The following is a 144,179-nucleotide window of genomic DNA, read 5'->3' as shown; positions in this document are numbered from 1 at the left end:
CATTTGCCTGGTTATATGTAGCTCAACACATTGTACATTTATACTATCTTTAACATAAACAACTACACCATCATTTTGTAATGGGTTGTTTATGGTGGAAAATACATCATATCCTCGAATGGACTGGAGTACAAATTCAGTCCTAATCCAGCATTCGGTTAGAATAATAACATCAAAAGAAAAATTAATGTCGCACAATTGAATCATCAGCTCATCAAAATTTCTTCTGATACTCCTTATATTGAGACAGAAGATGCTCAAATCACAAGAACTCAATGCTGCACAAAGTTGTTGACTGTTGTTGATCACTTCATCGTTTATTTCTTCAAAATAATCAAGATCCTCGAAGCTGAGCAAATTTGATAAGTTGTTGTTACTCATTATTAAACTCTCATTAATCCCTTCCATGTCTCTTTCATTCCAGCTTAAGAGAAACTCTTCACTAACATCCTTTAGTTTTCGAATTAGGGTCAGCACTAAATCTTCTTGCCCTGTTGTGATATATCTGAAGGTTTGTGTGTGTCTGCTCATTGCTACTATTACATGTTGTGTGCTGTTATATATTCCAAGTTGTTTTTTATTGTTCCTTATCAGAACTACATTCTTGTGAGTTAAGCCCTGTGCTTCATGAATTGTATGGACTTTAACTGAAGGGTGAAGTTTTGATTGCAGCTCTTCTAGCACTGTTTTCTTCTCGAGCTGAGTGAATGTAAGAATCAGAGTGTTAGGTTCAAGTGGTCCAAGTTCTCCATTTGTTATTGGAGGTCTGACGGATAACAGGACCTCATTTTTCGTACTAATGTCCTGGTAGTAGCTGGAAAGGATGTAGCAGACGTCTATTGGACACCTTCTAGTTACTGTTTGATGGATTCTCTTCTCACAGAGAGATGAAATGTGTGACCATTCAGCTGTTAATTTACTTCTCTCTATGTAAGGTATTTGGTTTGAATCTCCTAGCAGAATAATCTCAGAAGCACCAGCGAGAGATGAGACAAATCCCACGAAACCTGCATGCATTAATACTGCTTCATCTATGAAAACACGTTTGTACTGCTTTTTTGATCCGTTTATTATAAAAGATGAAACTGTTCTATAATCCTGTTTAATTATTCTTTCATATTTATTTTTGTGAATTCTATTCACCTCTTGCCTAATTTCATTTATTCCAGCTCTTGTCTGACACAAAATGAGATCTTTACCTGGTGTATGTTGCTGAAGGATAAAGTGAGTTTTACCACACCCTGGAACTCCATCCATCCAAGTTATTTTTGGCATCTTACAATTTGTGATGTCAACTTTTAGAATATTCTTCAGCAGCTCAGCATTCAGCATGATTTGGGTGTCTCTACTGACTAGAATATACTTTTCCTTAGTTAAGAATGACTTTGTTGTTTCATTGTAGGGTACGTATTTTCCTTCATTTTCTAAACAGAAGCCCATTCGATATGTAGTGGATGTCGGCCACAGGAAAGTCTTAAGTCGATTGTCGTAGATGTTCATCTCGTTTCGCCTTATCTCTTGAATACATGCTGCTGAAGAAGAGATATTACTATTCAGTGATGATAGTACTCCCCTATATAAATCCGCATTCAGAACATCATACTGTTGAATAAAGTTCCTGAGTTCTATCATACTGTTCAAATAAGCATAAAGAATAGAATCATACGGTAGGTATCCTTTTGGACAATCTTCAGAGCCATCGTTTTCATGTGGTATATCCAAGAACTTTAGATTGTTTATTCCTCTGTAATAGAATACATAATTCAGGTTTTTAGTTTTAATTACTAAACTTAAAATGTCCAAGCATGTAAACTCGGAGTCAATATCAAAAGAATCTATTCCAATCGTAATGTTGTATTTATTTATCGATGCATATTCGTCTATTACCAGTAAGAGGTCACGGATACCTAATTGAGCCTCATTGTTATTATTTTGCGCTAATATCAATGTCAATGAATTTTTAACAAGATGAAAACGAATTGAGCTATTATATTCCAGCGAGCTAATGATAAATTAAAATCTGTATATTGACCAAAGCTGAAAATCAAAGACGTCCTACTTTTCGCTGACTGTTTTATTAATTCTGTTTTTTTAATAGATGATAGGAAATCTTGAATATCTATTTTTATATTTGATGCTGTGAATTTATTTGATGATTTTGAGCTGGAAATTCTATTTTTAATCTTTTTAAGCACTTCCATAATTTGTTCGATCAATTGATTGTTGCAATGCTTTCACATAGCTGGGACACTTTAGATAGTTTACTTTGTGGTCTGAGGGTTTATCAGCTCTTTTGCAGTTAAAACATACTGGAGGTTTATCGATTGAAGGGCAGGTTTTGATGTTGTGCCCTGTGATGGAGCAATGACCACAGATATCTTCTTCCTTTTTACAATGTTTTGTGATGTGCCCATAGACTTGACATTTATAGCACCTTTGCACTGCATGATAATCATTAACTCTACATGATGTCATATCTATAAATATTTTTTTCTTATTAATTATTGCTTTCCTAATTTCGGGTTCACATTCTACTACCCAATGCACGGAATCCTTGTTTTTCGGCCCTAATTTGAATGATGGCTTGCAACCTTCTTCAAATTTTTGTTTTTCTATTCCTGAATTGACAAAATTTTTGTTATATATTTCTTCAGTTACCTCTTTGTTAGTGAGATCAGATGGAACATCATAAACAATTATCCTGGGTTTTTTATTTTGGGGCTCAGTTATCTTGATTTGATCATTATTCACAGCTTTATTCTTCAATAATTTCTTTTTGTCCTCTAGAGAATCCAGAACAATGAGTAAACCTCCTCCTCTAACGGGTACTGTCTTTTTTATTTTAATGTTATCCTTTCTCGCGATGTTGGTTTTCAGTGTTCCTTTTATTTTTTCACTATCTTGTTTCTCATTACCGGTGGAATTTGAGGGTTTAATTAAGACTACCTGTTCTTTCGGAAGGATTTTCCTGACTTGATTATTGGACTGGGGATCGCTTGAAGTAGCTTTTTTCGGTAGTTGTATCATGTCTGCGTAAGTAATAGGCCTGTCTTTATTTTTAATTTCCTGAACAGATTTGCTTATGTCCTGTAATGAGTCATGAATTTTTGGATGCCCTAAAGTATCACTTATTTGGCTAATAGTAACTGCTCTCGTTTCTACTTTCACGATTACCAATGCTAATTTTTGAACTAATTCTAAGAAATTATCATATTCGGCTCTGGAAACCTTGTTTTTTTTAAATTCTGACGAAGCCCATTCCTTGAATTCCGAAGAGATACTCTTCATGTTCATTATGTCTGTGTTGAATTCACTCAGCAATAATTGTTCAACAGTTTCCATTTTACCTGGTTGTTCTCGTACTTTGAGTCCTTGGTTCCCTGGAAAGTTATCCTCTTCTTCCTCCTCCTCGAATTGCGGGATCAGTCCATCCGGTGGTTTGGTTGGTGACCTCATCTATCCGACGACGATGACGTATGAAGATAGCTGCTGTATGGTTATGTTCCAGTGACCCACTTATTGATGAACGATGATTGTTTTGAAAACTATCACTACGGTGAAACTAAACTACTAAGATGTTTACTCTACGAGCGCTACTGTAAGACTGACTAGATCCCGCACTGGACTAGTGCGCCGCGGCGGCCAGCACTCTGGACTTTCCTAAGTCCTACTGGCCGGGCACCAGCTGTCCTCCTGGGGTCCGGATCGTCCGCGGAGTTGCGGGAAAGGCTTTTCCTGGCCTTCCCAGACGTCCTCTTGCGATCCCGCACTGGACTACTGCGCTGCGGCGGCCAGCACTCTGGACTTTCCTAAGTCCTACTGGCCGGGCACTAGCTGTCCTCCTGGGGTCTGGATCGTCCGCGGAGTTGCGGGAAGGCTTTTCCTGGCCTTCCTAGACGTCCCCTTGCGATCCCGCACTGGACCAGTGCGCTGCGGCGGCCAGCACTCTGGACTTTCCTAAGTCCTACTGGCCGGGCACTAGCTGTCCTCCTGGGGTCCGGATCGTCCGCGGAGTTGCGGGAAAGGCTTTTCCTGGCCTTCCTAGACGTCCTCTTGCGATCCCGCACTGGACCAGTGCGCTGCGGCGGCCAGCACTCTGGACTTTCCTAAGTCCTACTGGCCGGGCACTAGCTGTCCTCCTGGGGTCCGGATCGTCCGCGGAGTTGCGGGAAAGGCTTTTCCTGGCCTTCCTAGACGTCCTCTTGCGATCCCGCACTGGACTAGTGCGCTGCGGTGGCCAGCACTCTGGACTTTCCTAAGTCCTACTGGCCGGGCACCAGCTGTCCTCCTGGGGTCCGGATCGTCCGCGGAGTTACGGGAAAGGCTTTTCCACACCTTCCCAGATGTCCTTTCTCGCCTCGATGCCCCACTGGTGGCCTACCAATGGGGAGTCAGGTTTCGACCAAACCTGACGTGTTGTCGTTGGTCGAAACTGGCAACCCGTCGTCCAAACAGGTTAAATGTCGTTCAACACTCGCCCAAACGAGTGTAGAGCAGTGGAGTTCACTGTGTGAGAGGCTAATCGACTTTAGCCTCGACACAACTCCCCGGTCGCTGAAGAAATCGGAGTTCACTTAGTACTGGTGTACTGTGACGTTGCTAGCTGCTCGCTGCTTCCTTCTCACCTCTCTCGACCGCTCGACTTGGCTCTCCGAACTCGACTGCCTCTTGCTGGCCTTTCTCGAGCCTCCCTCAGTGATCGAGAGGGAGGGGAGAGAGGATGCGCAGCATCGCTGAGCGGTAGGCCAGTGGCTGGCTTGAACGTTGACCCCTCAGATTCTATGAAAGATAGCCGAGCGTCGAATAAATGAGCCCTAAATTCAATTCCTTTCTCTAGTTACGATATACATCGTGACATCGCCTTGGTCCCATCTAATTTTATGATAGTTATGTTCAAGCCAGCTGACATCACAGTACATTTTTCTACTCAGTAATGTTTTCGGAAATGGTGATTTAAAGTGTAGCACAATATGTCGTAGTTTGTAATCGATTATGGCTACCTCTTTAATAATGATACAATTATCATCACTTTTGAAAAAATGAAACTCGACTACAGCAAAATCAATGTCATCATTTTTCCTGTCGCATTCTTCTTTACTCTTCTCCTCCTCCTTAATTCTTGCTGCCTCCTTCTCCAATTCTTCTTCTTCTTTATCCAAGTCGCATTGTATGCCAAAGTCTCGAAATTTTGTTGATACTTGCTCATCATCGTCCATTTTCTGTTGTCCGTCGGTGCATGCACACATTCTATGTACAAATGCATCAAATTTTGCTTTTTTCAATGATGACAATGATGATGATAATGATGATAACGACGACGACGACGACTGAGGATTATCTATGTTATTATTCAAGCTATTAGAACACATTACAACTGAACACTGATGTAATTACTGTTCATACACACACTTTTATATACCCCCCTCCTCCTTCGTCATGCATAGCTTGCTCTTGCGTCAAATTACTGTACTTCACGAACTAATGCGCTCAATGGTTTGTATTCTACTAATGTGTCACTTATCAAAATACAATATGCAGTCGTTAAATTTGGCACATTTTCTGTAAACTCCATTTCCAATCGAATGTCTGTTGACGATGTTAAATGATCAGCTTGATGTGAACAATCTAGTACAATTATTGGACAGCAATCAGTAAAAGTTTTATAATCTACAACTGTACCATAATCAGTATGAAGTCCTAAATTATAATAGCTGGGCGCAAATTCAATAAACATTTTGTACAAAAGTTGTTTGTTTCCATTTATACGATCATACGGCAGATATTCACTATTCAGGAAAAGTTTAACATCATGCAATTTGCACATATCAAATTTCGACATTGACTTTCCCATTACATTTTTCTGTTTGTCTGAAATGCTAATATTACAAATCGCGGTGTATCAGCTTTTGAAGCCGTCTTTATAGTCCAAATCGTGCTAACACTGTTCGGCAGCTGAGGATATTCGTGGATATCCCATTTTCTGAATGCAATTTTCAATGGCCTATCCTGATCAACAATTTTCAGAAATTTCAATCTTAAATGATCATCTACATGAATATAGGGCACTTTCCAAAGCAATTTTGTTATTTCCAATGACATTGATGTTGCTTGCGGCGACTGAATACAATTAATATCTGTTGCGGATCTCAAAAGCACAAGCTCTTGTCTCATATTCAAAATTACATGTTGAAAATCTTCGAAAAATGGCAGAAGTAATTTTAACGGTACGCAATAAGCAAAAGTATTATTAGTTAGTGTTTATGCACTATCAGTGAAACCTGCTAAATCATATGTATTTTTATCGTTTAGTTGTTTCACTAAATATGATTTAATAGTAGAAGTAATACCTACTAGTCGACTCTTTGCAACGACTGTACCTGCCAACTCAAATCGTATCTCATCAAACATATGTGCTACTGCATTTGAACTGAGCGTATATGCAGCCTCGACCGGCGGATCATCAGGTTTGTCTTTTGCCGGCGGTTTTGTACATGTAATTTTTCCCTCAACAATAAGAAAAGATTTTGCAACTAATGAAATAAGGTCATGAGACGATTTCAACAAACGTATTTCATCATTGTTATTAAATTTCAAATTACCATACGGCGCATGCGTATGATAATCAAATTTTGTTATATCTGAATAATAGTGTATGTCTTGTTCAACATTTAGTATGTCACTAATTGCGGCCGCCGCCGCGTGTTTTGACGACATATTTCCAATTCACTTTAAAACCAAGCTTTTCTAAAAACCTTGCTCGATTATGTGTTATCAGTTTCACGGACTGATAAGTACTAACCGGTGTCGGTTGCTGCATGCTAAAAGCAGTCCTACCACCACCACTCCACACCCTCCTCGCGCCTAGGTTGTTATACACAACAAAACCCATTCTGCAGCGCTTCTTGCTCTCTCGCTTGTGTTGTTTGCGTGACTAATGCTCACATCATTCTAACACATGCTTGATCCATCACCGCCTCTCTCTCTCTATTCCTTCTTTCTAATGTGTACTCTTATTGTTATACTATCGCCGCGGAAATCAACTAGTTTACCATTCTGATCAACTACTTGAATTACAATAGATTGAATTCTGTGCGTGTTTAATGGAAAGTAAATAATTGGCGATGGTGATTCATTTATTAGAAAACCAGGTGCAACCTTTGGTAGGAATTCGAAAATTGTATGAACCTCTTGCCCATTTCGATAACTGCCGCATGCAATATTACAAGTAACCTGGAACGATGTTATATTTGTAATGGATACTAAACGTTTAGAATAATTTATAATCCTGCCTCTGTCTATTGTCGTTCCAATAAGGGAAGAGGAGGAGCTTGTATACTTTTAAAAAAAGGTCTGAATTACAGGATTAGAGAGGATATTGTGGGGTTGTCAATTGAAAGTGTATTTGAGTGTGCAGCGGTTGAGTTCAGTGTCTCAATGGAGGGTAGAGATAAGACAATTTTGGTAGTGTCGGTTTATAGAGCCCCAGATAGTTGTTTTGAAGATTTTTTCAATATTTATGACAAGCTCTTATGTCTGCTTAAACGAGATTATAGGAGAAAAGTTATATTTCTATGTGGTGATTATAATATTGATCTTCTTAAGAGGAACTCTAATAGCAGTACTTTCCAGAATATCACTGAATCCAGCTGTTTTTCATTTATCTTTGACAGGCCAACTAGGATAACCTCATTGTCTTCAACCTGCATTGACAATATTGTGACCAATTATAATGTGGATAGTATTCTTGCACAGATTTTTGACCCAGGATTATCAGACCACGAAGCCCTAACAATAGAATTAGCCAATAATCCCAACGTTGAACACAATAATAGTTGCAGATTAGGAAGATGTATTAATGAAGAGTCCTTGAAATTCTTTTGTGACACATTGAGCTCTGTGGATTGGTCCCTATGTATGACTAATGATGGTGGCGAGAAATTATTTAATACTTTTCACTCATTCTTTTACAATTGTTTCTCCAGCTGCTTCCCCCTGAGAAAGTTTAAGGTTACAGAGAATGATTCGGTGAAAAACTGGTTGACCACTGGCATCAAGATTTCGTGTAGAAGGAAAAGAGAGTTACACATTGAGAGTAAGACTAACAGACATCCTGAATTTCTGTCCTATTTTGCCAAATATAAGAGAACTTTAAAGAAGACAATACTACTAGCTAAGCAAAAAACCAATGAAATGTTCATTGCACAGTCCAACAATATTAATAGAGGCACTTGGACAATCGTCAGAAATGAACTGGGGCTATTAAATAGGGATGAGCAGAAGATAGAGTTGACTACAGCTGACAATAGGAGGTACTCTAATCCACAATGCATAGCTTCCTTGTTCAATGAGTATTTTGTTGAATGTGCATCTGAAATGTCCGGCTCTGCTAGAACATGTGAGAGCAGAGAGTACCTCAAGCAAATAAATAGGCAGTATCCTCCTTTCAAGTTCAGAAGTGTCTCAATAAGTGTAGTTAGGAAAGCCATAAATAGCTTGAGAAATTCTGGCTCAACTGGGTGGGACGAGATTTCATCACGAGTGATAAAGAAGGTTAGTCACATTATCTTGGAGCCTCTAACATTTATTATTAATAGGTGTTTGCAGGAAGGAATCTTTCCCCAAAAATTAAAGTATGCTCTGATCAAACCAATTCACAAGAAGGGAGATAGGAAGGATATTAAAAATTATCGACCAATTGCACTCTTAACTGTATTCTCCAAGATATTTGAGAAGATTGTGTTTGAGCAGATGATGGTTCACTTAGATGAGAATAACATTTTTCATAACAAACAATTTGGATTCAGGAGGGGATTGTCAACAAAGTCTGCTATATTTGAAGTTGTATCGGATGTGTTGGATGCTCTGGATGGATCGCGGAAGGCTTTAGGGCTTTTCTGCGATTTATCCAGGGCGTTTGATATGGTAGACCATGAGCTGTTGTTGAATAAGCTTGGATTCTATGGATTTATTGGTAGTGCAGGGAAATTTTTCGTGTCCTATTTGGAAAATAGATATCAGTCAGTTAAATTGAGTAATGGGAGTTCACTGGTATTTTCAGCATGGGAAAGAGTAGAGCAAGGTGTGCCACAGGGCTCTGTGCTTGGACCGACTCTTTTCAATTTATTTATAAACGACCTGCCAATAATGTAGATGGCAAGCTCATTTTATATGCTGACGATACAACGGTTCTGGTTACTGGGAAGGATGATAGCGAAGTTATGATTAGGGCTGAAACGGCTATGCATCAACTCAACAATTGGTTTGGTCATAATGCATTGAAGTTGAATATGACTAAATCCAACTATATCAGGTTTGCCGTGACGGGACATCATGCTGAACCTTTAAACCTGAATGCTTCAAATGGGAGGGAGTGCTTGTCTGTTGAAGTGACTAGTTTCTAGGAGTGGAATTGCAAAAAAATATGAAATGGGATAAACACTTGGAAAAACTTATAAAACAGCTCTATCATGCACTTTTTGCACTGAGAACTGTGAGGACTGCATCCACTATAAAGACAGCTCAGAAGGTGTATCATGGATATTTTTTAGCCCTAATACGCTACAGCATCTTCTTTTGGGGGAATAGTAAAAATAATTTATATAAAATATTTAAGATGCAAAAGAAAGCTGTTCGTGTTTTGGAGGGCTTGCGGCCATCCAATTCATGTAGGCCCATTTTTAGAAAATACAAGTTTCTCACGGTCCCAGCATTGCACTTCCTTGAGACTGTAAATTTTGTCTTCAGAAATTCAGAGAGATTTGAAGGAAATGTAGTTTGCCATGGCTATAGCACAAGAGCAAAGAGTTCAGCTGTATATCAGTACCCCGCTCACAGACTGACACTTTTGGAAAAAGGACCATATTATTCGGGACTGAAGCTCTTCAATTGTCTACCTGAAAGAATACGGTTATGTGGTAGTCATAGGCTTTTCTTGTCTTCAATTACTAATATACTTGTGGAAGCGTGTCCCTATACCATGGAGGAATGTTGTGGTGCCTTCATACTTTGAGTTTATGCAGATGCATACACTTTGCATAGAAAAATGTTCATGACATGTTACATGCCACTTGAGCTCTGCTCAGATATGTGGCTTCACGTAACAAATGACAATAATAATAATAATAATAATAATAATAATAATAATAATGCCATTTATTTGCTGCAAGAATTTCTCTATCAAAACCGAGTATATCGGCTAGTGATGTGTTCATTGTTAAATCAACATCTTTATCCGCTTTCAATTCACATAGCATTGTCGTATTATTTCCTTGTATAATTAGATTTGAACTATCAACGTTTAATTTTCTCTTTATTTCATTTATTATACAATCAATTTCGTAGGAGCCTGTATCCAAATCAATCAAGCTATCACCATACTTAAAAGATGAGTTGACATTTTTAATTATATTCGGTACACTATTGTATGTCCATAAATTAATCAATCCAATTTCATATTGATAGCGTGCGTCTAGCTCTAGTACAGTGGGAAGTACTTCAATTAGACAACTGCTGCTGCTACGGTCTTTAGATGATAATGTTATTACAACCATTGCGTACTACTGTTTTACCACCACCACCTTCTTTCATACACATCTACAAGTGAACTGTCTGCTATAACGCATCTGCAAGAAATAAAAGACAAAAATGACCGCATACATTACTATTTAGTGTTTGTAATTGATCATAATTGAAATAAATTTCAACATTTGGTTGTTGTTTGAAATAGTTTACCAATTGTATGGGCGGCTGTAAATTACCAATTGGATCAAAATAATATACTTTTTGTGCATGTTTTTTGTAAGCCACCCAGTGTGTTCCACTGTTCATGATCGAGTCTAAATTTATGATCCATTTTTCATTTAAATTAATTCTTTTTGGCAATGTATCAATCATATAAATACCACGCAATTTAATATCTAAAATATCAGCCCAATCTTGTAGATCATAATTTGACAGTGGTCCTTGTATATTAATCATCATTTTCTCACTTTCTTTGGCACTCTCCTCCTCCTCGTCCTCTTCTTCTTTGTTGTCCTTCTTTGTGTATGTGTTTCAATGATTCTACCGCCTTTATACAAGGGTGCATATGGTCTTAAATAAAAACCTTGACCAGCTATGTGCTTACTTAAATGTTTAATTGCTTTTTGTCGTAAATGTGCACTTCTTTGTTCTTGTAGTGATGAATTATTTTTCCAACCTTCTCTTCTATTATTCCGCCGCCGCCGCCCCCGTTGTACTCTACCCCCGCCAAAGGCAGCTTTAGCTTTGATCAAATTTGTAACTAAGTATGCGGCTGCTTTTTCAGTTAAACCTGTGTTTGGATTTTTAAAAACAGACCATGCTTTATCAGCCAAATGGCGATCGGCCACATTTCGCGACGAATTATCACTATTCTGCGCATACGCTATATCATGCTCTTTACATGCTTCATCCAGACTATTTATTCCTTTGTCCCCCCTCCTTAATCTTTTATCTAATTTGGTGCCGGGTCCGCAAAAGCGGTAGGAGGGGATATGCAACTCCAGGGGTAATGTATCGACAATTTTATTAAGGGCGGTTGATGCAAATCCGCTAAGTTTCGATAAAATACCAGTACCAATTTTACGTCGCACTCGTCGACGACGACGACAAGTCTTTTTTGCTACCATCCTTTCAATAGCAATGTTGAAACCTGACTAAATAGAAATTAGTTAATCCCCTTAAGACCTGCTGTCGGCTCCGGCTCACTATCAAAAATATTACAAAGTTGTAATGTTGTTATTAGTAGAAAATTCGAAATACTATCACCAGACGATGGGTTTATGTTTATACAACTGTTCAATGCTGTATAATTGTTAAAAAAATTACAAATAACCTTACGTTGATCATTCATATAAGCATACCATTTGTCTAGTCCATCATCAAATAATTTCGATGTTTTATAATTCATTTGAGATTGAACACATAGTTTTATATAAGATAATATATGTGCTTTATTATAAGCTTTTACGCTTAAATTGGCAGTACTGCTGCTGCTGCTGCTGTCTTTTACAGTTTGGTTTAATGATGAAAAATTTAACACATTTTCAACTCTAATATTGTGCAATGTACAAGTACTCAGAGTATAGTATAAGAGTAATATCATACTAATTGTGTATATTATGAATGTAACAAATACTATGATTATTTTCATTTCTTGTCCTATTGACTTGACTCCCATCGTGTCTGCCGGCAAACTAAGTTTGCAGTGACATGCAACTGAACGCATTCATGTATGACGCATGTGTGCAGCTATGCATGACCAGACATGTCTGAACATGTCTGAGTCATTAACCTTTGACTATAAATAGTCATGCAGAACAATGTTTGTACATCAGTTGTGCACAGTTGTTGATCACGCACACACACAAGGTAAGTTAAATGAAGTGCAATAATCAACATATATATAATTTATTATAAGAAATTAATTATAAATTTATAAGAAACCTAATCCTTTAATTCAAATTGCCACAATTTAAAAAAAAAAAAAAAAAAAAAATTTAAAATTTCAAATACAGTATTATTAATTTAAAAATGTTCCTCTGATCAGCTGAATCTACGGCCGCTGTCGCGACCGTCGATTCAGCCTTATATCAGAGGAACGACCTTCGCTGTGAACAACTTGCATTATTAAATTGTGGCAACCTGAATTAAATGACTGTACATTCGCACGCGTAATCTTAGCAGTAAATCTATGCGGCATGAATGTTTCAATTTCGGCATCTTCGTTGCCCCGACGTCCTACATTTGCTACCCTAATGATAACAGCATCCTTGTTGAAGGAGCGCACAACACGCGCACCTAAAACAGGATACTGAAATGCATCGGATAAATGTTTTAACGCAATTGTACGACGTCGGGATGGATCTGAAAATCTTATCAGCCCATCGAAATCGAATTCATGACGCATAGAGTTAGATCCTAAGATTGCGCGTGGACGACTATAAGGATGAGCGGCGGCGGGGGGACAACCTTGTTGGTGTGATGTGAAGGCGGGGGGGATTCTTGTTGTGGTGGCGGGGGGTATCCGGACTTGTGATGTGACGGTGAAGGCGGGGGAGATTCTTGTTGTGGGGGCGGGGGGTATCCGGTCTTGTTGGTGTGATGCGAAGGCGGGGGGCATCGCAGCAGCTCGGGTGGCGGGTGGTGGCGACGTGTATACCACAAGCTGCTGGCAATGCGGCGATGAAGGGGGAGGCTGATCGGCGCTGGAAACCTGTTGCTGACGTCGATCCGTTTGATGAAGTGGTTGCCAGAGGTTTTGCTGCTTGAGTTGCTTTTCAGCTCTGGTCAACAGTTCCAATAATGAATCATCTTCGTCAAACAGGCCGGCGTCGGCAGGTGCGGCGTCGCTTCGCAATAGTTCAGCCTCCAGCATAGCCATTGCCCCGTCCTCGGACCACAACTCGTTAGTGTAAATGTGCTGTAGAAAAAAATCAAGCAAAAATATATTATTTTCTTTTTTTCAGTTGGTGATTGAAAATGTTGCCGCGAGCAAGAAAGCGTTGCATTCATTGTTCCAACAACAGTGACATCATCAACAGTGACAACAACGATAGTGATGAGAAGAAAGCGGTAAATTACTTTAAAGAAATCGATAAGCTTGACTCATTTTTTAAAGGTAATAAAACTATTTGGCCGCATCAATATCCAAAACCGAATCATTTAGCAGAGGCTGGCTTCTACTTTTTAAAAGTTTTCGATAGAACAAAATGTGTTTTTTGCAATGTAGTTTTGGAAAATTGGGAAGTGAGGGATTATGCTATTTTTGAACATAAAAAATGGTCACCGAAGTGTGGCTTCATAAACAATTATCTTGTTGGTAATATTCGTACAACGTCAACTTTTCAGAAAAACCCAGACTACAATGAACAATACGAACTTGAAAATTCATTTATGAAAATGGAATGTTTGCCGAAAAATTTCAAACAGTTAGCAAGTGAGGGATTTTATTACGGTATTGATTTTTCAAATTCGAATGGATTTGGTCTTATTTGCAGTGGTTGTCGTATGTGGGCAGACACATCGATCAATAAATACCAATTGAGGGATTTACACATACAATCATCACCAAATTGCGATTTTGTTAAAAAAAGTTGCGAAGCAGAAGAAGAAGAAGAAGAAGAAGAAGAAGAAGAAGAAGATGATGATGATAAAGACATAACCTATTAGCAGTGTGTGTGTGCGTGTGTGATAAGTATTCCAGTTTTAATTAGCAGTTAAGTGTGAAGAACAATAAAGACATGCGCCTAGAGTGGGCTAATCAGTTTTAGGGGACATTAGAAGAACATTATTTGTATGATAGAAGTATTCAGTTGAAAAAACTGATGGGATGACAGTGAAGGCAGTTAAGTGTGAAGAACAACAAAGACATCCGCCTAGAGTGAGCTAATCAGTTTTAGGAGCACATTAGAAGAACTTTATTTGTATGATAGAAGTATTCAGTTGAAAAAGACTGATAACATTAGTTTGCTAAATTTGTATGAGAAGAAAACTGACAACAAACAGAAAACTACTGTTGGATTAGAAGAATGTATTTCAAGTGAGTTTGCTAGTTGAGTAAATGGAAAATAAACTTACATTGGTTCCGCTGTTGTTTGGCGCTGCCATAGGCGAGGATTGATCTGCTGACATCGTTGTAGTGTTGTTGGAGTTTCAAACTGATACTAACAGAAGGACGCAGTTTTTCGTCATTATATATTATCAACTTGATGAATATAGATGGTAAGAAGTTGAAAGAAAGTATATCTGTTTTGTGCATATGTTGTATGCGAAATTTAGTACAGATGTGCGGAACACTGATAAGGAAACGTTTGCAAATTTCTTAAGGAACGGCCAAAATGTGTGCACCTTGCATGACTCTGTAACGGACCTAACATCTGCTAGCTGAGTGAAAGATATTAATTTATTCATTGTGCAGTGCACATGCATACTTATATAATTATTGCAACCCCCACATGTTCTGCGTGATAACAAACTGACAGTTGATGGTACCGAGCGGCGCAAAATTATAAAAGCATCGAGCGACATGATATTGCTTGCATTCGATTATAGTGTGACGTTTCATGCACAGTGCAAATGGACAAGCAACAATCCGATAAAGCAGCGGCTGCAGCAACAAGCGAAGAAGCAGCAGTCACACCAACAAACAACACGTAAGTATAATGAACTATTTTTTAAATTAATTACAAACTGTAAAAATTAGCAACAAGTTTTGCGAGTGTTTTCATCGGCTGATTGAAAAACAAATATGATTAAAATGTTATACTCTAACAATCAAACTGAAAAAGCGGCAGTAAACAATTTGACTACTTTAATTTCTATTTTGAAAACAATTGTCTAACAACTGCAAACAAATATGCCGACTGAGGAGGAGGAGGTAATAATTGTGCTTGAAGTAAACTGGAAAAATATACTATCTGATTTATGATCATTCGTGCATTTGCAAATAAATGTAAATTTTGAAAACAATTGTCTAACAACTGCAAACAAATATGCCGGCTGAGGAGGAGGAGGTAATAATTGTGCTTGAAGTAAACTGGAAAAATATACTATCTGATTTATGATCATTCGTGCGTTTGCAAATAAATGTAAATTTTGAAAAACAATTGTCTAACAACTGCAAACAAATATGCCGGCTGAGGAGGAGGAGGTAATAATTGTGCTTGAAGTAAACTGGAAAAATATACTATCTGATTTATGATCATTGTGCGTTTGCAAATAAATGTATACACACACACACACACACACACACACACACACACACACACACACACACACACACACACACACACACACACACACACACACACACACACACACACACACCACACACACACACACACACACACACACAGTCATTTTATTCTATACAATTATTTCATTCTATATGTTTGTTTTTCAGCCTGGTTGAGTCGATAGCGCACGACAAGGAGGTGGAGGTGGAAATGGCAAGTGAGGAATGGTGCGTGGTTGACAGCAGCGAATCGCCGCCGCCAAAACGTGTGCACTTTTCCACAGCGTGCGATACGCCAAAACGTGGCGGTCGGGGCCACGGCATTTATTTTGCCGATCAACGACGCGTCATCGCTCAGGGCAGAGGCCGCCAAATTGATGTGGCCGGTGTGAGCGCGGACTCATCATTGCAACAGTCCAGTCGCAATAGTGGTCAGCAAGCGGAAGCATCATCATCATCGTCGTCACTGATTCTGCTAGACGTGACAAACTCATCGCAACCGAGGATCGTGAACGCTACTAAAATCGACAACGAAGTTGAAAACATTGACCCGCAGCAAACAAGCTCTTCACAGCGGTAAGACGGCAAAAACCTATTATTACTAATACTATTACTACTACTAGCAAAATCAAAAAACTATGGATTATACTATTGAACGAAGTACTAGCATAAATTCGTGTGCAGTTCGCTACAGATTTGTTTTTAGAAAATTATTCATTGATGTTGTTCAAACATTATTGCAAATTTTAAAGCCGAAAGTAATTGAATTAATTGTTGAAGAAAGTGATAATTTTGACAAAAATATTAAATGGTATTTTGTTACAACTGTTCAATTGAAAAAAGTAAATGTTGATAGCGGCAGCAGCGATCAATCGCAACAAGAAGAAATCGTTGAAACTATGACAAACGCATCGTTTTACAGTTATACGTCATTGTTAATTAATGTTGATGAACAATTAGATATTTTGCAAGACCAATTTATTAGTGGTGTAGAGAAAATTGAATCAACGCTTGATAAATTTATTAGGTACGGCAGTGGTTGGACTGTAGTTAGAATCATTTCATTTGATTTGAATTACTCGTTACAATCCTTTAGCTGGCGGAAATAGTACATACATTGAAACACCTGCTTTTATAAAAGCAAAAAGAGCCGTTATAAATGTAAAAAACACAAATGATAGTAAATGTTTTGTATGGAGTGTACTTAGCTATTTTCATTACAGACGTAGAAATATGAATGTTGACTATCTGATGCAATTTGAAAATAATCTAAATTTGACCGGTATTAAGTTTCCTACTACAGTGCATGACATTAAAAAATTTGAAGTGCAAAATTTAAACATTTCTATAACAGTGATTGCTTATGATGCTGCTAAAAAAAAGTTTTTCCCGTACCGTTGTTCAATTTATAGACAACGCGAACATAAAATCAATCTTCTACTATTGTCAAATGATACAACGCCGAAAAAATGGCATTATGTTCTGATAAACACGTGTCAAGGGTATAACGGATTGTCACGGCTACTGAGTCATCACTTGTCTTTGCATAATGGTCAAGTGTTCATTTGTCCATATTGTTTTAACAAATTTACAACTAACCGGCATGCAAATTGCGATGGAAAAACCAATCTAGAAAAACATATGGATTTGTGTTCAACATTTGCAATACAAAGAACAGTACTACCTAAACAGGGTGAAATGTTAAAGTTTAAAAATTTTTCGTACACACTAAAAAATAAGTACATTGCATTTGCCGATTTTGAAAGTTTTATTGTACCAACAAATAACGGTGAGGAGCTCGATGACGATGACGATGAAAATGTTGATGATTTGCTCGGAACTGATATAGGAAATAGCTTTACAAGGAAAACACAAAAACATGTTGCTTGCGGCTATGCGTTTATTATTTTAGACGAATCAGGTGAAATATTCTACGGCCCACGCGTTTATAGAGCTACAAGTGTTGGCGAGAAAATTATTGAACAATTTCTTGATGAGATCATTGCCATAGGTCGAAACTGTTCCATTGATATGCAACAAGAAGTGCCCATGATTGAATTAAATGAAGAACAATTATTAGCTTTTAACAATAGTACAGTATGTTTCTTGTGCAACGATGAATTTAAAGCCAACAAATTCGTATTAGGCACCATTCTCATACAACAGGCCATTTTCTCGGTGCAACGCACAAGTCATGTAATTTAAATGCAAAAGCACCAAAACTATTAAACTGTTTTTTTCATAATTTTCGCGGATATGATAGTCATTTCATTGTTAAGGCATTAGCAGGACGAAAGGAGAAAATTGATTGTATTGCAAACTCATCGAAAAATTCCTCACAATTACAATAGATCGAGTACGTTTCCTTGACAGTTTTCAATTCTTAAGCTCAAGTCTACAGTCACTTGTTGCCAATCTTGCAAGTGATACAGAAAACATTGATACTAATTTCAAAGTAATGTGTAAAATATTCAACGATAAAAATCAACAAAAACTTTTACTACGTAAAGGCGTGTACCCGTATCAGTACATAACAGATGCTGAAAAATTTGAAGAACAGCAATTGCCGGCAATTGACTCATTTTACAGTACACTTAGTAATACAGCATTGCAAGTAGACGATTACGAGCATGCACAGAAAGTTTGGCGCGAATTTAACATAAACTCATTGGGTGAATATCATGATCTCTACCTTTTGTCAGATTGCTTACTGCTGGCAGATATTTTTCAAAATTTTAGGACTGTATTTTTTACAATTTACAAACTGGATGTATCACACTTTGTATCGTTACCGCATTTTTCGTTGAATGCAATGTTATATTTGACTAAAGTACGTTTAGAATTAATTAGCAATGCTGATATGAACTTGCTCATAGAATCTGGTTTACGCGGTGGTCTGTCAGTTATTCCCCACCGTCATGCAGTCGCAAACAATAATATATGGGCGCAAATTATAACCCAGCTATTGAAAATAGTTTTTTGCTCTATCTTGATTGTACAAGCTTATACGCACATACAATGATTGCCTACAAGCTACCTGAATCAAATTTCAGATTTTTATCACAAAATGAAATTACGGCTTTAGGCGATTTTACAAGCATACACGATGAAGCCGAGACTGGCTATATAATTGAAGCAGACCTGTCCTATCCAGTTAATTTACACGAATTACATAACAGCTTCCCCCTGGCACCATTAAAAGATCAGCCGCCTTACAACCTGTTCTCTCCATATCAAACAGACAACACTGTTGCTCTGCGCAGAGAAGCGGCCGCGCGCCGCCCGTCTCCCGACACAGCCGCCTCCGCCGCCACCGCGTCATCACGTCTTTTAGCCACCCTTTATAATCGTAAACGATATGTACTCCACTATAGAAATTTGAAACTTTATTTAAGCTTGGGCATGAAATTGACTGCTGTACATAGAGTAATCGCTTTTCATCAGTCGTACTGGCTTAAACCGTTTATTGATTTGAATGCGCAACTGAGAAAGGAAGCAAAAAATTCATTTGAACGTACCCTCTTTAAATTTCTTTCAAATAGTCTGTTCGGAAAGTTGATGGAGAATAATAGGAAAAGAATAGATTTTAAGCTAATCACTTGTCAGAAAAAATTGGAAAGTTTGATTGCAAAACCAAGCTGTAAACGATGGATTGTGTTTGACAAAGACATTGTCGCTGTACAAATGTGTAAAACAGAAATAAAATTAGATCGTCCAATTTATGCTGGTTTTTCAATTCTTGATTTGAGTAAATTTACAATGTTCAATTTCCACTACAACATTTTCTTGAAAATGTTCGATCCAAGCTGTGTTAAATTGTGCATGAGCGATACAGACTCGTTGCTATACCATATCAAATCGGACGATATCTATGCAGTTATCAAACAAAATCTTCAACATTTTGACACAAGTGCTTATCCTGTCACACATTGTTGTTATAGTCAATTGAACCATGGTGTGCCTGGCACATTTAAAGATGAATTAAAATCTGGCATTATTACGGCTTTTTGCGGACTTCGTGCAAAACTTTACAGTTTTGAATATGTACTAAGCAGTAGTGCTAGTAGCGGGCAGTGACAGTAGTAGTAGTAGTAGTAGTAGTAATAATAGTAGTAGTAGTATTAAGGTTAGTTCTTATGAAAAGTTTAGCAAGCACGCAGCTAAAGGCGTAGCAAGAACAATTATAAACAATAAACTAAGATATGACATGTACATGAAATGCCTGACAGATAGATTAGTTCAACGTGAATGCTTTTCACAATTACGCAGTTATTCACATGATATTTATCAAATATCGTGTGCCAAAGTTGCATTATCACCATTTGACACAAAAAGATACATTGAATCAAACGGTATAGATACGAAAGCGTGGGGTCATTATTTAATAGAAGAGAGAAGAAGAGAAGATATTGATAGCAGCAGCAGCAACACGGCTAGCGGGACTGCTGTTACGTCAGATTGATCGCAGCAGTGAGAGTGAAAGAGAGAGAGAGCGAGGAGCAAGAAGCTATTAATGAAACCAGTTCAACAAGCAGCGCTCCGACACAGCTCAGTGTCGAACACGAAGAAGAAGAAGGCGGCAGAAACAACATCCGTCTAAAGAAGAAGAAGAAGAGAAGAAGAAGAAGAAGACGAAGAAAGATCGCTGTTGAAGACATCGGAGCAGTGCTGCAGGTGTGACTGAACTCTAGCAAAAACAATCACACGCGCACATTCGTGTAGGGGAGAACGAAACCGCAAATATGTCAGATTTGCAACAGAAAATTGCTCAGGAATTGCACCGTCCAGCGCGAAGAAAATTCAACAGACGTAAATATATATTAAAAGGAATAAAAGACCTCATTCAAATTGATTTAATTGAATTGCCAGAATTTGCTAGAGCAAACAACGGCTATCGTTATGTTTTGATTGCAATTAATTGTTTTTCACGTTATGCTTCTGCTGAACCATTAAAAACTAAAACAGGAAAAGAAGTTGAACGAAAATTAGCGCGAATATTAGTATTAAATAAGGGTATAAAAAATGTGCAAAGCGATTTAGGTCGCGAATTTTACAATAAGGATGTTAAACAACTATTCGATAGGTTGAACATTAATCATTACAGTGTATTTTCTGAAATTAAGGCAGCTTTTGTTGAAAGATTGAACCGAACACTGAAATCACGTTTGTATGAACGACTAACTGCTAACGGTACGCAAAAATGGTTAAACATTTTGCCGGACATTGTTTATCAATATAATAACACTATTCATTCAGCGATTGGCATGACACCGGCCAGTGTTAGACGACGTCATGAAAAGCATTTGATCATGTTACAGTTGAAAAAGACAAAACAATCGCCGTCGCCGTCGCGTACAGTTTATCGACCAAAGTTTGCATTAGGCGACGTAGTGCGAATAAGTAAGTTTCGTCAGGTTTTTGATAAAAGTTTTAGATTAAATTGGTCGCCAGAACTGTTTATAATTCACGGTGTTTTTCCCACACAACCGCCAACCTATGTAATTCGCGATCTTAACAATGAAATCATACAAGGTAGATTTTATAGTGAACAATTGATGAAAACAAACTTAACACCGTCCGAACAAAATACATATTTAGTTGAACGAATAATACGAAAATCAAACAATAAATATCTTGTTAAATGGTTAGGCTTTGATAAAACTAGCTGGATAGATAAGAGTGATATTATTACTCCGTCTGTAAAACAGAAGAAGAAGAATCTGCGTGCAACACGCAAAAATCATTAAATTTATTTGCATATTGTTTCAGATATGATATAAACATAATGTCAATGGCTATGGATGCGCCACTGTTGTTCTATTTGCTGAATGGTAACGATGCGTGTAGTATTATTAAAAGATTAATTGATCTTTTGTGTACGCTTAAAGCGATGTGTGTAAAACGTGTTGATATTGAAAAATGCTTTCTAGTTGGCTTATGTAAAAAAACATTTTTCAGCGATGTTGTTGTTGTTGTTGATGATGATGATGATGATGATGATAGTAGGTTTCATTTAAGTATATGTTCATATAAAAATTTAAAAGATGCAAGCAGCGTATTTGATGTAGTAGATACTTGTATTTGTGCTCAATTTTCTATGCAACTAAACATACTTTACTCGCAAATTAAATCAATAGACTTTAATGTAGCTGATGTTGATGATGATGATGATGATAAGAAGAAAGAAAAGATATTAATTTATATTTTAGATTATTGCATGTCAATGGCTAATCTTAATTAATGCGTGTGACGCTGGTGCTATACTGTATTATGTGAAAGACACACGCTTTGTAATAATTTACAAATTTTTATAATATTAACACTGTCAACTTTGTCTATGTATTATCACTAGATTTGTCGCCACTTACCTTACTGCAGCAGCTGCTGTCAACTTTGTATGTATATTTTCACCTTTTATGTATGCAGCTGTCAACTAATGTATGTATTTTCAACTTTTTGTCAACTTTGTAAGATACGCTTGTTTTAGCTGCTGCTGCTGCTGCTAAATTTGTATGTATCTAGTATTTTTAATAAACTGTGAACATTGTATGTGCGTGTTTTCTTCATTCATAAACCGCTTGTAGTATACACACACACACACACACACACACACACACACACACACACACACACACACATCGGATGTAGCGATGTTAACAGCATAGTTGAACTGTAGACACGCATGTGTAAACAGCAAGCGCACACGCGCAGCAAGAGTTATTATTATGACGACAGCAAAAGAGTCAATAGCAATAGTTAACTTTGATAATCTAATTGTAGATACAAAACAAGTGGGTGGCAAAAATTGTCTAGATAGAAAAAAGCATGGTGAGTTTTTGCCAAGTTCAGCTAGAATTCTAATTTGCGGTGCATCAAATTGTGGAAAGACAAATGTACTGCTGAATTTAATATTCGATAAAAATGGATTAAAATTCAAAAACCTATACTTGTTCAGTAAGTCTTTGTATCAGGAAAAATATAAACTATTGGATGTTGTTTTTTCAAAACTCAAGTGTGTAAACTACTATAAATCTGACAATATTGAATGTATACCGCAACCGAATGATATCGACACTCATTCACTGATAATTTTTGACGATTTGAATGTTACACGTGTGCCGCAAATACGTAATTTTTTCACAATGGGCAGACACAAAAGCATAGATTGTGTGTACTTAATTCAAAGCTATGGCGCAATTTCAAAACATCATATCAGAGACAATGCAAATATGCTGATTATTTTAAAATGGATATGCACAATTTAAAACTAATATTTAGGGATTTTGTTGGAACTGATATGACATTTGTTGCATTCAGAAATCTATGTTCACATGTATGGCAAAGCGGCGGAAATCATAGTTTTATTTCAATTTTCACTGAGTGTAAACCAGATGCTGGTAAATATCGTAATTGTCTTGGTAAGTATATTGATCCAAGTGTGTATAGCACCAATTGACATGTGTCAATTCTCATCATTTGTTGTTGAGCCAGTGTAGGTGAAAGAACTAATTATCGTTCTACTACTACTAGCAATATGCGTAAAATTAAATTAAAAAGAAAAAAACAAAGAGGAGGGCGCCGGCGAGGACGAAGACTAGTGCAACGTGATCATCGTCATACTAGTAAAGTAATTGACAGGATAAAAGGTTTGCGTAAGTCAATTATTAATAAACATAGATCATTAACTAGTATGATTAGGGAAAATGATTCGATTAGACAAAAATCATTAGAACCAATTATCAATCCACTAAAACAATTGAAAGATACACTTGTACAACATGCACACACTAGTAGCAGCAGACTTAAAGAAGAATCAGAGGACGATGAGGAGGAGGAGGAGGAGGAGGAGGAGGAGGAGGAGGAGGAGGAGGAGGAGGAGAAAGATACGGGCAAGGAAATGGATGTGGATGAGGGTTTGAATAGATCTAATGTAAGTGATATTTTGAATAAAACAACAATAACAGTGGATTTTATTGATGAGTATATACGTGAATTTCATAATGAAAAAATGAATAATTGTATATCTTATGGTATATGTTATGATAGTAAAGTAAATGAATACTATATGGGTGTAAAGGATATTAGTATTGCCAATGGTTATTTAATTATCGACAATAATAATAAGTATCGTTTAACAGTTGGTTTGTGTGAACTTCTATTTAAAAAACAGCCTGACCAGAAACTGTACACAGAACGTGATTTAAGAAAATATCGTAATATATTGCAGCTTACCGCTGCTCATTTAGATAGACGCGGTTATGTAAAGAGAAATACAGGCTATAAATCACAAATTATTCAATCTTTATTTCCATCAAGTAGTAGTAGGAAAAGAAAAAGATCTAGGATTGATGATGCAGCGGCAGCAGCTGTTAGTGGTATGGGTTTTATAAGAAATGAATCTACTAGTCGACAGTATGTCTACTGGGATAATCCAAATGAACTGATAGACAGATTAGATATTCTGCTTTCATCACAGCAGGCGGGAAATAGATCACATTCAGTTGAAATAGCTTCTATTATTGAAGAACTGAAAGAAAGTGGTATTATATTAGGTGGCAATGTTGCTTTTAGTCGTTAGTATGTGTTTAACACTTGACAAGAATAGAGATGTCAGGCAGTAGCGCCGCCGCCACCACTGCAGTGAGTAGTACAATAGATCGATTTGGTAGGACACATCATGTGTTTAATACAACAGCACCATTAGTTTTAAACAGTGGTTGTGAATCATCAGCAGCAGCAACATCATCATTAGTGGCAGCAAGTAGAGAATATTTAGACAGTAAACTACTTGAATTATCATCAAATATATTCAATAAACTTCAGTCTGATCCATTGTCACCACTAGTTAACAGAGAATACTTGGACAGTAAATTGCTTGAAATATCATCAAATATATTCAATAACTTCAGTCTGATCCATTGTCACCGCTAGTTAACAGAGAATACTTGGACAGTAAATTGCTTGAAATATCATCAATATATTCAATAAACTTCAGTCTGATCCATTGTCACCGCTAGTTAACAGAGAATACTTGGACAGTAAATTGCTTGAAATATCATCAAATATATTCACTAAACTACAGTCTGATCCATTGTGGTCGCCGTCGCTAGTTAACAGAGAATACTTGGATAGTAAATTAAAGGAAGTTTCAACTAGTATAATACAAAAACTACAGTCTGATCAATCATCACCGCTAGTTAACAAAGAATACTTGGACAGTAAATTGCTTGAAATATCAACAAATATATTCACTAAATTGCAAACTGAATCATCTGATTTAGTAGATAGGAAATATTTAGACAGCAAATTACTTGCAATATCAACTAGTATATTCCAAAAACTACAGTCTGATTTAATTACTAAAAAAGTGTTTGAAAGTAAATTGCATTCAATGTCTGATATATTGAAGGAGATAGCTGTCACGATGTATATCGTAACTAGAGAAAGGAATTGAATTTAGGGCTCATTTATTTGACGCTCGGCTATCTTTCATAGAATCTGAGGGGTCAACGTTCAAGCCAGCCACTGGCCTACCGCTCAGCGATGCTGCGCATCCTCTCTCCCCTCCCTCTCGTCACTGAGGAGGCTCGAGAAAGGCCAGCAAGAGGCAGTCGAGTTCGGAGAGCCAAGTCGAGTGGTCGAGAGAGGTGAGAAGAAGCAGCGAGCAGCTAGCAACGTCACAGTACACCAGTACTAAGTGAACTCCGATTTCTTCAGCGACCGGGAGTTGTGTCGAGGCTAAAGTCGATTAGCCTCTCACACAGTGAACTCCACTGCTCTACACTCGTTTGGGCGAGTGTTGAACGACATTTAACCTGTTTGGACGACGGGTTGCCAGTTTCAACAACGACAACACGTCAGGTTTGGTCGAAACCTGACTCCCCATTGGTAGGCCACCAGTGGGGCATCGAGGCGAGAAAGGACATCTGGGAAGGTGTGGAAAAGCCTTTCCCGCAACTCCGCGGACGATCCGGACCCCAGGAGGACAGCTGGTGCCCGGCCAGTAGGACTTAGGAAAGTCCAGAGTGCTGGCCGCCGCAGCGCACTAGTCCAGTGTGGGATCGCAAGAGGACGTCTGGGAAGGCCAGGAAAAGCCTTTCCCGCAACTCCGCGGACGATCCGGACCCCAGGAGGACAGCTGGTGCCCGGCCAGTAGGACTCAGGAAAGTCCAGAGGGCTGGCCGCCGCAGCGCACTAGTCCAGTGCGGGATCGCAAGAGGACGTCTAGGAAGGCCAGGAAAAGCCTTTCCCGCAACTCCGCGGACGATCCGGACCCCAGGAGGACAGCTGGTGCCCGGCCAGTAGGACTTAGGAAAGTCCAGAGTGCTGGCCGCCGCAGCGCACTAGTCCAGTGCGGGATCGCAAGAGGACGTCTAGGAAGGCCAGGAAAAGCCTTTCCCGCAACTCCGCGGACGATCCGGACCCCAGGAGGACAGCTGGTGCCCGGCCAGTAGGACTTAGGAAAGTCCAGAGTGCTGGCCGCCGCAGCGCACTAGTCCAGTGCGGGATCGCAAGAGGACGTCTGGGAAGGCCAGGAAAAGCCTTTCCCGCAACTCCGCGGACGATCCGGACCCCAGGAGGACAGCTAGTGCCCGGCCAGTAGGACTTAGGAAGTCCAGAGTGCTGGCCGCCGCAGCGCACTAGTCCAGTGCGGGATCGCAAGAGGACGTCTAGGAAGGCAGGAAAAGCCTTTCCCGCAACTCCGCGGACGATCCGGACCCCAGGAGGACAGCTGGTGCCCGGCCAGTAGGACTTAGGAAAGTCCAGAGTGCTGGCCGCCGCAGCGCACTAGTCCAGTGCGGGATCGCAAGAGGACGTCTAGGAAGGCAGGAAAAGCCTTTCCCGCAACTCCGCGGACGATCCGGACCCCAGGAGGACAGCTGGTGCCCGGCCAGTAGGACTTAGGAAAGTCCAGAGTGCTGGCCGCCGCAGCGCACTAGTCCAGTGCGGGATCGCAAGAGGACGTCTAGGAAGGCCAGGAAAAGCCTTTCCCGCAACTCCGCGGACGATCCGGACCCCAGGAGGACAGCTGGTGCCCGGCCAGTAGGGCTTAGGAAAGTCCAGAGTGCTGGCCGCCGCAGCGCACTAGTCCAGTGCGGGATCGCAAGAGGACGTCTAGGAAGGCCAGGAAAAGCCTTTCCCATAACTCCGCGGCCGATCCGGACCCCAGGAGGACAGCTAGTGCCCGGCCAGTAGGACTTAGGAAAGTCCAGAGTGCCGGACGCCGCAGCGCACTAGTCCAGTGCGGGATCGCAAGAGGACGTCTGGGAAGGCCAGGAAAAGCCTTTCCCGCAACTCCGCGGCCGATCCGGACCCCAGGAAGACACCCGGTGTCCGAGGACTAAGATTTAGTCCCGACACGAGGCCCTTTCTCACGACTAACACTGCAAGGTTCCTGTTCCCTTCTTTCCGCGACCAATCCTGTTTGGCAGTGCGAAAGCACGGCCCCTCTTTCCTAAAAGAGGGAAACATTCCTCCAAAGCACTCAAAACCCTGTTTCAACCCCCAACCCGAGCGAGGGTGGTTGACGGACTCCCCACCAAGACTCCCGTCCCCTGCCGCGGCCCTCCCCAGTCGCCGACTGAGTTTAGCCGGCCCAGAGCGACACTGGGAACTCTGATAGAGATAGGTGTGGGCAAAAATCTACTCAGAAGATTGGCACACGAACGTGGGGCCCAAAGCAGGAGGAGAAAAACAGCAATGAGTGCAGAGGAGAAATGTAGTCGCGCCGGAGAAGACCAGGAGGCGCGAGAGGATAGCAGCAATCCAGGAGTGTCCTGGATCTACAAACTCCACCGGAAAGAAGCAGTGGACCTAGCAGCAGCAGCAGGGCTACCTACAACAGGTACAATGGCGGAGCTGAGGAAGGTTCTTGTGGACTATCACAGGAAGACGGCAGAGGAAGCCAACAACCTGAACCAGGCTAGCAATGGAGCTGGCACAAGTTACCAGGAGGCGGAAGGAGCAACGTCTCTGTGGCCTCCTGTAGAGGAAGATCATCAGGAGTCTTCCAGACTCGGGAAGCTGCCCGAGGAGGCCTCACCAGCCTCCGATGGCGAATCATGCCATTCATGGGTGTATCGATTGTGGAACAGAGACGCGGTCAAATTACTCCTAGACTCGGTGCCCACAGACGGCACCTGTTCCGAGTTGCAGAGAGCGTTAACGGAGCAGCGGCAGCGATGCCTCACGATGCTACTGCTGCCTCCCGCTGAAGAGACGGTGATACAACCAGCGCCACCGAGGTCAATGTCGGCGCATGTGGACGCTGGCCCACTGTATCACGCGAGACCTGCATTAGTGCGACCAGAGGAGTCGTCGGCGCACCAGTACAGGCCACGACAGGCACCGCACTCACCGGTCCGGGCTGCAGCCCACCATACACCATTTATGGACCCAGGGACGGTGTGCGATAAGGTGCGAGGATGGAGGTTGTCATATGATGGCAACGGAGACGCTCCTAGCTTCCTAGAGCGTCTCGAGGAGTTACAACAAGCCTACGGGCTGACAGGGGAGCAGCTGTTCCGGCGCTACCAGAAATGCTAGCGGAAGGTGTTCCTTGTGGATGCGGAACCAAAGAGGGTTCTGGCGGCATTGGAACGACTTTGTAATGGACTTTCGGTCCCGTTATTATCCAGCAACCTATGAGGAGGATCTGGATGCTCAAATCCTGGGTCGACGGCAGCGTGAAGGTGAGGCTATCGATGACTACGTAGAAGAACTTCAGACTCTCATGAGGAGAAGAGGAGATTGTTCAATCAATCACCAGCTACAGAGGCTGTACAAGAATCTTCTACCCCGGTACAAGCTGTACATTAGGGAAGCTGAAATCTATTCCGTGGATGATCTACTCAAGCTGGCCAGGCAGTATGAGAGGATAAAGTCAGAGGAGAAGAGTGCTCAACAGCGGCAGAGGACTGTGAAACAGGAAGAGGTTCGTAAACCTGTGAAAGCACGCCCCGAGCCAGAGCCTACAACTTCACAACGGCGAGTGGAGCCGACTCCAGTAGGACCTACCTGCTGGCATTGCAAGAAAGAGGGTCACTGGAGGTCGGAATGCCCTGAGATTTCTCTCTGCGTGGGCTGTAGAAAACCTCGTCCCGGTTGCACCTGTGAGAAGGATCAGAAGAGGGCGACAGACAAAGCCGCAGTGGTGAGAACTAGGAACCAACTCCAATTGGAACCAGAGTCGCAGTTCGACAACAGACTGTATACCACAGTCGAGGTAGCTGGCCACCAGTATCGAGCTCTACTCGATACAGGAGCTGAATCCAACTACTTAAGCTTGGCAACGTTTGCGAGCTTAGAGGCAGCTGGGTGTGCAAGGAGAACTGCGACAGAGAGAGGCGCGATTCTGGCGAATGGAACCGCGGCGCGGCTATATGGAAAGGTGGAGATCAACCTGAAAATCAGCCAAGAAATTCTTCCCACAGTGATGACGATCATGGAAGGATTATCCCCCGAATTTTTATTCGGCATGGAGTTCCTGCAGGAGCACAGGGTGAAAATCGACACCCGCGCACGCACGGCGGAATGGGAGCCTCAACTCAGGGAGAAGAGTGCTACAACTACCCAGAAAGCTGCGAAGGCCAGAGGAAGAGAGGTGAAGTCCGGTGCAGCCCCGATAGAGAGGCAAGGAAGGTGTCCACAGCCTCAGGAGACACGCGTCTTCATGCTAGTACGTGTCCGAGATGTCTGGCTGAATGCACTGGTCGACACCGGGGCCGAGTCGTCCTATGTCTCTGGAGAGGCAGCAAGGCGACTGAAGGAGTCTGGCGATTGCCAGGTGAAACCAATTAGTCATCAACCGATTTTGGTGACTGGAGAAAAGCTTCCCGTAGTGGAGGAACTGAAGCTGACTGCCGAGGTGTGTAGTAGACGAGTCTACTGGAGAGTGGCAGTGATCAATGAGTTAGAATCCGAAATGATTTTGGGATTAAGTCATTTAAGAGCGATTCAAGCAAAACTCGATTTGAGGCAGAGGAGGATGATATTACCTCCGGCTTTAGTGGGACAGGTGGCAGCAGTCGCTTCAGAAAGGGAGGAGTTCGAGAAATTCCTGGAGACGGAGCTGATAAAATTCAGAGATGTGCCAGGTGCAACTCACCTCCTGGTTCATAGAATCAGGCTGAAGGAAGGAGCTGATCCATTCCGACAACGTCCGTATCCTCGTAACCCGCTTATGCAAGCGGTGATAAACGAGGAGGTGGACAGTATGCTCGATCAGCGGGTCATTGAGCCGAGCAGTAGCCCATGGAGTTCACCAATCGTCTTGGTGAAGAAGGCTAATGGAAAGATGTGGTTTTGTATCGATTTCCGGCAGATTAATGCACTCACTGAACGAGATGCATATCCTTTGCCGAATATGACAGGCATTTTGGATAGATTGAGGAATGCCAAGTATATTTCTTCAATTGACTTGAAGAGTGGTTACTGGCAAGTACTGTTGGAGGAGCAGAGTAAGCAGCTTACAGCGTTTACGGTTCCTGGAAGAGGGCTGTACCAGTTCCGGATGATGCCCTTTGGTCTACACTCGGCTGGAGCTACATTTCAGCGCCTCCTAGACCGAGTAATTGGGCCGGAATTAGAGCCTTGTGCTTTTGCTTACCTAGACGACGTCATTGTTCTAGGAGAAACAATGGAAGCTCACATGCTGAACCTAGCTAGAGTGTTCAGTAGGCTGAGAGAAGCTGGCTTGATAGTCAATCAAGAGAAATGTCAGTTCTTGAAGCGAGAGCTACGCTACCTGGGACACATAGTGACAGAGCAAGGACTCAGGACTGATCCTGAGACGGTGAGAGCGGTAAACGAGTTCCCAACTCCGCAGCGGCTCAGGATGCTCTGGAGTTTCCTGGGGTTGGCGTCCTGGTATAGGAGGTTTGTCCCGAATTTTTCGGACCTTGCAACACCTCTTCACCGGTTGCTGAAGGTAGGAGTGAAGTGGCACTGGGGACCAGAAGAGGAGAGAGCTTTCCAGGAGATAAAGGGGGCTCTCACTAGATCTCCAGTGCTCACATATCCTCACTTTGAACTACCGTTCACGCTCCAGACAGATGCCTCTGAGTATGGACTAGGGTCTGTGCTTACTCAGGAGGTCGATGGAGAGGAGAAGGTCATCGCCTACGCAAGCAGAGGGCTCAAGGGGGCCAAGCTGAGGTATTCTACCACCGAGAAGGAGTGCCTAGCTGTGATTTTCGCCCTGAGAAAATTCAAGCCGTACATAGAGGGGTATGAGACTACAGTGATTACTGATCACCAGGCTCTAAAGTGGCTTAGAGCTATCCCTAACCCGACAGGAAGGCTAGCAAGGTGGGCCTTAGAGATGCAGCAATATAACTTGGTCATCAAGTATAGAAGAGGGAAGCTAAACGTGGTCCCGGATGCTCTCTCACGAGCGTTGCCAGGAGGCGACATGCTGGCAAGTCCACAGGAAGGTCAGGAGGAGCCCACAGGAGCGGTAGCCGCCATCGTCATGGAAGACGACAGATGGATAAGGAGGATGAAGAACAATCTACTCCATCATCCACAGAAATACCCCGACTATATGGTAAGGGGTGAGGCGTTGTATCGTCACATATGGGCCCGTCAACAACCTCCTGATGCACCGGAGAGTGATGGCTGGAAGCTATGTATCCCGAGAGGTGCTAGGAGGGAGATACTTCAGCAGAGCCACGATGCCCCGACAGCGGGCCATCAAGGAGTATTCCGGACTTATCACCGGATAGCCTGTCGCTATTATTGGCCGGGCCTGTATGCGGACGTCGCGAAGTATGTGAGGCGCTGTGAGACGTGCATGAAGCATAAGGTGGAGCAGCGGCCTCCATACGGACAGATGAACAGCCATAGGAAAGTGGTGCGACCCTGGGAGACTGTCAGCACCGATATTGTAGGTCCGCTACCTCGCTCGAGAAGGGGGAATAAATACCTGGTGGTATTTCAGGACCAGTTCACGAAGTGGACGGAAGCTCGGCCGCTAGCTCAGGCAGACAGCAATGCCGTAGCGCGAGCTTTGAGGGAGCTAGTCGTCACCAAATTTGGGGTGCCGAAGCTGCTTATATGTGACAATGGAACACAGTATACAAGTAGACTTTTTAAGTCATACTGTAAGGAGAATGGCATCACATTATTCTATACCCCACCCTACACACCGAGCTGCAACCCTACGGAGAGGGTTAATAGAGTCATGAAGACTATGATACAGCTCTATGTGGGTGAGCACCATGCGGATTGGGATCGCTATGTGGAGGAATTTTGTTTCGCCATGAATACAGCGGTGCATGTAGGCACTAAGTATACTCCTGCCTTCCTCAACTTCGGAAGAGAGTTGAGAGCACCAGGAGATGCTTGTGGTGAGGAGGAAGATGATCCTCGACAGGAGGATGGAGGCACGAGTCGAGCAGCCCAGCTGAGGAGGTTGCAAGTACTGAAACGTGCACAGAAGCTCGTTTTAGATAATCTAAACGAGGCCTATAATAATACCAGGAGGTATTATAATCTTAGGCGAAGACCACTGGAACTAAGGACGGGCCAGTTGGTGTACAAGAGGGATTATCATCTCTCGTCTGGAGTGAACCAGTTTGCGGCTAAGCTAGCTCCAAAATTTTCTGGGCCTTATGAGGTAGAGAAAATGCTGAGAGCCTCTGTAGTGTTGCTGAAAGGAGCTGCTGGTAAAATGCTGACGGTTCATGTAAAGGATATAAAAATCTTGCCGCCCCTTCCCGAGGAAGAAGAGGAGGAAGATGGAGAGGACGGCAGCGGAATGCGAGCCGCCCGCGACGGCGGAGAGGACAATGATGGAGGAGCCAGTGTGGAGGAGAGCGGTGATGGCAGGAGGAATCGAGTAAGCCAGGTGTCGCTGCCCACTCGCCTGATGGAGTATCGGGGAAGAGTAATTCAACAGCAGCAGTAAGGTGAGTGACCAGGAGGAGAAATAATACCTAAAATTTGGAGGAAATATATTTGGAAATATAGCCCGTTTATTTATGGGGTTTGAGATAATTGATAGCATTGGAATAGTTGAAACTAGCCTGATATTGGAGCATGAAATAATTATTTCTCGATTCAGAGAAATATGTGAACATTAGGCCTATATTTAAAGGTAGCATTCATAACAATTTTCTTTCGAGTAAATGGTCCTGTTTTAACAGAGTCGAAATTAAGCTGAATGGCAACTCAACCATCCTAGTTCAATTAAAACAGATAAGCGGTTTCTAGGCTTTTTCTGTAAAGTCGAAAAATTATTGTTGCTTTTATTTTCATCTCCAACTATATTGCCATCTTATTGTCTCAGAGCTCTTAATCCAATTCCCCTTGCCAAGCACGGGTTCAAAGAGATGGAATTTGAATTATTTCATTTATCATGTTGTCGTCCACAATTTGTGAACTGTATAACGATAATTAACATTGGAGGAAATTAATTGTCAGATTTTTTCTGAATAATAGTATTTTGGCCATGAAGTTTTGGATTGAATATTTATTTTGATCATAAAATAAAGCCGGCGATAATTGCTTGGGTCCGTGGTAATAAATGTATTACGATACAGAAAATAACAGGAGTTATTTTTCTGTGGATAGAAGTATATTATGTAGCAACCGATTATTCATGGTATGTGAATAAGTTGCGTGTGATAAGGCAACCGATTATTCATGGAAATTTGAATAAGTTGCGTGTGATTAGGCAACCGATTATTCATGGTGTTTGAATAAGTTGTGTGTGATTCGGCAACCGATTATTCATGGTATTTGAATAAGTTGCATGTAATTAGGCAACCGATTATTCATGGCATTTGAATAAGTTGCGTGTGATTGTAAGTCATAGTGTACTACAATCATTTTTGTTGGTTTCAAATTTTGATCAATCTCTCTCCAATATTTTATTGAAAATGAAAGTATCCATAAAGTGATTTTACTGAAATAAAATCTTCATTATTTCATTATTTCAAATTCATCTCGTTTTGAAAGAAACTGGAGCTGTATTGGTATTACAGTAGTCTATGCTTTATTGTGCTATTGTTTTAATTGTGATTTAGTCACGTTCAGTAGACAGGTCCAAGTTTCCCACGGCCTGTGCTTGTAGACATTTTCTATGGCTATATTTCTATCTTTAATAATATAATTCTAATAAGGTATTTTATGAGAAAAGGCTTGTCATCATCTCATATAGGAATTGGCATCGAGAAACAGCATTTTTCCTATTATACCGTTCTGCCAGTTAAATCTGAATTTCAGTGCTACGTGCCTGTTGAGCGGTCGACGCATAGCGATAAGATAAAATAATCAATTTATTTTGTCTACTAAACAGATTATTCTCGTCCGATCCTGCATTGTTTTTCATTTTATGCAATCTAATAATTCCCGTTTATTCCTGTTTTTCCCCGTTTATGGTTGCTTCTCAAACTTCACTTAGTCAGTCCGTTGTAAGCTACCGAGTAGGCAACATCGGGTGACAGGCTATAGTAAAGCGACCTTATTACTAGTGACTTTTTGATTTGCATCTTTATTTCTTTCATCATTTTTCACTTCAAATAACATCTCCGAATTCTAGTTTTTTTTTGGTGCTTTTCCTGGAGTTGTGAGACTTGTGTTTTTTTTATTATTATCTCCAAACTTGGTCAACGCCATCATCAACTGCTCTCTTTTAACATCACTCATCACCACCTCTTATCTTCCTCCCAGTCTACGTCTTCGAGTCCTCTCAATGACCACTTTTTTTTTTGAAAAAAAGAGGAGAAAATGCCGTCTTTCCGGGCCTGCTTTACGGATCAGGTGCTGCGGGAGATGGAGCGGCTGTCGGTGACTGAGAAGGCGAGGTTCACGCCTTTTCAGGCGTTGCGCACCCGACACGCGAACCGAACCCCTGAAGGACTTCGGGAGGTGTTGAGGAACTTAAAGAGAGACACTCTTCTCGGGTTTCCTCTAATTCGGGGGGGAGGTATTGCCCTGGCAGTGGTGAACAGGAAAGAGGCTACTACCACCATCTTAGACCCCGGCCACAAGACTTCGGCAGACGATTATGAGGCCATCCATGCCATCATGGCCAAGTATTGCCAGGTGAAGAGAATGCGCTGCATCACCAGATGGGAGGTGCAGTGTTTCCAACACAACCGGGAAGGCCTCACCTGGTGGCAATTGGAGCGTATTATAGGTCAACAGCTACTCCGGCTCCTCCAGCAGCGGACTCCGCCGGTAGATAGCATGGTAGAGGCTGCCTCCAGGGAGCTGTTCGAGGAGTTCCCCGCTCTGCGGACGAGCCGCGACCGCAACATTGTAGTCACGGTGACTCAGCCTGCTCACCAACCTCTTCCTAGTCCGGTTCGGGCCGACACTCCACTGCCATCGTCCTCTACAGTCGCTGATACCCCTATGGAGGTCCCGGAGGTCCCCACGGAGGATGAAGACGCCTTACTCGAGGGAGGAGGCGGGGGCTTCTCAATCTCACCCGCATACGGGACCTCTGAGGAGTCTATCCGCCCCGCGACCCCTCCTTTTGCCTTAACGACGACTGCGACCCCGACTGCCCCTACCCCAGTTTGGGTGCGAGAAAGGGGACTCACTGAGGCTTGGGGAGCAGCCTCCACCGAACCCCGCGAACTTCCAGGGGGTTCCAGCTGCTTCCCTGTTACCAGCAGCCAGCCATTGTCACCCCCCCGTCACGCCGCTGCCGTCCACCCAGCCGAATCCGAGGTCTTCGAACTCTCCTCGGAGGACGAAGAGGAAGACTCATCATTGCCGCCGGCAGTTCGCCTATCTACCACCGACTGCAGACGAGGCCTTGCCCTAATCACCATTGGGGATCGGCCTACGGTGAGGAAGGTCACCCACCAATCCTTCCGCCCCGGAAGGCGCCCTCGCGCCAACCGTCCGAGGATCCGAGTGCGCCTCCCGGACGGTCAACGGGCTTGGGTCAAGCCGTAGGTGAGTAGTCACGGACCTAAGGCAGTGTGAAAACACGGCCATGCAGGGCGAAAGCCCGGCACATGCAGTGCGCAAGCACGGCGAAGCAAGGCAGTGTGAAAACACAGCCATGCAGGGCGAAAGCCTGGCACATGCAGTGCGCAAGCACGGCGAAGCAAGGCAGTGTGAGAACACGGCCATGCAGGGCGAAAGCCCGGCTCATTGCAGTGCGGAAGCACGGCGTTTCCCTTGCAATGTTATTTAGGTTCTTGGAACCTGTCTGAGGTATTGTTCACCTCGTTTTCTTTGTGTTACCCGCCCCTCCTGGCAGTGCGAGAGCACCGCGAATCTCATCTGCAGTGCGAAAGCACGGTGTCCTCGGCAGTGTGGAAACACGGCAACTCTGCAGTGCGGGAGCACGGCGTCCTTTTTGCGATGCGAAAGCATAGCGTTCCTGGCAGTGCGGAAGCACGGCGCCCTGGGCAGTGCGAAAGCATGGCGTTCCTTTTGCAGTGCGCAAGCACCGCGTCCTTATTTTTGCAGTGCGAGAGCACGGCGACTCTTTGCAGTGCGGAAGCACGGCGTTTCCCTTGCAATGCTACTTAGGTTCTCAGAACCTGTCTGAGGTGTTGTTCACCTCGTTTTTTTTTTGTGTTACCTGCCCTTCCTGGCAGTGCGAGAGCACGGCGCTCTCATCTGCAGTGCGGAAGCACGGCGTCCTCGGCAGTGTGGAAACATGGCAACTCTGCAGTGCGGGAGCATGGCGTCCTTTTCGCGATGCGAAAGCATAGCGTTCCTGGCAGTGCGGAAGCACGGCGCCCCGGGCAGTGCGAAAGCACGGCGTTCCTTTTGCAGTGCGCAAGCACCGCGTCCTTATTTTTGCAGTGCGAGAGCACGGCGACTCATTGCAGTGCGGAAGCACGGCGTTTCCCTTGCAAGGTTATTTAGGTTCCCAGAACCTGTCTGAGGTGTTGTTCACCTCGTTTTTTTTGTGTTACCCGCCCCTCCTGGCAGTGCGAGAGCACCGCGAATCTCATCTGCAGTGCGGAGCACGGCGTCCTCGGCAGTGTGGAAACACGGCAACTCTGCAGTGCGGGAGCACGGCGTCCTTTTCGCAATGCGAAAGCATAGCGTTCCTGGCAGTGCGGAAGCACGTCGCCCCGGGCAGTGCGAAAGCACGGCGTTCCTTTTGCAGTGCGCAAGCACCGCGTCCTTATTTTTGCAGTGCGAGAGCACGGTGACTCATTGCAGTGCGGAAGCACGGCGTTTCCCTTGCAATGTTATTTAGGTTCTCAGAACCTGTCTGAGGTGTTGTTCACCTCGTTTTTTGGTGTACCCGCCCCTCCTGGCAGTGCGAGAGCACCGCGACTCTCATCTGCAGTGTGGAAGCACGGCGTCCTCGGCAGTGTGGAAACACGGCAACTCTGCAGTGCGGGAGCACGGCGTCCTTTTCGCGATGCGAAAGCATAGCGTTCCTGGCAGTGCGGAAGCACGGCGCCCCGGGCAGTGCGAAAGCACGGCGTTCCTTTTGCAGTGCGCAAGCACCGCGTCCTTATTTTTGCAGTGCGAGAGCACGGCGACTCATTGTAGTGCGGAAGCACGGCGTTTCCCTTGCAATGTTATTTAGGTTCTCAGAACCTGTCTGAGGTGTTGTTCACCTCGTTTTTTGTGTTACCCGACCCTCCTGGCAGTGCGAGAGCACCGCGACTCTCATCTGCAGTGCAGAAGCACGGCGTCCCCAGCAGTGTGGAAACACGGCAACTCTGCAGTGCGGGAGCACGGCGTCCTTTTTCGCGATGCGAACGCATGGCGTTCCTGGCAGTGCGGAAGCACGGCGCTCCGGGCAGTGCGAAAGCACGGCATTCCTTTGGCAGTGCGAAAGCACCACGTCCTTATTTTTGCAGTGCGAAAGCACGGCGCTTCTTGCAGTGCGAAAGCACGGTGTCCCCCATCGCAGTGCGCAAGCACGGCATGCAGGGCGAAAGCCCGGCCCGCAGGGCGAAAGCCCGGCAAAGGTAGTGCGCGAGCTTGACCAAGGCAGTGTGGGAACACTGCAGCCAGATTGCGAGCTCGTCCGAACGTCGTGCGCAAGCATGACACATCAGTCAGTGAGTGTCTGGATTGTCATTACGCGGACGCACACCTTCGCGGTGTGGGAACACCGCGGCAGTGTGAAAACACGGCACGCAGTGCGCAAGCACGGCCTGCAGGGCAAAAGCCCGGCGATTTGTTTCTGTGTTTGTGTGTTTCTTTGTTTTTGTGTTTCTGTGTTTTTTGTGTTTTTGTGTTTTTTGTGTGTTTTGTGTGCCCTGTGTTGTCCCTCCTGGCAGTGCGAGAGCACCGCGACTCTCACCTGCAGTGAGACAGCACGGCGTCCTTTTGCAGTGTGAAAACACGGCGACTCGGCAGTGCGAAAGCACGGCGTCCATTTATGTACAGTGCGAAGCACGACACTTCCCGGCAGTGTCCTGCAAGTGTGACACGGCGCTCCCCGGCAGTGCGAAAGCACGGCGCTCTCACCTGCAGTGCGGAAGCACGGCGTCCTGGGCAGTGCGGAAGCACGGCGACTCGGCAGTGCGAAAGCACCGCGTCCTTATTTTTGCAGTGCGACTTAGGTTCTCAGAACCTGTCTGAGGTGTTGTTCACCTCGTTTTTTTTGTGTTACCCGCCCTTCCTGGCAGTGCGAGAGCACGGCGCTCTCATCTGCAGTGCGGAAGCATGGCGTCCTCGGCAGTGTGGAAACACTGCAACTCTGCAGTGCGGGAGCACGGCGTCCTTTTGGCGATGCGAAAGCATGGCGTTCCTGGCAGTGCGGAAGCACGGCGCCCCGGGCAGTGCGAAAGCATGGCATTCCTTTTGCAGTGCGAAAGCACCGCGTCCTTATTTTTGCAGTGCGAAAGCACGGCGCTTCTTGCAGTGCAAAAGCACGGCGTCCCCTATCGCAGTGCGGAAGCACAGCGGCCTCTTGCAGTGTGCAAACACGGCGTCCCCCATTGCAGTGCGGAAGCACGGCGGTCCTTTGCAGTGCGAAAGCACGGCGCTTCTTGCAGTGCGGGAGCACGGCGTCCCCCATCGCAGTGCGGAAGCACGGCGGCCTCTTGCAGTGTGCAAACACGGCGTCCCCCATTGCAGTGCGGAAGCACGGCGGTCCTTTGCAGTGCGAAAGCACGGCGCTTCTTGCAGTGCGAAAGCACGGTGTCCCCCATTGCAGTGCGGAAGCATGGCGGCCTCTTGCAGTGTGCAAACACGTCGTCTCCCATTGCAGTGCGGAAGCACGGCGGTCCTTTGCAGTGCGAAAGCACGGCGCGTCTTGCAGTGCGAAAGCACGGCGTCCCCCATCGCAGTGCGGAAGCACGGCGCAGATCTTCAAGATCTTCTCTGAAGCTAGGCCTAGGATCTGGCCGGGTAGCTTGCTCATTTCTTCGGATGGTGCCGACGCATCACCACCGGTTGGCGAGGAACCAACCTGGCGCCCAGTTTATGTTCGGTCTATGTTGACCGGCGGAGAGGCGGCAGAATGTACTCAGGCATTTGGGACATTCTGTCTGCCGTTTACCCCTTCCATCCTCACCCCCCCCTCTCCTCCCCCTCTCTTTTCCCCCCCTTCCCATAGTAGGAACAGTGTGTCACGATGTATATCGTAACTAGAGAAAGGAATTGAATTTAGGGCTCATTTATTCGACGCTCGGCTATCTTTCATAGAATCTGAGGGGTCAACGTTCAAGCCAGCCACTGGCCATAAAGGACATCTGGGAAGGTGTGGAAAAGCCTTTCCCGCAACTCCGTGGACGATCCGGACCCCAGGAGGACAGCTGGTGCCCGGCCAGTAGGACTTAGGAAAGTCCAGAGTGCTGGCCGCCGCAGCGCACTAGTCCAGTGTGGGATCGCAAGAGGACGTCTGGGAAGGCCAGGAAAAGCCTTTCCCGCAACTCCACGGACGATCCGGACCCCAGGAGGACAGCTGGTGCCCGGCCAGTAGGACTCAGGAAAGTCCAGAGGGCTGGCCGCCGCAGCGCACTAGTCCAGTGCGGGATCGCAAGAGGACGTCTAGGAAGGCCAGGAAAAGCCTTTCCCGCAACTCCGCGGACGATCCGGACCCCAGGAGGACAGCTGGTGCCCGGCCAGTAGGACTTAGGAAAGTCCAGAGTGCTGGCCGCCGCAGCGCACTAGTCCAGTGCGGGATCGCAAGAGGATGTCTAGGAAGGCCAGGAAAAGCCTTTCCCGCAACTCCGCGGACGATCCGGACCCCAGGAGGACAGCTGGTGCCCGGCCAGTAGGACTTAGGAAAGTCCAGAGTGCTGGCCGCCGCAGCGCACTAGTCCAGTGCGGGATCGCAAGAGGACGTCTAGGAAGGCCAGGAAAAGCCTTTCCCGCAACTCCGCGGACGATCCGGACCCCAGGAGGACAGCTGGTGCCCGGCCAGTAGGACTTAGGAAAGTCCAGAGTGCTGGCCGCCGCAGCGCACTAGTCCAGTGTGGGATCACAAGAGGACGTCTAGGAAGGCCAGGAAAAGCCTTTCCCGCAACTCCGCGGACGATCCGGACCCCAGGAGGACAGCTGGTGCCCGGCCAGTAGGGCTTAGGAAAGTCCAGAGTGCTGGCCGCCGCAGCGCACTAGTCCAGTGCGGGATCGCAAGAGGACGTCTAGGAAGGCCAGGAAAAGCCTTTCCGCAACTCCGCGGACGATCCGGACCCCAGGAGGACAGCTGGTGCCCGGCCAGTAGGACTTAGGAAAGTCCAGAGTGCTGGCCGCCGCAGCGCACTAGTCCAGTGCGGGATCACAAGAGGACGTCTAGGAAGGCCAGGAAAAGCCTTTCCCGCAACTCCGCGGACGATCCGGACCCCAGGAGGACAGCTGGTGCCCGGCCAGTAGGGCTTAGGAAAGTCCAGAGTGCTGGCCGCCGCAGCGCACTAGTCCAGTGCGGGATCGCAAGAGGACGTCTAGGAAGGCCAGGAAAAGCCTTTCCCATAACTCCGCGGCCGATCCGGACCCCAGGAGGACAGCTAGTGCCCGGCCAGTAGGACTTAGGAAAGTCCAGAGTGCCGGATGCCACAGCGCACTAGTCCAGTGCGGGATCGCAAGAGGACGTCTGGGAAGGCCAGGAAAAGCCTTTCCCGCAACTCCGCGGCCGATCCGGACCCCAGGAAGACACCCGGTGTCCGAGGACTAAGACTTAGTCCCGACATGAGGCCCTTTCTCACGACTAACACTGCAAGGTTCCTGTTCCCTTCTTTCCGCGACCAATCCTGTTTGGCAGTGCGAAAGCACGGCCCCTCTTTCCTAAAAGAGGGAAACATTCCTCCAAAGCACTCAAAACCCTGTTTCAACCCCCAACCCGAGCGAGGGTGGTTGACGGACGCCCCACCAAGACTCCCGTCCCCTGCCGCGGCCCTCCCCAGTCGCCGACTGAGTTTAGCCGGCCCAGAGCGACACTGGGAACTCTGATAGAGATAGGTGTGGGCAAAAATCTACTCAGATAGCACAACAAAAACAGTATTTTGATTCACAATTGAAAACATTGTCTAAATCAATTAGTGATGATATTGAGCTAAAGTATGTTAGTAGATCGTTGTTTGATCAGAAATCAGACGAATTGAAGACATTATGTGAACAACAAAGTAAAAACAATTGTTTAAAACATGTTGATACAGATTTGCTAGAAACTAAATTGAAAGAATTAAAAGACAATCTAATTGCACAAAATAAACTTAACTTTATTAACAGGCAAGATTATAATTTGAAAGTAGTTGATCTAGAATCAACATTCAATATTATGTTGGCTGAGGTGCAAAAGAAACTTGATGAAAAAATTCAGCTTCTCACCAAAAGCTAAAAGATGACATTATGCAGATGATTATGAAAGGTGAAGATTTTCAGAAATATTTAAATGAACAGTTGTTCAACTTTTCATACTATTTGATTGCACAATATGTAAAAAAGAGGTACATCTTTGACATGAGTGAAGCTGTACAACATAATTTGAATTCTGATCAGGTGCAAGAGTTGTTTTTGAAAAGAATGTTCAGTGATAGGCGACCAAGTGATGCAGGAAAAAAAAGAAAAAAATATGACTGGGAAATAGATTAGTAGTAGTAGTAGTTTGAGATTTTAAAGATTTTAAATGTGGTGATATTTTTAATATGCAAATTAAGCAGGTGTTAACTGGGGCAGCAGATGTCAGTTAACACCTGCTACAACAAAGATGGCCGCCGCCGCTGGGGGCTGGGGAACCTCTTGGTTGGGGAGATGACAGATGGACACCTGCTACAACAAAGATGGCCGTCGCCTCTTCCTATTGGTTGGGGTGGTGGGGGCACTAGGGAAGGGGGACGCCATTTTGAACACGCCCCTTGCTTCCTATTGGCTGGGGGCGGGGCCAAAATGGCTGACTGGGGCTGGGGGGGTGGAGGGGGGCGGGGCCAAAATGGCCGACTAGGGCAGGGGGGGTGGAGGGGGGTGGGGCCAAAATGGCTGACTGGGGCAGGGGGGGTGGAGGGGGGCGTGGCCACGCCCCTTGATTCCTATTGGCTGGGGGCGGGGCCAAAATGGCCGACTGGGGCTGGGGGGGTGGAGGGGGGAGGCCACACCCCTCGATTTCTATTGGATAGGCAGCTCTCTCAAAACACCACTACTGATGGAATATTATGTTTTTTCGATTTAGTTTTTAGCTGATTTTGAAACATGAAAATATCAGACCCAGTAGCACAAAAGCATGTTCAATTTCGATCAGGATTAAATTTCATGAGAATTAATCAGAGCAGGGTTTTTTTTAATAGAAGGCTTCTCTGATTGGTTCTCTTGGTATTTAGTCCGGATTATGAATTAACAGACAGTGCAACTGTCTCTCTCAAAGCCATGGCTGCATACAAACATAGAGCAACAGAGGAACCAATACAACAGAAGCTGAAGAAATTAGTCGCATCTCTATCACCTCACAATGAACAGTACATTCAACTACCATATGTTTGGAGAGATCGATTTTGAATTTCTTTTGCTATCATCCGGTCACTTTCTGAACCTATTCTTCCAGATGTTCCATGAATACTGCAATGTTTTAAAATAAGGTCGCCAAATTTGGTAACTCAACTACAGCTATTACAATGTTTTTTATTTGCTCACACTTTTTTGATCAGCTGCTACTTGAGGGACCAATAATCCTTTCTCTTGGTAGTTCAACGAATTATCCCAGAGTTGAGACCTGTTCCAAAATAATGTTTTTTGTTGCAAACACAATATATTCCTGATTTAATCAAAATCGTTAAAGCCGTTTTCGAGATCCGTCCGACATAGATACCCACAAACACACATATTCAAACAAATTGCTTTCTTAGTATAATTATTGACTTCAATGATTATGATTCCATTAAATGAGATCTCATTTCACATAATAATAACAGCTGGCATAGAAAGCAGAAATGTCAAACATGATTGAAATAATAATTGAAACAGTAGCGATCATTAACATTATTTTCTTCATCTGATCTAAAGTAACCAGATTATGGTAAGATTCACATCAATGTGTTAGCATTGTTTGAAAGGGGAGCATTGATGCTATTAATGAGGAATACTGACAGTCAACGAACTGTTATACATATTCTCCAATATTTTCATCAAAAGCTACCTAATATTTTCTTTGGTAAAACAATCAATGTTTGGGAATAATTGATTCATGGAAAAGCGCCTTACTTTATGCAAGATATTTTCACATTAGAAAAAGCAACAACAACTATTTGGCCGTTTTAATAAATAACCCCTTTCTTTCGCCCAAGTTGAATTTTGGCCGAATTTCCTCATTCTTCACAAACAGATTCCACAACGGACACTTCTGAAGTTTTTAAAATACCCCTTTAAGCAGTTTTCGCCATCTGTCGGATATACAAACAAAATTAGTCTTAATAGAATAGGATTAATTGATAGAAGCAACTCCCGTCATGAAAGTTTGTTTTATGAAAAAAAAATCATCTATACTCTCAGGAATAGCTCTGATTGAAGCAGCAGTGCCCAATCAATTTGTTCTCGATAAATGCATTCTTCAACTTGGTGCCAACCTAATGAAATAATCTCAACTTAATGCCAACCTGACAAAATTATTAATTGGTCGCCAGTTATCAATTGTTTCGAATTCTCTCTAGATTATAGTTCTATAGTAACATATGGACATTTCAATTATAATTAAGAGATAGAAGAAGAATATACATGCTAAAAGGCGAACTTTAAACCCTTAAAAACCACCCAGTTTCATTTCTTAGTGAGCACCTAGTACGTATAAGGAAGCTATATTCTTAGTTTTGTTGCAATCCATCCAGTAGTTTTCCAGAAATCGTGATCAGTGAGATAAGAATTTTAAAGGAATAGATGAATAGTCTTGTTAAATGAAATCATATGGAAGTCAATTATATTGATAATAAGATCTTGTTGATAACAAGGAATTTTCTGTTAGAAACATGAGTTATTAACTTTTGTCACGAGAAACTTTTGAGGATTCAGTGAAGTTAATAACTTTTTGTTAATAACTCGTGTTATTAACTCCGGTGTAAACGCAGCTTTACTATCCTTGCGCTATTACGCTATTACGATATCTCATCTCCCAATTAACGGAATGACTTGAAATTTGGAACTTAAGGTCCTTGGTCCTTACAATGTAAGGATCCGACAAGAAAAATTTCGATCAAATCCAATTCAAGATAGCGGCTAAAATGTTGTCAAAAACAGGGGTTTTCGCGACTTTCTCGAAAAAACCGCTCCAACGATTTTGATCAAATTCATACATGAAATAGTAATTGATAAGCTCTATCAACTGCCACAAGATTAGTCCCATATCTGTAAAAAGATCTTCCCTATATATGCAAAGTTAGATTTTAGACACCCAATTATCAGGCTTCAGATACAATTTAAACAAAAAAATTCAAGTGGAAAAGATTGCGAGCATGAGAGTCTCTATTAATGTCTAGTGACATTTTCATCTAAAATTGAAAATAAGCTCGAAATTCGAGAAAATGTGATTATTCAATTACAAACTGTTGATTCTATTAAATCATTGACTATGAAGAGATAGCAGACCTCGTGTGTCTCTAGCGTTTTTGTCCTGTCACCAGCTGGCTCAGATCTTTGAATAGCAGAGATGCGCGTGAACACTAGCGTCAGGTGATTAATTTTCATAACGGCAAGGAAAGTTGTGTGAGTGCACCACACCAGATTTTTATAGTTGGATGCAGCTTGTTTGGAAATTGAATGGTATATCACCTTGCTGCTGATTTTCCCTGCATATTCTAAATTTACAGCAATTCAAGTTTTACGACCCAAGTTAGAAAGTTGTTCGTACCACGGCATATTATACAGTCTTCTTCATCCATTACCCACAATTGCAGGATCGATGACGTCATGTCATGAATAAAAATAAATAACAAAAAACGCTAGAGTGATCAAGTTCAGAACGAAGAAAAATATATCATATGAGGTCTTGCTCTTTAACATAATCAGGCCCCCATTTTATATATGGGCTGACTGGGCTATAGCCCAGAGCGCAAGATATTTGGGGGCACCAAATATTTGGGGTCCCAAATTCCCATTTTTAAAATATATTTTATTTGCTTATTTGTTATATTCCACTGTAGAGAAAATTTATATTTGGAAACTACTACTCTGTAGCCGCAAAAATTATTTTGTTTCGGTTAGCTACTGACTGAATATTGACGTATTTATTCAGTACTAAATGTTTGTTGAAATAGAATATAATTATGTGAGAGAAAGAGCGACGAAAAGAGCGCACTTCATTGCGAGGAAAGTAAACAAACAGTAGACTAACAGGAATTTTTATGCTCTCCGCTGCTGACTCATTGTCTAGAATGTCTAGACGTCTACCCTTCCCCACCCGCGCTACGCGCAACCACCGTCAAGAAATCGTCAAATCGATCAGTCGACAGCTAAATCGCGAACGGGCTTGTTCATTACCGTAGGCGTAGTTCAGTCTCGTATTTTATGTGTCGAAACGCGGTTTGTGAGTTGAATCGTGGATTCGTGGTTTGTGTTTTGATAATGTTTGTGTTCATTGTCATTCATCAGATTTATTTTATATTCACAAAATAATAATTATATAACAATGAATAAAAAGTTGAGTGGTGCGGAATTTAAGAAGAGAGCTGCGAAAAGACTAAGAGAAAAGGAACTGTTGAAAAAGTACCAAAAATCAATTGCTTTTTTAAAACCCCTTCGTCCAGTGAGACCGGCGCTCTTCCGCTCTCCCCTGTAATGTCTTCCAACAGCGACAGTATCGATAATGAACATTTTTTTAAAACACTTTCGTCCAGTTCGTCCAGTGAGACCGACGCTCTTCCGCTTTCCCCTGTAATGAACAATCAGAAACTGCAAACTTGTCCTTGTGTAATGAATTTTTACTGGAAGACCCTGCATCTTGGAAAACTTGTGACCCTCTGGTTATTGAAACCATTATTGAAAAACACCCAAACAAAACTTAAATGCAGATTTTTCAAAGTCCGAGCGGATTTATTCAGATCAAAAACGTACTTTGTCTGTTAATTTTTTTTAAATGCGTGCTTCCTAATGGATAGACATAGGCTACACTAGGGACTTGCTGATGTTCTCCCAATCAACTGGAAAGTTGTATTGCATTCCCTGCTGCCTCTTCCACAGCAAGAAAACTAACTTTTGTTCTGGTTTTAATGACTGGAAGCATGGTCAAAACCTGATCAAACATCATGAACAGTCAGCTGAACACAGACGTAACATGCTTACTTACATTACCAGACAAAAAAATTACAAAGTCAATACCATGCTATCAACTCAGTACGAAGAAGAAGTAAAATATTGGCGAAAGGTTCTATCACGAGTAGTCTCTGTAGTGAAATTTTTAGCAGTAAGAGGATTACCTTTTCGGGGAGACAACGAAACTTTAGGATCCACTTCAAATGGACTATACCTGGGATGCCTGGAGCTGATTAGTGAATATGAATTTATTTATTTTTTTTTTTAGTGAATACGTGTGATGAATTTATCGATATGATGGGGAATATTGTTCATCGAACCATTATAAGTGAGATAAAAAATGTTCTTTACTACTCCCTCATTGTTGACTCTACTCCTGACTGCTCCCACACAGACCAATTAGCTATTGTCCTTCGTTATGTGCCCATGGAAGAGTGTGAACCGAAAGAACGCCTGCTTAAGCTGTTGCCTGGGATAAGTCAGGTCATTCTTCCAGTTCCTTAGAAGAAGCTGTAATCAACAGTCTTTCCGAATTTGGACTCGATATAAAGTATTTGCGTGGTGAAAGTTTTGACAATGCGTCCAACATGTCTGGGCCTACACAGGACTGCAGGCCAGGATTAAGCAGCACAACCCCCAAGCCGAATTTGTTCCTTGTGCAGGGCATTCATTGAACCTTGTTGGTTCCGCTGCTGCTGAATGCTGTACTGAAGTGGTTAAATTCTTTTCTTTCATACAAGAATTGTACATTTTTTTCTCTGTGTCAACTCACAGGTGGGAAGTTTTAAAAAAGCACTTGGACAAAAACCGTACTCCTGTAGTTAAGTCTCTATCCGATACCAGGTGGTCAGCTCGGGCAGATGCCCTGAAAGCTGTAGTGAAAGGATATAAAGAAACAAAAAACTCGTTGAAAGTCTTGTATGAAGATCCCACTGCAAAACCTGGAGCTCGATTAGAAGCACAAGCTCTTGAAAAACTATTTCAAAGTTTTGAAACTGCGTTTTTATGCATACTATGGAATGACATCCTTGAGAGAGTTGATAAATGTAGCAAAAACTTACAAAAGCAGACCATGCACCTTTCAGCAGCTACAAAACAAATTCACAGTTTAGAAACATTCATTGATGGAAAAAGAGATGAGTTTGACAGTTATGAACAATCCAGCATTGCTCTTCTTGAATGCGACCACTTATTCAAGAATTAGAAAACGCAAAATATTTGCTGATGAAAGAAATGAGAATGAAGTCGAATTTGATGGGAGGTCAGATTTCAGAATTAATGTATATTTAAAAATCATTGATTCATTGAAATCGAACTTGAGTAGACGAAAAAAATCGTATGAACTGTTATCGGACCGATATGTTTCATCCTCAACTGGGCTATTTTTATGAAATCTACTCTAGTAAGTACTTGATAATTTTCACACTATAACATTGTATAACGTGCACTTTTTATTCCCAACAATGGCAATGTGTTTCAGCAATCAGCATTCAGTCTGAATTAATCCAAAAAAGTTAGCGCCAGATCATGAGTCTTAAAAATTTGAATCACTACCCTAAAATATTCCTTTTTTTGTTCCAACTCTATCATTAGTGATTGTATTGACATCATAGTAATACCCTAATTACGATCAAAAAATACCACATACGACTTTATAACAAGTAAGAAGGAAAAAAACATGGATTTAGCGATTTTTCGCAAAGTTGAAAAAAATTACCAATATTTTCGACGACCTATAACTCGCTTCCTATTGGAAATAGAAAAACATTTAGGGTATGAAAATTGTAGAGAATTTGATGATCTTCAAAAAAGTATAGAACAAAAATATTGATTGAACAGTTGGTTTTGGAGATATTGTGGAAAAACTGAAAAAAGTACGAAAATCTCGTGGTTTTCAGGCTGCCAAAAGTTATAACTTCAGAAATTTTGGTGGGAAACCATAGATTACTCTTACTAGTACCCAAATGGACCGATTGAAACAATAAAATCAATTACCTTAATTTTTGTTTGGTCCGATGTACTATTTGATTGGGCTAACTATCACTCATCAAAATAACAATTTATTCACACTTTAAAAAACAAACACATCATCAATTACAAATAGATATACTATTACTATGATTTACAAAGTTTGCTACAATATTTGTTAATATACTATGTACTATTCTACACAAACAGCATCTAGTTACTATTTTGGACTTTCTGAAGTAAACATGTTTTCTAAAAAAAAGAGAAATAAACGAACATAAGTTTCTCTTGCTGAATTTTTCTTCTCGTGAGATAAGCTGGATGATCCCACACACATGCACTCGTTCACTCTCTTCCATTACGTTATCGACAGACGACAAAATTTCCAGCTGTTTTTCCAAGGACATATTTATCCTTTTAATGTTCTTCAGCGAGTTATCCAAGGGTTGAGACCTAGTGCAATCAAATCTTCAAATCATAAACCTACTTTGTTTCAAATTTCGTGAGAATCGTTGTAGCCGTTTTCGAGATCCGTTGAACATAAATATATACCCATATAACCACATAAAGAAAATATATACAGAAATTGCTCGCTTAATATAATTGACCGAGCGAAGTGAGGTCGAGGATTCAAGTCGACGGTTTGGCATTTCTCTTAATGTTTAAATGTTGCGCATTTACGGCGAAACGCGGTAATAGATTTCCATGAAATTTGACAGGTATGTTTCTTTTTAATTGCGCGTCGACGTATATACAAGGTTTTTGGAAATTTTGCATTTCAAGGATAATATAAAAGGAAAAAGGAGCCTCCTTCATACACCAATATTAGAGTACAAAATCTGGTGTGGCGCACTCACACAACTTTCCTTGCCGTTATGAAAATTAAACACCTGAGACCTGACGCTAGTGTTCACGCGCATCTCGAGTCTACTTATAAACAAAGATCTGAGCAAGCTGGTGACAGGACAATAACGCTGGAGACATACGAGGTCTGCTATCTCTTCATAGTGAATGATTTAATAGAATCAACAGTTTGCAATTGGATAATCACATTTTCTCGAATTTCGAGCTTATTTTCAATTTTAGGTGAGAATGTTACTGGACATTAATTGTAGAGATTTTCATGCTCAATCTTTTCCACTCGCAATTTTTTTTTTTAAATTGTATCTGAAGCCTGATAATTGGGAATCTAAAATCAAACTTTGCATAGATGGGGCGGAGCTCCTGAAATTTTCACAGATTGGGACTTGTGGCAGTTGATAGAGCTTATGAATGACTATTTTAATTATGAATTTAATCAAAATCGTTGGAGCCGTTTTCGTGAAAATCGCGAAAAACCATGTTTTTGACAACCTTTTCTCCATTTTAGCCGCCATCTTGAATTGCATTTGATCGAAATTGTTTGTGTCGGATCCTTATATTGTAAGGAACTTAAGTTCCAAATTTCAAGTCATTCCGTTAATTGGGAGATGGAATATCGTGTACACAGACGCACATACACTCATATACACACACACACGTACAGACCAATACCCAAATAAATTTAGAAATTGGGGTTCCTTAATTTTTTTCGGAAAGCAATACTTTCCTTACCTATGGTTATAGGACTATATAATTATTCATCATAAATTAGCTGACAAGTGATTACATAGATGTGTTATTGAAGCCAGTCTATTTGTGTATTTCCATAAGGTCTATAGTTTCAATCAGGTACTTGTGGATGAGAATACTGCGTGAGGTCTACTGTTCACAGATCTACTAGTAGGATTTGTAAGTCAGTAGAAGGAAAATAGAAAAACAGATCTACCGACGGCTGTTGGATGACGCAATGATTATAACAGCTGATTTTTATTTCTTCATGTGGCCAGCTCACAAATCTTCTCCCATAAGGATTGCATGTAAACATTGAAGGATCGTACGAAAGAGTCCTGAATTTGGATCATAAATTTGATAGGCCATAAACCTGCTCCTGAACATAACAAACACAACTAAAAAAATCATCAAATTCCAAACCAAAAATGGTAGAGTCCTGCGCTACCATTCAATTTATTGGAAATTTTATTTTCTTCAATTTTGTCGGGAATGATTTTTCTCGAGAAACTCAAGGTTTTCGAGATTAAATAGGAAAATTGAAAAAATTCCCAAATTTTGGAGAGTTTTGGGGGTGAAGCCAACAACACCAGCATTGTGGACAGCACCATCATCGGTGGCTTCATCATCATCAACATCGGGACCAGTGACAGCCTCTTCACCAGATCCAGCATTGCTGACAGCATCAGCATCAGCATCAGTAACAGCCCCTTTGCCAACACCAACATCGCCAGTTCGAGGGATGGCTGCATCAGTGGCACTGCCTGTGTGTCATCTTATGCGGGTTTGGCAGCCACCCACAGCTACACAGTGTCACATGCGAGGATGTCATGCAGATCACCATGGGCCTCAAGTGTTCAGCAAGCAAGGACATTTATTGTATGTCAAGTAATTTCTTAAAACGTATTATTAAGTTTATTTTGATCTCTTTGTATAAATGAGTGTCTCGCTCAGAATGTATTTCCAGATGAGTTAAAGTTGGCGAGGGTTGTACCAATTCATAAGAAGGGTTCTCGCCTGGATCCTAACAACTATAGGTCAGACTCAATTTTGCCAGTTCTGTCAAAAATTTTTGAGATCATAATAGCTGGCCAATTGTATGAGTTCTGTGAGCTGAATGGTCTGTTTGATGACACTCAGTTTGGGTTCAGGGCTGGACGGTCAACAGTGGGCGCAGTTGAATTGATAATTGACAGGATAATGTGATGAACCTTTTTTTTCAAAGAATGAAGAGCACATGAGCTTTTTGCTAGTGCATTAATAATGGAAAGTGCGAGGGAATAGATCTCCCTAAAAGCATATTAGGCCTTAATAAATTTTAGCAAGCGGTGTAACGATGGGAACTCTTCGGTTCCAGGCTATGTACTATGTATACTAACACCCTGAAAAGTTAAGCTTTCCCCCAATTTGTTGCGCATAAATGTCTATTGACTGGGCTACCGGCGTATATGTATTAATCGTGCCATTCATGGATTCACAACCTATAAAGCACAAAACTTAACGAAAACTTTTCCTTTTGAAAACCGTGTCTAAAGGGTATACCAGAATGGTTTTCATAAAAAACTTTTCATTCCTATTTTTGTATATTGCATCTAGTTTTGGGATACTTCTTACTTTTCTAGTGCTAGCTCAGCAAAACACTGTCTTAGAGGAAAAAATCTGAGTGGCTTTTCAATCATCTACAATGTGGTTAATGAAAATTCGGCAGGATCAATACTATTAGTCCAAATATCGACCAGAAATAGTGAAACATTTTCTTGAAAATCTCACTGAGACTCTTGAATCCCATTCAAATAAATTTCAACAATTCTTGACAATTCAAATAATAAATGTTACGAGCACTTATAACAGTTAGTTCTAACGAAGAAGAATTAGAACAAACTACACAGATCTGTAGTGTGCGGTCCAGGCTTGTACTAAAGTGTGGTCCACGTTATAATGGCAGTGAAGAAAGATAGTAGAACATCGTTGCCGATTCTCCGCCTTGCTACTCCTTTCTATAGAAGATAGCTGATACTAGTATATCTGATGTTATATCTACTATTTATTCTTTTTAAAAGCAACCAATTATTTTTTATTCGTCCTATAGACCAACACTAGGATACCAGTGAGACTCCAAGTATCAGAGCAAACTCAAATTCAAAATTCATTTTTTTCGTAGTATCAAAGGTATACCAGTTTGGTGCCTGGTGCCCCAACGTAACAATAGCCTAAATGCAAACTATGAAACAATATAAGCTGCTTGTCTTATAAGAATAAATAATAATAATAATAATAAGGAGCATGATGATTTGATATTCTGTCAACTATATAATATCATATTAACGACTTCAAAGACATAGAAATCAAAAATCGATTATTTATAATTGAAAACATTTATTTTTCATTAAAATGGACGGATTTGGAATGTCATTACTTTTATGTTGCATTTCTATACATTTTTACAATTACTACTTGGAACAGTAATCATTAACAGTATGTTTCTTACAAAACAAAAAAGCATTGACATTTTTCTTAAAATGAGAAAATATTAGTTTTGCACATAATAATATATAGAACTTATTACAAAAGAGATGAATAAGCTTAAATAGAGAAATAGTGATTCCACTGATCACTAAGTGCAAAGAATATATCAATTTAATATTAAGCAATATTTATATTTAAACAAATTGAAAAATTCAACGCAACAAAGATAGCATTTTTTAATACCAGCTACTTCATATTTGTGCATAGTTATTAATGAAATAAGTCGCCCTACACATTGATAAACAAGACAACTCAATATGGGGTGTAGCATACAGAAAACTAGAGAAAAATTTAGCATAATTATATCAGGATAGACTTTTAAAAAACTGAATGAGACACATTCATCAAATGACACATTAATCAAAATAAAATTCATTGAAAAGACAATGCTAACATTTTAAAAGTTTAAAATATTTTCACTGAACATTGTTTTAAAACTTTCCTTTACAATCCTCGAAGACTAATCAACAACGTAAATGATAAACACAAAACCAAAATAAATACAATTTTTTTAAAACAGAAATACTGTACTAGTATTGTGGATATCTATCTATACTATATAAAGGAATTGGCTTGTACATGTACAGGATAAGAAATACATGATTGACGCATCATCACGTCTGAACTATTGAGCTGATTAACTTACAATTTTTCAATTAACTTACAATAGGCATATTTTCAGATTGATTTCTACAATGATGCAGGTCATTGCAATGTGCTGCTCTTTTATTTGTATTAATCAATCAATTTTTATATAAAACTTCCGGTAGTCGCGCCCTACTCAATCACACGAGCAGTCGCGTGTTGTAAGTTTTACAACATCCAATTTTCCAAGTGTTATGTACTCTGTTTACTGTCAAAACATATTAATTAATAAATTGTATAATTACTATTCCCATCTCATTGGATTATTTTACGCCTATAAACATTTGGATGATTACCATTTTGTAGGTACACCAAGCAAAACCATCAATTATGTGTTATTAGTTCGTTTACAGTCCCCGTATACAGTCTTTCCCTATCATACTTATGCACTGTCGCGACTAAATGGCACCTAAAGACTGAACCATTGCTCGGTTGATACTGCAACTCAGTGGAGTGATGAGGAGAAATTTTTGAAATGCATAGGTGACTCATTCACTGACATCACCCCATTCAATAGTTTTGTACAGCAAAAAAACTGACACTTTTGTACTTTTTACAACAGTGCGACTGCCGGAAGGTGAATAGTTAAAATTTCGATAGTTTAAACAATTTTATTCTATTTTTAATACAAAGTTTACGTAAGATAAAAACTCAATCAAATACTTTTCTATTGTTAATTAGTTTTAGTTATTACAGTTTTTAATACTTTTAAAATATCAGCGTAGAACTATTATAAAACGAAATTCAATGTATTTTTGCTTTTAACAGGTCAGGCCTGTCAGTTTCGGAGCACGGGTAGCACCTGCCCGTATTTAAATAAATGAAAAAAAGTTTTGTGTAATATCAACTAAAGTAATACTAGAAGAGGACGGATGTTGTATCAACAATATAAACCTTTAAAATAATAAAAATATAAAATAACACTTTCATAAAAAACGTTATAGAGATAACAGTTCAGTAAAGAAAAATAAGAAGATTCATGATGTTGATAATAATAGTAATGGTTAGGCTAATATATTAATTAAACATTTTCTCGTTTATTAAAACGAGTAAATATTCATTTACGAGTAGTAATATTCATTTGTATGAGAAATTTGCAAAATGTTACTGAAGGATTTCCAATTGCTGGAGTTGTTAACCCACCAGGAAAAATATCACAGGTTAAAATTTCTATTATCAGGGATCCAAGAATTATTATTTCTAAGTACAAGGCAAGATTATGGTCCAGTAGTAGTCAAAAATTTGATTGATTTTAGCAAAACCGCATTAGAAATGACCATAACTTATGAACAGAAGTTCTAACCTTTCTGTAGTACTGAAATCAAATTTGTATTATTTTTATTTATTCATTCATACAAATTATTATGAATAATTATTTTCGACTTTCAAGTTACCTGGATTCGTTTAAAATTTCACTGGAATATTTTATTATGAAGGCCTACGGTTGTAAAATTTCCGAGGAGGATCAACAAAATACTGTATCAACATTAAAGATTTAGAGATTAAATCTTGAAAGATTAATCTTTGACAAATTAATAGTCAATCTTTTAAAGAGCTTTTGCATCATGAGTTTCAAAATCAAGGGATCCTATAAAATTTCTAAATAATTAACAAAAATTGTAAAATTGAATGTAAAAAATTCTAATCCTAACTAAACGGTAGGCTATATATTATATAACCAGCATTCCGAAAGTAATCGATACTTTTCAACATGGCCAAATATAACAATTATAAATAAAGTAATTAATACTTTTCAACATAGCCTAATTTAATACATAGTATTTGTAGACAAATGTTCAAACATCAATCAGAATTTATGAAACAATGTATATACTATTCAACTAAAAAATTATTAGTTTCAAGATATTGTATGAGAACAGCTTCTCAAGATACTGAGTTTTTATGATGAATAGTTTTTAAGAATGCAAGTGTTCTTGAATTAAACGATAAGTTTTATCATTATTATTTAACTTACACGAGATTCTCTCTGATGAGACTCATTTGATCAGTTCACTGACATTTTGCTAACGATTTTCATCATTACAGAAACTTGGACAGAAAACTATCAGGTGAGTGTTCTTTTCAACAATGCTTAGGCTACTCAAAGAATAAATAATGTTTCGCAACATTTACATACAAAGCTAGTTTTTCAAGTAGGACTAATTGAAACAATTCAATAAAAAGCATTATAGTCAGTGATCTTGTTTGTTAGAACTAACTTTAAAATACTAGTGTATAATTTTATAAAATAATAATCTATGAACACTTTTCTTACATTAGATGTGATCGATCAAAGATGTAGTTGACACAGCAAAATAATAGAGTAGCAGATATGAGCAGTGAAAGGCACTAGTAGACCCAGTTGACAGGCACCCATTGGTGCTCGGAGGCGAGCGTGTCGAGAGCCTCCACCACTTTGCGGAAAGTCACATCAAAGTCCTCATTCACAATAATCAGATCGATGTACTTTTCGTACGTTCTCTGTAAGAGCGCGCTCTCCTCGACAGTGCGTCTAAGATCGTCCTCCTAAACAAACACACAAATTAATCGTTAATCAGCACGAATGAATCCACTGAACTTTAGTGAAGGACACACATGAAATGATCGGGAGGTCTAGAACTGGACTTTGCCTAAAACTGGATTTTGATGAATAACTTGTTCCAAAAAAGGAGATTACACTCATTAGTTCAAAAAATCTATCTACTATATCATTTTTCACTCATTAGTTGTTAAAAATAAACAAAAAAATAGAAAACAGACTTTAGTAATTAATATTTTCTGGTATTTGGTCAGATTTCCACAATGACGTTAAATAAATAAATATTCATTTCCCAAAAAAGCTAAGACTACTACATCAATTACAGAAAAATTAGATAGTTTACAATTACATATAATAGTTAGTTTGAGAAATGTGTCTTCTACATTTTTAGTGTTTTCTGTGTGGAAATTGACCTACTCCATTATGGAGTACCATGTTCTAGAGTAGGTTGAAATTGGCTGTTATGTCCATTGATTTTTCATATGAATGAACCTTAAGGCTAGACACACATCAGTTAGTCAAGAAAAGACACGTTTAGTCACAATACTTCACATAGCTGCTTATGACGCACCCACACTGGTTAGTCATTGCAATTAGACATGTCTTCATAAGCAACCATGTGAAGTATTGTGACTAAACGTGTCTTGTCTTGTCTTGACTAACTGGTGTGTGCCTAGCCTAACGATTTCACTTTCACCAACTCAAGTTCAATTTTCAGACCAAACTAGAAATGCTGATACACCATAAAATTGCATTTCAATGCATCAAATTGAAGTCAATAGTTATGTCAAATTACGAATATAATGAATAAACCAATTTTGAAAAATGTCAAGCCTAAGAACAAATTTTAGAACACACATAAGGAACCTGAAGTACTTTGCTACAGTTTTTCCAAGATATGCATTCTCAATCATGAAAATTGTAGCAACCAGCCAAATTCGTTGTAATGGTTGTTGACAACAAACAAGAATATAAAGGCAATGAACACATATTATGAAATTGATAAGTCTTGTTCACTACCTGGAATTTCTTACTCAAATCAAGTAGATTATCTCAAAGATAATTTACTGAATGAATCTAATATTCTTTCTAAGAGACACTCACATATTGTATCAGGATAATCTATATTCTGCAAAAATCACTAGTAAACAAATAATTTTTCTTTATTATTGACGCAACGCGATGCTAGAATAAGATCAAGTATATTAGCATTAGAACAATTATTTCAATAGAAATGTATGTAAGTTTTCAACTCCACTATACTAACAAATACAAATAACAGGACACACTTGGCTGTAATGAAGAAATCAGGAGACTACTCTCAAACAATACAATACAGCAAATTAGGTAAGCATGAACTCTTTGATAATGGAGATCACTAACCTCATAGACTGATGCAAGAGATTCGAGCGTACGGGCACGTCGAGAACTGAACCTGATGGAGCTCTGTCGATCGAACTACAAACACACAACAAAACACTCAAGACTCAACCAAGATGCTTATTATTAAACAAACATCTCAATTTGAAATGAAAATTACTCATTATAGGCTACTACTTTGAAGATAAATTCTTAGTCTCTGAGACTAGTTTTAATGACAATCAACATAAAAAATATACTACGTATTAGTATTTTAAATTACATGAATTCATAAGTACGTATGAAGAACATTGACAGCTACATTTCCAAGTTGTGCTTAAGGTAGCTTTATTTTCCAACAAAATGTTTTCTCTAATCAAAATTAATCATGCAATACACGCAATAGACAGAATTGATAAATTTCACATTAAAAAATAAAAATCAACTATTTCAGCACAATATTAAAGTTACTCTTTGTTGCATTTAGTTTTAGAACTATTTGTAATAAAACGTTATTTCTCCTCATGCAATTCTACAACTCAGATGAGACTGAACTATTTTAAACAGTACAAGGTAAAATGTTAATCTTCGTGCCCAACTGTATTTCATACTTGGTTATAAATCTTGATGTAAAAATCTTTGGTTTTCTTTACCAAAAGAAGTTATGTAATACTTGAAATAACTGTATTAAAGTATGAAAGGCAAATTCTTGGATAATTCATCATTATAGTGTATATCTTAATAATCCTCATTGAGGATTACATAACTGAAAATTATTCAATTATTTTGTCCAATTCATAAAAAATTCTAATGAAGGACAAATACTTATGTCTTAAAAAATAAGAAATCAAGAAATAAATAATTTCATACGTAGTTCGCTGCATATGATACGAAACTAAATAGTTTTATTCGTATCTTTCAACATTCTTTTACATAAAATATGGGCTATGTTCAAGCATGCTTCAAATTTTTTTACAACATTCAGCATCAGTTGACATAAGAATGAATACGAAATCCACTATTATATTATATAAAAGAGTTATACAAATACATAATGAAATTTGGTTCTAGCATAAATATTATAAACTAATCGATAAATATAAAATCAATTTCAAAAAAATTGCAAAACAATACTTGTATTTTTTTCAATTGGCCTCAAATTGAGTTAGCTATGGGTTAAATCTTCTGATTTGAAATTCAATCAATTTCAACAATTGAAATCATTCAATAAACAATATTAATGTCATACAAACATTAACGACATTCATGCGGGAAAATGTAGCATAGTACATGCGTGCATGGGTAGTTGCTAAGATAATATTCAAGCAATAAAATACCCATTGAATTTTGTAGAAGATATTGAGTGAATAAGGTGACACTTACAGCCAGATTACGACTGGACGCACCAGTACTGCGTCCAAAGTCGTACTGAGTTTTCAGCAGCTCCATTCCGGGTGCAGCGACGAATATTACATAGGGCTTGAACTCATTCGAGTTGTGCAGTATTTTCAACGACTGAAATCAAACAATAACAATTATTGATCAATATTGATATCAAAATTATAATCAATCATTGGCTTAACAGGTCAGATGAAAATGAATGAAATGAATGTTTACCTACACTGGAAATAAAGCTAAATAATTTGGAATTCTTTGTCAAGTAAGTATCTCAAGTTTCGATTACATAAGTCAAAAAAAAGTTTCTCATCAACATTTATCAAAGTTTAAAGTTTTTTGTCAATGTCAAAGTTGACTAGCTCATCATACATTAACTAATTCATTATTTTGAAATGTTATTGTATAATAGAATAGATTAACTTTATTCATGTAAAATTACAAGAAGTAGATAATTTTAAATAATGTCTATGGCATCACTATGATATAGACTGTAATACAATTAATACACTATAACATAAGAATATGAAAAGTTGAACTAAAAAATAGTGATGATTTACATGTATGACAAGTCTTGTGATGAGGTGCAATTCCTTAGCTGCGTCTCAAAACGTGTGGTTAGAGCCGCCGCGGCTCTAATAAACTCATATAACCTATAACCTGAGCACATAACCTATAAACTCATTTGATGATTCATTAATAATATGAATCGTAAAAGCAATATAGTAGCCAACAATTCTAATTCATCTGTCGTCATAACGTTCGTACAACATAAACATCCAATAAGTCATCGAATCTATAGATTATGTGCTCTAGCCGTGACGACTGTAACCCCGCTTCAATCACAAGACACTTGAATAGGAAAGAGTGTCTATCAAGATCAAGATGTATATTATTAAATTTAATCGAGATTAAACGCTGATTAATTATGTCATTGCCTTTCTCTTCGTTCATAGCTTTTGCTAAATCACTTTATCAAGGTTGAACTGTACTTACAATATGGAGGAAGAATGTAAAATGATACAAAATTGGCAAAATACTGGTAAAAATATTCAATGTTAAATATTTAGTTTGAATATTAATATTAAAACACGGCCAACTAGAAATAGTTGGATTGAACTTACTGAAGGACTGCAGTCAAGAACACACATCTTGCCCTGATGAACGACATCTCGAATCGAGTCAAGACTTGTGCCGTAGAGATGGCCATTGTGCTCACCATACTCCAGAAACTTGTGCTCTCTGATCTCCTTCTCCATGGCTTCTCGATCGATGAACCAGTAGTTGCGACCGTTCTCCTCCAGCTCTCGTTGCGGACGCGATGTTTCTAAACGAAAAGTTCAATTATAAAATCACAGAGATTGAAAAAATCTTTTAACGTTATTGGCAATATTGTAATATGGTATTTATTTTAATCAATCGGCAAAATGTTCTCAGTTTTATAGATATTAGAATTGTTAAAATTATAAATATTCGACAAGGATATAGTTCATTCCAAAGTTTACATCTGTGGAGAAGCCTGGACAATAGTTCTGGGGTGAAACCTATCTGAAAGGGGGAATGGAACGGGTCAAGGGAGAATAATACAAACGTGAGACCCTTCGGCAGGTAAGGGCGAGGGCACACTTGCAAAATTATGGTTTATCTTGTTTGGTAAGGAAGACGAATACGACCTCTTCAGATTTTACAGTGGTTTTGAATATTTTATAAATTATTTTTTCATCCACAACACAATTATTTTGTGATTAAAGACGATTCATTTTTATTTTTCAGGTTCTTTCAGTGTTTCTGTATCTTTCCATTACCCATTTGAAGTGATGTTTGAATTTCTGTTTGAATGATCAACTTTTTAATTGCAAAGGATATCTTCAACAGTTTAGCTTTGTATGGATATCTTCAACAGTATAGCTTTGTAAGGATATCTTTGTTTGTAGTACTGCTTGAATGATCAACTTGAATTAATTCTGAAAAATATCTTTTGAAACATGAAAATCTTCTTTCAAGGGCAAAAGAAAAAGAAGATGTAGTAAAATAAGTAGAGAGAAGAGAATAAGAAGTAGAAAGAAGATGATGCAGTAGAAAGAAGAAGATTAAGTAGGAAGTAAAAGAAGAGGAAGGAGAAAAAAGAACAATAACAATAAAGAAAAGAAGATGATGTAGAGAAAAGAAGAAGATGCAGCAGGAAGAAGAAGAAGAGGAAGGAGAAAAAAGAACAACAATAAAGAAAAGAAGATGCTGTAGGAAAAAGAAGAAGATGCAGCAGGAAGATGAAGAAGAGGAAGGAGAAAAAAGAGGAACAACAATAAAGAAAAGAAGACGCTGTAGGAAAAAGAAGATGATGCATTAGGAAGGCGTAGAAAAATAAGTAGAGAGAAGAAGAAGAATATGAAGTAGGAAGAAGATGATACAGTAGGAAGAAGAAAAGGATTAAGTGGGAAGTAAAAGAAGAGGAAGGACAAAAAAAGAACAACAATAAAGAGAAGATGCAGTAGGAAAAAGAAGAACAACAAGGAGCAGGAGTGAGTTAGGGGAATGGACTGACTTGGAAGGACAGTGCCGAACTTGTCGGGATCGCTGTTGATGAGTCGGTTCTTGAGGGTGCGGCGGCCGACGCCGGCCGAACCGACCAGTGCGAGCACGTGACGCTTGAAGGGCGGACTCTGCACCACCTCCTCGTACAGCGACAGCTCGGCCTTGTCATATTCGTTACTAGACTTCGACTGGAACAGCGCCTTCCGCTTCTTCTTAGAGATCTGAAACCACCACAAACACCCATATTACCCTTGTCACAGGTACTGTATTAAACATGAAAAACAGTTACAATGATGTAACTGATGACAGTGTATGTGTATGCACGTTCAACCATTAGTAACCAGCCCAACACTCACTCAAGTGTAGATAACTACTGTAACATAAAATAGTATCTCGGATATTAACAATTAAAAATGATATTTCACTACATATCAACATTGACTCATCAATATGCCAGGATAGCCAAAACGACTAAGGCGTTCCACCCTACAGTTGCACCCAGCTAGCGCTACCTGGTCTTGGGTTCGAATCCTGATGGTAGGCATGGACGTTTGATCATCTCATCAAATCAACCTCTCACTTTCAATTACCCATGCACAAGCAAAAATAAAGAAGCTCATATGGGCAACATCCACCATAAAAAAGTTTCATGACCACCCAACATTTATTTTAATTCTTTTATATTTAACGCAAACTTATCTTCCCGATGGATTAGTGATGTAAAATTCTCGGGAATTTAAGATCAAGGAAATATTCCCTTGGAGTTTGAAGGAAATATTCCCAAAAATCATAAAATCCCGGGAATTTATGGGAACTTAAGGAAATTTATGATTTCTTTCATAAAAAATGACCGAAAAAGACGTTTTTTGTTACACATGGTCTCAATCACCTGTTATACAACAGATTTATGTAAGAAATATAAGGATGGATAACTTATAAATTGTAGTAAGTTCAAAGAAAACAGTAATTTCAAGTTCATAGACTGATCTTAGACTGAAAGGAAAAATGAGCACTCAATAAATCATTCAATTGCACCACTATTATCATGCTACTTTCATGTCTTACAAGTTGAATAAGATTTTTTACTTTTCTTGCCCTATTACCATAGGTAAGGAAAGTATTGCTTTCCGAAAAAAATTAAGGTACCCCAATTTCTAAATTTCTATACGTTTCAAGGTCCCCTGAGTCCAAAAAAGTAGTTTTTGGGTATTGGTCTGTATGTATGTATGTGTGTATGTATGTGTGTGTGTGTGTGGTGTGTGTGTGTGTGTGTGTGTGGTGTGTGTGTGTGTGTGTGTGTGTGTGTGTGTGTGTCTATAGGTGCGTACAGACTTTCGCTCTGCTCCGCAACCGAACGTCACTCACAGCAGAGCGATTGATGATGGACCGGGGAGCAACAGTGGTTCGACCGGGGAACGCGAGAAGATCTAACATCTTCCGTAACGTTCATGATGGGTGCGTGGGAGGAGCGACTGTGGTTCGATGATGGTACGAGGGAGGAGCGTGCTCGGTGCGGGTTGGAAGCGCGAATATGTGTACGCAGCTTATGAGTGTATGTGCGTCTGTGTACACGATATCTCATCTCCCAATTAACGGAATGACTTGAAATTTGGAACTTAAGGTCCTTTCCCTATAAGGATCCGACACTAACAATTTCGAACAAATCCAATTCAAGATGGCGGCTAAAATGGAGAAAAACTGGAACTGTAGTGGAAAAGCAACTTACACAGGAGCAGTCAATAACTACTTGAGCAACTACTTGAGCTTCACTGACTTGTCGATTTGAATTAGAGCAAAGGGTAGGCCTATTTTGGATACAAAGATAATTAGTCATTATGATGAGATAGTGCAGGCTCAAAGTTGGTAGACTGTCTATTAACGTTGGTTCAGGTTGAACATTGTTTTCAACATCTTGAATCTCTCAAACAAAATTAAGATGGTTTATTGGAAAATAAAATATTTTATTTGTACAAAAAATATCAGACCAAAGCAGTTATATTAATCTGATGAGATAGCATATGATGGAGTATACGTAATTTACTATGTAAGGATTGAATACGCTTGCTAGACCCATTGTTCATATCATTAGCATGCAGCATTTTTGTTTCTGATGCTTGACACGTCACTCCTAGGATGAAAAAAATTATATCAATAGATTAATTAAAGGCCCATTGAATTGAAATTGCTTAAAAGCACCCATAATACAGAGTGCGAGTCGTCAACACAGATTATAAGAAAGGTTCAATATGGATAGAGCTCGATTGGAAATCTAAGTGAATAGCGTACACGTTCGATAAAGGTTGAAGGGAGCGTCTTGACTAGCGACCCCCTGGGTTGGAGAACTCGCTTATGTACCGTTGTATTGATCTTTGAAATCCGCAACTTGTAATTATACAGAGTTGGTAATAATTATGGAAATAGCTTGATATTTTTTAGTATAGTAACCCCCACTCAAATATTTAATACTTTAAACAAAAAAATTTTGACCCGTCATATTTTTAATGTTTTAATCATTTTTTAATCATCATATTTTTAGTCATTCATTCAAATGTATTAAAACTTTGAAACTTTTTACTTTTCTTGCCCTATTACCATAGATAAGGAAAGTTTCCGAAAAAAATTAAAGTTCCCCAATTTCTAAATTTCTATATGTTTCAAGATCCCCTGAGTCCAAAAAGTGTTTTTTGGGTATTGGTCTGTATGTGTGTGTGTGTGTGTGTGTATGAGTGTATGTGCGTCTGTGTACACGATATCTCATCTCCCAATTAACGGAATGACTTGAAATTTGGAACTTAAGGTCCTTACAATATAAGGATCCGACACGAACAATTTCGATCAAATGCAATTTAAGATGGCGTCAAAAACAGGGTTTTTCGCGATTTTCTCGAAAACGGCTCCAACGATTTTGATTAAATTCATATTTAAAATAGTTATCAATAAGCTCTATCAACTGCCACAAGTCCCATATCTGTAAAAATTTCAGGAGCTCTGCCCCATCTATGCAAAGTTTGATTTTAGATTCTCAATTATCAGGCTTCAGATACAATTCAAACGAAAAATTTCAAGTTAAAAAGATTCAGCATGAGAATCTCTACAATATTGATGTCTAGTAACATTTCCACCTAAATTTGGAAATAAGCTCGAAATTCGAGAAAATGTGATTATTCAATAATTGCAAACTGTTGATTCTATCAAATTATTCACTATGAAGAGATAACAGACCTCGTGTGTCTCTAGCGTTTTTGTCCTGTCACCAGCTGGCTCAGATCTTCTAATAATTTAAGTATACTTGAGATGCGCGTAAACACTAACTTTAAAAGTCAGGTGATCAATTTTCATAACGGCAAGGAAAGTTGTGTGAGTGCGCCACACCAGATTTTTTACTTATTAATAAATGCCTGTAAATCAGGTAAACAAAGTCAACAAAGTATTGAGAGTAATTTAACTTTCATTGCATGATTTTATTCAATTTCTCCGCACAAAAATAATTGACGCCCTAAATAAAGATTAGAGTAGAATATAAATCCAAAAATAAGAAATTATAAAATACAGCAAAATAGGCTAGACTAAAACAAGGAGCATACTCGAGTTTAATTCAATATTAAAAAGAAAATAATTCCACAGCTCACAACCTTTCAAGAGTCATTGAGGCTCACTTTACTTGTAATAAGATACTAGTCCAGGCAACGAATGCTCAAAAAGATATAGAGGGAAAAGTTTGGAACCCAATTTTTTACCTCGCAGTCCTTTTAAGGATAGTGAGGAGGTAAGCATATAAAAAGTCCTCACTCCTACCACACTCAACACTAAAACTGCTATAAAAATTAATGGAAAGCATAAAATGATGAAATACAGAAATGGAAAAATGCAACTTTTAAGCTACCCTCACCCCTTGAGCTCAAGGAGTAGGGATGAGGACTTTTGATATGTTCACCTTCCAACTAGTTCAAACAAAGTTGCGAAGTTAAATATTGTGTTCCAAACGTTCCCTCCCAATTTCCCTGACAATTGATCTATTGTTGTTAAACTGAAGATTTCACACTCAACGCTATAACGGTTGCAACAATCGTTGGGAGATGCGTAAAATAATATGACCATAGATGAAATTGAAGAGAATATAATTCTCTATGAGCCCGTGATTAGCACAGATTTTATCAATGAATTGTTAAAAAGTTATAAGGCCAAAAAGATGGAAAAATCGGAGCCGGAAGGGGTTTTCTTCAAAATGTGATACCTTAGAGAGCTCATACCTGGAAAACTATGAGAGGTATGGAAAAATGTTGGAAATGAAACTTGTAGGATAATTTGTGAGCTTTAATATTATGATTGTGTTCGACAAAAATTTCCGAAAGGCGCATATTGTTCGAGATATATGCAAAAAACAACATATGGCACTTTCAAACCAGCCCCACCACCTTAGCACTGGGGGTAGGAATGAGGACTTTTGATATGTTTACCCCCTTACTACTATTAAAAGAGCTACAGGGTCAAAAATTTTGTTCCAAAATTTTCCCTCCATAATCTTTCATTGACTGGACTATACGAGTATTTAAAAGACAGTGAGTGAGCAAAAACAGGCTCAAAGAATGATGATTAATTGATTATATCACTGTAAAATGTGACTGAGCTTGATCAATATGAAATAGATTGATGATTTATTGATTATATTGATGTAAAATATGAGTGGCATTAATCAATTTCAATTTTTTTTAGAACAATTTTATAAATTCCCTTAAGTTCCCATAAATTCCCAACATTTCTTGGCCTCGGAAATATTGCCAAATCATAAGTTCCTTCCCACTGGGAATATTCCCGATCCACATCACTACGATGAATGCATTTTTTAGGAGAATATTTTATGGTTTATACTTAATAGTTCAATTGAGCTCTTGTGATGATAATCGCCAAGAATTGAAGTGTCACTGAAAGTAGCCCTTACAACACGTTTTTAAATACGGTCCAGAGTTGCCGTGTATTAAAAATTTGGAAATGAGCTGACAAAAAATATTGAAAATATTATAAAAGATAAATATTGAATTGAGAAATCCTAAAATAGCACGATTCGTTAAAAAATGTTTTTCAGATTGGAATCTATCAACTACTACTCACCCTTGTACCACATATGCTAATCTTATGAACGTAATCGGCTTCTGGCTTGACGAATGCCTTTCTCCTCTCTTCTAGCTCCAGGGAGGGAATCAGGCCGATTGGTCCATTCCAGCCGTACTTCTTGGCCTGCCACCAGTTCGGGTCCTTTTGATTTAGAACCTGAAATTATAACATTCAATCACATTTATTTATTTACCTACAAAAGCTCACAGAATAAATCCATGAAGAGCCTCAATGACATCAACTAGCTTAGTCACATATATTTGTTGCAAAATAAGAATGAAAAATTTTCGAATACTAATTCGATAAGAGGCGAAATGAGGCCAAGTGAAAAAAAGAACTAATGATAATAGTAAAATATAAAAAGAAAACAAATAATAAAATAAAATAAAGTTAATATAGAATAGAGAAAAATAGGACTTGGGAAGAGAAAAAAACAATCAGGGAGTTTAGTAGCTGACAATTAATCAAAGGATTAATAATTGTACTATATTTCCTCAAGATCAATTAACTCGATGATGGGTTACTATTGACCTCTGAAATGAATATGATATTAGCAAATAAATAAGTTATAAGCAAGGTCGGACACAAGGACACTAAGGAACAACATGTGATGACAAGTTGCATTTATTTAAATTCACTAAATCATATAATAATATCGTTTGTTCAATAATTAATAAATGAATTTGATAATGTAGGGTTAAGCCCATAAACAATATAATTTGAATTTTAAAGAGTTCTTTCAAGTTTATAAATTTATTAAGGATGAGCATGTAGTGCTTTCACCCAAGGGTTGCCCGACTCAAGTTTGGACAGTGTAACGTCAGAATTTTTACAAACGATATAGGCCTACCAGTTTGTCTATGGAAAATTGAGTCGAAGAGATTTTGAAATAATATTATCATAAATCACTCACATACGTTATTCGTATATGCTGTTTTAGGTTATTCGAAAACCATTTGCAACTGTTTGTGAATCTAGATCTTAATAAATGAATAAATCATAGATCTTGATGTTATTTCAACAGCCGATAAGGGTGGGTAGTCATAATTTTTAGATTATTATTTTAGAAAGTTGCTTATCAAAGCTGTTTGGCGGATCTCACCGTGACAATATGTAAGAACTGTAATGATGAGTCGTTCTGATGAATGGCATGTGAAACAGAATATTTAGTCTTGGTCTATTAAATGGGACATAAAGTTAGTAAATTAAATTAAAATTAATAAAGTTGGTGAATTAGTAATCATTTAAAGAATAATTAACCTAGCTATATCATTCTAGCGAGAGCTGTAGAATGAACTATTTGCTACTATTTATTCGTAATAATTACAGTACATGATGGATTACAACGTTGGATTTGAGTTTTGTATACTAGAAATATAGGAATATAGGGCCTAACATGACACAAGTCAATACTTGCAGGTGCGTTGTTGGAGTTAGGTTGAACTTGGAACGTTGACTAATATAGAAATTAAATCACTAACTAGAGAACAGAGTATATTATAGTAAACTTGAATAGGAGAGATGTCAAAATTGAAGATAAATTATTGTACTCACGGTCAAAATATCTCCCTGCTTGAATGGCAGTCCAAGTTCCTTGCAAGGAATTAAGCTGTCTTCGCTCGGATCGTAATCAAAGAGTGCTCTCACATAATACTGCAAATTGAATACATCTTTTCAGAACTTGATACATTGATACTACACAAATATATAACTATCAATCAATCTCTTTATTCAATACATACAATGTATATTGTACATGAATGCGTCATCTCATTAAAAAATACTTCTAATTAAACATAAAACTAGAAAGATAGAAAGAAACACAAAAAAAGAGACAATACAACAACAGACAAGGTAGGTAATGTATCCCTAATTCCCCGGTTAAAATTCTTCAAAACTATAAGTTTAGAAGAATACTATTATTTATTTTATCTTATTATTATTTATTTTTACTCTATTAGGTACTTTTTCAACTCGATTTTGAATCTTGTCCTATCCGTTTCGCTTCTGATGCTACTCGGGAGGTACCTCATGAATTTCATTCTCATATATGTTAGACTTTGTTTAAATTTTTCTCTCCTATATTCCATTATAATGAAATCATTTCTATATCTTGTATGGTAATTGTGAACATTTGATTGCCTATTGAACGAGTGCTCGTTATTTTTTACATGTAACATTGTTTTGTAGATGTAACACAGTCATAAATCCTAGCTTCTTAAAAAGTGACCTACATGACTGTTGATTATTATTAATATTCAAAATTATTCTTTTTGTAGTTTTAGTATTTTGTTTAAATTAGCTAAACTAGTCCCTCCATATACTTCAATTCCATATGCAATGTGTGCGTGTATAGTGGCAAAATAAGCTGATTTTAAAGTTACTGTGTTGCAAATGGGTGCCAGCCTTCCAAGTGTATAAATTCCTGAACTAAACCTTCTGCTAATTTTTAATACATGTTTTTCCCAGGTAAGCGTGCTATCAAGACAAATGCCCACAAATTTAATTTCATTCTTATTATCTAGTTCATCTATTTCTTAATATTAGAATTTCTGCAAGTGAAATGGACAAATTTTGTTTTATCATCGTTTAGTAATAGGTTTCTTCTACTCAAATAGTTTTTTTTTAAATCAAAATAGAATCCTTACATTTAGTTTCAATTGAGTTGAAACTACTCACAAATGAGTCTGCTGTACACAAACTTATATCGTCAGCATACATACAAAATTTGGTATTTTCTATGGCATCATATGCATATTTCGGCAGTCATCCCAAATAGCAAAGGAACAAGAATGGCCCCAACACAGATCCCTGCGGTACAGAGTACTTAATATTCCTTATGCTAGATTTAACGTCTAACAGGTTATTTTCATTAAAATGATTGATATTTACATACTGTCGCCTGCCTTCTAAATATGACTCTATCCAACTAAGCTCTTTACCCCTTATTCCATAAGTTTCAAGTTTGTCCAAAAGTATTCTATGATCAACGCTGTCAAACGCTTTTGTCAAATTCAGGAAGGTGCCAACAATATTGTCCCCTTTGTCTAATTTCTCTAAAATAGATTCTAAATATTCAATCACAGTAGTTACTGTAGACCTGTTTTTTCTATACCCATGCTGTTCCGTATCTAACAGTTTATTAATTTCAAAATAGTTCATCAGTTGTACTAGCACACACTTTTTAAATATTTTTGCATAAAATGTTTGAATAGCCAATGGTCTAAAATTTAATGGATCAGAAGGGTCTCCCTTTTTGTGTAATGGTATCAATTTTGAATTTTTTAGTTCGTTTGGATACTTTCCAGTTATGAGTGAAGTGTTAATTACGTGTAGAAGGGGCTTAATCAGTTATGATTTAGCCTCCTTAATAATTCTCATTGGGATATCGTCATAGTCTGCTGACCACTTTGGTTTGATTGAATCAATTATACTGATCAGAGCTTCTTCATCAATTGTTTTGCAAATGAACCTGGAGTCTGTAATATTTTGTGGTTTGTCAATGGGCGTGCTAGCATTGGTCAGATTAGGAACAACATGCGTATCAACCATTTCTACAAAGTTATTATTTTGCATATTTGCTACTTCATAAGGATCATCTATATCTAAATCATTTTTATTAAGTACAACCTTGCCAATCACAAGGCTCTACCACAGAATACATACAGAATGGAAAGTATCAATCCAACCAGTGCATTTTACATGACGTAAAGACTTGAGTGAACCAAGACCACGTCAAGTGACTGCGCCATCTTGTTAGAAATTAAAATTACCGCTACTATAATAGTGAGGTCCACGTTATAATGGCAGTGTTTGATTAGCGATGGTATTGCTATCCTTGTCTATCATTCAAAAAAGCGGATAGCGCTATCTCTTTCTCGCTTTGCTCTGTTGCCAGATAATCTTCTAACAATGTAGAATTAATATAAAAATTGTACACGTAAAATTCTAACCTTATCTTGGACTTTGTCACCTATAAATTTGGAAGAAAAATAGCACAAGGACTACTGTACCTTATTATTTTACCTACCAATGTTATTACATTAGTGTAATTTGCATTGTAAAAAAAATAATAATTAATTAACAAAATATGCCATCTTAATTATTAAAATTCATTAAGAAATTATTGAAAAATATAATCTCGTGCTTAATAAAATATAATTTATTATTTTGAACAAGAATGAACAGTTAATATTACATCAATAAACCTGTATCAGCTACCGTCTACAGAAGGCATTGACAAGACAGAGGTTCGGTAACGTTGTTCTGCTATCTTTTTCCACTGCCATTATAACATGGACCTCACTATATTACAATGCTAGACTTTCTTTCAAGATGTCGGGTTTTGGCGTCAGGATAGGGCCTACTAGCTGAGTTTCCATTCTGTATGTATTCTGTGGCTCTACTGGCTGTACTGTATTGTGTGATGAATTAATAATGAAGTCTACAGAGAACAACGTCATAGATGAATACAGATTAAAACCAAGATGAATATAGGACGTGTGGAAATAATCTCATTTAATAGTCTACGAGAAGTTAAAAATCTCTAAATTCATTTCAAAACGCGTTTTCGAATAGAAATTGAAAATAATTAATTCAGCCTGAAATAATCGATTATCATACTAGTAATTTTTATAATAATTAATCTTACAACGATTCAACATGATAAAATATGTATAAAAGTTGTTTGATATAGACAGCTTTGGAAAAATATTACTTTCAATTTATGAAAAAAATTCTGATGTGATTGAGTCAAGAGGTCTGTTCATCCCTTGGTGGTTAGCAGTTAGCAAACACTGCCTGAAACTGAGAGATCCTGGGTTCTATTTTCCAGGCCTGGTCATTAATTCTTATCAATACCGTTCATTTGACTTTCCTAAAGCTATTTCCAATATAGCAAGTTGATTTGCTGTGTGAAGTAGTTTGTGAGATGTGTTGCTGTGCTGACCTGATGGTGTTTGAGTGCCTTCTCGACAGTGCCACTGGGAGAAATGCGGAACTGGACAGTGTCTCTGGCTTTGGCGACCTCGAGCTGCAGGTCCTCGGGTGTAGCGACGTGAGTGCCGTTCACCTCCAGGATGACGTCACCCGGCTGCAGCAGGCCTTGGCGGTCGATCGCGCCACCCGACAGGATGCGAGCCACCACCAGGTAGCCGTTCTCGTCCACTTGCACCGTCAAGCCCTGCAAGCCAAGTCATCAATAGATTCATTCTTTTTCTATGTATATTCTGTTATTCAACATTTCTGCATAACAGTGTATATTTCTTTCCTCAAATTCAATTTAGTTTGTTGTTGCAACATTTCCAAAATGCATAACAAAGTTAAAATACAGAAACATATAATATGATCATCCAAAGTCGTAGAATAACAGATTACAGAATATCACTGGATGGTCCAGTAGAGGAAGAATACATTCATTTTATATTATCAGTCTTGATTCAGCATACAACCTGCGCGGCAAGGTAGATATAGCCTACCTACCCTATGAAGAGTCCCCAGGAAGAGAGTCTACACGGCTACACCAGAAATGAGAGAGTTCAGTTTACTTTGATCGGGCAACAAGTGAACAACGCACCGCATTTCTTCATTATATATTATAATCCACAACATTATTAATCAACTAGTGTGAGTAGTGTATTAGTGAGACACTAACCGGTTTGGGTCACCCATTCTTTTTTCCCTATTGTTATATCTCTTTCTTCCCCACCTGACACATAAATTGAGCTTTCCACTAATCAAGTGGGTAATAATTTTTTTGCAAGCACTTATAGACACACACATAAGAGCTAGGACAACTGGCCTAACGAATCACCTATCTAACAATTAATTTATATTGTACAAACACTTATCAACAAGAGTTATCATTTTATTATTATTAAATTTAATTTAAAGATATTTAAAATTATTCGTGATATTATTAGAAGAGCTAGATTCCTATCCATATTACATTGTTTCAATCTCAAGAGTAATTACATTGATTCAATCTCAAGAGCTGTGACATTCCTTGTAAAATGACTAAGAACAGAATTATTCGAAGGGTCAACTACCACATTCTTCTTGATATACAGTAAAAACTCAAATGCAGGAATAGTCAGTCTATTGATTTGGTGGAACATAGGGGTGTGGTGAGAGGTAATGTGATGATGTCGCAGAGATTTGTTCCTATCCTACTATTATGAATTTCACTATTATCTAACAATAATTTATCCTATGTAAAAAATCCGATTCAATCTTAATCCTATTTACAATTTATTCCATATACCAAACTATTTATCCCACACTACTATTATCCTATAATATTCTACTATTCTAATGCTGTAAGACACTGCAAAAAAAATCAAGTTTAACAAAAATTCTTACTATTACTTAATTCTATCCCTTTGATAATCAAAGATGAAGTTTTTTCCTTGTTTAATTTTCAATACCATTCCATTAAAGTCATAATGTAAAGCTGATAGTTGCAGTGATAGTAGTTTTAATTTTTCTGCTCAAAATTTTCAAGTTTATTTCAATATTATTGAAACTTTCGGATTGTTTTGTGTTATTTCCGGCTCTTATCAACCCTTCGAAATTCAAAATTCATCAGTCATATCTCGAATACGTATTCTCTGAGTGTTAATCTTAAAATTTTAAACTTAACCTCACTTTGGACTATTTATGTGCCAAAATCAAGGAATTGAAGAAGTTTTGGGCAATTGCCTGTTTCTCTTTCCAAATATCGTGTTTGTGACTGTTCTAATAAATAAATAAATTCCATATAAGTTTACATTCCTGTTAGCCTATTTATTATGGCATGTTTAGTGTTTAATTGAATGAATGAATACTAAAATATGCCTAGAACTGAGTGCTATGAAAGATTCTAAAAGCGTCCAAAAACACAAATATTGATAAAAAAGTAATACCTAGTTATTTATGAGATGACTAATAACGCCACTACAAAATCATTTGATAAGATTGTAAATAACTTTTTCATGCGATATTCTTTCTTAAATAATTTTCAACTGTAACAATATGTGGAAATTAGAACTCGCCTCTACAACAGTAAGGTAAGTTATCATTTGAAGAGCAATTTTGACTAATATGCAGTTTTCATGAGATCTGTAATGCACCAATATCTTCTTACCAGTGGTTCATTGAAATTCTTCCTCAGTCCTACAATTCTATAGTTCTCCATTGCGACTTCACCGTTTGTTTTAGGCAACTTTGAATCAGTCTTTTCTTCCCACACCGAGAAACTAAACGTTTGTTCAGCAATTGTGTCGTGAGCTTGCAGGAGTCCCTAAAAAGTGTAGAATAGTCTTGAATAAAAGTGAAACTTCAAACTTGTAATAACAAATAGCAATATGAATCTAATAGACAATAAAATCTACATTAAAGGCATAGGTTTAATAGTCGATTTAATTCAACAAGAATCCTAGAAACCGGTCTCAAGTTGAATACTGAATAATCTATTTAAGCCACACAGTGAACAGATGTTGTAGAGTCTGAAAAATATTCAAATACATTGTAAGCTTTAAATACAAAGTAAGCTACGTTATAATCAGGCTACTCCTCTTTACTATGAATGTAGAATAATACTTTACGAACCTGAAAATGAGGATCTCCAATAATATGCGCAAGCTCGCGAGATTCTCGACTCTTTGACCTCTGAAAAGAAGTTTTCAAGTCTTTTGATAGTTTGACGTTTCCAGTTGAAACAGGCACAATTGGATAATTTTCAGGTTCTTCTAATTTATCAGAAACCTGCAAAACACATAGCAATAAGTTTATAAAAATTGAAGTAATTCAACTTGATTTTAAATTTTATTTCTGAAATAAAAACTTCTAATTGAGTATTAAATTAATAGCCTACTACTATTAAAATGCAAAATAACTTGACTAATTCCTTGGAAAATGAATTAATAATCAAAATTAAAAATATCCTTTGCTAACCTTGTCGAAGAAAGTGACTGACACTGTGTAGCCAACACCCATACCCATACTAAAATGACTCATAATAAGATGATTACTTACAATATTCCAAGTAAGGAAACGGAAATCAAAATTAATATTAACAACGAATCGCAAAAAAATCTTCAATTACAATTCTGGTAATGCCACTGCTGTCAGTGAATCTACTTTGCATGGAATACCTGAACAGAATAAACAAACTCGTTGCCAAGTAGATGCAAAGAAACTAGGTTAGAACCAATATAAACATACAGGTAACTTGAAGTTCTTAAAGAGATGAATCCATTATGATGATATTACTGTAATAAATAGCAACAACCTGAAGTTTTAGAGTTTGATTTCAGGTTTTAACGTTAACAATACCAAAAGTTTTACATCTAGAGACGCCAAGTTGTTTACAGTAACATCATCACAAACTCACATAACCTACATTAGTTTTTTTCTAGAATGAATAAACGTAATGATTACTTAATTATCGTTATTTAAAGAACTATATAATTATAAACTTTGAAATACAATCAAATTTAACACATACACATCACAATCACTACAATATTTCAAGTCAATGGCCCAACCCAAAACTCAAAACATAACTCTACAAGGAATGAAGGAATCTGCTGAAGGAATTTCACCAAGCAAGCTGTTGTAAGCTGGGAAGGTGTGCGATCACTATTACCAACCTAATCAACAAGAACACAGACAGTGCACGTATGGCAGTCTGTAGGGAACGAACTATGTCACAAAATGACCGCTTGAAGCTGAATATTGGACAGGCAATTGCACAATAATTAACCTACTAGGACTCCAATTAAATACGCCTACTTGGAAGACACGAAAATGTGAATTGTATTTCGCAACTGGAATGAAAGATGAGTCATTCCACCAGCAACCTTGGTTGAGGGAATTTTATTACGTTCTCTCACCTGTCGCACTTGACAATGACAGTAGGGTAAGCCTACCTGTCACCCCACCCAACGTCTTTCGTCTTATCAAAACAAAGAGCATCCACATCAATGCTTCTCCCCCCTCCCTCTTAAAGGGACTGCCCGCCAGAATACCAAGAATTTCCCGTCACTATCAGTGAAGAACATCAAGTATAGAAGTACTTAAGTATATAAGTGGCTTCCCTCTCTTCCAAGCATCACTGACCTTAACCACATAAACAATGGGTTGGGGAAAAATTATAACGTTTTGTGGAAGTGTGGTCACAGACTCACAGTTTGGTCTCGGAATTCACACCGGAAAGTTTAGGCCCGGTTGCACAAAAGCCGGTTAAATTTTTCACTTTTGATAAGACGACTTCTCTGATTGGTTCTCGTGGAATTAATCACGGTAAAAATTTAACCAGCTTTTGTTGTGCAAACGGCACTTATTGTATAAAAAATACAACAAGCCACGGCTTGTTGTAATCCTTGGGGACCCAAGGATTTAAATGTCTATTGGCGTAGCTAAAGCACCTTTGGTTTGGGGGGGTGTGGTAAGGGGAAAATCCCACTATAGGTATAAAAAAGGTCCGGGGGTTTTTCCCCTTGACATTTTGAGAAAAATACCTTGTATTTGGTGCAATTTTTATTTTTAAAACAAACATCCCAATCCATTTTCATTTTGTGTTCGCGGATGAAGGCTACTTAGTACAGGCAATGAGTACTCAAACAAGGGTATAGAAGGAAAAGTTTGGAAGAGAATTTTTAACCAAGCAGTTATGTTTAGGGTAGTAAGAAGGTAAACATATCAAAAGTACCCACCCCTTCCCACCGTGCTAAGGGGGTGGGGATGGTTCAAAGGTACCAATTTTTGGTTTCTCGAATATAACTCGAAAACTATGCATCTTACGGACATGAATGTTCTATACAAAATAGAAGCTTACATAATTTCCTACAATATTCATCCCATGCATTTTTATATCTGCTCTTGAAGGAGTGGCATTTTCGAAAAAACACGTTTGCTTGAAATTTTTTACTCTTATAACTTCTTGAAAATCGATGGAAAACATCCATGATTATGAGCTCATAGAGCATTGAATTTGATTTATAATATTTCACACATTTACGCATTTCCCTACGATTATTCCCACTTTAGTGTCGAGTGTGAAATCATCAGTTTTGCAACAATCTACCAATTGACAAAGGAATTTGAAGGGAGTGTTTTGAACACAATTTTTGACTTTGCAGCTTTATTGGGACTAGTTTGGATGAGAACATATTGAACATATATAAGTCCGTCCCCATCCCACCCCATGTGCTAAAGGGATGATGGTGGTTTAAATGTGCATTATTTTATTTTTTGCTTCCACGCTTTTATCTTGGGAACAATGCGTTCAACCAACATGACTAACTACAGTACCGGTATTCAAAAATAAAGTTTGATGAATTCTCTACATTTTTTGTTCAGTAAAGTTCCTTGATATTTCTAACAGTTTTCAAGATATCCACTCTTGAAAGTGTGGAATTATTGAAATAACAGGTTTTTATTCAAATTTTTTGCTCTTTCAGAGCATATAAATCTCCAACAATGCATTCTAAAAATTATTGCTTATTGTAGGTTAGGTTTGTAGAGCATTGGATTCTCTTTGATAAGATTTATTATTTTACTAATCCAAGTTCTTCTTTCATTGTTATAGAAGCTTCAATGTAGGGGGTGAAATTTTCAATTTTGCAACAAGTGTAAACTCAGCGGTTCCACACCAGAGGGGATGAAGATGCACACTTTTGCCATGCTCACCTTCTAAACAGTCCCAATTGAGCTGAAAAGTCAAATATTATGTTCCAGACACCCCCTTCAAATTTCTTTGTTAAAATGATCAAGTGTTGCAGCATTGAAAATTCAACCCCTACATTAAAGCTGCTATAACAATGAAAGGAGAACTTGAAATAGTAAAATAATTGAACAAGCGTTAGCGAATTATCATTTTTGACTTACTGGAGGTCAAAGTCGTTGTCCGTCTGTTTGTATGTTCTACAATAACTCAAGAAATAATTGATCTATCAGCTTCAAATTTTAAACACGTATTCTTCGAACCTTTTTACAGGTCTAGTTCGTTGGTCAACAAAATTGACTCACTCCTTCGTTTTTTTACAGTATAAAAAATTAAAATTGAAAGTGCATAAGAAACAAATTTGTTGTGATTATTTATCATTCATTCAGCTGAAGAATTTATTGCAATATTACAACAGTTTTCCCATTCATTCATAACATCAGCTGTGACTATTTGGAAGTTATCACACAGACAGACTTTCATGCACTGACACATGATTTAAGCTGGTTAATATACAACGTAATTTACAACTTTTACATCGGGTTGAGATATCAATGTGCGGTTTTCGCCATTCATTTTCTCTTGGAACTCTGTATCGAAATCATTTATCATGAATTTGGATTCATATGAGGGACAAAGATGTTGAAGCGACAGAGTATATAGGCCTACTAACTATTTGTTTGGACTTTTAATTTAAATTTGTATCACAAATCTATTTAATTATTGAATTAGAATTGATCTATATATTATAATATTATATTATACTGTATATAAAAAAGCGAAATGGCACTCACTCACTAACTGACTGACTAACTCACTCACAGAACTAAAAATTTAACGGACCAAAAACGTTCAAATTTGGTAGGTATGTTCAGTTGGCCCTTTAGAGGCCTAAGAACGGATTTGGAAAAAAATCCAAAAATACGCCCAAAAACTGCGTTTTTCCAGCGTTTTCTCAGCTTTATCGAGAACAAATAAACAGAAAATGTTCAAATTTACTACAGAATCTAAGCTGGGCTGTAATAATGTTGTGTTAGAAGGAATTTGAAATAACGCCAAAGATACGCCCTAAATTGGCGTTTTTTGCGTTTTATCAGTTCTTTTATCAAGTAATAGACAGAAAATGTTCAAATTCGGTACAGAGGTTTAGCTAGGGTCTAAAAATTTTGTGATGAGGTGACTTTAATATTTCATCAAAGATAAGCCCAAAATCAGCGTTTTTCCAACGTTTTTCTCCGCTTTTCTGCGTTTTCTCAGTACTTTGACTTTCTGATGGAATGAAGCATGCTCAAATGAAAAATGCAGGCGATCGAAGCGAGCCCGCTGATCTCATTTTTGGACTAACCAGTCGGGGGTCCAGGGGGGCGGAGCCACCTGGCTGGACGGATATGGCGAGCGAAGCGAGCCTGACGGCTAGTTTATCAATAAAATGTAAAATAAGTCTATAATCATACCCGATAAAATCAGAATCTTTATGCAAAATTTCAAGTTAATCAGTTGGGTAGTTCAGATCTGATGATGAGTCAAACGTGTACCTATTAAAATTCTAGTTTATAGAAGATATAGACTATAGATAGAAGGTAGGAGTGTAAGATTCAAGTTGATGTTATTTTTCTGTTGGCTGTATCAACTAAGGTGGATGTGTGGGGAGCCCAGAGTTCAGTTGATTATGGCAATAAATTTTATTAAGACAGTGATAATTTGTTCCCTATATTACCTGAGTCTAGATTAGAGCAGTGCGAATGCCAACAACTTTTAAAATGGAACAGAATGAGTTGTTTAATTTTTGAGGTTTATTTCAATTTAAAACCCTTGACATGCTATTTCCGTTATCAAAATAAAATAGCAGTCTTTTAGCTCTACAATTAGTCAAGAAAACTCTTACAAGAAATCTACAAGTTTTATTTTACATAACAGTACTAGGGTGGGTGGTAGAATGAAAGTGAATAATCACAATGAACGCAACTGAATCAGGAGATAGAATAAACTTGAATCAAACACCGGTTAAGCTTTCAAATAAGATTTTTTATCGTGTGTCTAATAGACAACAGAATACAACATGTATGGCACCTTAACTCTAAACTGTAAACTGGGAAAATTTCGAGCGTCGTCTATTCCACCGCAAGGCTACATTTTGTGCCTTAGTAGTATGCCTACCAGGCTATTAGGAGATTTGTAGATTTGTTTCCAAACAGCAAACAAAGTACAGCGATGGTAACTACCATGATACTGTTCCTACTTCACACAATAGAAGCTGGTCATTAGCATGATAATTGCAATATTTATTAGTGAAAACAGTAGTGTACTCAGTACAGCCAGGGACAAAAGTTTCTCACTAAAGAGCTACACTATTTGTCAATGTCAAAGAGTGAAGTTTTTCTCTACTAATACAATGCTAGCTAATCCATGCTTAATTTTATGCAGAGCAATGATCTAGACTTTCAAAGAGACTTTTCAACTTCCTACTTCTATCCTTGGACTTCGCCGTAGAACCGAAACATAATTTCCAAGTAACGAATTTAGCTGGAAACATTTCAGCACTCACGACTAACAATAATATTATATAGGTACTGTTTGTGCCTTAGAGCATCATACAATAATCTAGCCTCGCAACCATTGTGTAGGAAGATTAGGATGTACCTTAGATCCCATTATTATGAACTCTTTTCAAGCACAACAATACAAATTTTATTTTGATCCAATTCTTTTGAGAACATTTCCTTGTTAGGTGAGAAGATGGAAACGATTAACAATAGATAGTATCTACTGTTCCAATAGAGGTCATTCAAGAATAATGTTACGTTTTGACTTTTTACGGTGAATTATATGTGTATAATGCAAGTCTCAACCAACATGAGAAAAATACACCGCACAGTCACCAAATAATTCAATTTCACATGAATCTGCAGAAGAGATTAAATTTGACCATTTTATAATTCATAGGTACATATTATTGTGTTTATACGCAATGAATCACTGGTCCACAAGCTACAAAGATAATCGATGATAATCAATAATTAATTATTGATTAGTTGAGGATGATAATTCAATTCGAAGAAGCGTTCAATCAAGTATGCATTTCCATTCAAAATCCTAATTTTATTTCAAACCATTTTTTTTATAAATTATTTTTCTCATATTATTTCTAATATTAGATAAAATAATATTCATAATCATAAATTAAAAAAAAAAACTTCCTCATCGCAACAATCGGATATTTTTTATAAAAATCCAAGTTGTATATTGACTTTGTTACAGTAAAATGACTTCTTTTAATGCTGATATTTTCAATACAGTTTACTATTTGTACCTTTAGTAAAATTCAAACTCTTGATGTATAACAGCCAACTTGTTTGAAAGTTACTTTGAAAATCAAAACATTTCTATTTATTAGCCTACTTCAATAATATTGTAAAGACTTATTTCTTTCCAACTTCAGAGTATCTCCATAGAGTAAAGATACCGTTTAATACTTTTATCTTTAAGTTTTATCTTTTTGTATGTCTCTGGTATCTCTATACCAATAATTATTGTTTAAACACTTTAAAAACAACCAACATCTCCTCCCATACAGGTAGATTAAAATAAATGCAACACTCCAATTCAAATCATACAATCAAATTATCATACTATACATTCATAATATACTATAATTACAATAATTACTGTTAAGGGTGGTGACTCAAAAATAATTTTCCTTATTGCCAATTTAAATTACTACTCCATTAATACTACAAGCTTCATTCAAAAACAGTACATAACTTACTTGTAATATTGCTCTTTTACTCACCTTGACTAGAGATTGCAGTATATTGCCATCAAGAAGACTCTTGAGAAAAATCAAGTCAGTTTCCGTTGCACCGACCCGACCGTTCAATTGAGACATATTCTCTCTGACATGTTGGATGGCAGCTGAAAGCAACAAAAATTGTGTTCAAAATATTCAAGAAAGAAGCAAAATGATTCAATAGTTCAACCTTGATGGTATTAATTCCTTCAGTAGGCCTATGCATCAAATTTAAAACAGGTGTAACTTACGTCGGTACATGGTATTTTCAGAAGACAATTTATTAAATAATACTAAACGAATTTTATTTATGAGGATTTGGCAATTTATCAAAGTGTATAGATTTGAGTGCAAGTTTCAGTGTAGTTTAAATACAAATAACACTGAACAACTATTTATTTACAAAATACTAGTAGTTCTGTGAACAGTAGACCTCGCGCAGTTATAAACCACAGCCTCCTCTTATACTGTCCATCAGAGTAAATCCTGTCTGTATGTCGTGTCGGCGAGATATCGGTGTGAAAACGGTTAATGGCTGTTTGGGGGTTGGTGTATCAAAAATGCTAACATCAAAAGCTAATCTCCTTTAAGACATACTGGCAACAGGTCAGCCCGAGTTCAAAGCAGAGAAAGGTCGAGAGACAAACTATGTTATTTTAGTTATTAATAGCATGCAATCAATAGTTCATTTAATAGTACATAAAAATTACATTCAATGAGGCATGCAATTAATAGTCCACACAGCAGCTTATTTTTACCAAATCACATTGAGATATTGAATTGAATGCGTCATTGGATGCAATTTATAATCCATTCGACAGCTGATTTATGATGAATAATTCTATAGTCTGATTTTTACTTCAATATTAGAGTATGAATGAGGCTCCTTTTTCCTTTTATATTATCCTTGAAATGCAAAATTTCCAAAAACCTTGTAAAATTCCATGAAAATCTATTTCCGTAAATGCGGAACATATAAACATGAAAACATATAAGAGAAATGCAAAACCGTCGACTTGAAACTTAGACCTCACTTCGCTCGGTCAATAAACAAGTATGAATGAACGATTATGAATGAAGAGACAATACTTGCAGCCTCAGACTATTTTCAAATGACAACATATAATTTTTTCTCTGGATTATTATTCTGAGACAAACTTGGAGCTGAATACATTATTTGTAAAAAAGCATTCCAACATTCATGAAAGCGAGTTTCTCAATTTTCTTTCAATATTTTGCAATCATGGTATTCAATGTAGCCTGGCATTGCTGCTCCATCAAAAAATCCATTTCCTTTCCAATATCGTACAACTCTTTAACAGATTTTTCGGTTGATAATATAGAGATAATTTACGCCTACCACACTTATGACACTCGACACACGTATCTTGGTGGGGTGACAAAAACGTCTATTTCTGTACAATAGTTTTATAGTCTAAGCCTGAATTAGATTTGGTTCTTGTCCCAAATTCCATGTCGTCACATAGATTATGTGGATGATAGTATAGAGAGTGAACTGTCTAACGGAAACTACTGTCTCCATTCCAGGAAAGAAGACTGGGTCCAGAATAACTCAAGAAAACAAAGGAAGCGCTTCGGTCAGATTCGGCTAGACCAAGCTCTATTTTCAGACGTCTACTACAAACTTCTGGAAGTTGTTGTTGATCTTATATTTTTTTCAATTATTATGCTTTCAGCACCCAACAAAAATCATTATATGAAGCCAAATTCAACTGCAAACACAAATTGGAGCCGAGTATTTTTCAAAAATAATGTTACAGAACATTAATTGCTTGAAATGGTTGTAGCGAATTGCAATTTGGATAGTCCGACGCACATTTTATGCCTTACATCCATCCATTGTTGTTCAATCAACTTAACATAACTACTATTGTTATTATTCGTTCTCTCGAACGAATTGGATGTTTCTATTGTGAGCTAAATCCATATTTGATTGAATTTCAAGTATTTAATTTTATTCTAGTAGGCTATTGTCATAATAATTATTAATAGTCATAGGTATTTTACTAATAAAAATAGTACAGAATATAGAATCTGCACTATACTATGTAAAGTTCAGAGTAATCTGTATAATACAATACACTGTATAGTAAGAGTACCTACAGAGAATACTTTTATTCTACACATTTTAATCGATCAATAATAAACCGATCAAATCGAAAAATAATAAGATTAATCGATCAATATTAACTTAACTTTAATAAAAAAGTAATATTGCAATGTTACAAAAAATTTAACCGTAGTTATTACGGTATTCATCATCCTATAATCATCCTTGGTGAATTAAAAAGCTATACCCAAAATTTCAAGTTAATCAGTCAAGTAGTTCAGACGTGATGATGCGTCATTCGTGAATTTCTTATCCCGTACGTGTATAAGCCAATTCTTTCCTCTATTATATTAAAGAGCAATAGATTGATATTATACATTAATAAATGAACAAGTTATTTCAATAATTACACTCTTACAGATTAGTTCAAACACCGTGGGATGTTTAGAGCAATTAAAATATTTTTAACATTGAATAAAAGTGTATTCTACAGGTAGGTACTGTATATTAAACATATAAGGATATTCATTCAATGAGAATAATATTCTAAATTAATAGAAATGAGTGATTTAACATTAAAGGATATTGCCGCCTACCCAAAGTCAGTAAATTTGATCCCATACACTTTGAAGGTACCAAGTCATTACAGAAAGCATACCTACGGAGCAAAAATGGTTGAAAAAAAATCTGATGTGGCAGACTCACACTACTTTCCTTGCCGTTATGAAAATTAATCACCTGACCCTAGTGTTCACGCGCATCTCAAGTCTACTTATAAACAAAGATCTGAGCCAGCTGGTGACAGGACAATAACGCTGGAGACATACGAGGTCTGCTATCTATTCATAGTGAATAATTTAATAGAATCAACAGTTGCCGACAGTTTGCAATTGGATAATCACATTTTCTCGAATTTCGTGCTAATTTTACTTTCCTTGCCCTATTACCATAGGTAAGGAAAGTATTACTTTCCGAAAAAAATTAAGATTCCCCATTTTGTAGATTTCTGTACGTTTAGCATGAAAATCTCTACAATTAATGTTCAATAACATTTTCACCTAAAATTGAAAATAAGCGCGAAATTCGAGAAAATGTGATTATTTCAATATTGCAAACTGTTGACAAATTTTGATTCTATTAAATCATTCACTATGAAGAGATAGCAGACATCGTGTGTTTCCAGCGTTATTATCCTGTCACCAGCTGGCTCAGATCTTTGAATAGTACTAGACTTGAGATGCGCGGGAACACTAGCGTCAGGTGATAAATTTTCATAATTTTTTTTTCATAAATTTTCATTTTTAATTTTAGGTGAAAATGTTATTGAACATTAATTGTTGAGATTTTCATGCTCAATCTTTTCCAGTCGAAATGTTTTGTTTAAATTGTATCTGAAGCCTGATAATTGGGAATCTAAATCCGAACTTTGCATAGATGGGGCGGAGCTCCTGAAATTTTTACTGATATGGGACTTGTCGTAGTTGATAGAGCTTATCACTGACTATTCTAGGAATGAATTTAATCAGAATCGTTGCAGCCGTTTTCGAGAAAAACGCGAAAAACCCTGTTTTTGACAACATTGTAATATTACATTTTTTCTCGATTGGAATCGAATCTTCAATTCGAGATCTATAAAACTTTATAGTAAATATCAGAGTCATCGATATACGGACAACTTTTTGACTGAGAATTTATCGTAAATGAATGTGTTGCATGTTCAATGGTATCACTGAAAAAACAAACTCTGTAAACAGAGTTAACAGAATTAACAGATAATATAGAGGATATATAAAATTTAAAATAACAGTTTCAAAATAAAGTTTTATTGAGAACAAATATAAAATGTGAATTCTAAACTTGTAATTTATAATTTTTTGGTGACGTGTCCGTAACGTCGACACTGGTTTGAGGTGTCTACAAAGCTTTGCTCTGTACCTTGTAGCTAGGCTTCCTCCTTCTCTCTAAAATGGTGGCTGGCTATGGAAAGTGTTTTGTGCTCTCTGAATATTTTTCTGTTTAATTGAAATTTATTAATGTTTTAAATTGAGTTTTGAACAGTTTTATGGTGTTCTAAGTTTGTGTATTTTGATTTGTGTGTATACAAGCCTATAGCCATTGTTTTCAACTATATAAATTGGATAAGTATTTAGCTTGTAGTGACTTTAGATGCTTAAGCATGTAAGATATTGTTCTTTGTGTATTTGTGTAGTGTATTGCCAAAATTCTTCTGAAGATTATAAGTTCATTTGCTCTGAAAACTGGATTTCTCATCCATAGGCGATAGATCCATTCATAGTTTACCAAGAATCTATTACGTTGGAGCCGATAACCTTCCTTAGGTTAATAGGTGAAAATTTGCTATCCAACCGATTTAGGAGAAATTGGTAGCACGGCAAATGTTACCCCTGTGGTGGGACCGAATTACAAAATAAATATGTCCCAAATGGTACACCATGAAATCCCTGGTTATAAAAAATTATTGGTAGGATAGATGTCTTGATGGGTTATGAATGGTATACTGCTGAATGGGAGGTCGGTTCAAGAGAGATCAAGTCCTAATGAATATATTATCTGTGCAGACTAGCAAAATGGCAAACATTAAAAATGATCTGAATCTTATAGCGTTCCTAACACAAAAGTTTGATGAGCAAAATGCTAGGTTTGATGAGCTAAATGCTAGATTTGATGAGCAAAATGCTAAGTTTGATAAGCAAAATGCTAAGATTGATAATTTGAAACAAGATCAAAATGCTAGGTTTGATGATATGAAGCAAGAATTTGCTAGCATTAGACTAGAGCAGGTTAGTATAAACTTTCTATTGAAAGATGCACATGAAACATTGAAAGATAATCATGAAGATGAAAGCAAATTGAAGCAGGATAATAGTAGTATTAAGATACAAGATCAATTAGTTCAAGTTTCAGATAATGTAGGCCTAGTTACTGGTATTGAAAAAATAAATTCTAATGAGATAGTAGAATTGAGTAATGTAGTAGGTAGGGAGTTGTCTTTATTGAAAGTCAACAGTAAAGAAAGTAGTATTGCCAAATTGATAGTTAGGAAAACAGTAAGTAAAGTGAATGTTTACATGAGACAGGTTTCTGTAGAGGTTAGAAACAATGTAAACAAAATGAATCTTGCTTTGAATCAAGTTGATGAATTCAACTTTCAACTGAAAATTGAAAAGGTGTATGCAAAGCATTATCTAGTGAACATGACTGACTTTTGTAAGCAAAATGGCTTTGTTGAAACAAATGAACCCATGAACAAAATCATGTTCTTGAAGAAAACAAAGCACAAAGTCTCCATTGATGTGTTAGTATTCAAAGGTTGTTTCAAGTTGCTTACTTACAAGATGATGACAGTGAATCACATGATGAAAGGGTATTCCCCAGCACACAATGATTAGGAATCCTGTGTTATGCCGTGATTCAGAATAGCATAATCGCTACGCAGTGTATGGTAAGAGTCCATAATTGTGTCTTTTTTCTTTCCTGTAGCCTATTTTTCTTGGCCCTTAATCTTTTCAAATTTCGATTCTTTCCTGTCTTTGTGTAATGTTCAGTAAAATTCTTCTATGATGCATATCTTAGCCAATCTTGTCCATAGTCATTTAAATTTGTATTCTTCTGAAATAATATTAGAAGTTAAAATAGTAGTTTATTTTCCTAATCTTCAAATTGTTGATAAAACTTAACTTTTCTAAAATCTATCCATTGTAGTGTGAAGAATTGTGTGCTTGTGACATATTTTTTCATCATGTATCACTTATGTGAAGTGTATCAATTTTGTGTATATTGTTTTAGGGAATTTATTTACCCAATTTTCTTTTTCTCTTGTTTGTATTTTTTAGGGAACTTATTTACCCATTATCCATCTTGATCATCTTTGTATTGTAATCTTGAAATGTTTGTATTTATTATACAGTCTTCAAATTATGAAATTATTTAAAAAATAAATGGTTCAATTTAGAACATGCTGAAATCTATTCTTATGTATAAATTCTTTTGTTATCATAAATAAACTTTAAAATTTGAAAGTATTAATGAATTGTGTAGCCATATATATGAGATGTATTAATGAAATTTAACTTGAATAATAATGTTTTCATTAAATAAAAACGTCTTGTTATATTATTAATTGAAATGAGTTAAAGGTTAAAATTTCTCTAATGTTTTTGTAATTGATGTCTTTTCCTAAATTTTTTAAAACTGTTTATTATATAAATTTTGATATGATTGATTATCGTTTGAAATGGATGCTGGAGTGTATGTAGAAATTTTAGTGGGGTTTGCTGATTAGAATTTTGCTGGTATGTGATTGTTTTTTGAGATGGAAACCCATTATTGCCTAAAGAAGGAATAACAGAGGTTATGACTTAGAGAGGCAGTAATGAGATAATATTTTTTTGTGTTGATTACTTATGTTGATTGCCATAGATGCAAAATAATGATTGATAATGTTGATTGCCATAGATGCAGATGATTACTTATGAATATTGATTGCCTTTGAAGCAAAATATTATTGATGTTTTGAATGATTTCTTGTTTAATGATTGATAGTAACGTTTTGTCATGAAATGTAGTTTGTGTTTAGAACATTGAAAAGTCGAAATAAACTATAGTATCCAACAAACGATGATTAATAATATTGAATAATTTGCTTTTAATAAAATATTTGAACAATGAATAAATGGAAATGAAATTATTTTTTTTTCTAGTGAAATTTTGTAATTGATGTCTCCATATTTCACAATATATGTATTGCTGACTGTATAATAAGATGTTAACAAATTTCAATTTTATATTGATTATATACTTAAAATTAATTTTCATGTGTATTAGATTGTATTGATAGCCTAATCAAAATTTTCCTTTTAGTTTATAAGCATTTTAAGATAACAGGTACAGCATGGACATTAACATTGAAATAATTATCACGTGAATCTCGAAATCGACAACAAGTGAACGCCATGAAGAGTGTTAAGAACATTTGGGTGATTTTCGAACTAGTGTGACTCATCAATTGAATAACAACACCAATAACTACGCCACTATCTACGCTGATGCCTACACCAATAACTACGCCAATATCTGCTCTGATGTCAATATCTACGCCAATAACTACACCGATGCCTGTGCTGATGCCAATGCCAATATCTACGCCAATGCCTGCGCCGATGCCAATGCCTGCACCAATGCTGATGCCAATGCCAATATCAACGCCGATGCCAATGCCGACACCAAAAAATATGCCAATGACAACGCCAACGCTTATTGCTGACCTTGTATCTCAAACTTCAACACTATCACATTACCTGGAGGTAATTGCCATCCATGTTCACATTTGCAACTTTGAATTCAGAATAACAGTCACAGTATCATGAAAGAATTGATTCAAAAAATCCTCTCCTAAATTATTCCTGTATGCAGAACTCTAAACCTTGAACACTGAAAATATCAAAAAACCAAACCTTACCTAAATTAATCCTCACCTAAATTAATCCTGTATGCAGCGTCTATCTCTTTTCCAAAAAACGAATAACATTGTCATTTCAAGCCTGAAATGTACATTGTATAATTAGAAATATGATACAAAATTTACGTGACTCTGTATCGAGTTTGGTATGCAGCCGTCTACTACAAGCATGAGGCAATGCTAACTGAGATGTCACCTGTATCGAATTTGATATGCATCAGTCGACTACAAGTATCAGCCCAACACTACGAGTATTCGGATCAGCCCAACACTAACGTCATCACACTGGAGTCACACTTAACTGAAAATCATACTGAGTGCCTTAACGGTCTGTTTTCCAAAATTTGCATCGATAAAATCAACCGCGTCAATAGTGAAAGAAATGAACATTTTTTGATTTATTGAAATTTTATGTGAAAATTAAATGTAACAATTCATCAATTCATTTAAAAAACAAAAATAATAATAATTTTTTTATTCAACATACTAATTTTTTTTTATGCAATAAAAATTGAATTTTTCTATCTATTAAATTTATGTGCAATTTCGAAAAACTATTCTTTATATATTAAACTTTCTGTTGAGATATTTTCCTTTAAATTATAAAGCTAAATCAAAAGTAATTTTGATATTCTATACTTTGAAATATTGTTTGGAAACATATAACAAATGCTATTGATGAATGTTTATAATAATTTTCAATATTATAGGACAACATGTAATGTTTTTATAGAAAAATTGTTACTGTTCTCGAATTTACAATTCAAAAATTTCCATTTGGGTCAATGTAATTTTTTTTCTTTAAATTTTCAAACAGTAAAATTTTTCATGTCAAGAGGGGGGTATTTGTAATATTACATTTTTTCTCGATTGGAATCGAATCTTCAATTCGAGATCTATAAAACTTTATAGTAAATATCAGAGTCATCGATATACGGACAACTTTTTGACTGAGAATTTATCGTAAATGATTGTGTTTCATGTTCAATGGTATCACTGAAAAAACAAACTCTGTAAACAGAGTTGACAGAATTAACAGATAATATAGAGGATATATAAAATTTAAAATAACAGTTTCAAAATAAAGTTTTATTGAGAACAAATATAAAATGTGAATTCTAAACTTGTAATTTATAATTTTTTGGTGACGTGTCCATAACGTCGACACTGGTTTGAGGTGTCTACAAAGCTTTGCTCTGTTCCTTGTAGCTAGGCTTCCTCCTTCTCTCTAAAATGGTGGCTGGCTATGGAAAGTGTTTTGTGCTCTCTGAATATTTTTCTGTTTAATTGAAATTTATTAATGTTTTAAATTGAGTTTTGAACAGTTTTATGGTGTTCTAAGTTTGTGTATTTTGATTTGTGTGTATACAAGCCTATAGCCATTGTTTTCAACTATATAAATTGGATAAGTATTTAGCTTGTAGTGACTTTAGATGCTTAAGCGTGTAAGATATTGTTCTTTGTGTATTTGTGTAGTGTATTGCCAAAATTCTTCTGAAGATTATAAGTTCATTTGCTCTGAAAACTGGATTTCTCATTCATAGGTGATAGATCCATTCATAGTTTACCAAGAATCTATTACGTTGGAGCCGATAACCTTCCTTAGGTTAATAGGTGAAAATTTGCTATCCAACCAATTTAGGAGAAATTGGTAGCACGGCAACATTTTCGCCATTTTAGCCCCCATCTTGAATTGCATTTGATCGAAATTGTTCGTGTCGGATCCTTATAGTGTAAGGACCTTAAGTTCCAAATTTCAAGTCATTCCGTTAATTGGGAGATGAGATATCTTGTACACACACAGACGGTATGTCATGCCATTCGGTGCTGTTTCAAGCAAGCCACTCCAGGCTGTTCAGGCACCGGCCGCAAAACATCGACGTTATTTTACGTAGATGAAAAATATTGTGATGTCATTTCATGAGTATAAAATAAAAATATAATTATTTGAGTTGCAAATTCATCATTGTATCAGTTGATTCAATTCTGGTAGTTCAATGAACCATTGAACACACAGGACGAGCCGCCACTGGACTTGATCACAATCAATTAAATATAATATGTACATGCAACCGTGCCTTACTCAATAGTAAATGGAGAAAAGATAAAACAAGAAGAAAATGATCAACTAACAGAAAAACTTTAACAGCAGAATAAAAGAAAATATTCCTGTGCAAAGTGAATGTGGCATTGAGCTACAAATAGTTATTCAATAGTTTATTATTGACCGAGCGAAGTGAGGTCTAAGATTCAAGTCGACGGTTTGGCATTTCTCTTAATGTTTAAATGTTTAAATGCTCCAAATTTCAAGTCATTCCGTTAATTGGGAGATGAGATATCGTGTACACATACACACACACTCATACACACATACACACATACAGACCAATACCCAAAAACCACTTTTTTGGACTCAGGGGACCTTGAAACGTATAGAAATTTAGAAATTGGGGTACCTTAATTTTTTTCGGAAAGCAATACTTTCCTTACCTATGGTAATAGGGAAAGGAAAGTAACAAGGTATGTATTTGTGATAGCAATTATCAATTTTATTTTATAAATTGTATAGTTTGAATTAATGAATTGTAATCTTTACAAGAAATATTTATTATTTAAGATGTAACAGTTACGGGAGTTGATATTCACCATTAAATCTATTTACAAGTACATCAAAATACCAGTAAAGTAAATTCTATTATCTTTACAGAATAGATTCTTCTATCTTTATCCAAGTACAGCAAATTATAATTATGGACAGGGGTTAAAATTCTCCTCTTCATGTCCAGTCATGTGTTAATCGATCCATCACTCGAATCATATTTTGTCTGGAGCAGAGCCAAGAGTTAACTAAGAGGTAAACAGTAACACGAGTCAGACCAAAAAGCGGTTTATCCTAGATCCAACCATCAAAGATGCAGAATTGCATTACTTCGATAATGTTTATTTACACAAGCCATGTGATAAGAGCCAGCTTAGCCATCAAGGAGAGTTTCTGGCACAGATGAAAGATTTTATTTACTTCTTTAGAACTATTCTGTGCTACATTTTTATTAACTTCTTCAAAGCTATTTTATCTGTGTTCCCGTTTTTATTTATTCAAGTTTTTATTTAATTTTTGAAACTATTTTATCTGTGTTTCTGGTTTACATTTTTATTAACTTCTTCAAAGCTATTTTATCTGTTCTCTCGTTTTTATTTATTCTAGTTTTCATTTAATTTTTGAAACTATCTTATCTGTGTTTCTGGTTAACAACCTGGGGGCCTGAAGCCCATTAAAAATTTAGAAATTCCTTAATAAAAAACAGCTAGAGCCCACAGAATACACACTAATTTACTGTATTTTATTACATGCTTTGCTTGTCTAGTATGCACATGTATTATCGTTAGTGGTTCCTTTATTAATACGATCCTAAACTAAGCCTATCTACAATATTATAAATGATGGAATTCGCTAACATTTACAGGAGAGGAAATACACGATTGAAGCAACTTCACTTATGGACTAATGTACTGATTGACTTGCAATTTTACTGAATATACAGAAGATGGTTATATACATATTTTCATTGTTATCGAACAATTAATTTTAATTTGATAATTGAAACGAATTTATCCAATTTGTGATTTAAAGTTTACAAAGCCCTACCAAACGCAACTTTCCCCAAGTGGATTCCTTGGCGTAATAAATTATTGGTAGCACGCGTGACTCATGTATGAGAGGTTGCGGGTTCAACACCTATCAAACTCTTTTATATTTGATAAGAATTTTCATCTCTGATTATCCAAGTAATTTCGATAAAATAAATAAGTATTATTTTTATGATTCTTGGAGATAAGGAAATTGCATTCTACAACATAAAGTTTTTCCCGGTGCAAAGCACCCGCTAGTTAATAATAAGATAAGCGGCTAAGCACCGTGCTATCAGCTTTCCCGTAAGAAGGGTGTTTGCTAATAGGTCAGTTTAGTTAACATTTATGTGCAGAAAATTGCAAAATATAACTTCTCGGTAGTTCAAAATCCATCTCCAAGTGGATATGATATTATCTCTCATCTCGCATGATCATCCTCTCATTACCCAAAAACAAACTTAGATCTTAAAAGTAGACATCATCCACACTAAAGAATAATATTTTCCAAAGTGCAATAAGGGCAGTCGGTTGTATTAGGCCTGATTACAATAGAATATCATAAAATTTATCATTTTCTAATTCATTAATTATGTCAATCTTTGGAATATGGATTTCCTCCACTTCGAGTTTAATGCTTTATTAGTCATAGTTATCTCAACTTGACGTAAGGTGTCAGTGGCGTGTTTGTATTATGATATTTGCAATCCTTACTTTCCGATTCAGCCATTCATCAATAAGATCATTCATTAATTATTTGCTTTTCTCACTGATGAATGATCAAATAAATATTAGAAGCTCCACAGCCTAGAAAACAAACCATTCCCAAACACATCTAGCAACTTGATCTACAATGCAAATCTGCAGTCCTGACCATTAGATATTCGCAAGAAGAAAAAGTTCAAGTGGACTAAATTTTTGAAGTCCTCAAGGTTCAACATCCTTCAAACAAATAATGCTAAAACATGCTCCCATATGTTTTCCCAGGGGGAAATTTGATTGTCTTGATGAAATTACACAGCTCTTGAGAAAAAGAGGACCTTGAAGGAATAAAGTAATAATAATTGAACCATTAATACAATTGTATTCAAGGTGAATGACTTTACATAGGTAACAATTCTTGGGTTAACCCAATGTTCTTTTCCAATTCAGAGGCTTCGTTATTACGAATTCTTTGCCTTTACGATGTTTAATCTGGCAGCATTAAAAGACTTGCACATAGTTAATTTTGATGATAATATTGTGCTGGTAATTATACTAAAACGGAAATGTGCGTCCTCCATAATTTATTGTGAATTACGAATGTTCAATCACCAGATTTACAAATGTATGCAAAGCATTGTACATGTTATTACCCTCTACATGTAGAAGAGATAATTTAATAAATTGTTTGTTTTATAATTATTGGAGCTGATTGACTAAAAGTGTTCTTTTTCAATAGTTTTAAACAATTTCTCTGTTCATTTCGGTCTCAATTAATTACCGTACTGTAGGTAGGGGAAAAACTTTTCTTCCTTCATATATTCTTCTTTTCCTTCTTCTTCTTTTCTTGTCACTCTTCTTCTTTATCTTCACTTTCTTCTTTCTCAACCACCCCACCACTTCACTTATTATTCACTTGAAAGAGTTCTTATGTACAGATAATAATTAGATTAACCTACCACTGTTTCAAACAGAAAAACGTTCTGAAGCTGAAACATACACATTAGCCTACCATATAATTTTGAAATTAGTAAGAAACGCTGACAAATAAAGTTTCAAAGTTTTGTAGCATCAAGACTGGAGTATAGAAAGAAATACATAAAAAATTAAAGACTAAAAAGTTACCTATTTTCAACCCTCAGTAGAATTTTTATTCTTTACATAACACCTTCAAATCAAGAAACACTCCATGTTACAAACTGCATAAAAATACAAACATATTTAAAATTGATCAAGAGATCGATTCTGACCAGATTCAGATGCCAAGAACCCTGCAATAAACCTGTTGATGAATCTAGAAATTCATAATTTTATTTTGAGATTGTTTTATGGGAATTGCAAAAATAGAATCACTTCCACATTAACAGAGTAAAAGCTGTAATCATCAGTTTTTATTGATCATGGGTAAGCTGCACAAGCTCGAATCAAATTAATCAAAACTGGGATGCGCTATTTCAAGACATTTCGATTGCTCATAACTAGAGCTGAGATGCAAGAAAATTTGCTCGGTAACAAAAAATTGAAAAAGGAATTTCTATGATACAAATAGTATAATATTTCACTAATTAGTGGAAGACTGAAATCATGTTTGTAACTTTTAGGCTAATATTGAATCTCTTTCATATTTTAGCCTTTGATCACTTTGAATTCTTTTCAAGTGAAACTGGAGGTAATTGAATGTAACAGTGTCAGATTAGTGAAAACACTGTTCCCGAATCTATTATGAGAAAATTGAACAATGGAATCAAGATCTTTCATATAATTGGGTATTTACAAAGTCAGTTCAATATGAAAATCTGCATCGATATTATCAACATGTAAAAAGAAAATGAAAACAGTAGCTAACTTTTTAACCATGTGAGAAAACTCTTCTTTCAATACCTTTAGAGACAAGAACATTGTGGGATTGATTTTACCATTTTCAGTCTTCACATAAGCTTTACACGTACTTATTATATTATAAGAATTTTTCTTATTTTTTCTACTATCAACGGAGGCAGTCCCATTTTTGAGAAACCCTCCAAGATAAATGGTGGCTTTTTCGAAAGCATTCCTAAGCTGATTAGCTTGACAACGTTTTATCACGTATTTCAAACAATGAGAAGGAATTGCACACATATTTTTCAAAACATAAAAATCTCAGTAGTTGACGGTGACAAATTCAATTACTAGGCTACCTGAAATGATATAACTTTTTTTCTTCCAATCAAAAAGTCTTTTTCAGGTATAAAATATACTAATAACTTGAAAGTACAAAAATATCTACACTGTGATTTGATTGTCATTTATTGCAACAAATCTCTTCAATCTAAATAATTTTCTATTCAATGTGATAATATTTATCTAGCACTTCAACCTTTCAAAAGGAGTCAATTTATTCATAGAGTCACCACCATCCATCACAGTTGTAGAAAAGTATATACAGGTCAACAGGGCCATTTGCATAATGTCACCAAAATCAATACATGTAATGACGATAAACATTTAAAAATAGAACTGCAGTATTCGTGAATACTCTACTACGAGATTATATTGTTTGAGCTGCCAAGAGCTGTTTGAATCCATTGAAGACAATATCAATAAAATACAATTGATAAGAGTTATGGGAATGACAATTTTTGAGTTCCAGATCTTTCAACATTAATATATTATACATAACCTTACACCATCGCGACTTGAAAAAGATCTTTTTAAAGATGGATAAAAAGTAAGTGGAAATAAACTCAATGTTAAGAACAATGATTTGAGACTACATTTGATTTCCAGCCAGACATTGATCTGCAATATCTTAATAATGTATAAAAGAACAAGCCCAACCATCCGTTAGGTTTTTTGCCAACAGTTCTAATTACTACGATTACAATTTTTGAGCAGTGTGATAACATTAAAAGAATAGCTCCAATTTGTGGTATTGTGAACCCAAGAGTTAAAACTATCCTCAACCCTTTCACAATAACAAGGGGTTAACTTATATTATAACCCCTAAGGAAAGATTGCCACTTATTTCCTGATTCCTGTATATAAGCTGATAACAATGGGTGTACCACACATTGAAATTTCCTTTCTAATATATGGGTTTTGAAAAAGTTGAGAACCGCTGGTATGGATTTTTATTTAGTCAATTTGTGAATAAGACTATAGGGTAAAATATAATTTGATCGTTCCTGTAAATAAGCTGATAACAAGGGGGTGTACCACACATTGAAATTTCCTTTATAATATAATTATGGGTTTTAAAAAAGTTGAGAACCGCTGGTATGGATTTTTCATTTAGTCAATTAGTGAATAAAACTATAGTGTAAAATATAATTTGATCGTTCCTTTATTTCTATACATACCCTCTTTCAATTCAATCGATTTCAGACATCTATGTCCTCAAGGAGACATCTATGTCACCCTTGGTCCAGCCATTTAAAATTAGGAATCCACTAGGCCAAATCTTTCTTGTATCAATCTCCCAGAACCACGGGGAACACAAAACTCTAATATTGTTTTTACTTAATTCCATATCCTAGCACCGCGTGTAAAATATATATCATTATTAATTCAATTTTGAGTGGTCTCTTACAAATTTTGCTTGTCTTTTTTCTATCTCTTCCTTTCCCATTCTTCCCTTTTCACTACTCTTCACCCTTTGTTACTTTGTTCCTATTTTTATGCCATTTACCAGTCTAGTTCATGGGAAACCATAGTTAGCTGGGTATTTTCCTCCTCTCTTTCATTTCAGCACACCCCACCATGAAGCCTGTCTTTTGTATTTTTATTAGAAATTTTTACTTGGATTTTTATTGTGTGTTTGTAATGGCATGATTGTGTTAAATGAAGTTGTTGATTGATTTAAATTAAATACAAATACCAACTACATACTTGCATCATCGGTACTGATGCACCTGTAGGCCTATCTGCTGGTGATAGAGCAGATATTATCTAAATAAAATAAGTTAGTCATCTGTGGTATTCATTTTAGAATATTAGTTTCGGAATAAACTCACCATTATCAGCAGGCTTTTCAGCAGTTACTTGATCAGAGCTAGCCAAAAGTGCACGATTTTCCAAACGATGTTTCTTGCCGAATAAAACCATGCCGGTTCATAGAAGAATACACAACACGCCACGCGAACGTTTGATTGTTGAATGACTGTTGAAAACTTCAGCTTTGAGCTTTGAATTGGGATTGGAATCTCAGGACAGCTGAACAAATTTCGTCTGAAGCTTTCTCAAGTCGCCACCAGACGTCAGCACCTTCCGGTGCCCATTGAAGCAACCCCACTCCACAAAACAAGAGCAACATAACACCTTTCAATGCATTGTAGCAGGTTGCATTGTATTCCCAGACAATGTTCTCCCTTCCCATTCTGGGAATTTCAAGGCCATGTTTACTACGAACAGGTAGCCGTGAACCTGATACAGTTATAAAAGACTGCCGAGGTGCCGAGTTATTTGGCAGCTTGCTGTGGCCGGGTGTAGAGTCGTTTGAAATCCTCTTTTTCAAAAACTCTCCACATTTTTTTTTATTTCCATTAAAACTAGTCACTAGGAATAACCATAATTTTTTTTCTCTTATTTCTTATCCTAAAATATTAATTTTTATAGCTAAAGTCTTCCAGTGAAGCCTACAGTTCTAATACTAATCTATAATATTCTCCACATGACAATAATGATTATCAAAAATTGTTATTTTAAATATAGGCTAATTTATATAATTTTAAATATGGAAATCTACTTGGATAATTTGAAGATTTTGTCAATTCCTCTAATTTTTTCGATAGAGTGCAAGGAGCGGTATAAAAGATAATAATATTAATTCAAATTCTGAGTTTTTTATAATAGTCCTTTCATTTACAAAAAAAGAAACATTTTTCAAAGTACTATGTGTATTAGATTGTAGTGTTGTTCCACCCCTCTCGCTTTAATTGAAAGAAAAGAGAGAATAGACTATAGTGAGGTCCACTTTATAACTGCCATTATAACGTCGACCTCACTATACGCCTTTCTGTCAAATTTATTGCATTCAGTAAAAAAGCACTGTTGATTTATAGCAAACCATTAATTTTATAATTATAATTGATCCACCAATATATGAATCAATTTGAAATATTTATTTCAGATTGTTTAGTGTTTATTGCAAAGTTCTTAGTTGCGATGTAACACCTATATACTGCAAGTTTCATTGTATTACCATTCAATGAACAAGGATGAAAAATGCCAATGAGTTACTTATTGGGAAAATTATTTTTCTAAATAATAAAATATAGTTAGGTAATAACCATATGTAATAGATAATGATCATACATCATGTAAGTACATGTTTGTAATAATGAAAAGTTCTTCTTCCATGTAATAAGAGAGAGTAGGGTTGTGTTTGTTCGTGTGTTCGCATCAAAACATGTCTACTTGTGGATTGCATACCGGAAAAACGGGAATGATTTAGATCTCCAAATTTTGCACATAGATTCTAAAAAAAATCAATCTCGTGCACCTGGAAGCCCAAATTTTAATTTTCCTTCTAGATTTTTCAGAATTAATGTTTAAATTTCATTAATGGTACATTCGATTTCATTAAAAAATCACCAAATCATAATTGGCGCACTCACACAACTTTCCTTGTCGTTATGAAAATTGATCACCTGACGCGCATCTCATAAGTCTAATATTTAAAGATCAGAGACAGCTGGTGATAGGTCAATAACGCAGAAAACACACGAAGTCTGCTATCTCTTCCTAGTGAATGATTTAATAGAACCAACAGTTGCCAACAGTTTGCAATTTAATAATCACATTTTCTCGAATTTCAAGCTTATTTTCAATTTTAGGTGGAAATGTTACTGGTCATTAATTGCAGAGATTTTCATGCTCTATCTTTTCCACTTGAAATTGTTTGTTTAAACTTTAAATTGTACATGAAGGCTGATAATTGAAAATCTAAAATCAAACTTTGCATAGATGAGGCGTAGCTCCTGAAATTTTTACAGATATGGGACTTGTTGCAGTTGATAGAGCTTATCAATGACTATTTTAGGTATAAATTTGATCAAAATCGTTGGAGCCGTTTTCGAGAATATCGCGAAAAACCCTGTTTTTGACAACATTTTCGCCATTTAAGTCGCCATCTTGGATTGCATTTGATCGAAATTGTTCGTGTCGGATCCTTATAGTGTAAGGACCATACGTTCCAAATTTCAAGTCATTCCGTTAACTGGGAGATGAGATATCGTGTACACAGACGCACATACACTCAGACACACACACACACATACACACACACACACACACACACACATACAGACCAATACCCAAAAACCACATTTTCGGACTCAGGGGACTTTGAAACGTATAGAAATCAAGAAATTGGGGTACCTTAATTTTTTTCGGAAAGCAATACTTTCCTTACCTATGGTAATAGGGCAAGGAAAGTAAAAAGGAACATCTGTTTCTATATTGCTTTCTACCTGAAAAACATAGTTTTGAAACTTCGTTTTCCTGATGCAATGTTTAGGCCTACACGTGGCATGGATTATTATTTTTTCAGCTAGAACAATTTTTGATACAAAGTGCTAAATAAACGTCTACAGTTTCATCAATGCTGTATCGGCAATATGAAAACGCATACAGTTAATATGTCTTTGAATGAAGTTGTACTTATATTTACATAAAGAAATTATATTCTTCCATTTTTATTTAATTAAAATTTCAAAATTATTCGAGCCCTGATAGAATGACTGACTCACTGTACAGTCAGTCGAAAATTTTAATATTGGAATGAGGGGTATTTTGGCAAGCTGAGCAAAAAAATAAGGTCATATGCACCTTTTCGTTATATCTTCAAATGAAAAAATCTGGTGTGGCGCACTCACACAACTTTCCTTGCCGTTATGAAAAATGATCACCTGACGCTAGTGTTCACGCGCATCTCACGTCAAAGATCTGAGCCAGCTGGTGACAGTTCAATAACGCTGGATACAGGTATAAATTTGATCAAAATCGTTGGAGCCATCTTAGAGAAAATCGCATTTGATCGAAATTGTTCCTGTTGGATCCTCATAGTGTAAGGACCTTAAGTTCCAAATTTCAAGTCATTCCGTTAATTGGGAGATGAGATATCGTTTGCACACACACACACACACACACACACACACACACACACACACACACACACACACACACACACACCACACACACACACACACACACACACACACAAACACACAGACCAATACCCAAAAACCACTTTTTTGGACTCAGGGGACCTTAAAACGTATAGAAATTGGGATAGCTTAATTTTTTTCGGAAAGCAATACTTTCCTTACCTATGGTAATAGTGCAAGGAAAGTAAAATGAGTTTTGTGGGTTGTCAAAACTCCCTCTGAAAGGGAAACTATCCAACTTATTCTATCTTTCAGTAAAATAACAATGAACATTCATCCATGTATCATCTTCTATACTATAATAAAGGAAAGAACTGGATTATAAACGTAGCCTATACAGATGTAAAGTATAGGGAAATTATGTTTGACGCATTATCACGTCAGAACTACTGGACTGATTAACTTGAAATTTTGCATATAGATTTTTGCTTAACCGAGGGTGGTTATAGACCAATTTTAAATTCTTCAAGATTTGATTACATCAAGTTTTCAGTTTGTCAAGTTTTCAATTATTTGTCATGCTTCCAGTTTGTATGGAAGCAGCTGAAGATTTCTCTTAAAAGGGAAATTAGTAGATAGGTACCTATGATTGGGGATCCTTTTCGAATGATAAAAATAGGTTTTCCGTCACACCCAAATTTTTTTCGCCATTTTGAATCCAACTTATTTTTTTAATTGAAAGGTGGTCATACTGATTTACTTGAAATGCAGCATATAAATTCTTAATCAACCGAGGATTCTTATAGGCCTATTTTGAATTCTTCTATAGATTTCATTACGTCAAGTTTAAAGAAAGACCCTTGCTAAGCACGGGTTACCTGCTAGTAAATAATAAATTACTTAAAACTGTAGGTCCATTCATCTCTCATTATCATCCGACTCATTCATTGGCGTAGATAGCTGTTTGACATTGGGGGGGGGACCTACTGGGGGTCTGGGGGGCTTGGCCCCCAGTCGAGGGGTATCTGGGGGGAGTGCCCCCAGCGAAGATTTTTTTGAAAAATAGCTTATTAAAATGATGATTTTTGAAGCATATTTTACTTCAAATCCGTCTTTAATCCTCTTATTTGGCAGTAGTAAATTAGTGAGTAAGTTAAATAAATAAAATTCTGAGTTAATGGTTTTATGTTTTACTAAATACAAATTATTTATAAAAAAAGCATAATAAAACAGCATTAGTTGAATTGTTTGTTTTGATTACCAACCAAAGCAGGATAGCTAAATAACCATAAAAAAGTTCTTCACTCACAAACCATACAAAGCTGTAAATTATTTTACTTAATAGCTAAAACTGTGTTACAAAGATCAACATGGATTCTCATGAGTAATTACATTTTTCAAAACAGAGTCTTAAATCTTTTTGGTTGTAACTCTTGTAACTGCCCTTGTTTGAAGAGAGTTCAGATACAAAATACTTAGGTAAAATCTTAACATAATAGACGAACTCCTTAAATGAGATGATCGTACTAAATTCTTGTGCAAAAAAATGAACTAATTAAAATGTGTTATCATAATTAAAAACTTCAATAAATTTTTCCGGGGGACATAGCCTATACCATAAAACATTGGGGGGGGGGACGTGTCCCCCCCAGGATCTACGCCCATGGACTCATTTACTCATTACCGACGCACAAGCCTAGAGTTCATGTGGACATCACAATCAGCAAAAAAAATTAAACCAAATTTATTATTCTAGGCAAGTAACAATCACGTAAAGCGCGAACTATGAAAATGATAAAAGAAAAGCGAAATTCGAACAGGTTTTGTATTCGTGTACAAAAGCAGAAAAATCTTTGTACTTTCTGTACTGTACATTTATTTTCAAGTATTAAATTTTCGAAAAATATGATACCTTTAAAAATATTTCTGTCAATGAACTCTACTTTGTACGTACTTTTACTACTATCTTAACTACCATTTCCTGTTGTTTTGACAAACATATGTAATTTATATTGAAGTTTTATCACGCATCAACCAGATTGATAACGGATGATAATGGTATGGTAAGGGCCTAAAGACATTATTCCAACATGCATAACTATGTACAGCTACTTTACATGATAAGGAAATATACTTCATATATCCGCCAAAGAAATGGTACCGTATGCTATTTGGGCACTGTAGGCCTACATAAAAAATTGACTAATGCCTGGGAAATAAGCCCTAATGAATAAGTGCGGTCTTCATTATGTTCTCCTCTGTTGTAGTTGACAACGAAAATGTTCAATGTTAGAAAAGGACGAAAACGAAGAGCTCTTTACAACCTTTTCGTGACAAGAGGTTTCTTGACGGCATATAGTTTACATATATAAATGAATCCAAATAAGACATGAGAAAAAAAAATTGGAATGTGTGTTTAAGAAATCTTTTGACTAGAATGCAATAGACTGTCATTGGTGAAATAAGTATTCAAATAGCTTGGTAGCAGTCAAGTACAACCTATAGCAAGTCCACAAATCAATCTACAAAACCTTGTTCAAATAATGTATACAAAATAAAATATACAATTCGGCACGGAACCACAATTCATACAGCTTGAAAAGTAAATTACAGCAAATTACAAATCAAATCGAATTTTATTTATTCAGTGAGTTGCATAAAAAACAAGCTTCACAACATTGAATTGTCACAATCAATAATAAAGAACAGAACATTATAGAGCAAGGAGATGTCAAAAACAGCACTGCCCCCAGGAGCACCCCGTGGAAGAAATCGACCAATTTCAGTTATGCAGGCTAGCCTCACCACATAAGAAACGAGACAATTTTGTCAGAAAAGTAGCGTGTATTGTACGAGACAGAATCTTCTGAAGTACAACGTAACAAGAAAGCAGGTATCGAACCATCGTGAACTACTTAAATGATTATTGCTGATCCTCTACAAGAGAATGTACAGGTAAGATTCTCTCCAATTTATTTTCAAAAGTCTGTTTACCTGTGCAATCTAAATCATTACCTGAGTCAGCAGTCCTGTATTACAGGACTCATTGGTATGAAAGCAAATAGCCTAAAGCTACATTTACACTATATGTAGTTGTACACTATAGTACATTATACATTACATTATAGTAGTGTACACTATATGTAGCTGGGGAGCTATATGAAATTTGAGCTACATATAGCTCTGCTATAAGGAGATCTATGCAAATTTCATGTAGCAGAGCTACATATAGTTTGGAATAAACCACTATTCACTGCTTAGTTATCCCAACCAGATGCCAAAGAAGAATGTAGTTCTTGCAGCAGCCACTGCTTTTGGCGAAGCTACTGTGATGCTTTCAGCACAGAGAAGAGAGAGAAGATATTGGATAATTTTGTAAATTTTGGATAGCTCATTTTCTGCTATATAGCTGAGAAAATAGGCTCAACTGCTATATAGCATATCTCCAAAGTCACTCTTTGAACTTGTAGCAAAGCTTTATAGCTGAGCTACATGTAGCTCTGCTACATAGTGTGACCTAGCTTCATAATTCCCTTTTTCTCCAGACACTGGATGAAATATTGGGCACAAACATGGGTATTTTGCAAAACTAGGACGTTGCAAGCTGTGTAAGACTGGGTACACCAAGGTGTATTGCACAAAATGTGGAGTACGTCTTTGCTCAGTCCCAAACAGAATGTGTTCCAATGATTACCATAGATAAAATAAAAAAATCCAATAGGCTACAAGGAACAACTTGTTCTACAAAAATAGTAAATAATATGATAAAGTAGTAGATGTAGTAAAGTAGTAAATTTATAATATGATAAACCACAATTTCCAGTTTTTAGTTTGTTTCATATTATGTGAGTATGTATCAGTTAGATATGAACATAATAAATAAGTTAGTAACCAAAATATAGTTTTAAAAGAGTAGGAAATTTATGATATTTAGAACCTTATTTTCAGTTTCAATTTCACGTTTCTATATTATGTAAATATGTATCAGTTATGAATATAATAAATAAGTTAGTCACCAAAATCTGGTTCTGTGTATCACATTTTTGAGAATCCATTTTACTACTCTTGAGAATTTTATTATATGACTTTCATTGTTATAATGTTGAAATCAAGAAAAAAATATTGATTAGGAATGATTCCATAATGAAATCATTCACCTTTCCTTGAATGAAGCATGATGAAAGTACCATTGATTTTTCTAATGCAAAACCAAAATTTTTTACTATACGTATTTGAAATGACCCAAATGTCCCAATGCTGTTTTAAAACAACAAACCCCTAGGGGCCCCTGGAGGGTGAGAAAAATTTGGGGAAAATTATTTTCTCATTTTTAAGAGTGTTTTGAAACATAAAAACACCAGAATAATTTTTTCATCTTGTTTTTTCATAAATTGGGATAGAAAGGGTTAAATGAGATGATCGTACTAAATTCTTGTGCAAAAAAATGAACTAATTAAAATGTGTTATCATAATTAAAAACTTCAATAAATTTTTCCGGGGGACATAGCCTATACCATAAAACATTGGGGGGGGGGGGACGTGTCCCCCCCAGGATCTACGCCCATGGACTCATTTACTCATTACCGACGCACAAGCCTAGAGTTCATGTGGACATCACAATCAGCAAAAAAAATTAAACCAAATTTATTATTCTAGGCAAGTAACAATCACGTAAAGCGCGAACTATGAAAATGATAAAAGAAAAGCGAAATTCGAACAGGTTTTGTATTCGTGTACAAAAGCAGAAAAATCTTTGTACTTTCTGTACTGTACATTTATTTTCAAGTATTAAATTTTCGAAAAATATGATACCTTTAAAATATTTCTGTCAATGAACTCTACTTTGTACGTACTTTTACTACTATCTTAACTACCATTTCCTGTTGTTTTGACAAACATATGTAATTTATATTGAAGTTTTATCACGCATCAACCAGATTGATAACGGATGATAATGGTATGGTAAGGGCCTAAAGACATTATTCCAACATGCATAACTATGTACAGCTACTTTACATGATAAGGAAATATACTTCATATATCCGCCAAAGAAATGGTACCGTATGCTATTTGGGCACTGTAGGCCTACATAAAAAATTGACTAATGCCTGGGAAATAAGCCCTAATGAATAAGTGCGGTCTTCATTATGTTCTCCTCTGTTGTAGTTGACAACGAAAATGTTCAATGTTAGAAAAGGACGAAAACGAAGAGCTCTTTACAACCTTTTCGTGACAAGAGGTTTCTTGACGGCATATAGTTTACATATATAAATGAATCCAAATAAGACATGAGAAAAAAAAATTGGAATGTGTGTTTAAGAAATCTTTTGACTAGAATGCAATAGACTGTCATTGGTGAAATAAGTATTCAAATAGCTTGGTAGCAGTCAAGTACAACCTATAGCAAGTCCACAAATCAATCTACAAAACCTTGTTCAAATAATGTATACAAAATAAAATATACAATTCGGCGCGGAACCACAATTCATACAGCTTGAAAAGTAAATTACAGCAAATTACAAATCAAATCGAATTTTATTTATTCAGTGAGTTGCATAAAAAACAAGCTTCACAACATTGAATTGTCACAATCAATAATAAAGAACAGAACATTATAGAGCAAGGAGATGTCAAAAACAGCACTGCCCCCAGGAGCACCCCGTGGAAGAAATCGACCAATTTCAGTTAATTTAAAGGAAATGTTTATTTTTTATTAATTCAATGATTCATTCATCCACGACTGTGTATGGCACTCTTTCCAGAACTTCCCTTATCCTTCCGATCATCTTTGGAAAGTTGGAGAAATTACATACACCTATACAACGTCTTCGTAGGCAGACAGATACTCATGTAGTACGGTACTTGAAAATGGCCAGAATTTTCATTTCGGCTCATCTCTGTTCTTGAAACTTTAAACTCTGTGCAAATGTAGCCTATTATCTATTATTTCAAACAAACGTATAATAGATTTGTATAGTCTGAGTTTAAATTAATTATTCATTTACGAATTATAATAGAACGTCGTTGCCTTTTTTTATATTATCACTGTGAATTTTATAATTCATTTAGTAATATAGGGCTACTACTTCCGACAATGACCTTGCTTGTTACCGACAGTATTATAAGCCACAATAAATCTCTTAATCAGTTATATTCAAACTAGTTGACCAGGACCAGGATATCCTCACACGTCAGTTCAACCGAAAAAGCTAGCTATAGTTGAATTCACTTTATTCTGTCAGCATTCCTTATACATAATACCAATGTTTACCGTTTCACGTATGTTGACAGTTAGTGGATCTCACTATAGCTAGCCTATCCAACTGTATTATAATGCGTTTCGCTTCGCAGAGCAATCTGTGACTGACTGTGATAGTGTCAGCAAGGGTGATTGGAGGGGGGGGGGCAGTTATGCAGGCTAGCCTCACCACATAAGAAACGAGACAATTTTGTCAGAAAAGTAGCGTGTATTGTACGAGACAGAATCTTCTGAAGTACAACGTAACAAGAAAGCAGGTATCGAACCATCGTGAACTACTTAAATGATTCTTGCAGAATCGGCTCAAAAACCGTCCAACGAGAGTAGCAGGCACATAATACATCTGTCATATTACGTATACCGAGCGATTAGAAAAATGAAATGCTTATAGCATCGTAGCCAACCGCGGACTGATACCGTCTAGGCCTACTGATTCATTCCATGAAAAAAATTAGTTATTGAATTAACTTTGTACTTATTGATCAACACAATTCAAAACGGGCAGGAACTAATGAAGAAATTATGGTTGTCACATTTTAATAATTAGTATATTATTCAGTAAAAGACAATCACAAACCCACTCGATTCTGTTTCTGACAAACTTGTAAGTGCTCAGCTCAGCAGTGACTTTCGACCAACGAGCCACCAGTGAAAACCAAATTGGATCGTCCAAGCGAAGGTGGTGGAGACAACGCCCAAGTCAGACATTATTTGGTTGAGCAGCTCCCCTAATTGTTCTCAGCACATAACGTTTTCAAGACAAAGCTGCCAGAATGTTGAATAAAAAATCACTAGGCAGGGAAAAGGGGATATAAACTAAGATAAGCAGGAGGAATTTAAGGGAATAAAACAGTGATGACATGAGTACATCACATTTCAAGTTGAGTGGTAAGGAGGACCCTTCAAGTCCCAACTCAGCCTAATGAAGAATATTTTCCATTTCATTTAATGAGCAGAAGCCAAGTTACTTGAGAGTCATTCTATAAAAAAAATCATTTTATAGTCTGGGCCACCACACCAAGCTCAAAAAAGCCATTTTATTAGGACACAGTAGTGAATAATAATGTTTGTAAATTGAGATACCACCCAGATAAACTACATTTTAGTGCAGTGTTTAATAAATAATATCGGGGCACCGAGCTTCGCTCGTTATTTTTATTTATTGATAAACAAAACCATAGCCTACTATAGATAGAGTAAGCCATGACAGAACACAATTCTCTAAAATGATCGTGTTTATATTTTACAGCTGGCTATACGTCAGCTTATGAATTTCGGGGATGCGATATTTTGATTTTCCACAGAATCACTCGCTCACTTTTTACTATCCACAGACGACGAAAGTCTCAGCTGTTGCCAAGGATGACTTATCCTTTTAATGTCGTTCAGCGAGTTTTCCCAAGGATGAGACCTAGTGTAATAGAATTTTTATATCATAAACCTACTATGTTCCAAATTTTGTGAAAATCGTAGGAGCCGTTTTCGAGATCCGTTGAACATAAATAACCAGATATAAAAATATAAACAGATATACAGAAATTGCTCGCTTAATATAAAGGATTTACATTCTGTAAGAGTATTTAGAAGAGTCGTAGCCATCGGTCGTGTAACCGACTATGAATGTAACTTCATAATTATATTATTATCCTTTATTTATAAAATAGAATTGTAGTACCCTTTCTTGAAATTAATAAAATAATAGATTGAAAATACAATTTTTCATAAATAAAAATTACAATTATTGTATTTTTAATCTATTATCCTATTAATATCAAAAAAGGGAACAATATTCAAAACTAGCTGGCCCGGCGATTTTCGTACCGCCAAATAGTTTATGCATCTCATGACGAACTAGCTGGATGCACACCTTAGAAGGTGCGATGCGGCATTTTGAATCCAGGTGCTTCTTGCTTATATTAGTTTGAATGGAAGAACACACACACTGAATCGGACATGGCGTGGAACGGTGTGATAAGGCAATCTCCATAAGATCAACACTTTGTATCACCAAGCCGCGCCTCCTCAGGTGTGCTTAGTCTTAGCTTAATCTGATGCACTATATTTTTATAAAATTATTCGACAATCAGTATTTTACATCTAAATATGGACCTCCCATGTGCTTAGTTCGTTGTACAGCAGTTTGTATTTTTAGATATAGTTGAATGCATCTTGCTGGAAAATTGAATGGCATATCTCCTTGCTGCTGATTTTCCCGTGCATATCCTAAATTTACAGCATTTCGAGTTCTACGACCCAAGTTTGGACGTCGTTCGCACCGCGGCATTAAAATTTCGTGAATCAGTAGAAAGAAAAATAGAAAAACAGATCTACCGACGGCTGTTGGATGACGCAATGATTATAACAGCTGATTTTTATTTCTGTGTGTGACCAGCTCACAAATCTTCTTTCATAAGGATTACATGACTGTAAACTTTGAAGGATCGTAGGAAAGAGTACTGAAGTCTGATCATAATTTGATAGGCCATAAACCTGCTCCTGAACATATCAAATACAACTAAACAAAAATCATCAAATTCGGTGCACACATAAAAAAGTTATTGAACGTCAAAATTTGAGGCTCGATTTTTATTTATATAGATATTAGGTATGCCTACTATACAGCTGGTCTATACTAATAATAATATAGAGTGACCTGGCTGGCTCAGGTCTGGTGTCAGAATTTTCATGTTGCACCTGATAAATTTCAGGGCCACTGACCCAAATGACAGTTATTAGGCAGCCGGGACAGAAGACTTAACGTGTCCAACCCAAACATGACTATACTTTGTTTGGGTGGTCTCTATTGAATGTCAACTATTGGTTACGCATTGTCGCATTTCATTGATCGCTGAACGATTCGATGATTCTTCAAAGCATGGATTGCTTTCAAATTTGCCGAGAAATGCGCAGGTGCAATAGTGAGATTCACGTCATTCTTTCGGCATTCTTGGTTGAATAAGAAACTCGAGGAGAATAAAAAAAAATGAAGAGGCGTAGTTAGTTAGTTTAGTGCAAAATGTTCCCATGGAACGCCATTTCAAAATCGTTGGTTCAAGCTTTTGGCGCACATATAAAGTTGATTTGCACTTAAATGTGTCGTTTACTAGCTGCGTGAATGAAGAAAGGAGTTGTTTTACAAACCTACCGTCTAGAAAAGTGTAAATTTCTTTTATTCCATTACTCTCAAATTTTCTATCAAGAAAAACTCATTTAATGAATGGTTATCAAACATCATATTGTTGGTTATGTATTCTATGCTATGGTAAACAAACTGTACCAGGTCGGACAATTTACCACACTTCGACTGTGGGGCAGAAAGTTGGAGCTGGAACAGGATTCTGGAACAGAATCTGTCAAAATTCCTCTCATGGAACGTGGAACTTTTTACTTGGTAAATTGTGAATAGGACAATTTACCACATTCCATGTACACAGAACGGGCCCACTGATTACGGTCTTCCTCAATGAACAGTCTTGTCGCCGATTCTCTTCCTAATCTACATAAATGATCTTCTCAAGTTAGAATTAAAAAATGGTGTTGCAATCGCTTTTGCTGATGATACTTCATTGTTATTCAGTGAAGCCAATTGGGAGGATACTAAAAAAGCAGCAGAATCCGGGCTTAAAATAGTAAAATTCTGGTTTGATGAGCATATATTAACATTGAACATTGAAAAAAGTAATTTCATGTCTTTCTCCCCAAATTCTATAGGCCAGCCGCAAGGTTTGAATTTCATTAAAATCCATAATGTAAATTGCAACGATTCTGATTGGATGAATTGTACATGCTCAAAGCTTAATAGAGAACATCATGTTAAATATTTGGGTGTAATGATTGATCAACGTTGCGTTGGGATGTTCACATCATAGTACATGTAACAAACTCAGACATTTTTGGATAAGTAAATTTCGTAATATCAGCCAAGTTAGTAATAAAAAAATCTCAAGACTCATATATTTTGCCTACATTCAATCATTTCTGCAATATGGAATAAAAATTTGGGGTGGAACATACTCAAACCACTTGGATAAGCTTTTTATGATTCAAAAACACCTTATAAGAGGAAAACCCAGAAAAACCCATAAGAACCCATAAGAAAAACCCTATTGGGAAAACCCAGACTCTATCCAAGTGAGTAACAGTTTAGTGATCTAGATGTTTTAACTGTCAGGCAGTACATAAAAAATTTAATAATCTACATCAATCTATAGTTATGAATTATAGTCAATTTAAAGTTATGAATCTTTTCAACCTCCGGTGTTTTCACCGTATAACCTCTGTAAAATCTGACAAAGCATCTTTGGAACGGTTTCACTTGTTATTCGTTCCACTACTACGTAGACATCATGTCGTCATCATGTCTGTCTGTCTGCGCGCTGTGTCCTTTGTGCGTCTGCGCTGTTCAGTGACGTCTCAATCGCGGTTTTTTGCCACTCTCTAATCAGCTGGTTTTCTATGCTTCTATTTGTATTTTTTCGTCGGATTTTTTGCCGTTGCAATTTTAATATTTGTGCTATTCGATTTTTTAGAATTTTATCTCGTCTTTTGGCATCTTACCTTTTAGTCATTTGCCACTTTTTCACCAAACGTTTGTGGACGTTTCACGTACGTGGCTACATTTCCGCTTTCCCCTTTTTCTTACTAGCGTCTTTGCTTTTGCTGTTTGTCGTTCAATGGAGATAGTCGAGTGTGTTCTTCCTGCGCTCGGTCTAAACCTTTCATCTGAATTCATCGGACTTACAAAACCTTTTTAAAGTGTGAATTATTCTTCAAATCAATTCGTTTGTTCTACTCTTCAGTGTGATTCAATTATTCATCGAGTTCCTCACTCAATTACTCTGGTAAAATTGGATAAACTTTGTCTAAAATTGCAACCTCGTGTGAGCTTCAGTTGCCATTCTTCTACAATTGGTTTCACCTCGTGAACCTCAAACTTTCAAGTGCATCATCTCTACTGTTTGGAAATCAATCCAAAAATTCCACAATTTGAAGATCGGATTATTCGTTTGGAATTCTACCCGCTCCAGCCTACCTTTCCATTGGGGGATTCGCCTGCTGTATTGGACGTTTCCATGCTTGTCATTGCATGGCCTAATCACTTCATCGCTTGCTGATGTCCTGTTCCTGTTGGTATTGCGGAGTCGTTGCCTGTCTGCCTGGCCGCATCTCCTCTTCAAAATTTTATTCAGGTTATGTAATTCGTTCTTTTCAAGTTTCATTTACGTATGTATCATTATTGTTTTATTAATGTCTATCTTGACATTCAACTCATTGAGGCCACTGACGCCTACTAATGTCTATCTTGACATTCAACTCATTGAGGCCACTGACGCCTACTAATGTCTATCTTGACATTCAACTCATTGAGGCCACTGGCGCCTACTTTCTATTTGATTAATGTCTATCTTGACATGCAATTCACTAAGGCCACCGACGCCTATTAATTCATTGTATTTAACAGCTACCCTTGGCTTCACAAGTGATTTTCTGAGGCCACTGATGCCTATATAATTGTATTCATAGTAGCAACTATTAATTCATTGGATTTGACAGCTATCCTTGGCTTTACAAGTGATTCATTGAAGGCCACTGTCGCCTATTATTAATGTCTATCTTGACATTCTTTCACTGAGGCTACCGACGCCTACCTATTGTTTAGTTAATGTCTAGCTTGACATTCATTTCACTGAGGCCATCGACGCCTATTTATTTATTGGATTTGACAGCTACTCTTGGCTTTACAAGTGATTCATTGAAGGCCACTGTCGCCTATTACTCGTTCCAATTGATGTCTGTCTTGACATTCAATTCATTGAAGGCCCATGTCGCCTATATTCAACCCGGACTGTCCTCATTGTATTTATTAGCTACCCTTAGCTCTTAAGTGATATTTTTAAGGCCAATAACGCCTATTAATTGTTAGGTCGAAATCTAATTTGACATTCAAATCACTGAAGGCCTATGCCGCATATATTTTTATGTATGTTATTTGCTGAGCATTTCTTACAGCTTATTGTCATTTTTTAATCATTATTATTGTACCTTAGTAATAACTTTCATTATTGCACTCAAATTATTCATTTCAGGTATCATTATTAATACCTTTGCATTTATTGCAATATCATTAATAATTTAATATCATTAATACCTTTGCAGTTATTGTCAGAACTTAATGGTCATTAATGTCATTGACCTAATTTCATTTAAATGTTGTAGTTCTCTACATTATTTCACATGTTGTAATTTTCCCAAGATTTGACTCATTGTTTTTGTATGTGGCCATCTGACTATTATTATTTAAGGATTCAAAGACTTAACCTACTTACAATTGCCTTTGTATGTGGCCATCTGCCTATTATTAATTTATTGATCTCAAAATATTTGATTCAATTGTTTGTATGTGGCCATCTGCCTATTATTAATTTATTGATCTCAAAATATTTGATACAATTGTTTTTGTATGTGGCCATCTTCCTACTATTATCATCTTATTATTATTAAATCTTATATTGTTGATTCATTTAGTCTTTTATTGGCGTACTTACCACATTTCAAGCTATCAGTATTTTTATGTACAGAATTCAAAGATTTATTTGTAGGTATTTATACCAACTATCATCCACAGTCCACTGCCCTGCCCTTGGATTCTGTCATAAAAATTGGTTCATCCGGGCCAGATTTCTTGATCCAGTGTTTACCTGGGATAATTGTTAATTGGACCAATTGTAAAAATTGGTCCTCCAGCCCGTCATCTTTGACCTAGTGTCTACCTAGGATATTGTTAATTGGGGGCCAATTGGATAAAAATTGGTCCTCCAGCCCGTTCATTTTTGACCCAGTGTTACCTAGGATAATTGTTAATTTTTATTACCCATTTCTTGGTCCATTGAACCTTGGGGTTTCAGTGACCGTGTGCCTAATAGTCTAGCTTGACGCCAATGATTAGGTCCCACTCTAGTGTATATTTTATTTCATTGTACCTTTGTATGTTTAAATTGTTTAATATTAAGCATTCACACACCTGTTTCAAATTTTCAGTACTGGCTGCAACTCAAAGCACGCTGCGACGTGTATGCACCAGCTATCAACTATCTTGTACCCTGAGAGACTGAACCGCACTGAACTGGTCACAGACGGCTATTGCGCATTGAGAAAACAACACACGGCATACCACACCGCCTTGCGAGCTCGCTACTTGACTCGCCGCACAGCAAGCTTGATACAACTTGCCTCAAACCCACAGGCGTGCCTCTCTGCGTACTGGACCAGCGCCCAAGGTTGCTTATTGGCGCAGCAATCGCATTGCTACAGTGCCTACTTGTCATTCACTCAGGTTTTTCTGTTAATTTTTTAGCATGTCGGATCATGAGGAAGATTCACTTCCTGAGCCTTCTGCTCTTTTCAATGCAAGAGACAATTTGCACCAGGAAATAGACTGGTTCATAACCAGCTATAACGATTATGTTGTGGACTCTGAAGCCACTTATTATCAATTATTGACTGTAAAAAACGAACTAGGTTCACTTAGAATTAAGTATAATAAGATACACCAACGACTAGGGAATTCAGAGTTGCAAGTGCAGGACACTTCAACTCATTTTGAGATACTCAATAAGTTTATCTCCATTACCTCTAAGGCAAATGCTGCATTAACTGCCTTTGAAAGCAGACAATGCAACAATGAGGCCACTGCTGGTGCTTCCCAGCGGCCAACATCTCAAAACGCACCTTTGGCAAATTTTCAGTTGCCTCAGATACCGCTTCCACGCTTCAATGGGGAGCTTTCAAAATGGCAAGCATTCTCAAGTGCCTTTACTAATATTATCGGTAATCAAGATAACATTAATGATTCATTGAAATTTTTCTATCTTCGTCAATCACTCAGTGGTGAAGCTCTTGCTAGAGTGGAACACATTGAAGCTGACGAAAATGGTTTTCAGCTTGCATGGAACCTCTTAAGAGAGAGGTATGACAACAAGAGATTAATTGCTGCCAGGCACGTCACGGCAATTGAATCTCCGCCTACCATAAAGCGTAACTGTCCGCAATCATTACGGGCATTCATTGACTTTTGCAAGTCCCACATCACCGCGCTCGAAGCGCTTCAACTTGTAGTCCAAATCAAGGACTTGTTGTATATGCACAAAATGTTGTTGCAGTTGGATACTGCTACTGTTCGAGAATGGGAAAAGAGTGTTGGTATACACGACATTCCCACCATTGACAAATTCTGGAATTTTTTGGAATCGCAATGCAAAATCATGGAAGCTGTTGCTTCAAGCTCAGCTAACCATCATCAAGGAAATGTACAGCAAAGTACATCCAACTCGGTTGGTGCTCATAGCAAGCCGAAGTTCAATCAAAGTCAATCAAATGTTCAAGCTAGGATGCAGGTTACTACCTCTTCCATGTCACCTTGTAGTTTTTGTAATTCTGTTGGTCATTTTCCAAATCGTTGTAATGAATTATTGAAGTTACAGGTTACTGATCGTTGGAACGCTGTCTGTGACAAAAGGTTATGTTATAATTGCCTCAAGCCTTTCGCACCCAATCATGTTTGTTCCGACAAATCGTGTACACTTTGTGGCAAGAGTCACCACACTGTTCTTCACAGGTCGTATCCTCAATCACGGGACACCCAGCCTACTTCTAAGGATAAGGTAACTTCAAATCTTATTCATTCTCAATCTTTTGCTCCCTCCAATGGTAAGAATGCTGTTTTAAATTCCGTCATGGTTCAGAATGTGGAAACAACTAAGCAAGCTGTTTCTCATGCAGAACAGCCTCAGAAGAACTCTCATGTCACAATGAGCTCCACTTCGTCTCTGTGTTTGCAACAGCAATCAACTGTCGCCTTGTTACCTACTGCTGAAGTTTTGGTTCAATCTTCTAGTGGGGAATTTATTAAAGCAACCGCGCTTTTAGACTCTTGCTCTGATTGTAATTTGATGTCAACTAGGTTGGCTGAAAAATTGTCACTTGTTACTTTGTATTCTGACACTTTGATTCATAGTGTAGGTGAGAATAAGACCAAATCATCTGTTTCTCATTCAGTTTGCTTGTCTTCTGCTGATCGTTCGTGGTCGGTCGAAGAAAATTGTATTGTAGTTGATAGCATATCATCTAATGTTCCTAGGACGAACATCGATCTTTCTAAAATTTCAATTCCCGTTGAACTCAAATTAGCGGATCCATTGTTTGATCAATCTAAACCTGTAGATTTGTTACTTGGTGCTGGTATATTCGCATCTATACTTCAGCCTGGTAAATTGTATCTGGCTCAAAACGCTCCCATTCTTCAGAAAACCAGTCTAGGTTGGGTCATATTTGGTCCTTGTAAATCTATTCGTCCTATTGCAGCACCTCGTTCGTGCCTCCCCGCTTCACCTGTGGCCGCTCCCCGTAGGGTCACGTCGAATTTTCTAACTTCAAATGATGTCTCTCATCAGTTAGAGAAATCAGTTCAGGTATCAGTTCAAGGCATCAGTTCTCAATCAGTTCAGGTATTAGCTACGACTTCTTCTCAAAGTGATGTTATTTCAGGTATAATCAATAGTTGCTCCACCTATCACAAAATTGTTCGTACAACGGCATATGTTCTACGGTTCATTCATAATTGTAGGAAACAAAATTCAGTCGCTCCGCGCTTTGGTCAATTAGCTGTCTCTGAAATTTCAGAAGCTGAAAATTGTATCTTCAAATCTATTCAAGAAGAGACCTTCTCTGCTGAACTTAAAGCATTGCGTCAAAATCAGGAGCTATTGCCTAATAGTTCTATTAAAGCCTTGTCACCATTCGTTCATTCAGATTCTCTGCTCAGAGTTGGTGGACGTTTGCAAAACGCAAATGCTTCATTTGATTACAAACATCAAATATTGTTGCCCAGCAATCACAAATTCACTCGTGCATTGATTGTTGCTCACCATCGTCGTATAAATCATGCTGGGGTGCAGGCCACCATGGCCAGTGTAAGACAACGATTTTGGTTTCCCTCCACCCGTCGCACCATCAAAAGTGTATTGCGGCATTGCATATTGTGTTTTCGCTTTTCGGCTCTTCGCTCTGAGCAAATCATGGGTAGTTTACCAGCGGCCCGCGTTCAGGCCAATGTTCCCTTTTACAATTGTGGTTTGGATTACGCCGGTCCTATTCCCATTCGTGTAGGCGGCCCCAAATCTCATACTTTTTCTCCACCACTCTTCAGAAAAAAGACCCATTCCTCCACCACTCTTCAGAAAACAGGCAAATGGTTAAACAATTATGAAAATTTGAAGGTCGGTACAGTTGTCATCTTGAAGGATCCTGGTTCAGCGCAGTCCACTTGGAAGCTGGCACGCATTACTGAAGTTCATCCCGGTAAGGACGACAAGGTTCAAGTTGTCACTGTCCTCACTCCCTCCGGCACCTTTAAGAGGGCTATTTCGAGTTTAGCACCTCTTCCCATTGATGAGGATTCTAGTTAATCCCCTTGCTCTCATGGTTCATGTTGTATTTTCAGGTTTCATTGTTCCTTTCCCCTGTTCTCACATGGGGCCCAGTTTTCAATTTCCAATTGCCTTGCCAGATTTTTATTTCTTACTTTTTCTTATTGTGCCATACCCCCGTATGACACAAGGGGCCCAGTTTATGTAAAATCTGAACGTGGAACTTTTTACTTGGTAAATTGTGAATCGGACAATTTACCACATTCCATGTACACAGAACGGGCCCACTGATTACGGTCTTCCTCAATGAACAGTCTTGTCGCCGATTCTCTTCCTAATCTACATGAATGATCTTCTCAAGTTAGAATTAAAAAATGGTGTTGCAATTGCTTTTGCTGATGATACTTCATTGTTATTCAGTGAAGCCAATTGGGAGGATACTAAAAAAGCAGCAGAATCTGGGCTTAAAATAGTAAAATTCTGGTTTGATGAGCATATATTAACATTGAACATTGAAAAAAGTAATTTCATGTCTTTCTCCCCAAATTCTATAGGCCAGCCGCAAGGTTTGAATTTCATTAAAATCCATAATGTAAATTGCAACGATTCTGATTGGATGAATTGTACATGCTCAAAGCTTAATAGAGAACATCATGTTAAATATTTGGGTGTAATGATTGATCAACGTTGCGTTGGGATGTTCACATCATAGTACATGTAACAAACTCAGAAATTTTTGGATAAGTAAATTTCGTAATATCAGCCAAGTTAGTAATAAAAAAATCTCAAGACTCATATATTTTGCCTACATTCAATCATTTCTGCAATATGGAATAAAAATTTGGGGTGGAACATACTCAAACCACTTGGATAAACTTTTTATGATTCAAAAACACCTTATAAGAGGAAAACCCAGAAAAACCCATAAGAACCCATAAGAAAAACCCTATTGGGAAAACCCAGACTCTATCCAAGTGAGTAACAGTTTAGTGATCTAGATGTTTTAACTGTCAGGCAGTACATAAAAAATTTAATAATCTACATCAATCTATAGTTATGAATTATAGTCAATTTAAAGTTATGAATCTTTTCAACCTCCGGTGTTTTCACCGTATAACCTCTGTAAAATCTGACAAAGCATCTTTGGAACGGTTTCACTTGTTATTCGTTCCGCTACTACGTAGACATCATGTCGTCATCATGTCTGTCTGTCTGCGCGCTGTGTCCTTTGTGCATCTGCGCTGTTCAGTGACGTCTCAATCGCGGTTTTTTGCCACTCTCTAATCAGCTGGTTTTCTATGCTTCTATTTGTATTTTTTCGTCGGATTTTTGCCGTTGCAATTTTAATATTTGTGCTATTCGATTTTTTAGAATTTTATCTCGTCTTTTGGCATCTTACCTTTTAGTCATTTGCCACTTTTTCACCAAACGTTTGTGGACGTTTCACGTACGTGGCTACATTTCCGCTTTCCCCTTTTTCTTACTAGCGTCTTTGCTTTTGCTGTTTGTCGTTCAATGGAGATAGTCGAGTGTGTTCTTCCTGCGCTCGGTCTAAACCTTTCATCTGAATTCATCGGACTTACAAAACCTTTTTAAAGTGTGAATTATTCTTCAAATCAATTCGTTTGTTCTACTCTTCAGTGTGATTCAATTATTCATCGAGTTCCTCACTCAATTACTCTGGTAAAATTGGATAAACTTTGTCTAAAATTGCAACCGCGTATGAGCGTTTCATCGCTATTCATTTGATTTACAAAACCTTTTTAAAGTGTGAATTATTCTTCAAATCAATTCGTTTGTTCTACTCTTCAGTGTGATTCAATTATTCATCGAGTTCCTCACTCAATTACTCTGGTAAAATTGGATAAACTTTGTCTAAAATTGCAACCGCGTGTGAGCGTTTCATCGCTATTCATTTGATCTACAGAACCTTTTTAAAGTGTGAATTACTCTTCAGATTAATTCGTTTGTTCTATTCTTCAAGTGTGATTCAATTATTCATCGAGTTCTTCACTCAATTACTCTGGTAAAATTGGATAAACTTTGTCTAAAATTGCAACCTCGTGTGAGCTTCAGTTGCCATTCTTCTACAATTGGTTTCACCTCGTGAACCTCAAACTTTCAAGTGCATCATCTCTACTGTTTGGAAATCAATCCAAAAATTCCACAATTTGAAGATCGGATTATTCGTTTGGAATTCTACCCGCTCCAGCCTACCTTTCCATTGGGGGATTCGCCTGCTGTATTGGACGTTTCCATGCTTGTCATTGCATGGCCTAATCACTTCATCGCTTGCTGATGTCCTGTTCCTGTTGGTATTGCGGAGTCGTTGCCTGTCTGCCTGGCCGCATCTCCTCTTCAAAATTTTATTCAGGTTATGTAATTCGTTCTTTTCAAGTTTCATTTACATATGTATCATTATTGTTTTATTAATGTCTATCTTGACATTCAACTCATTGAGGCCACTGACGCCTACTAATGTCTATCTTGACATTCAACTCATTGAGGCCACTGACGCCTACTAATGTCTATCTTGACATTCAACTCATTGAGGCCACTGGCGCCTACTTACTATTTGATTAATGTCTATCTTGACATGCAATTCACTAAGGCCACCGACGCCTATTAATTCATTGTATTTAACAGCTACCCTTGGCTTCACAAGTGATTTTCTGAGGCCACTGACGCCTATATAATTGTATTCAATAGTAGCAACTATTAATTCATTGGATTTGACAGCTATCCTTGGCTTTACAAGTGATTCATTGAAGGCCACTGTCGCCTATTATTAATGTCTATCTTGACATTCTTTCACTGAGGCTACCGACGCCTACCTATTGTTTAGTTAATGTCTAGCTTGACATTCATTTCACTGAGGCCATCGACGCCTATTTATTTATTGGATTTGACAGCTACTCTTGGCTTTACAAGTGATTCATTGAAGGCCACTGTCGCCTATTACTCGTTCCAATTGATGTCTGTCTTGACATTCAATTCATTGAAGGCCCATGTCGCCTATATTCAACCCGGACTGTCCTCATTGTATTTATTAGCTACCCTTAGCTCTTAAGTGATATTTTTAAGGCCAATAACGCCTATTAATTGTTAGGTCGAAATCTAATTTGACATTCAAATCACTGAAGGCCTATGCCGCATATATTTTTATGTATGTTATTTGCTGAGCATTTCTTACAGCTTATTGTCATTTTTTAATCATTATTATTGTACCTTAGTAATAACTTTCATTATTGCACTCAAATTATTCATTTCAGGTATCATTATTAATACCTTTGCATTTATTGCAATATCATTAATAATTTAATATCATTAATACCTTTGCAGTTATTGTCAGAACTTAATGGTCATTAATGTCATTGACCTAATTTCATTTAAATGTTGTAGTTCTCTACATTATTTCACATGTTGTAATTTTCCCAAGATTTGACTCATTGTTTTTGTATGTGGCCATCTGACTATTATTATTTAAGGATTCAAAGACTTAACCTACTTACAATTGCCTTTGTATGTGGCCATCTGCCTATTATTAATTTATTGATCTCAAAATATTTGATTCAATTGTTTGTATGTGGCCATCTGACTATTATTATTTAAGGATTCAAAGACTTAACCTACTTACAATTGCCTTTGTATGTGGCCATCTGCCTATTATTAATTTATTGATCTCAAAATATTTGATTCAATTGTTTGTATGTGGCCATCTGCCTATTATTAATTTATTGATCTCAAAATATTTGATACAATTGTTTTTGTATGTGGCCATCTTCCTACTATTATCATCTTATTATTATTAAATCTTATATTGTTGATTCATTTAGTCTTTTATTGGCGTACTTACCACATTTCAAGCTATCAGTATTTTTATGTACAGAATTCAAAGATTTATTTGTAGGTATTTATACCAACTATCATCCACAGTCCACTGCCCTGCCCTTGGATTCTGTCAACCTCCGTCCCTCATCTATTACTTTTCAAATTACAGATACTGATTTATAAATTTGTAGAAAACAATTTTTATCTCAGGTATCAAAGCTCATCAATGTTATTCCTAACCACTTTATCACTAGTAAATTTAATAGAAAACTGCTTATTGAAATTCAAACATGGATAATCTCGAACAATGAAATTTTGGCAATGTAATTTCCTCATAGCTTAGTATAAAGACTTCTCATGTTTAATGTAATTTTTTTCAACTATTCTTTACTTTCCCGTATGCCTTCACTCTGCTCTTCCTCTTCCCTTCCTCACTCACTCTTTCTCTTCCCTATTTCTTAATAATATCCCATATTATTTTCTTCTTCTGTTAACCATTATAAACACTCGGCCTCTGCGCTCAGGTTCCTCGAACCTTGCAGGGACTTTCCGTTTTTAATATAGTTATGTATAATCCTGTTTAATGGTAGCCTATTTTTATTTTTTCATTTTATATTGTATTTTACTTTTTTCTTTATAACCATTTTTTTTCATTGTAATTATGTTTTTAGGGACAATTAAGATTTGATTTGATAGTGAGGTCCACGTTATAATGGCAGTGGAGAAAGATAGGGGAACAACATTGGCGATCCTCTGTCTTGTCAATGTCATCCATAGGCGGTAGCAGATACAGGTTTATTGATAAAATCACTTCACTTAATGGGCTACTTTTGTTAAAATTAACTATTTTAAAGTTTTTAATAAACAGTGGGCTACTAAAAGCTTTTATATTGTTTTTATTAATTTAAGGTTTATTGATGTAATATTAACTTTCCATTCTCGTTTACAATAATCAATTATATTTTATTAAGCGAAAAATTATATTTTTCAATAATTTCATAATGAATTGTCATAATTAAGATTAAATATTTTGTTAATTAATTATTAATTCTACATTTTTAAAAGACGATCTGACAACAGAGCAAAGTGAGAAAGAGATAGCGCTATTTGCTTTGTTGAATGATAGACAAGGATAGCAATACCATTGCTAATCAAACACTGCCATTATAATGAGGAGATCACTTTAGATACTACATAGATACCAAAGAAGTAGTAAACCAACTCATTTATCTGTATCTATACTATTTATAGCTCGAGAACAATAAAAATTTCGATTTCATTAATACGGTTCTTTCTGGAAGTTGATGGACATTGGACATATAAATATCAAGGAATAATAACCCCAAATTTACGTAATCGTATGCGCGTTATACCTATCTAACATAATTGGAGGAGGTTCCTCGTGGTACAGGCAAGCTACATGAATGATACAGTGGGAGTTGATTTAGTAGATGATGTCCCCCCTACCTCACCCCTCCCATGGTCGCGTGCCGACTGCCGAGATCGCGTGAGTCAGATACCGACAGCGCCGTTAGTTAAGTTTGCTCCTGGATTCGCGTCAACAACACAAAACCTTTGGAAAAAGGGAGAGGATGGTGAAGAAAAGGATAGACATCTAGACATGAAAAGGAAAAAGTCCAGCATCGATCTATTATATTCACCTGCAATATGAACTTTTCCAATTTAGCTACCAATGAGCGTAATAATTTTTTACTTAATTTCCCCCATCATATTTCATGCAGGTAAAACCTGCAACTTTCCATGTTTATAAAACAGCAGTAATTCTGCTTGGACTTGTATGTACCAGTGATTCCATTTGCATGGATAATGAGAGAATATTTTCAAGAAAATTTTAAGTTTCCCACCTAAAATCAAATGAAATTTTTAATTAGTTAACTGGAAAAAATTAATTTGGTAGCTCTGAATAATATTAGGTTACATAATAGAGCTTTGATTAAAAAAATGCATCAATATGGATGTTTAGATACGGTACCGTACTGAAAACGACGGGTCTGCCTGTCTCTGAATTAATTCAAATTTATGACTACCGCAGATTTTTTATAAACAACAAATTATACCTCATATTATATATATATATTAGAGGGTTCTCTTTGAGCAGTATACCTAAAATAATGGAGAGATAGAATATGCTGTCTTACAATTTATTATATAAAACTTGACATTTTTATAAATATAAACCAAAAATGGTGAGATAGTTTTTTCTATTATAGCTATTTGTGGAAAACCCCTTGTAAGCTTTATTTAGAGAATATGAGTTTATGATATAAATTAAAAAACCTCCACACAGTAGGGTTCTATGAGTAAGAGGACTTTTTTGAGAGATTGAGAGCTTACAAAAATGTGAAAGCTACCTATTTAAAATATTTCTTGAACTTATTTACAATATTTTGAATAGAACCCTATAAATTCTAATTGGCAACCACCCAGCACAGATGATTTTTATGTTGCCTATAACTCAATATAAAATTGAGGTACTGAAAAATAAAATAAACGACAACTCACCAAAGCCGGTCTTGAAAAGCTCATCCTTTTTGCCACCTACACAACCTTGATGTTTTAAAACCCTGTCACAATTACAGAGACAATCGCTTTTATAGTTGTCTTCATAAGTAACAGGTAAACTTACACCGGACCGGCTCTTTTGACTGTGCATTTCCAAGAGGCCAGAAGCAAAAGAAAGCTCGCAATCCAACTAACTATACAATTTACAAAAGTTAAATCACATTAAAAAATTAACGGAGGTTGATTTTTTGTGAATTGAGAAAGCGCTGATGAATATTGTCGGCACATTCCGCTGAGAAGAGTGGAAATCGATTAGACCGGCGACAGATATAATTTATTTTTCACGAGATCCGAGGGAAAACTAACCTCAACCCCGTTACACTGGCAGCAGACCATATCATATTTCTCAAGGTAGGCCTACATGACACACGCATGGTCTATGCAACATGGAACACGCCAATAACAACAAATGAATACACTTTGGTAGTTGCAGTCAAGAGTTTGATACACCGTGCTTCTAGTTTCTTATCAACATTCAACACTGCAACAAGAGCAAAATGCAGTTCCACAGCTGACAGAGCAGCACACGTTAGTGCTGCTATCTAGTAGTGCGGAAAGAAACTACCCGTCCTGGTGGATGAGCGCGACAAGCCAAACAGTATCCGCAGCAAAGTACTATACCTATTCTGTGTCCGCAGACTGCGGACGTAACAAAAAAGGTAAGATTTTATATTAATTCAATCGAAAGACCATATTTACTAATATTTCGGGTCTCAATAAATTGAGATCCTATCTTACTGATCACTTTGACTGAAGAGAACTTCTATCACTTTCTCTGTCGGGTTCGCGTAAATGCAAGAGCGTCTGCTGACGTTAATAATCACCTAGGCAACCGGGCCATCCACCATCCACCTCGCCTACTAACTGATCGACGAAAACATTGTTCACTTTCCCCTGATTTATAGGCGTTCAAAATTGGACTGGAACGAATGGATCGCATGAAATCAACAGACAAAACCGTTCTTCTACCACCTATCCTTTTTTTATGCAGGCATCCCTTTTATTGTGGGGTTGGACCAACAATTTTCAAAAGGTATAAGGCAAAAGGCGTAGGGTATCAAAAGTCACGTATTCAGTCCGATGCTATTAGGTTAAATATGCCAGGATAAATCTGATCTGAACTCTAGACATTTTGTATAAAGTTCTAACAGAATATTTTAGCGCATCCGACAGGTTATACAATTAAGAATGGGTAATGTATCAACTTTAATATATTTACAGGGGTGCTCATGGGGAGTGGGAGGGGGTTTGAACGCAGACTGCGTCCTTAAAATTCTTGGAAAAACATGTTTTTTCGTTCAAAATCTATAGAAATATTCCATCAGCTTTTGGAATTAATTTTTAATTGAATTCTATTTTAAGAATATTTCCAGTTTTTTTGTTGCCTAATGCCTGATGAAATATTTACATGGTAATTTAGTTTGGAAATGCAATATTAGCATGCTTAAATTACATTTTATTAAATACAGGGCAATGAACAGAAAATCAAGTGAAGTAAAGGAGTTACCAGAAGGATTTTCAGTTTCAAAGAATTTTTTAATGATAAGTACACGTTAAACAAATTAGGGAATATTGTCTCAGATACAAAAATATAGTCAAATATATACAAGAAATTAGCTCTATAGAGATAAAAGAATTCAACTAAAAAAATGTGAGTAAATTTATAAATTGAATTCACTTTGGGAGAAGCCACTGAAAGTATACTAAACTGTTGTCACTGTACAGAGAAATTAAAGATTACTGCACGTAAACAATCTGCAATTTAAAATAAGCACAGGCCATTCAAATCAAATCACTTATTATTACTAAGTGACTTGAACTGAATTTAAGTTTTATTTTAAAATGTCATTCATCCACTCGAAAATAAATAATCCCAATGATGGGGTGAAAATGAAAGAATTTATTTATTCATTTAGAAACCATTGGTTTTAGTACCACAGTCTTTATTTCTCTCAAATTCAAGTGTTCCCATAATCATGTGCATTGTCCGGAGATTCCAAAGCATGACTAATTTATTGATTACTACTATAGGTAGGCCTACTACATTGTGGTTTGCTACATTCAAAATGCAATATATTTAATACTGCTGTACATACAATAACTTTACAGGTATACAGTGCACATGAGGTTTCATTAAAATTAATTTATATCTTATGAATCATTAGATTTAAACCAATTTGTAGAATTATTAATTTGAATATGGTTGAATAAATTTACTTCTATATTGAATTAATAAATCAATGCTTAAATATTATTTACACTGCGAAATAGAATTATTTCCACGGGTCCAACCTAAATATGGATCTAATTAAACCAATTCCAAGGATTGAAACTGAAGATGAATAATAATTATTAAAAACGTTCAGAGTTTTCTAGTAAAATAAAACAACTATATCTCAGATATTACGTAATAATTTATTACCTAAATAGCAATTTAAACATAAATCATTAAAATACACTACAGGTACCACAATGTGATTAGTTGCTAATCTCAGTCTCTTCAATCATCACCACAACTCTTTGAGTTTCTTATAATTACAAAATATTTTTAAAACTATTACCAACACCATGGAACGTGAAAGACACAAATTTAATAAAAACAATTTTTGAAAAAAGCTAAAAATAACCATAAATTATGCAATACTTCTACGAGTAAATTTACAACAGTTGAACTCTTCCTCAATGAAAATAAGACTTATAACGACACACTAATGATAGCAACGCGAGTGAGCCTCCGACAAAGACGCGCAAAGTGGGCAAGGCCTACCCTTGCCCGCACAGCTCCTACGGCGCCTAGAAGGTCAGCCTGAACCGCCACATGGTGATGAACTCTGCGTCGTCGCCGGCCGCACACAGCAACAGCAGCGCACCCGAGACAGCGACGCTCGACCCGCTGCCAACGCCACCTCGCCGCATCTAGTCTACCGCAACTGTCAGGACTGCGACATCAGATTCTCACACTGAAAACATTCCGCGCCCACAAACTGCAGTACTGTAGCACCAGACACGTGATCAAAGTGAACAGCAAGCCTACACTCACTGACTATCTCTCCGACTCACTGACCACTCCTACGTCTCACACACCTTCTTCGCGCTGTCCACAAACCCCATCCTCATCGTACCCTAATCGCTGTTCCAGCGGGCGACGGACATCGCTGGCATGGGCTTGCCCAGTGCCGACACTGCCTGCCTCTTGTTACCCGATAGCACCCTTCAGCCGATGGCCCAGGGCCTTGCTCATCACCTGCTTCATTCCAGGACTGTACCTCCAGAGCCAGCCAAGTCACCTCGTTCCAGCCAACCACACCATTACGAGACTACTCCACAAAATACTGGGAAACATCTTTTTATACGATTTGGGATTCCAAAAAGAACTGTTATTATTACCAAAATGCTTTCCTGAGAAAATAAGATTACCAGCTATCTCCTTCTTCAATGAGAATTAAAGTCTATAACTCACTTGTACGACCAGATATTCCAGCTATTACGCCTTCTTCATCGTCGAATAACAGTCATTATTATTGTCTTCCAAATAATTTTTCCATCATAAAGCTCAGAATGATTTTGTTCCTGTGATGTTCAAGTAATGTTTCTATTTTAGAGTAAATCATAAACATTTTTTGTGTTGGTTATCATCGGCCGCACTTTACAGATAAGTACACAAACTGCTAGATGGTATCGATGGTATTGCAGTGGTCGGTTTCTCCCGCTCGTCCCACAGAGTCAGGCCATCGCAGGCGCAGATTTTTTTCGAATTTTCGAAAACTCCCGCCGACCGCGAGATAATGCCACAGGCCAATCGCTCGCCGCTATTTCCGTCGACCGGCGACTGCGCAGTGCTGCCCAATCCCAGGTCATCCCGGCCGGCCGTCACGACAATTGACCGACCAATGATGTCCCACACCTTCAGCACGCGATCCACCAATCGGAACGTTGCTCTGCCGTCGCTGTCCGCCTTTATGTTTCCTAGATCACCAGTGTGCTGCAAATTCAACAACAATAATTAGTAGGTACCGTATAAGTTGTCATATTTATTAACAAATGAATGACAAGTTTATTAAAAATATACTATTATGATGATAAATGAGGAACATGATTATTGAATTCATGCATAAGTTGGTTGAAGCCCCAATGACGGTTCCAACTGGCCTCAAGTGTCCCATGTTCTTTGAAATATAATCTTTATACTATAATAACTGCCCTATTAAAGTGGAATCTCTGTTGTAAATAGTCTATACCCATATGCAACATTGAAACAGTTGCATCAGTGCAACAGGACAGAATGACAACACCATCTTACCAGAGCCTTGAGTGAATGATACCTTATCACCCAAACATTTCTACCTTTTCAAAATTGTAATACTCTACAAAAAAAAATATAGACCAATATTGATCCTCCCTCACCCTACAATTTAAGATATCCGTCAATGTATCTAGTAACGAGATTCAATAATATTGATAGTAAAAGATCCCTCCATTATCCTCAAATTGTGGATAAAAAAAATGTTGATTTTTAGTGTTATTTTCATACAACATAGCTTTATTTGGCGTAATTAAATTATTTTCGATGTTGTTATCCATGTCGAAACACTTGGATACACTATTCTTTCCTGTTCTTGGAAGCTCAACTCAACAGATTAATACAGAATATAAAATAGGGTAATACTTGAGTGAGAAATAAAAGTGCATACCCTGTTATTTTCGTCAGCATCTGGTGCACCGTGATTAGTATTTTTCAGATTAAAATGTTCTCCCGTGCTGAAACAAAATTTATTTGAACTATCATCTATATAATTCACTATAAATGGATGTATAATGAGAATAATTACAATAGAACAAGCAAAATATCCAATAGAGTGGAGTAAACTATCTTCAATTCTCAAACAGCCAAAAGTCACAAAAACTCTTCCTCTAAAAGACAAAAACATACTTTATAGAATAATCGTATGTTCTTAAAATAACATATTTAATTCAGTTAACTTACAGTGATTCTATGCTTGTGAGTGGAATAACTTCGAATTTGAGAATTATATAAAAATACACAAATATACTTTGAATTTCATCAGTTTATCTATGAGACTAGACTTAAGTATAAAAACAAACTCAACAGGGCACCGATGCACAAGCACAATCATAAAGATATTGGGCTATTTTATAAGTTTATCTATTATAATTTTTGAATAGATGAAAATGTCACAATCAAAACAGAATAGCACTTACCATTAAGAATAAATAGCAATAATACATTAGTATCATGTCAATAATCTAGCTTAAATTATAAATAATGCCAGTATTGCTTAGGGCCAAGGCTCATGAAGCGTTTTTCAGGCTTTTCTGCACTGGCGGCGGACGAGTCAGCAGGTCAGGAAGCTCTCCGTTTGGCTGATTATCAACTGATTGTGTTAGCGTTCGGCAATCAGCTGATAATCTGACAATCGGAGAGGTTCTTGCCCTGCCGAATCGTCCGCCGCCAGTGCAGAAATGCCTGAAGACGCTTTATGTGGCTTGGCCCTTATTTTAATGCCTAATTGCATTTATGTAGGCATATTGTAAGCAAATATTGAGAGGAAAAATGAAAACTGTAGACCAAATTCGGCAGAATACCGACCTGTCACATCCGTTGGTGATGTCTCCGCACTCATTGACATGCAGGCCGTGCTCTCCAGGGTCGAGGCCGTCAACTGTGCCCTCAACCACACACAACGAGTCGTCCAGCTGCACGAATCTGACAATGCCGCGAACCGACCCCGCACCGTAGCCTGTGTTACCGCCCAGCATGGCCACGGCTGCCATCTTGTTGCTGATGCCATCTGTCAAGTACAGTTTGAAACCAATTAGAGGATACAATCATAGAGAACTGAAGCATTGAATATAGGCCTACAGTTGAAGAGTGATTACATTTTCACATTTCCGTTATTCATATATTTTGTCGATAATTTTTGTTCACTAATGCCATCTGACAATTAATTAGAAGATTACCAATTATATAGAGAATTGCAGAGAATTAACAAATGAATACATTTTCACATTTCCTTCATGGATTGTCAATAATTTTCGTCTATCTCTTCCTGTCTCTAGATTCTATCAGATGCCAAATGTGAAATTCATGTTAATAAATTTGAAAATGGGATTAAACTAGATAAGAATGTTCTTTCAAGAATTTAAATAAAGATCTAAATTATTTACAATCAATAAACAAGTTATCATCACAGTCATGTTGTGTGTGATGTTGTGGTACTTTTCCATAATGAAAACACAAATTGAAATAAGTTATCCTTTCCAGCTGTATCAAAACGTAATCACAGGATTAGGGCTAGACCACATTAAGAGGTTTTTCAAGCGTTTTTAGAGTCGACAGTACAGGAAGCTCTCCGATTGGCTGATAGAGTTGGCGCCTATAAGAACGCTTAATATTTTCTGGGCTAGACCATATTAATATAAATCACAACTTTACTTTAAGCGTTTGTTTATCAAACTATCTTGTTTATAATTTACTCTAGTGAGTGTAGGCAATAAGGTCACATGCTTGCTGTTTTCTTAATTAGATTTCCATTACCATTATGAATAACCTTTCCTACCTTAAAGAATGATAGCTGTGAATTAATGAAACAGGAAAAGATAAAATCAAGTTTCAGGAAAGAATATTGTCATAAACGACTTGTAACAAAAATTAAATTTTATTGAAATGAGTCTTCTTTACTAGAAATTGATAATGGTTTAGCAGCCGACACTTGACTCTATGTTTCAATATTTCATTGGCTGTGTTTCAATACGTTTATCAACACACTCCACTACTAAAAAGAAAGTGCCAAAATAATTTACCGCAATATCATATTAAAACATAAATTTTCAAAAACAGTAACTGAAATTTCAATTTTGAAGAAAAATATGATTGGAATTATTGCAGTTTTTCTGTTCATTAACTTGGAAAATAATTAAGATTTGATAATAAATTATAAACACGGTTATGCTAGTTCAATTAGGGCCGGTTTCCGAGCTCGCGATTTAGCTAAGTTTTAGACTTTAAACAGCTGGAGTCAGAAAATTGGTTTTCCGAAACGGGGCGTAGTAGCAGTTTCTATGATAATCTTTATTTTCTCATTTCTATAATTAATATTGTAAACGTTTCTCCTAGACGAAATGAAAAATTCCTAAATAATTCTAAATAGCTGAAACTTTACACTATGTTCTCTTTATTTTATTTTGAGTTATAGTTATTCGAAATTTAATTTAAACGTGGACTGCGACTACGCCCACTTTCAGAAAGCCAATTACCTGACTTCAGCTGTTTAAAGTCTAGAACTTAGCTAAATCGCGAGCTCGGAAACTGTCCCTTAGTCCTGATTCCAATCATTATAATATTATTTGTATAAGTGAATAATACCTTTGAAATTAATATTAACGGACTATAATGTGTTATCTATGTGTATCTAAATTTGGGAGAGGAATAGCACAAGGTTACCTTATTTTTCCTCTCCCTATCATTTCGATAATGTACTTATTGTTTAAATTAATAAAGAATAACCTCTATTTATTTATTAATTTAGCTATATACAAATCAGAAATCATAGGAATAAAAGGAAAAGAAACAACAAGCACGGCCCAAGACTGTTCCAAATTATTTAAAAGTATAATAATGGGCTAAATTTAGTGTTCTTTACTCCACTGATAAGTAATTTAATAATCTTAGTCTAATAAAGAAACTGTAGGCCTAATATCTCAGTTGTCATTTGTGTAGAAATAACTCTGTACCTTTACTCGATCCAAAACCCTTCAGGACAGCTTTCATTCCGGTTGATTCAATTCTATCTTGAATAATTGATGATGGGAGTGATGTTTCAACCAGTACTGTACCATTATCTACAGATATAGTAAGCTTCTCGATTTCCTTCAAATCTCTAAGAGCGTTACGAACTTTCCTCTCGCAGCTTTCACAGGTCATTTGGACCGCAAACTCAATCTGGAAAATCAGAAGAATTAGAGAGAATGTGTAGTTTTTTATCTCAACAAGAAGTACTAACTTGGTGCATAAAATTTTAAACTCTTAATTTCAAATTACAACTCAGGCAGAAAACTCTAGTCTTTATGGCTTTGAATGTCAATTCTTTGAGGAAAATGTACCTTGCAATGTGATTGTCTTGACAAAGGATAAAGTGAAAAAGAGTAGCCTGCTAAACTTATTGTACTATGATAATTAAAAAAAAAAATTAATAAATAAACATTTCACTTCAAGTTACCATCTACGTCAAGAAACCACGGTATTTGTTAATATTCCTACTTGCTGTTTCATTGAGGTAGAGATCATGAGATCTAACATGAGCCTCAACCCCTCAAAAGGTGAAAAAGTGGCTGGCATGGTAGGGATGTAAGGGTGGGAATGTGACTATCTCTCATGCATCTTCCCCTCTTACTCTGCATGGCTTGACGCACTGAATTTAACTTTGTAGAGAAATGATGATGTGATGTGCTCTGTCTCATACGATATAATTATATATACTCTGCATACATTCGGACCGTGTAGAAATTGTTCGAAATAAAGGTACCGGCTGCAGAGAACAAAACTGACCAAACTCTTACTTACTTCATGCGGCTCTACAGTCCTGGGTGGACCTCGGCCTCCTCAACACGATGCCTCCAAACTTCTCGCTCCTGGGCCCTCCGCCACTACCAGCACACGGAGATCGCCCACCACGTGACTCACTCAGCCATTTCGTCCTTGGCCTCCCTCTGCTTCTTGTTCCCATCATAATCTCATCCATTATTGTTAATTGTGCTCTCTCCTCTCCTCTCCTCGCCGTTACAAATCTCCTCACCACAATTGCATAATATTCACCTGACAATATTCTCTTATTCAATTACTTGATCAATCTCACAATTATACCTGGCTCTCCTAGTCCCTTCGTTGCATTTTGGTCCCCATATTCTCCAGAACATTTTCCTCTAATGACCTCAGCGATCTCTCATCCTTACTAAATATTGTCCATGTCTGATCCATAATATGTCACAACCGGCTCTACTATCGTCCTGTACATCTTTCAAGTTTTACAAGAGATGAGCTTGCTCTTGAAAACTCTTTGGTAAGCATAATTTCTCATCATAATTCTATTTAATATTTTATGACTAGTTCTATAAATTATTAGAAGTCAGTGTTACCCTAAGGTACTTGAACTCACTGACACCTTCCACTTCACAATCTTCTGAAATGTTCAAGTTGTTTACATGTCTTATCTGCTCATTTGCTGACATTCTCATGTATTTTGTCTTCCCAAATACACGGCGGCCATTTAAAATTTTGTTTCTTAAATAACTCAGAAGCCGTTGGTTTTACAAAAAAGATGTACAGAAATAAATGTTTTTAGTAAATTCAATTACCTACCGATTGGTACCTGATTTTTTAATATTGGAGCAATATTAACTGAGATATGGCAGCTCTAGTGATAGGACACCGCTGGGGGTTAGTTGCAATGCATGCCAAGGCATGCGGCGAAAGTCTGCCACAACAATGCAACAGTCTCCATATGCTTTGCATTTCATTTGTAAGCTATTTTAGATTATTTCAAACAAAAATATTAATGTTACATAACCCTCTTGGTCTTGGCATAAGTTTAGAATAACTGCAATTAATTTCCCTAACCTTACTTTTATACCCTCTACCTGCCTATTCCATGGAAAACCATAGTTTGCTAGGTATTTTTCCTCCTTTCTTTCTTATCAGCACACCCTACCATGAAGCCTGTTTTTGTATTTTATTAGAAATTTATTTTTGTGTTTTGATTTCTTTTATGTAAATTATAATGAAATTGTATATTTACGTATATTTATGTTGTATATTTGATATAAATTATTGTATTTCCAATACTTCGAGGAGAACTTAAACGCATTAACTGGATGACAATTCTCGATAATGTAAGACCAGAATTCAGACTTGATAAACTCATCTCAGTCTACATTAACAGTTTCAATCAAGTATTTCCTCAAACACATATAAAGACAAAATAAAATAAATTATAACCTCCAAACTACACAGAGACAAATCCTGGTTTACCTACCAAAGAGCTTCGCAACATGAAGGACCTGGTGACACTCCTACATTTTTTCTACAAAGCTGCAAACTCACCTGAGCAAAAAACTTCATTGTATTCTAAATACGCAGACATGAATAGAAGGTACAGAAGTGCTGTAAATTATGCTAAAAAGAAACACAGCAAATTACATCAAATCAGCCAGCAATGTCTGCAAGGCCGCATGGAGTGTAATAAATAGTCATAGGTCCAAAAAAGAAGAAGTAGAATTCGAACTGAATCCCGATGACTTCAATGACTATTTTACAACAGTTGCTGAGGAGATACAAGCAAGTTTACCAGCCAATGATATGGAACCATCTTCTAACATCATGTTGACACAACACAGAATGACTGAGTGGAAGGAAGTTAGTCCATCACAGATAGTGAATTTAGTAAGAAATTTCAGAGGCTCCAAATCGCAGACATCCATGGCATATCATGTAATATTTTGAAAGAAACCATCACAATGATTGCTGAACCAATAGCCAGCGCAATAAATGAGTGTCTGAAATGTGGCAGATTCCCTGATATTTTGAAAACATCAAAAACCTGACCAGTTCACAAGAAAGGTGCAGTTGACCAGCCAGATAACTTCAGGCCAATATCAATTCCTCCCACCATTGCAAAGGTGCTGGAGACTATTATGAAGCAACAAATGGTGGATTACTTCGAAAGTAACAACCTCCTCTGCCAACAGCAGCATGGTTTTAGGAGTGGCCGCTCTACAACAAGCGCACTGATTGCCATGACTAGCGAAATCCAGAAAACATTTGAGACTGGTGACTGGTGTTTGATCTGAGTAAAGCCTTCGATTGTGTTCCACACCAAATTCTCCTAAGGAAGCTGGAAAGGTATGGAATAAAAAGTTATTCAACACCATAAAAAGTTATCTTGAAGACAGAAGCCAATAAGTAGTCTCAATAAAAGGAGCTTTGTCAAGGATTAGAGATATCAAACACGGAGTGCCCCAGGGTTCTGTCTTAGGCCCCCTTCTATTCATCCTTTTGACAAATGACTTTGTTCCCAGCAAGGACTCCATACTGTTTGCAGATGATACGACGGTGATGTCTAGAGGAATATCAACTGAACAAGCATTGGCAATGAACGAAACTCACACACAGGAGGCAAAGAGATGGTTCCAAATAAACAAGCTTAAACTCAATGAGGACAAATCCCAAATATTAATATGCTCTCTGAAAAACGAAAAACCTGAAAGCCCTACCGAACCAGTAAAATTATTGGGTTTTTGGCTTGACAGAAAATTGAAATGGGACACACACATTTCAAAGACATGCCTAAAACTAGCAAGAGTCCTACATCTCCTAAAAAAACTAAGGTATGTTGTCACTCTAGAATACTTGATGACAGCTTACTATTCGCTATTTCACAGTCACATAACATACGGAATCCTTCTCTGGGGACATGCTTCAGCCAGCTCAGATATACTATTGCTACAAAAAAAGGCCATTAGGATAATCACATTCTCTGACCACCTGGCACACTGCAGGCCACTATTCAAAAAGCTGAGAGTACTTACAATCTTTAGCCACTATGTACTCTGCTCACTCCTGTTCATAAAGAACAAGGCAAACAACATAACAAAGAGAAGCAATATACATGCTTACAACACTCGACATGCGGCAGACCTGGATGTACCTCGAAGCAGACTTACATCAACTCAAAAAGTTTTGAAATATCAGCTCTGGGACTGTATAACCAGCTCCCTGAATAATAAAAAAATTGCGAAGCCAGAAAGTTTAAGCAAATATTGAAAGAACGCCTAATACAACGGCCATTATACTCATTGGCAGAACTAGAGGATGAGCCCCTATACTCAAACACAAACAGCCGCCATCCCAGAGTCTGAGGGGTGACCCCCTGAACTCCCTGACACAGTCTATCCGGTTCTCCCGGTCAAGGACGAAGAATTCAAGTATTCATTCAAGTAAGTATTGATTGATTAATTTCACTTGAGTAGAGAAAAATTTTGTAAAGATTTGTTGAAAATATGTATTTTATTTACATTAATATAGAAACTTCAATAAATTATGAAAGAAAATACAAAGAAAAATTAATACAATCAACAGAGGATGGAAAACATAGCCAAACTTAAAATAATTTGCTCGAAATGCCGTCTACTTGCTTGGATACATGCCCTGAAACGATTTTCTATTGACTGGAAAATGTTCGCACTCCAACCTCTCTTAATTGTATTCATTTTCTTTTGTATTTTTCTTTCAGAATGTATTGAAGTTTCTGTATTAATGTAAATAAGAAGCATATTGTTAAAAAATCATTAGGTGCCGTAACTTATTTTGTCTCTACTCTTGAAACTCATATCAAATAGTGTTTCAAAGCGAGTGATTATTACGGAATAATATCTATGGGTGAAAATATCACTTGGTATTGTGACATGTGCAAGCACAAGGTAAGAAGTCTTATTACTAAATATATTTCAAATTCTAAAGAAAATAATACCGATGCAAAGTCAAATGAAGCTGCTCAAATTAGTGTGATATTGAATGAACTTTCAAAAATGAATAAAAATTATATTCAGCTTAATAGTCGTGTTGAAAAAATTGAAAAATTAAATAGGTTAGAAAATACAGATTTGAACATGCCGGTTATTAGCTCTGATAGTGATGCTGCTGTCGTGATAGTGCCTGCTGATAATGACTCTGCAGCTACAATCTTATCTGCTCAACCAGTCAATCGTGGAATTTCTGTAGGAAATGATGATAATAATAAAAATCTAGTTGAAAATAAAAATGAATCTAATGAAGTAGGCGTAACATGGAGTATGGTTGCAAAAAGTAAACCTAAAAATAAAATAACTCAAAACAATACAGGAGGTAGGTTGAATGTTACGGAAAAGAAAAATAATTATGTAATACAAAAAAATAAACCGATAGTGGGTACAAATGACAAGGAAAATTGCATTAGTGGTGCAAAGAAAGCTTGGTATCACCTTGGTAAAGTAAAGCAGGAACCACTTCTGATGATGTGAAAAAGTTTCTTAAAGATGAATTCCCAAGTGTTGATTTTATTGTTGAAAAATTGGACAGCAAAGGATACAACTGTAGCTTCAAATTGGGTGTAGAATTTACGTATAGAAACGTAGTGAATGATTCAAAATGTTGGCCAAAAAATGTAACACTAAAGCGTTTTTTATTCAGAAGACAAAACGTACAAATAGAAAAGTAGATTTTGTAAATAAAAATGACGTAATTACTGATTGTAATGAAATAAATTATTTGACTTCCTCGCATTGTGAGGAAAAAATTGTAAATAGAAATGTTTTACGTATATGTTTTTTGAATATTAGATCTATTTTTAACAAGGTTGAGGAATTGGAGGTTGAGTTGATTGAATTGAAACCGGATATTTTGGCGTTCGCTGAGACTTGGTTAAACCAGGATAAAGATAAAGTTTTTAAAATACATGGATATGATAAAGTAGCAGTAGCAAATAGAAAAAAATCAAATGGTGGTGGAGTTGCTATATATTTGAAACAGAGCTTGAGCATGAAATCATACCCATTGCTATATGAAGATATCATGACTGAAGGGGTGTTTGAGGGTAGTGCATGTATTTTCAAAAGTGCTGAATATAAATTCGTATTTCTTGTTGTGTACCGTCCACCGCATGATAATAATTTCTACAATTTCATTGAAATATTGGAGCAATTGTTGAACCAACTCGAAAGTTTGAATGTTCCTATTTTAATATGTGGAGATATGAATATCGATGGCAATATTGATTCTGTATATAGAAGATGTTTTATGATGTGTTGGAATCCCACAAATTGTTGAATGTTATAAAAATGAACACTAGAGTGACTCCAAATGTATCAACACAAATTGATTATGTACTGATAAGTGAGAACATAAAACAAGTACAAAGCGGCTGTATAGACACACCCTTGTCTGATCATAGATGGCTTTACATAGATATAGATGTGCATGTTAATACCAAGTTATGCATGAAAATAGAGAGAAATAGAATTACAAGACTGGGTATGGACGAATTCTTTGGAAGACTTGGCATGATTGAATGGATGGACATGGATGGTGAAAAGTCTTGTGACGAATTGTTCAATAAATTTTATAACGATTATAGATACTGTTTTGAAATATGTTTTCCAAAAAAGATCTATCAGATTAATAACTCATTTGATATGAGTTGGATTGACAATGACATATTATTGTCAAAAGAAAAATTAAAAGAAATGTATTGGAGGACTCGGCAAGTTGGTGATGAGAGAGCTAAGTTGGAGTATTGTAATGCAAAGAGACAGCACTCACAATTGGTTTCTGGTAATAGGAGGGCATTCTACCGAGATAAAATAATAAAGTCAAGAAATATCAGCAAAGAATCATGGAGAGTTGTTCACAGTCTGACAAAGGATACTTTCATCCATAATAATATGAGGTTGAAAATAGACGATGAGCCAGTTAATGATCCCATTAAGATTGCACAAGAGTTCAATAAATATTTCTATGAGGAGGTAAAGAGCCTTGTTGGTGATGAATTACACAATCAAGATATTATAGAGGATGTTTGCGAGCAAATCGATGGTCGTCAATTTCAATTAAGATCAACTTGTGCCGATGAAGTGATTGAAATTATTGATAGAGTGTGCAATAAACCAAGTGCTGGAGTTGACAATATCCCATGTAGACTAGTTAAAGCCTCAGCGCATATTATAGCTGAACCTTTGTCGTTGATTATTAATAAGTCATTTGAAGAAGGGAAGTTTCCAGAAGCGATTAAAACATCTAAACTGGTCCCAATATATAAAAAGAATGAAAAAGATGTAGTAAGCAACTATAGACCTGTAGCTGTACAATCAGTCTATTCCAAAGTTTTTGAAGTTGCTTATCTGGACAGATTGATTCCATATTTGGAGCAACACCGATTGATAAGTGGTAGACAATTCGGATTCCGTAAGAAAAAAAGCACAGCAGATGCAATTTTTGCCTTATTAACTGCAGTGTACGATAAAGTAGATTGTACGGACGAGGTGTACACAATATTCTACGATATGACCAAGGCATTCGATTGTGTTAATCACAGAAGGTTGAAGCTAAAACTTGTCAAGTATGGAATCACAGGAAAACCCTTGGATTGGATAATGACTTACTTGGAAAACCGACAACAACTGGTCACTGTGAGTCACATGGGAAAGGATAATGTTATTCGACATATAAGATCACAAGTGCAACAGGATGTTAACATAGGAGTGCCGCAAGGCTCAAATATGGGTCCAGTTCTTTTCCTGCTTTTTGTGAATGATCTTCCAACTTCAGTACAAGCGGGGGAGATTTGGATGTTTGCAGATGATGTGTGTCACCTCTTAGTAGACAGGAATTCTTCTGAAGCAATTAAGAAAACGCAACAAGGTTTGAATGAGATGAGTATATGGTGCACAGAAAATAAGCTGGTACTAAACCAAAAGAAAACGTGTGTGATGCAGTTCCATAATGTTAAGAAAAGAGACTTTAGTCCACGTTTGCGCATTGGTGATCAACACTTGCAATTGAATGAAAATGCCAAATACTTGGGAGTACACATTGCTGACAATCTACGTTGGGAAGAACACATTAATAATGTTGCTAAGAGATTAAACGTAGTGTGTTGCCTTGCACGTCGCCTGCAGAAAGTAGTGGACACTGAAGTATTGATGAAAGTTTATTATGGCTGCTTCCACAGTGTTTTAACATATGGCATCATATTCTGGGGAAATTGCAAAGAAGCAGAAAGAGTATTCTTACTGCAAAAAATAATAGTCAGAATTATAAGTGGTGCACACTATATTGAACATTGCAAACCAATATTCAGGAAGTTACAAGTGTTAACATTAACGGATGTGTACATACTGGAGTCAGCGACAACAATCCTGAAATATCCTGATCTTTTTGAAAGAAACTCCAGCATTCACCACCACAATACTAGGCAGAGAGGGAACGTCCACATAGATAGACAACGGACAACACTAGCCTTGAATAGTACGAGGAATGTAGCCAGCAGGGTGTTTAACAGGCTCCCCTTAGACATAAGGAGGTATAGTGATCCTGCAATCTTCAGAAAATCTTTGAAGACATATCTGCTGGAAAATAACTACTATTCCATGAAAGAGTTCTGGGAGGACGTCTGACCTCAAGTTGAATCGGACAAACGACGACCACGGCTGCAAAGCTTCCAGTGGGATCATCACAAGTATGCAAGTAAGTAAGTAACATCATAAATTTGATAACAAAACTGTAACAGATAAGAGAATATAAGTTAATATCGTTTATTAAAATACTGTAGGAACCGTAGTATGTGAAGAAAAAAGTTACCATACAAAACCTACCACCATACAAAACCTAGAATTTTTTGAGTCTTTTTATCAACCAAATAATTGGAGATTATCAAGAACATTTGATAAAGTATCAAAAGGAAACTTTTTTATGGATTATATAATTCTAAAAACCAATGAATTAAATTGATTAAAATATGAACCATGACAAAATGGGAAGCCGGTAACAAAAATATAAAAGGTATCTGGCCAACTTACCAAAGTAGAAGTCATTATGATTGTCCTTTGCTTAGTAAATAGAATGAAATGAGAAAATTTACAAAAGAGAAGCTTTTTCACTTAAATTATGCAGTTCTAAATTTGTTAATCATGATACGAATTATATATTCCATGCATGTTTCTATTTAAATATTTGACAATCCACATATCCTACAATTTACAATTAGTTATTGGATCACAATTTGATTTGTCATTCATTAACCTAATTCATTGGAATTAGGTTATGACGCCTTCAATGTTTACGTTTTGCCTCACCCGTATGGCAAAATCGCGTCCACACGTACATTCAATGCTCGCCCGAGGCGCCTTTGAGCACGCCAAAATACCGACAGGGTTCCGGTTCGCCCACATGCCTCAGCGAACAGTGTCCACACGTGCGAATGCAAGCCCATACACGTATGCTCACCCGAGGCAAACGTACGTGTGTACACCGTTTAAAGTGAAGGCTGCCGGGCAATAGATAGCGCTTAGACCCTTAGAAAAGTTATAGATAAGACACAGCCAATTGTATATTCATACTGAAAGTCGATGAAGCCAAAATCTAACTGCCAAATCCGCCCACCTTGACGTCACAAAAGTTTGTTGTGTAGGTGTTTAACTTAAATTGTTGTTATTCAATGCATTGTTGTTAGCTTGGTTGTGACGTCCTTAGACCATTTATAGAATAGACACGCTGGGAAGCCTAGCCTCTGAAGCCAACATCTAACTGCCAAATCCGCCCACCTTGACGTCACAATCAAGCTAACAACAATGCATTGAATAGCAACAATGTAAGTTAAACACCACAAACACCTATACAACAAACTTTTGTGACGTCAAGGTGGGCGGATTTGGCAGTTAGATGTTGGCTTCAGAGGCTAGGCTTCCCAGCGTGTCTATTCTATAAATGGTCTAAGCTTAGACCAGTTATAGAATAGACACGGCCAATTGTATATTCATACTAAAAGTCGATGAAGCCAACATCTACTGCCAAATTCGCCCACCTTGACGTCACGTCGGTGACGTCACGCATCATTATAGACCTTAGACCAGTTATAGAATAGACACGCTGGGAAGTCTAGCCTCTGAAGCCAACATCTACTGCCAAATCCACCCATCTTGACGTCACAACCAAGCTAACAACAATGCATTGAATAACAACAATGTAAGTAAAACACCAGAAACACTCACACAACAAACTCAAAAAAGTTTTCTATAATTTCTTTACGATGCATGACGTCATTGTTGTGACGTCAAGATGGGTGAATTCAGCAGTAGATGTTTGCTTCATCGACTTTCAGTATGAATATGCAATGAGCCGTCTCTATTCTATAACTGGTCTAAGGTAACATTGTTGTTAAACAATGCATTGTTGTTAAACATAGCTTGTTTTCCATAGCAGATTATCATTTACTTATGTAATTATTATTTATGAAAATGGTAATCTCCTGCACAGCATATTATAATTGCACTGAAATTTTTAGGAAAAAAAAGTGGAATATCTTTTCATATTGTGTAAGTTGAAATTTATACACATAAATATTGTAAGTTGTAACTGTTATATTATCCTTGGCTATGATGTAAGTGAACTCATTGTAGCATGACAATGAATTAGTTTTGTAGGCTACCGTACCTTATTATTTTCAAAACACATTATAACTTTGAAGCTGATATCACATAACATCATAAATTAACATATATCGTTTTTGCCCGTAGCTAGAAATAACCTAAAAACACTATGAATCTGAAATAGACACAATCTGAAAGTTTTCAATACAATGTGTGACATCACTGTTGTGACGTCAAGGTGGGCGAATTTGGCAGTAGATGTTGGCTTCAGAGGCTAGACTTCCCAGTGTGTCTATTCTATAACTGGTCTAAGAGATAGCGCACGACCAGAAGGGTCCATGGTTTCCTTTGTTCAAACCTTAGACCAGTTATAAAATAGACACACTGGAAAGTCTAGCCTCTGAAGCCAACATCTACTGCCAAATCCACCTATCTTGATCTCACAACCAAGCTAACACCAATGCATTGCTCAACAACAATGTAAGTTAAACACCACAAACACTTACACAAAAACTCAAAAAAGTTTTCTATAATATTTCTTTACAATGCGTGACGTCAAGATGGGCGGATTTGGCTGTAGATGTTGGCTTCATCGACTTTCAGTCAAATCCACCCATCTTGATGTCACAACAGTGACATCACACATCATAAAGAAATTATGGAAAACTTTTTTTAAGTTTGTTGTGTAAGTGTTTGTGGTGTGTAACTTACATTCTTGTTGAACAATGCATTGTTGTTATAGTGAGGTCCACATTATAATGACAGTGGATAAAGATAGAAGAATAGTGATGCTGATTCTCTGCATTAATTAATAATATTTCTACACTGTCAAAAACATAATTGGCATCGTTGTGGACCTAGAAAAGGATAGTACCACCGGTTATGTCGAATGATAGACAAGGATAGCAAAACCAAAGTTGATCAAATACCTTTCAATATAACGTGGATCTCACTATAGCTTGTTTGTGACGTCAAGATGGGTGGTTTTGGCAGTAGATGTTGGCTTCAGAGGCTAGACTTCCCAGCGTGTCTATTCTATAACTGGTCTAAGGTTTAAACGGCAGCAAGTGGCCATTTTGTCTTGAATCACCTACAACTGTATAAGCCAAGGACGATCCTCCTTGTACTACTACTATTAAATAGTAAGCACAGTCAGGCTCCATGCACATTTGTGATGCAAGCCAGTCGCGTTTTTACCTTAGACCAGTTATAGAATAGACCTGACTCATTGTATATTCCTTAGACCAGTTATAGAATAGACACGCTGGGAAGTCTAGCCTCTGAAGCCAACATCTACTGCCAAATCCACCCACCTTGACGTCATAACAGTGATGTCACGCATTGTATGGAAAACTTTCAGATTATGTCTATTTCAAATTCATGGTGTTTTTAGGTTATTTCTAGCTATGGTCCAAAACAATATCGGTTAAGTTATAATGTGTTTTGAAAATAATAAGGTACGGTAGCCTACAAAACTAAAGTGGGAGATAAATTACTTTTAACATGGCTCTTTCTCGAAGAGGGAGAGGTCCGATGCTCTATCCTCCACTAATCACTCCCACTACCCAGCAGCATTCTCCTTCTTTTGTGTCTGTGTGAGAGAGCTTTGCAACACGACGCACCAACACTCCCCTTCCAGCTATTGCTGGCAATGTTCCAAGTCATATACTGGTCAGCAGGTTTTCATCACAAGAGCATGAAGCAAAATGACATGGCACATCCAATTGTGTGCAGGATGTCTGTCTGTGTCCACGCTACAAACTGTGGAGGGAGAAATGAGTTTCTCCTCTTCATGTTAAAAGTAATATATATTAGACTATGATTTTTTGTCATGCTGCAATGAGTTCACTTACATCATAACCAAGGATAATATTACAGTTACAACTTACAATATTTATGTGTATAAATTTAAACTTACACATGGAAAGATATTTCACTTTTTTCCTAAAAATTTCAGTGCAATTATATGCTGCTACCATTTTCATAAATAATAATTACATAAATAAATAGCAATCTGCTATGGCAAACCAGCTATGTTTAACAACAATGCATTGTTTAACAATAATGTAAGTTAAACACTGCTGTGACGTCAAGATGGGTGGAATTGGCAGTACATGTTGGCTTCATCGACTTTCAGTATGAATATACAATTGGTTGTGTCTATTCTATAACTGGTCTAAGGTATATTCATACTGAAAGTCAATGAAGCCAACATCTACTACCAAATCCACCCATCTTGACGTCACAACAGTGACGTCATGCATCGTAAAGAAATAATTATAGAAAACCTTTTTGAGTTTGTTGTGTAAGTGTTTGTGGTGTTTAACTTACATTGTTGATATTCAATGCATTGTTGTTAGCTTGGTTTTGACGTCAAGATGGGTGGATTTGGCAGTAGATGTTGGCTTCAGAGGCTAGAAATCCCAGTGTGTCTATTCTATAACTGGTCTAAGGTTTTTACAAGTGGAGCGACTCTCTGCTGGCACAGTATACACATATATACTGGCACAGTACTATTCTGTGCTGCTGGCAGCCAATTTCAGTTCAGTGCACACTTGTGTGTATCAACAGCATTTCACTGTCAGCATCAATTTGTACTCAGCAAATTTTGCAGCTTGGGTAACTTGGCCATTAATTGTGATAGGAAAGTTCTGATTTTAAATTTTCAAAGTTTTTGTAATACCAGATGTCAGCAATTATTATAAAAATCACAATTTTTGAAGGGATCAATTATTCATTGGCAGTAATAAATAAATTAATCGGTTAGTAACTAATATTGATATAATACAAATATGAAGAGGATTTAGTACAGCTTTTTCTAAAAGACCTTTTACTTCTTATTAAAATGCAATAGAACTCTAATATCATAAAACCTATTATTATAAAATCAATTGAAAGCACTATAAATTTGAGGACTTAATCCCATCTCCAGGTGAAAATTCAAAATAAATGAACATATTATGTGTTGACTTTTTAAAATTATATAAACATTATAACATTGGAAACCTTATATTATGTTTCTATAATCAAGAAATCAATGAACATTATTCTAATAATCTTCAATTAGTCAATACTGATGTTTATTTATTTCGAATTTGTACCTGAAGACAGGATAGAAAAAAGTCCCAAAATGTACAGAGCTTTAAATTTTAAATTGTTCTATAATCATTCAAAGAACGTTATTGTTTGTTTGTTTGTTTAAATAATGGTACTATTTCAATTCTTTTTTTATAATTTACAGTATATATTGTAATATTACATTTTTTCTCGATTGGAATCGAATCTTCAATTCGAGATCTATAAAACTTTATAGTAAATATCAGAGTAATCGATATACGGACAACTTTTTGACTGAGAATTTATCGTAAATGATTGTGTTGCATGTTCCATGGTGTCACC

General features: G+C 37.2%; 3 protein-coding genes across 8 annotated transcripts; 1 reads left to right on the top strand and 2 right to left on the bottom strand.

The window, feature by feature from the left end:
* The first annotated feature begins 15,096 nt into the window (after positions 1–15,096).
* On the top strand, positions 15,097–16,821 carry LOC120350255. The gene is made up of 2 exons (XM_039422841.1): positions 15,097–15,173; positions 15,923–16,821. Exons 1-2 carry the CDS (start codon positions 15,097–15,099, stop codon positions 16,332–16,334), a joined length of 489 nt encoding a protein of 162 aa, XP_039278775.1. The 3' UTR covers positions 16,335–16,821.
* Positions 16,822–52,286: 35,465 nt separating this feature from the next.
* Positions 52,287–123,041, bottom strand: LOC111054354 (MAGUK p55 subfamily member 6). Of its 6 annotated transcripts, none has more exons than XM_022341368.2 (12): positions 122,529–123,041; positions 80,531–80,652; positions 73,623–73,778; positions 73,159–73,314; positions 70,984–71,217; positions 67,590–67,688; positions 66,033–66,191; positions 60,934–61,144; positions 59,516–59,718; positions 58,380–58,511; positions 57,021–57,095; positions 52,287–55,624 (listed from the first exon to the last, which is right to left on the bottom strand). In XM_022341368.2, the coding sequence occupies exons 1-12, from the start codon at positions 122,677–122,679 to the stop codon at positions 55,448–55,450; spliced, it is 1,875 nt and encodes a 624-aa protein (XP_022197060.1). In that variant the 5' UTR covers positions 122,680–123,041; the 3' UTR covers positions 52,287–55,447. The 6 variants fall into 6 exon arrangements, with proteins under 6 accessions (XP_022197060.1, XP_022197061.1, XP_022197062.1 ...); XM_022341369.2 differs by lacking the exon at positions 122,529–123,041 and adding an exon at positions 96,399–96,571; XM_022341370.2 differs by lacking the exons at positions 80,531–80,652; positions 122,529–123,041 and adding an exon at positions 74,521–74,692.
* Positions 123,042–124,103: 1,062 nt separating this feature from the next.
* Positions 124,104–139,299, bottom strand: LOC111054353 (copper chaperone for superoxide dismutase). The gene is made up of 5 exons (XM_022341367.2): positions 139,212–139,299; positions 130,341–130,548; positions 128,197–128,398; positions 127,280–127,346; positions 124,104–126,570 (listed from the first exon to the last, which is right to left on the bottom strand). Exons 1-5 carry the CDS (start codon positions 139,224–139,226, stop codon positions 126,235–126,237), a joined length of 828 nt encoding a protein of 275 aa, XP_022197059.2. The 5' UTR covers positions 139,227–139,299; the 3' UTR covers positions 124,104–126,234.
* Positions 139,300–144,179: the final 4,880 nt, after the last annotated feature.

This window comes from Nilaparvata lugens, chromosome 3 (assembly GCF_014356525.2).
Source record: "Nilaparvata lugens isolate BPH chromosome 3, ASM1435652v1, whole genome shotgun sequence".
In the NCBI taxonomy this organism is placed as follows: domain Eukaryota; kingdom Metazoa; phylum Arthropoda; class Insecta; order Hemiptera; family Delphacidae; genus Nilaparvata; species Nilaparvata lugens.
Note: the sequence above shows the minus strand (reverse complement) of the source record. Positions and strands in the feature narration are given on the sequence as shown.

Bases quoted from the DNA above. Each gene is read 5' to 3' on its own strand.
- LOC120350255 (XM_039422841.1), top strand. From the start codon at position 15,097: ATGGACAAGCAACAATCCGATAAAGCAGCGGCTGCAGCAACAAGCGAA. The intron at 15,174-15,922 runs GTAAGTATAATG...TTTGTTTTTCAG, and splicing joins GTCACACCAACAAACAACAC to CCTGGTTGAGTCGATAGCGC.
- LOC111054353 (XM_022341367.2), bottom strand. The intron at 128,399-130,340 runs GTACAGAGTTAT...TGTACTTGACAG, and splicing joins GGGTTTTGGATCGAGTAAAG to ATGGCATCAGCAACAAGATG. The intron at 127,347-128,196 runs GTCGGTATTCTG...ATTTTGTTTCAG, and splicing joins ATCACCAACGGATGTGACAG to CACGGGAGAACATTTTAATC.
- LOC111054354 (XM_022341368.2), bottom strand. From the start codon at position 122,679: ATGCACAGTCAAAAGAGCCGGTCCGGTGTAAGTTTACCTGTTACTTAT. The intron at 73,315-73,622 runs GTTCGTAAAGTA...TACACTTTTTAG, and splicing joins TTGGAGATCCTCATTTTCAG to GGACTCCTGCAAGCTCACGA. The intron at 55,625-57,020 runs GTTAGTGATCTC...GTGTTTGTTTAG, and splicing joins CTCTTGCATCAGTCTATGAG to GAGGACGATCTTAGACGCAC.